This window comes from Onychostoma macrolepis, chromosome 04 (assembly GCF_012432095.1).
Source record: "Onychostoma macrolepis isolate SWU-2019 chromosome 04, ASM1243209v1, whole genome shotgun sequence".
In the NCBI taxonomy this organism is placed as follows: Eukaryota; Metazoa; Chordata; class Actinopteri; order Cypriniformes; family Cyprinidae; genus Onychostoma; species Onychostoma macrolepis.
Genome location: NC_081158.1, coordinates 7,480,246 through 7,622,071, shown reverse-complemented (window position 1 = coordinate 7,622,071; position 141,826 = coordinate 7,480,246). Strand labels below are relative to the sequence as shown.

Below are 141,826 nucleotides of genomic sequence, written 5' to 3'. Positions count from 1 at the left end.
GCTGGAACATATTCTGGATCATTATCTGATATGTCCTCTTCACTTGTTTCAGTTGCATTCTAATTCAAATTCAAAGATAACAAAACAAATAGTAAGGCATACATACCTCATACATAAAACATTACAATGACAATGACACCATATTGAAGCATTGCAATGTACAAAATTTCCTTTGTAAACTCTTGAATCAGCAATTTATCCCACTGATATTCTATAATGGCATGATAAACAAGCATTTTGGATAGGACTGGGCGATGTGTACCAAACTGGCATGGATGATGTCTACAGTGAAACATTGTGACGGATGATGATATTGGGTAGTGCGCGCTGTTACAAAGTCAGACGCGTCTCTTTTGTATATATGTGTGCTGCGCAAGATATTAAGTCACGCGCATCTTCACACACGAAGGCTGCACGGATATTAAGTCCAACACGTTTTCTCTATGCATTCGTGAGCTGTGCAGATATAAAGTCATGCACCTCTTATGTATACAGCACAAGCTGCACAGTTCAGTCAGACATTGGAATCAAGATGCCCACTCAAAATCGTGATGACTGTCAGCCATCGTCGATTGACGATGCCATCATCTATCAGCCCAGCCCTAATTCTGGATAAACATTTTCACAGGGTTTAAATGCTGAAGCTCCAAAAGGCATAAATATCCATTAAAATAAGACTAAGGCTTAATTTTGAAGAGAAATCTAGGGTAAAACAATACTTTTGGGAAAGAAAACAATATTTTGAGGTTATTTAAAGGTCATATATTGGGGCAGTACAAATAAATTAATGTTCACCTTTTATTTGTATTTAGCCTTCATACAAACAAGAAATGTGAAATCACTGTCAAATAAACATCTCAGATTCACCTTATTAATATCTTTAACTTCAAACTATAGGCTAACATACACCAACAGTCAAAAGTTTTTGAACAGTAAGATTTTAGTTTTTTAAAGAATTCTCTTCTGCTCACCAAACCTGCATTCATTTGATCCAAAATACAGCAAAAACAGTAACATTTTGAAATATTTAGTTATTCCTGTGATTTCAAAGCTGAATTTTTAGCATCATTACTCCAGTCACATGATCCTTCAGAAGTCATTCTAATATTGTGATTTGCTGCTCAAAAAACATTTATTATTACGTTGAAAACAGCGGAGTAGAATTAGTCTCGCATAGCCAGACCTTCAGACTGACGGCTGAAAGTCTGGAATGTGTGGTAGCTTTTATCGGCCAAGGCCCGCCCATGATGCCGTTTGACCGACATGTCAAACAACCAATCACAGTTTGTTTTATTTAGCGTCACGTTTCGGGGCTTCTATGCCGCGAACTTTAAATATTTCACATACTTTTGAAAATCCAGCGTTTATTTGATCCTGATAAGCGTATGTCGTCACAGTTGTAAGTATGACGGCCATGTTGGCAATGGCTAAAAACTCTCTAATATGATTCTCCAATGATCGTGGGCCTTGTTTAAGGACAAACAATATTCTAGTTGTGTCCATACCTGACAAATGTCCATTTGAAAAGCCGCTGGATCCTTGGGTGGCCGAGTATTCTGTAACGGGGGCAATGAGATGTGATGCATGCGGATCCAATTGCAAAGCTTTATTTCTGAACATAGACATGGTCATAACAGGCAGGGTCAAACAACGGCAAACAGTTATATAGAGGGCAAAGCGAGAGAAGTATCCTAAACAGGCATGTCAAATCGTGGGCTAACAATATCCAGAGGGCTAAGACAAAAGAGGTAATCAGTAAACAAAGCAATGGTCCGGGCTGGGGCAAACAGTATCCAAATGGCAGGGCAAGGGTTAATCCAGGGAACACGGGCTAGAATAAGAACATGTGAGGCGAGGAAAACTATCGAAGGCTCTGTAGAGTAGCTAAAGCTAGGGCAGCAATAGGTAGTGAGGGAGAGAAAGTCCATGGCTTAAGTAGAGTGTATGATTGGTGATCAGTGCCTTCAGCGGTGTATGTGTAATCAGCTGTGTAGGTGTCATCAGTGCAATGGATGATGGGAAATGGAGTCCAGTGTGATGGGTGCTGTGAGAGTCAATGTGGTGAGTGAACGGAAGTTCATAGGCCGGATTCGTGACAACTGGGCTGCATTTCCCATCATCCATTGCACTGACGACATACACAGCTGATTGCACTGATCACACGCTCACACCTGAGAACTATCACACAATCACACACTCTATATAAACCATGGACTAGACTTCCATCTAGTCCCCATTTCATGTTAGTCTTGTCTTCTCATTCATTCATTCATTCATTCTCGTGTTGCCTTGTTTTCCTGTTCCCCGACTCCTGCTTGTGTATATTGGATTACCCCTCTTGACTTAACCCTTTGGATATTGTTTGCCGATCTACGACCCACGCATGCCCTAGGATTACTCTGTGTCTTGCCCATGCCATACCTGTTTGCCATAGTTTGACCCTGCATACATCACTGTTTAATAAAAGCTTTGCACATGGATCCGCACGTCTCACGTCTCGATGGCTCCATTACAAAGATGTCTTCTGTGCTTTAAATTAAAATAATTCTTTACACTTTTGACTCATCCCTTTCCTTTATTTCTTAAAAATAGTGTAAAAGGCTAAAATATGAGGTTCTGTCTGCCACTAGGTGGCGCTTTTGGAACTGTATTGATACAGCGGTTTCCCCGGTAACGGCTGTACACAAAGCAGCGCTGTGCTCATAAATGATACTTTCAGACATTATACTGTATGTTGATGAAATTAAACGAAACGACTTTGAAATGTTTATTTTATTATTTCACTTTAATCGTGACAGTCTTAACACATTTAATTTAACTGAGCATGGGCTTTTTTGCTTACCTTTTACACGACTTGAAAGCACAGACTTTTAACCATAATTTGTATTTGTTTTCAAGCCAACGCTCACTGAAGCGGCAACCTCCCGCTGTGTTTTTATCTGCCCCTCGGTTCCATCAGAGGGCGCGCGTCAATAAAGATAGACAGATCACATTACAGCCACATGGACTTGAGTGGAGCTGTAGCTTATTTTATATTAAAAAAAATTATATGAAGTATTCCGTAAGGAAGTGTTTTTTTTATTTATTTTTTTATATGAAACCAATGCAACTGCATTTTCAAGCACTTTTAAGCACTTTATCCAAAATCCAAGCACTTTTCAAACCTTGAAAACACTTAAAATTCAAGCATTTTCAAGGATTTCAAGCACCCGTACGAACCCTGACTACATTTACTAAAGTAGTCAAACCTGTTCATTAGAAGGGGGTGACCCAATACTTTTGGCAATATAGTGTATGTAGTAACTTAAGTTCTTATTTCAGCTTTTGGTGAATCGTTTCTTAAAGATTCGATATTGATTTGATTAAATTGATCTTAATGTAGGATAAACCACCACAGAATCTGATGATCTGGACAGTAGCATGCAGTCATTAGATTGTCTACCTCAACTCCAACTTCCGAGGAAGACACAAAAGAGGGGATATGGAAGGAAAGTAAATGGATTGTCAATGAGTCCAGTCTGATCGGATTATTCAAGCGATATCAGGAATGTGGAGCTTTCATTACAGAAACAGAACAAATAACAAAAGGGAGCCTCATCCAGGGGCCTGTTTCAATAAGGAGGTTCAACCAACTCTGAGTTTAAACTTGAACTCTGAGTTTCCCATCTCACGGTAAGTCAACTCAGAGTTTTTGGTTTCAGAACGGCTGAATTGTGTTGGTTTATTCAACTCTGAGTAGGTTGAGTCTGAGTTTAGTGCATGCACCACAACTATGAAAAGTCACAATCATTGGAGCTCCGAAATTATGTTTCACCATGGCAACAGCTACCCAAAAAGTCAATGTCAATGCGTAACTTTGATTCTTAATAACTGTCGATAACTTTAACAACTGTTATAATATCAGAGGTGAAAACTGTAAATTATTGAACTAATATTCATTTTAACGGTATCCCATGGCCAAAAAAAAGGAAAAAGACAGAAAAAAGAAACAAGAACGTGGCAGCAGCTAAAAATGAAGTATAAAAACACAACTCAATCAAGGTAAACCTTTAAGCATGAAAGCTTCATGGGTGTGGGCTAAATGACTTTACAAACATTTGACATTGAATATCATTCAGTGTCTATTTCAATACACTGCAGCTTTTTCCACATAGTCTAAAACACTCTTTTCACATAATTAAATATTCTCTAATCCAACCTGTTACATTTCTTAATTAGAGTAATAAAATTAATACTGACTTGTCGACAGCAAGAAGGCAGATACTCCTAAAAAGGGAGGAGAACCTGCACCAGCACCACTGACAGATGAAGAGGAGATGGTCAAGTATTGGAAGAATTCTAAAATCCAAAATTAAAAAGAATAACTTTTGCTTTTGTATTTGTAGGATATAAAAATGACTGAAAAAATGGTGAATAATGTGTGTTGATTTAACAGCTGTGGTTACGGCATCTCGTAGCTACTACCCCTACATCTGGCATCCTTCCGTTTTTACTGCGTGATAAATAAGCAGCAGATATATATTCACTGTCGCCACATTATGACAATGAAGCTGCTCTTTACAGCTTCTCTTTATCAAGCAGCATGGGACTCTTAATTCATATTTTATTGATAAAGCTCTAACAATCAGGGTGCAACAATCAACTTTTATAAAGTTTGTTGGAAAATTATGTTGAACATTCAGATTTTTTGGTCAGCCACTATGTTTTATCTTATGACAATTTCTTCATATAGGCAATGAAGAGAGCAATGAGGAAATGGACAAGGACAATGTTGAACCACAGATAGAAAATGCACAAGTGAATGATGTTTTCACCAGGGAGAAAACCTTGTACCTAATACATTTAATGAGACAGCATCTTGAGTTAGATGAATGCGGACCTCCAGAAAACCTAGCTGAGCTGAATGCTAGAATTAAGAGAGACAGGGGATCAAAGAAGCAGAAATGGCTGGAAAGTTATCTAAACAGTTTGGACAGGTTTTTAATCCAGACCGAGTCTGCAGAAAGTGGAACACACTTGTATATGCATACAAAAAGATCCAAGACAAAAACCAGAGCACAGGAAGAGGTAGTATGTGCTTCAAATATCAAAATGAAATTGTTGTGCTTTTAGGTGCAAATAATTTACATTTATTCATTTGGAAGACACTTTTATCTAAAAGCGACTTACAATGTGATGTTTTATTAACAAGTTTCGGGAGGAGCACGCGCAGATAATTAACGCAGCCACTTCATCATCAGCAATCACACCATCTATCCAATCAGCTCAAGAGAGAACCCCTATAAATAACTAAACCAGTCTTACCTCCATCAGTTCTAGTCTTTCAGCATTCGGTTCGCTCCTTTGCCATTATATCACAGACCCAATTTTTTCCCATCCAAACGACGTGACCTTTTCGGATCCTCTGCAGCAAATCTGCCGGCCCCAGGATCACTCCTCCTCCGCCAGTCATCGCCGCCGAGCCCCAGGCTCCATCGCGGCCGCCGCTCTGCTCAACCAGCCACAAGAATCCCCCGACACCGAGGTTTAACCTCGCCTCCACTGCCTAACTTCCATCTTCCCCAGCATCCTCGTATCATTCGGCTGCGCCAATAAATTCCTCCGATCGGAAGTGGTGAGTATTTAATCCAGAGGCAAACGCTGATGAATTCCGACGCTCCGTTCTCGCAGAGAACAAACAAATGGGTTTGTACGATCTATTCGTCACCCCGCAAATCAGCCAACCTCACTCCTAAATCCACTCCAGCCGCCAAGGCGACCAATAGATTGAGCAAGCCCCGAACTCGTCTCGCTTGACACCTTCATTGTACCGCACAAAACCCGGCTTTCCGCGAGCGTCGGGTCGCAGAAACAGGCCTTCAACGAGCCTGGGCCGCACCCACTTCTTACCGCAGCAAAGCCTCACTCGCTTCCCGCTTTGGCTCAGCCTTCACCGCGGCTCTTCCGGCCGCAGCGCCGCATGCAGCTGGGCCCCTAACTTCTGTTTCTAGACGCAAGCGCGAGGCTGCCTCCGCTAGCGGCACAGGCCACCAGTCTTGCCAAACAATGTTCAAGGTAAAAATCGCTAAAGGATATGTCATTTGTTGTTTCGTTGTTAAATGACGTCGCGACATCATCGGATGTTAATGTCATTACGTAATCATGACGCAAGTGCTTAGAATACACACTGAATTTGCTCTTATTTTCACCAGCATTTTACCCGTACTTAATTCACTCATTCCATTTTGATAAATGGATAAGTCAGATAATCAACAGTGAAACCTCTCTTCCACTGTTGATCTTAACCAGAAAACAAAATTAATCTCAGTGGACCAACAGTAATGAACAATCATAAGTACAATGAAAAAATTAAGGCGTACCATAAATAAACAATCATTGAACAAGTGCAACCTGCAACTTAATTCATATGAAGTGCATATGCTAGGCACCTCCCTCAGTGTCTAACATTGAAACAGCTAACCAGCTAAGCGGCACATCAGCTGGTAATGTTTTCCTTTTGTGGGGTTAAGAGGAAAACGCATGCCTTTTACCATTTTTATCACTTTTAAGGGTTCCAAATAATTCTTAAAATGGCTACATTTGTTGCTAGTTGCTTTGAAAACAAGTTGCTAGGGCAGTCTGAGAAATTGTTAAATCCAGCAACACAATTGCTAAGTTGGCAATGCTGCAGACTACCCGGACATTTCAGCATGTCCGCCAAAGTTACAAACCACTCCCCCTTTTTCCATAGCTGACAGCTGCAGAAGCAAGCATGTGGCTGCCTTCGCTTGCAGACCCATCTCAAACATTCCTTCTACTTCCCCTAACCCTTTCCTTTTCAGCAGCCTCCTGTAGCAGGTACTAACGCGAGGCCGCCTCTGCTAGCAGTGCAGGCTGCACAGGCTTTACAGCTTTTCTCTCCGAATGCCACAAACCCCTGTGTCACGCAGCTACAGCAGCTGAAGCAAGCGCAAAGATGTCTCCGCTTGTAACACAGGCCCTCACATGTCTTTTGTCTCTTCCTCCTGTTAAGGGGCAGTCACACTGCTCTTTTCGCTCCATTGACTTCCATCCACACAAATGCGTCAGACCAGAACGCAAGCCTGTGCAAAAGTTTTCGCATTTCGCTGCGTTCCAAAGTTCAAGCTTGGCGCACTCTGCCCTGCGAATTCGCATCACGTGACACCGTGAGACGGCAGATTGATACATAACAGCATGATCTCCTTTTAATTCAGAAAGAACATGAATTTAAAACTGCAGCGCTGCAGGAAAGTGGAGTAGATTGCATGTTTTTACATTTTAGATGTATTACAATTCGTTACATGCTGAATTTAGGTTTTTAAAGAAAAGACGCTGCACAGCGTGACGTCATATCACGACCGTTGCAGCATGCGAAACAATTTCGCACGATCAAAGTCTAGTGTGACCGCGGCTTTACTCCTAACCCCTTTCCTTTTCAGTTGCCTCCAGCCCCTATAGCAGACGCAAGCGTGAGGCTGCCTCCGCTAGTGGTACAGACCACAGGCTCTTCAGGATGTAACAAACTCGCGACGTCCAGCACCCCACCAACATTAAGCTCTGCCGATTTTGGGGGGTATCAACACACCTCTTTGTCTGCTGTCCCGTGCTTATTGCATCTTTGGCGGGAACGCTCTGGGTCCGGGCTAAATGCAGAGCTCGGAGCCCTCTCCCTGGACAGCACGCCAAATACGCATAAACCTTTACTCAGTTTATTATATGTAAGTGTGAACTCGTGAAGTGATGTTTTATTAACAAGTTTCGGGAGGAGCATGCGCAGATAATTAACGCAGCCACTTCATCATCAGCAATCACACCATCTATCCAATCAGCTCAAGAGAGAACCCCTATAAATAACTAAACCAGTCTTACCTCCATCAGTTCTAGTCTTTCAGCATCCATCCACCACCCCGACTCCTCACCTTCAGCCTGTTCCTACCCCAGCATGGGGGGAACGCTCTGGGTCCGGGCTAAATGCAGAGCTCGGACCCCTCTCTCCATACAGGGGGAGTACCCTGGGCTCGGGGGTAAGTACCGAGCTCGGAGCCCTCTCCCTGGACAGCACGCCAAATACGCATAAACCTTTACTCAGTTTATTATATGTAAGTGTGAACTCGTGAATGAGGAATACAACAAGCAATTTACCTTAAGATGGCAATAAACACGAGAAGTGTTCGTTATACAAGGTTTCAGTCATCGTTCAAAATAGTAAAAGCTAGGACAAGTAGGGATAAGGATAATAAGAGAAGAGGAAAAAGTGAAGGCATAGATTTATTTTTATTTTTATTTTTTTAATGAGGCGGTTAGATGCTCTCGGAAAAAGATGAGTTTCCATGATGTAGGAACCTCAGAGGAGTTTACATTTGTAGGCTTAATGAACTCAATGGGCCCTATTTTAACAATCTAAGCTTAAACTAAGATCTAAAACTTTTGCTAGTTTAACGACAGAAGAAAACGGTCGCCATGACAGGCATATGGTCCAAAAGGGTTGTACCTATTCTCTTAAGGGGACCTATCATACACCTGGCACAATGCCAATGCATTCAGTCTGTGCGCCTTAAAATTCTGCTGTTTAAATCGCGAATCCGCCATGGCGTGAGCGCAACTCGCTCTTGAAGGGAATGGGAGATGAGACTCTGATTGGTTTATTGCATGTTACGCCCAAAAACACACCCATTACTTATTAAGAGAATAGGGACAACTCTTTTAGACCATGTGCTGGGAGTGCTGACCATTTTTCCTGTCGTTATACTAGCAAAAGTGGATTCGGACACGCCCTAAGTGCACCTGCGCCGTGCGCTTTAGACCATGCGCTAAGATCGTTAAAATAGGGCCCAAGGAGTCATGGGTGTGTTTTGGGCATAGCGTGCAATAAACCAATCAGCGTCCCACCTCCCATTCCTTTTAAAAGCCAGATGTGCTCGCACCATTGTGGAGCAAAGACTGAACGCGTCTCCAGAGGAGTTTGGCTTGCTGGTTGTTGATAGATGTGATATGGTGATTAAGTTCCCAAAGTTAATATAAAACTGGTTAATGTTATTTTTCTAATATTGTAAAATTGTGTTTATGAGAAGGAAAACGTATTTTGTGTATTTAGTAAATTAATTATTTCCATTCGGCATACTTGCATGACGTCATCGTACGCTGGGTCGGGGTGCGCGCCCGTGATGCGCTTCATTCTCAGTAAATGCAGACACGTGAAGCCATCACACCAGCATCCTTTCTTTAATTCTTTTACACTTCTTTCCAGGTAACTGCAAAGTAGAATGCACAAAATATACTGTCGATTTGAGTATAAACACTGTTTGAAATAATATAATATTATAAGCGAGTTGTATGTGTTGAAAACTGTTCTTTGATACTTTATTAAGAGCTGTCGTGAGTTCAGTGCAGTTGAGCACATGATTAGCATAGGTGCGCGAAAGCCCGCCATATGTAATGAATGGTTAAAGTAGTAGAAATATTATTTGAATCTATAAGAGATAATATTGTTTAGCGTTATGAATTATCTTCGTTGTTCTGCGGTGATGGCTGTTAACTGTGTGTTATGCGTTACATTTGAGTGAATGTATTTGAAGAGTGAATTTCATGTCTCGTCATTCAATGTAATACATCAGACGAGGAACTGAGCAGCATGTTCTCAACTGAGAATATGGAGTGTATTCTAAATACCCTTTTACAGTGTCAATTTATTAATAGATTATTTCGGTGTTTATCTGCATATCTTCGAATCTCTAATCTTCTGGTGAAATATATGAGATTGAGTGTCATTTTGGTAATTGTAAAAGATGAGTATGAAAAGTGTTTCAAGTTGTTCATGTTATAGCCAGTTATTACTGTGCAAAAGTCATACATGTGTTGACCATGTAGTGTACTGAGTTGTTGTAGTGTGCATATGCTCTCATTGATTCAAGATTCTCAGTAAATGCAGACACGTGAAGCCATCACACCAGCATCCTTTCTTTAATTCTTTTACACTTCTTTCCAGGAGTGCTACATAGACACCCTCAACCTGAGGAGTCAGTTTAAATGCATGCGTGTATTGCCCAAATTTATCAAATAAATAGCCATTTTCATTCATCATTACTGAAAATAGCTAATTCTGATACATGCAATGACAATTTATTATGATATGTAGACATTTTTATCTTCATGTACACGATAATATAAAATAGCAACGCACCAACAATGCGCCTGAACGCACCTTGTTTTCAAACCAGTACACTGTTGGGCAAACAGATGGGCCCAAGTGCATTTGATATTTAAACAGCGTTGCCCTGGATGTGAAAATGATAACTGTGTCAGGCTGAAACTAGCAAAAAACACTTGATAGGGCCTGATATGGACTGGAGACAATTCCCTGCACCTAGTCAGTCCAGGCAATCTCTGCAAGGTGGCACAAGTAGGCAAAGAGTGAGAAGAACAGATTATGCTGCTGTTTTAGAGTTCTTGTGTGAAAAGGACACAAAATCAATAACAAAAATATACGGGTCATTCTATAATTAAGGGTACATTTCAAGTCCATTGGTTGTATTTATCATTTTTACTGAATATTCACTTCAAGCAATGATCACTTTTATATTTGGGCACATTCCTCTTTATTTCATGCATAAAAGTCAACCAGTTCCAAAAGTTAATTAGGAGAAAATGCATATGCTGTACTGGAAATAACAGTTTTTGTGCTGTCCGATTTGCTAAAAGTCAAGTTTTGCCTTTCAAATTAACACTACAATACATGTTTTTGTATATTATTTTCATAATTATTTGTTAAAAATAATCATTAAAACAAGGCAAATGTATTTTAAAAACTAATTCACTTGTTTATATCTATTAAAATTATTAATTTTGTGTGTGTCCGATAAATCTTTGTCAACTGTGTTACCCATTGACAAAACCCCTATAAATCAGCAATGGTTTGTTCCAAAGTCACATGTCCAACATCATGTGATGTCACGACCTTCAGTGGCGGGAATATTAAATACAGTGTGGTAAGTTTCTACTCCTCCTCTTCAATTTTTAATCATTATTATTGTCTACACATAGAGTAGATGAATAGCTCATCAACTGTGTTATCAACATGGTCGTGTGTACTTACTTTAGATATTATATTTACAAAAATGTAGATAAAATGTATAAAAACACTAGTTGATCAAGGTAATGTGGGGACATGTTCAAGGTCTACAGTTAGCACAAGGCCCTAAAATGGAAGAAATGTCAACTGTGTTACTTGTCAACTGTGTTACCCATCAAGTGTAACACAGTTGACAGGGATTAACACGGTTGACAATGTTGGCTGGGTTTCTTGTCATAGTTTATGCCTATATTGAGTATTGTTGATAAAACATACATTAACTATTGTTATAACACAGGAATGACATGGTAAAATATGAACAAGTGTAATTACATAGTAATAGTTATTTTATAAAAACATGTGATTCACATTAAGGGATTAATTTAACTAATCTTAACACTATAATATTATCTATATATTGCACTGAATAAATCATTACACTCGATTAAAGGAGCATTCCATAGCTTTTCAGCAAAATCTATATTATCTCCAGAAATATACATATATCAACAAACAAGGATTTCATGAAGTATGGTTCATTTTTATATGATTTCATGGTTTGGAATGGTGGGTTTCTGCTGACATTTATTTAATGTGATCCCTATCAAGCAAGGTTGAAAAACTATAAAGTGCTCTTAATCTTGTTTTAGGGAAATTATGTTATCTGCTGCAGAGAAGCAGCGCCAGTACAGGGCTCGGCGTGATGCTGATCCTGAGAGAAGGGCTGCGTATTTACAAAAACATAGACTGTTTTGTGAATGAGACTAATGTAGTATTAACAGCATTTTTTAAAGTTTTTGTTTGTTTTCTCCATTGTTTCAAGAGAGTTAATAAATTACTTGTTGCTGACACTTGTCAAAATAAAAAGGTTTTATTTTAAAGAAAGGTTTCTCTTTTTCTCCTAATGCATCCTGTCAACCGTGTTACTTTATCTGTCAATTGTGTTACGTGTGATTTTTGTGTCATAAATCTTTAATTGTAGGCAAAATTTTTATAAAAATTATAAAAAGGACATCTCTAGAGTGAACAGTATTACATAAAGACGTTGAATAACTCTAGATTCAGTGTAATGGAGAATTATGTTGAAAAATATCCATCCTTGATGATAGTATACCAAAGAATATCCGTTATTCAGTTTAAAATTCATATTTTTTAAATCAGTTAGACATACAACCTCAAAACCCCTGGTGAATAGACTCAATAACTTTCAAACAAATGTTTTATCATATGTGTAGTACTTCATTTATTTCTTCTATGACACCACTTTTGTCTGTAACACAGTTGACAAAACAATGAATCAAATATTTATTTTCATTTAAATATTTAAAAAGTAATTTGAGCTTAAGCTTGGCAACTAATGAATTTAGAACAATATGGGGGTATATTATGGAAACAACTAGATTATTTTGCAGAAAAGCACACTGATTTCTTCACTTTTTTGTTGACCTGAAATGTACCCTTAATTATAGAATGACCCATACAATCACAGCAGGAAGGGGTAAAAATATTTTTGTCATTTTCAAAGTCAGTGAGCCTTAGCATTCTTAATGCTTTGTTGTACAAAGTGTGTGTATGTGTGTGTGTGTGTGCGCGTTTTTGTGAAAAGTCAGGACATAGATTTGTATAATGACAAAGGTATGATAGGTATTACAAGGTGAAGGTGACATCTCAGGACATTGACCCATGTCCCCACTTTTCAAAACGCTTATAAATCATACAGAGTGGAGTGTATTGAAAATCTGAAATAGCAGAGTTTCCTGTAAGGGGTAGGTTTAGGTGTAGGGTTGGTGTAGGACAATAGCACATACAGTAAGTACAGTATAAAAACCATTACGCCTATGGGATGTCCCCACTTTTCACAAAAACGAACGTGTGTGTGGGGGTGTGTTCTTTCAGTTTATGCCTTTATATTATATGCGTTCGTTATCCTCATGAGGACAGCCACCTTGGTGTTCTTCACATTTAGCTGTGGGTCCCGTGCATGTTATGAAGCATGCATGTAGCCTTTCTTAGCATGACTACCACATCCAGCCCAGAGTTCTGAAAATCTCTAAGCCACCTCTGTTTGCATTTTAACCTCCCAAAGGCCTGTTCTACCACCACACGCCCGCGACTCACTTGGTCTTGTATGGAGAGAGTACCATTGTCACGCTTTGGAGTAGTAATGAATGGGTAGGCACTCCAAATGTAGGCACTGTCCCCAAGAAGCAAAAACCTTCCCATTTTTTCCTCCCACTTCTCAAAGAAGCATGATTTTTTAGGATTCTAACATCATGTACAAAGATGTAAGGGAATCTCCCTCTTTCATCAACAATAGGCTGTAAGACCACTCAATAATAATTCTTCCTATTTAAGTAGTCACAACCTCTTATGTTTGGCCGCTGTATTTTGAAGTGGCGACCATCAATTGCACCAATAATGCCATCCATACCACACATCCATCCGAAGACAGTACTGGATGCTTCCTTTTCGGTGTAACATTGGTTACAAGTTACTTAGTCCAAAAATGCAGCTGCTAGAGTCCTTACCAGTTCAAGAAAATATGATCATATTACCCCAATTTTATATTCTCTACACTGGCTACCTATTAAGTACCATATAAGTTACAAAATATTACTACTTACTTTTAAGGCCTTAAGTGGTTTAGCTCTTGCGTACCGAAGTCTTTTATCACGCTACAATCCATCCCACTCCCCACGGTCCCAAAACTCTGGACTCTTGGTAGTTCCTAAGTCGGTAACACTTTAGAATAATGGTCCGTTGTAATACGTAGTACTACATTAACACTTAACTTAATACTATTAACTAATAGAGAAGCAAGATTAACTAAGCAATAAGTAGTAGCAATTATTACTACTTACTGCTTAGTTAATCTTGCTTCTCTATTAGCTAATATCACTAAGTTAAGTGTTAATGTAGTACTACCTATTACTTCCTGCATAGTTACTTGTTAACAACGGACCATTATTCTAAAGTGTTCCTGCAAAGTCCACTAAAGGAGGTAGAGCTTTGTTGTATTTGGCTCCCAAACTCTGCAATAGCCTTCCTGATAATGTTTGGGGTTCAGACACACACTATCTCTGTTTAAATCTAGATTAAAGACACATCTTTAGCCAAGCTAAAGCATTCACATAATGTATCTCATAACCTTGTACTGCAGTTATATCTGATCAAATGCACATTATTATTCTTTAGCTTTGGTTGAACACATCATTTTTTGCTTAGTTGGGACAGCAGCTACGCTAATTTCTCTCTATTGCCTTCTCTGTTTCTGCTCGGGATTAGCATCCCGTGGTAACTAGGAATTACACAAGGAAATAGTTTTCTGGAAAGCTGCTTTGCAACGATTTGCATCGTGAAAAGCGTCATACAAATAAACTTGAATTGAATTGATTAGAATGTGGTGAACCAGTTAATGAAGGATGGTACCATTGGTGCAAAAGGTTGTAAGCACTTCCACAACACACCTATGTGCTGCTGACTGAAAAATGTCAAACTTTTCTGATATTTCTCTGAAGCTATTTTGGTTGGCCAGATACCACAAAATAGGGCAAGTTTTAGCTTAACAGGTATTTGTGGTGGACCAGCAGTCTGTTGATCCACATTCAGACCCTGCCTCTTTAGCAAATCTTCAAGGTAATGGAATTGTGACCGGGTTACACGAAGATGTCGAAAAAAAAATTATTTCATCTCGAAGAGTGTTTCCTACCCAATACATGTTTTTGTCATACTTGGCACAATAACACGAAATGTTTAGAATTTGCCAGCTCTGGCTTCGTCGGGTGGCAATGGAACTTTGGTTCGGTTTGCGTGAATGTGAAAGCAACTGGGACTTGGGTGCGCACTCAGTCAGGAAGTAAAGTAACATGCGCATGCATTTCGGCCAATGATGATGTCATTAGTTCAACAAAATATACGCAAGAGATGACAATGGTTATTATTTACCTTGGATACAATCAAAGAGTGAGCATGCAGTGTAATCACATATAGTGAGTGCAATCAGAACGACAAATAAATGGCTCACAATCAGCTGTATCCTCAAAACAGAATCCCTTCCTTTATTAAACTCAAACACCCACAGGAGGGTGAACATGAAACTATCATGTTTTGTAAGTGAAAACATATTCTGAACATCACCCAATTTTAATTTGACTTATTTGTTAAAGATAATTTACAGTTCAGTGTGATGTTGAGGGGAAATCAGGAAACAGGAGACAGTACTGTCTGTAGATTCTGTTATCGTGTTTGTGTTCAAAAGATACAATTAATGAAAAACAAACAGTCATAACCACACCAGAGGCCTGTTGCACAAAAGTAGAATTAAGACATCCGGGATAAATGACTCAGCTGAGCTCAATGAAGCCAAAACATGTGCGTCCAGGCTTAATTGGTTGCACAAAGACCAAGCCAGGATGAGCAGACACGGATTCATTAAGCCAGGTGAAACCAATCCTGGATAGGTGCGCGCTCACGGCTCACTCAAATAGACCCCGCCACAGATCACAGATTAACTGATTTACCATGGCAACTAGAGCCGCGTACTTTTCCCCGTCGGAAGCACAAATCCTCATGGAGGCATACGAGGAGGTAAAAGATATAATTAAGAAGAAAGGCAACACCGCCACAGTGATAAAGCAAAGAGAAAAAGCGTGGCAAAGTATTGCAGACCGCCTGAATGCGTAAGTAGTGCACAATTACACACTCACCGCTCCGCTGAAACATCACAATTACAATTCAAATATTTAATTCACATCTCCAAAAACGCAGTTGTACTGTAATTATGAAACGGTTAAATTTTTAATTGAAATGCACTGCAGATATGAGTGAAATTGTGTAAAGTAACTCCATCACACTGTATAAAGCTATGATAAATTATTATTAAAGCCTTACATTATTATTTAACGTTACGCTCAGTACGGTTTAATCTTAGCCGTTGTACTCTGCTTCTTATGTTGTCCACCGTTTTTTTTTGTGTTTCTCCTGCTTTTATTAATGTAAAGCTGCTTTGACAGAATGAAACAATTGTGAAAAGTGCTATATAAATAAAATTTAATTGAATAAATAGATGAGCTATAATAATAATCACTTTAATTTATATAGCGCCTTTCAAAGGACCCAAGGTCGGTTGCTCACTGCACTGCAAAAATGTCTTTCTTACTTAGTATTTTTGTCTTGTTTTCAGTAAAAAAAATATATCTAAAAAAAATCTTAAATATTTTCTTGAGCAAAATTACCTAGGAAAATAAGCAAAAAAATCTGCCAGTGAAACAAGAGAACTTTTCTAAAATTAAGTGTTTATGGAAAAAGTAAACTTATTTCAAGAGAATTTTTCTTATTATATTGACAGATTTTTATTTTTTGCTTGTTTTTTTGTCTAAACTATACTTATTTTGCTAGGTCATTTAGCAAATCAAGAAAATACATCTTTATTTAAGTTTTTTTTTTTTTTTATATTTTTACTGAAAACAAGACAAAAATACCAAGTCATTTTTTGCAGTGTGACTCCATTAAATGTTCTTGTGATAAAGTGTGTGTGTGTGTGTGTGTGTGTGTGTGTGTGATGTAGATTAAACATGAACGGGCCAAAACGGACATGGCAGCAGGTCAAAATCAAATACAAGAACATTCTGCAGAATGGTATGGTCCCTGACTAATATTTAACAAAGCACAAGCATATATTGTACCCAGAAGGTGCCTGCTCACACATTGTCTGTACTGTTTTAGCAGTGAAAAAGAATACCCACAGACAAGGCACGGGTGGTGGGTCACCAAAGGCTGACCTTACCCCAGCAGAGGACATGGCCTTGGAGCTAAATAAAGGCAGGCCCGTCTTAGAGGGGATCCCTGGGGGGAAAGAGACGAGCATAGGTTCCTCCCAAGATGCCACCCGCTTCATTCAAGGTATGTCCTTCCATCTCTACATGGGATACAACCACATTCATATTGAATCAATTTGGACTGTCTGACTTTGGTTTACCTATTGCCTTGCAGTGTCTGGCAGCACTGTGTTCCTGTTAGAGCCACCAGCACAAGCACCAGACGATGCTGATCCAGTGAGTACTCCATCAAAGGCATACTGTAGGCCTGGCATGTCTTGTCTACTAGCTTCAATATGAATCCGATTAAATGTGATAGGGTGAAAGCCCCAGTGCAGCAGCAACAGCACATGATGGAGACGATGATGAGGAGGAGACCATCTCTCTGGATTCCAGAAGGCATGAGGTATCATGTTAAGACTGTGAAAGTACTATTTACTCTACAATGGTGAGGAGTCCTCATCAAAATCAAAAAATCTAATTTCTTTTACAGGACCCAGATGCTATACAGTGGGAAAACCAGCCTGGCAACATAGTGCGTATTAATAAAAGGACACCACATCCTGCCAAATTCCAGCTGCGCTAATTGTATTGTGTTCACAGAGCTCACAAGCTATCAGAAAGTTGTATGGCAACCACCTCCGGCGCCAAATAGAACTGGCAGACATAGACATTCAGTACAAGAAGAAAAAGATGGAAAATCTTGCACTGGAGTCCAAAATAAAAAAGAGGACAATTAGGAAACTGGACCTTGAAATAAAAAAACTTGAGAGGGAGGTGAGATATGCCTTCAATGTACACTGTATGCTAACTGTAACACAAATGTATTAATCATTATTTTTCTTTCCTCCCCCAGCTCCAAGAAGATGACACAGCTCAAAATAAAAATTAGGTATATTCTCGTAAAGTCAAGTGAGCCATGACATATGAGCTCTTATTGTGAGCACACAGGACGGTGGCATCTTTCTAAGGTTTTTTTTATTTTCCCAGCAATCAGTACAACCAAGTCATCGTTATAAGGCACCGGCCTCTTTTGCCCACCCCCCCAGCACCAGGTGTGGCCACTAGCCTATATGAAGGCCCAAAATTGTGTGTTCCTTTCTGCTCTGACAATGGCATGCCCATTCTTGCGAGATGTGGTGGATGAAGAAGCACTTGTGCTGAGGAGAGCCTTCAGGCGAGAAAGGGTCTTCAGGGACCGGTTGGACCCACTGGCCTTCCCTGATGACCATCTATATGAAAGATACAGGTTTTCTGCAGATGGCATCAGGTATCTATGCAGACTACTGGGTCCCAGGATTAAGCACCGCACTGCACGGAGCCATGCACTGAGTGTGGAGCAAATGGTTTGTGTGGCCTTGCGCTTTTTTGCTAGTGGAGCCTTCCTGTACTCAGTGGGGGATGCAGAACAGCTGAACAAGGCCACAATTTGCCGCACAATAAGGAGTGTGTGTCTGGCTATCAAAGCATTAGCAGATGTCTTCATCTCCTTCCCTGGCCACAGAAGACTCTGTGACATCAAAGAGGAGTTCTATAGGATTGCAGGTAAGAGGATCTACAAATTACAGGACAACTGTTAACACATAGTAGGATACTCATTACTTTGTGTGACAGGTTTCCCCAATGTCATTGGTGCAGTGGACTGCACACACATAAGGATAAAAGCCCCCTCAGGTGCCCATGAGGCCGATTTTGTGAATAGGAAATCCTTTCACAGCATTAATGTTCAGGTGAACATAACTTTTTGATATTGTCCATTGACGAACACTCTGCATTGCCAGTGATGTGCATTGATTGGTGTAATATTCCTCATCTTATGATTTCAGATGGTCTGCAATGCTGACTGTGTGATCAGCAATGTTGTGGCAAAATGGCCTGGCTCAGTCCATGACTCCAGAATCTTTCGGGCCTCTGAAATCTATCAGTGCCTATCACAAGGTAAGCCACACAACCCCTATTTATAACCATCATGGCTGTGTCAAGAATATCACTGTGTTTATGAGGTAGTAATGATGAGATTTTGTGTTGACAGGTGAATTCTCTGGTGTGTTGCTGGGAGACAGGGGGTATGGCTGCCAGCCTTTTCTCCTGACACCTTTCACAGACCCCCAGGAAGCACAGCAGGCCTACAACCATGCCCATGCCAGGACCAGGGCCAGAGTTGAAATGACCTTTGGCCTCCTGAAGGCACGCTTTCACTGCCTTCACAAATTAAGGGTCAGCCCTGTTAGGGCATGTGATATTACTGTGGCTTGTGCTGTCCTCCACAATGTGGCCTGCCTGAGGAAGGAGAGGGCCCCAGAGTGCCACCAGCCATGGACTGGGACAATCCGGCAATCTTCCTGATGACGACAGTGGTCGGCTGCTGAGGGACCAATATGTGTTGAATTATTTTAGTTAGTATGTGTGCTTTCAATTTTGGTTAAATATGTCCTGCGGTGGCAGAGGAATTTGGGTTTTTGGGTTCGTTTTTTTACGAATTTGGCCTCTTATGATGTTTGTGCGGTATACTGTGTGTAATACAAGGCTGCAGGGAGGCTACTGCATCCATTCATTTGTCTGTTCAGTTGATGTGTATGGATTTGTCCTGCATTTATTTTAGTGTGCAGACATGCAGGGTGTGTTATATACAGACCTTTGAATGTGTATGTATCATTTTGTATAATATGCTTTGATTCTGTGCTTTCCATCTTGTAGAGTCACTGTGACTTCAGTTTCGAAAGGAGCTGATGGTTTACCTGCTTTGTTTTGTCCTTATTCAATAAAGGAACATAATGTTACACATTGTGTTTTTATATTCATATGGAATGTGTATTTGTTTATATGACAGAGTACTAGGGCCACACTGAGGAAAAAGGATAAAGTCATAAATTTATGAGGCTGGTTCTTTCTGCAGAAAAGCTACATATTCTTTTTACAGTTTTGATACTTATGACAATGTGATACTTAATATTCTGGCACATCAGCATGTCTTTGTTTATGAAACCATACTGAAGTACAATTTAACGAAATGCCCCACATCTGTCATTTTAACAACTGTCCTCCTTTAAAACAACTGGTTACAATATTATGACTTGTCTTTTTTTCCTCTGTGGCCCTAATATTCTATCATTTTATATATAGCCTTATAGTCTATGGGAAACTGTAAATTATCTAATGATAGCAACATCATCTAAAAATCATTATTTATCCAAAATGATTGAAATTAATGATCACAAACGTTTAAATAATGACAGTGGGTCTAGTTATATGTGATAACAATGTATAGTGAGCAGTGAAATAACTATTGGTTTCCATTTGTGGTGACTGCTGACTGACATTAGGGATGAGATTAAATAGATCCTGGAATTTAGCCTGGTCTGGAGCAGGCTAGCTCCACAGAATAAATCTCCATGGTAATTTATACCATAACATATCCTCCTGCCCCCTATCCAGCTTTAGTGCAACCGGATTACGGATCAATTGAGCCAGGATCACCAAGATATCCTGACTTAATCCCTTATCCTAGTCCTCCTTGGCCCCAGATATACAAGGAGTTTCTTAAAAGACATATATCATAATACAGAAATAAAACAGTTCTGGCCACCCAATAATATAACCCAATAAGATTCACTCAGAACTTACTAAAGAACAAATCAAAGATAAAAGTAAATCAGAAAAACAATGAAGTAGCCTATGAAAACCATGAATGCAAGTAAACACATTAGCTCTTAATATCTGCTGCAGATGAAGTTGAGTTTGTGAGATTCAGGAAGGCTGATCCAGCGCTGATCTCCTCCAGACTGAACTGCTCCTTTTCTCTTCTCGAGTTTGCAGTTTTCTGGAGTCGTTCCGTTCCCTGGAGCCCAGTTCTGATAGCACACGATCTCTCCACTCAGCCAGATCCACATGTTCATGATGCAGTAGTTGTGTAAACCCAACCACACCGCCGCAGTAGACGCCCGTTTAACCACGTTCATCACACGACGCTGAATCTCTTCTGAATGAACCGAGACCAGATCCACATGATTCTGTCTGCAGTATCTCAGAGCTTCAGCCCACGTCAGATTCTCTCTGATCACAATCAGTTCATCTGGAAACCAAACAAACCACAAGCTGAAGCTAGAGAGAGACTGATCACAAACAACATGCAGAACAAACACTGGATGAATTTGTCATATCAGATTGTGTTTTGTGAGGATCTACTCACCTTCATGACACACAAAAGGATATTGGTTGGTGCAAGAGATGTCATTCCATTGTCCCACAGCATTCAATAGAATCATTGTACATCCTTCAACACCTCCATAATTATCAGGTTGACCAGACCTCCAGTATCTGAATGAGGAGTTACTCTGATCTGACCACTGCCATGAGTCTCTGAACAGACCGATCCAGACTTCTGATCCAGATAAATGATTATCACTAATGAACTGCTGAACCTGTTGACTCTCATTCTGGTTCCTCACACTGACCAGATCAGAGTGATTCTGTCTGCAGTAACTCTGAGCGTTTCTCCAATTTTTCATCTGATTGACAAAGACGAGTCCTGTGTTCGCTTTAAGAAAAACAAATGAGAAAAAGATTCATGAGTCATTTTGTTCATAATTTTGCTTTATGGTTGGATGTGAACAGAAGCAGCGGAAACATCAGAAACACGTCATTCATAAGGGCTGTTTACACCTGGTTACGTCATGCGTTTTGTCTGATCGGATAGCTATCAGATCATGAAAAGACCTGGGGCCTCATGTATAAATGTTTTCCAAGCACGTATCTGGATTTATAAAAAATAAACTTGGCGTAAATATGTGCGCACCGTACGGATGCTCTTGACTGTGCATATGCACTCTTTTTCGTGGAGTAATGAATTAAACAAGGATTTTAAACTGTTTTCATTTCGATATACACATTTATATTAAATATTACACTCTCATTAATGGAGATAAGTACTGAAATTGCATAAAGTCGTTACACAGAAGTTAAACCAAAATTATATTAATTTAGACATATTTGTAGTTGATGCGCTTAATCACTTTTCCTGTGGCATGCTATCTTTTAAATGACAGTGATGAGTGCTATAATAATTAATATTTAAACTAAACTGCAGATCTCATGTTATGAGAAATTTTTTAGCGAGAACAATGATCAATGATGCACACTTACTTCAATATCATGGTGGACACTGCTGGATTCGGTGGTCGAACGGTCTATTGTCCGGTTTAAATAGCTACTGTACAACCGCAGCAGCACAAAGGTGTTGATGTCGTATGAAGGCATCTCCACAACATTATGAAAAATACCACTGTAATAGAAGGATAAAAAACTTGGGGGGGCGTTAGATTTTCCTGTTTCCGTTTTAAAATACTTTGTCAGTGACTCGCGAGTCAGACAATTTTTTACACTGCAATAAATGGCTTATCCGTTTCCACTAAAAATAGCTAAAAGATGTTCACCTTTTCAGCAAAACTACATAAATTGTATTTGATTTGAGTTGTTTAAAACAATTGAAATACTATTTCAGTGTAAAGAATGAGGTCAAGTATATTCTAAAATAGGTTATTTATCTGAGAACTAAACAGTTTTGTTTTTATGGATATTTTGATATAATCTAAAACATTCTTGATGATTTTGGCAATAAAAATGAATGTGGCACAAATGGCATTTAGTCCGTATAATCATATTTCTATAACGTCTTGTACCTTTGATGGTGTTAAACATGATGTCACGTGGATGGGAATATGCATGTAAATGATATGCAGATGAGGTTATGCATCGTAAAACTAGGCATTGTAAGCTCCATATATGGTGATTTCGGGGAGGAGTCGGGGTGGAGACGTACGTACGCACAATCTTCCCCTGACTGGGATTTATAAGGGGATTTTTATGCAGGTTCTGCCGTACGCATGCTTTTATAAATCTGAAAACTTTTGTGCGTACGCAAAATCTAGCTTTTGTGCGTACGTACACTTTTAGGATGAAATCTACGGAGAGTTTTTTTATACATGAGGCCCCAGGTGTAAATGCCCTCCGAAATGCATTGGAGATGGATATAAATCCGATCGCTCAAACCACTTCAGGAGGTGGTCTGGGCCGCATTCCAGACGAAACTGGACAAGTGTAAATGCATCTGGTTGTTGAAACCACATATGCTAATTTTACTCCTCCCAAAATGTTAAAATAATAATCGTGTGAGATCGTGTTATAGGCTATATGGCATTATAGTCAGATATGACAGCGCTAATGCAACACGCATCGCCGCGGACGAGCAGCTGAGCATCTCTTCAGCAAGCCGACGCGCAAACTGCCGCGAATGAAGCTGAAAGTAAGACGCAGACGGTCAACACACAGTCATCTTCATTAAAAGTAATGAGACTAACTTATCTTTCCAGTGCTGATGCCGCACGCTCTCCTATTGCAATCTTTGTTCTTGAAAGGAGCTGATAAGTAATAAAATGCAGCGCTTATCTTTTGATTTCATTGACGTGAACTCCTTTCATTTTAAATATAGTGCGGGAATAGAAAATCGACACATTTATGTGGCCAAGTGTAAATGGAAACGTTTTAACAAATCAGAGAGATATCCGATTGGAGAAAATGCATGAAATGACCTGGTGTGAACAGGCCCAAAGACTACATTTGGTGATATATTGAATATTCACAGATATTTTAAATTATACCATGATCTGTCTAAAAACTTGATTCTGATTGGCTGGAACGTGTGCATTCAAACCATTAAATGAAACACACATACACGCACACACAGTCAGTCGCACACAGAGAAACATTTAGAAGCACAAACTTGATGCAACCCTGGGCTGTGTGTAGCTCCCTGGATGAAGTGCAAGAACAGCATTTTGCACAGATCCTACTGTTCTAATTTGATGTTCCCACACGCCACCAACATGACTTGCGTGAGGTGCATTCATGATGAACTAGCACTGTTCTTCCAACAGTTTTATTATAAAATAGCTTCACTATTGAGTCACTACATCACAGTTCTCTGCAACGAGGGTTTATGTTGTAATGGACTATTATTTCTATATGGTCTATCTATATGAAAAACAAAGCCCTTGTAGGTTTGTGTTGAGATACTGAAGGCTGAAAATATCAAGCTGAATCACGTTGTAACGGGGCTGACGAGATGTGAGACGTGCAGATCCATGTGCAAGCTTTTATTTAAAGGCATGGTCATAAATACAGGCAGGGTCGAGCAAATGGCAAACAGGTCTATCATAGGCAAGGCAAAGAGTAATCCAAAACGGGCCTGGGTCGGTCGACAGCGAACAGTATCCAAAGGGGCTTGACGAGAGAGGTTATCTGAAAACGAAGCAATAGTCCAGGCAGGGGAAAACAATCCAAAACAGGCAGGGCAAGACTAGGAAAACTATCAGGGGCTCTGTAGAGTAGCTACAGCTAGGGGAGTGGTAAACACATACAATACTCGGCAGCAAGGGAAAGAAAGTCCAGGGTTTAAATAGGGCATGTAATCAGTGTGTGCGTAGGATCAGGTGTGCGTGTGATTAGTGCAGTCAGCCGTGTGTGCAATCAGTGCAATGGATTATGGGAAATTGAGTCCAGTGTGATGTGTGCTGTGAGAGTCAATGTGGTGAGCGAGTGACCTCTGGTGGAGGGTGAATGGAAGTTCACAGCCCGGATTCGTGACACACGTCTAGTCACTGCTGTATGTTTATTATTAATAATATAAGATCGATTTAGATCTCTAAGATTTTTAGGCTCTTTAATAGCAAGTTTCCATTGTGACAAATTATCACATAGAGGGACAACAGAAGATCAAAGTGTGTTCAGTGAATGAAGTCTTTTCTTCTGGCAAATATTGTGTTGATACAGAAATTTTCTCAACACTGAAATTGTGCCAAATATCCACAGTCTATTAAAAATTCATGATCAAATTAAATAATCATACTATTTAGTGTTCCATTAAATTTTGGAATATGGTGCATCTAAAAATGAACTCACTGTTGTTGCAGATGAAATATCGGGCAGAATTACATGTCCAATCATGCCATTTTCCATTTAACATCACAGCACAATCATCTCTGCCATCTGGTTGTCCAGGTGCCCAGTTCAGATAGAGCACAGGTTCACCTGAAGACCAATGCCATTCATCACGACCCGTCTTCTGCAGCCCAATCCAGACATACTGAACACTTCTATCATTCACACTCTTGTTCAGCTCGTTCATGTTGTTCATGTTGTCAGCGGTGGCCAGATCTGTGTAATTCTCTCTGCAGTATCTCTGAGCTTCAGTCCAGGTCTTCCTCTCATTTATATAGTGATACTGACGCTGAACACATTCAGATACGGAGCAGAGAGCTGTGAAAGAGAGGGTTTGCTTAAATGCTTTTCATAACACACTGTAAAAATAATCCACTTTACAAAATGTTGGAAGGGGAAAAATATTTAAGTTGAACTAATTTTCTTGCTTGGGCTTAGTTGAGAAGATATTATATTAAGTCTACAAAAACATATTTTAAAAACAATAAATGAAGGGTTATTTAAAACAAACAAACAAAAAAATCCAGCCTATAATGAGAATTTCGCACGTGCGCCAGCTTGAGAGACTGCGGGTTTCACGAGACATGGAGACAGCAGCTGCCATATTGGCAGGTTCAGGTAAGTTGTACTAAATAAATGTTATTTTTAGACTACATTTATTTACAAAATCATACAACATAATTAGTGTTTTTGAGTGGATATTGTAAAAGATGACATTAAATGTGATTAACAACTAGCTGCAGCTATGATTAAATGGCGCTCTTTTCAAACGGTAAACGGCCAAATTCCAAACAGCGTTTCTGGTCTCGTAAATGGCTCTTTGGAAGGGGAGTTACAAAAATTAACAACTGAATCCTCTCACAAGGCTGTTATCAAAGTGTCTCAGTTCCATAGGTAGTGAATCAGTTGATCGTGCACAAGGGTTGCACTGGGAAAGACTATATTAAAATAATAAATACACTAACATGTGCTTTATTGTTCTCGGTTCAGGGAATATTAGTAAATGTTTAGAGAAGTGTCATGAAAATACAATACACTAGTGATCAAAACAGCTAAGTTACCAACAGTATTCAAAATACCTTATTTTATGTTCTGCAAAAGAAAGTAAGTCAGTCAGGTTTGAAACAACATGAAGGTGAGTAAATGATGACAGAATTTATTTATTTATTTTTGGTGAACTATCCCTTTAATGTTTGTTTTATTTTTTTATTTATTTTTTATATATAAATAAATGAAATGATACTCTAAAGAAGAAACTAAAACTACCAGCAGATTGCGGTAAATGTCTTTGAGTCGATTAGTTCAAACGGCTGATTCATTCAGGAATTAAGTATACGGCTCTCTTTGAATCATTGGTTCACGTTATTCGTTCAAAATGCGGATTCATTCAGAAACTAAACATCGCTGTGTTGCTCCGAGATGCACAACAGTTCTGTTGTGGCTTTATAGGTAATATTTTCATTGGCAAAATTGAACAAAATGCTGATATTGTGTTTAAATTTTGCACAATATTAACTTCTTATTTACTAAACTGTTGTATAAAATCACATTTGCACTTGTGTTCTTCGTGAAAAAAAACGTACTTGTGTGATATTGCTTATTATATGATATAAATATGAGACAAAAACTCATACAGGAGCTGCGTTTATGGAGATGTTGTCCTGCATCATATTTGTCAACAGTCAACTGTATGAAATGTATGATGACGTACAGGTCTGGGGGCGGGGCCAGTGTGTTAACTGCAGTAAAATATTTTAATTGCACTATTTTTTCATAACGAATTAACGCATTAAACTGACAGACCTAATATATATATATATATATATATATTAGTAACGAGGCAACTGAGAGAGACGTGCGGATCCAAATGCAAAACTTTATTCAAAGACATGGTCAAGACTGGCAGGGGTCGAACACCAGCAAACAGATATAGCATAGGCAAGACAAAGAGTAATCCAGAGACAGGCGTGGGTCAGTCGATGGCAAACGTAATCCAGAAGGTGAGGCAAACGGGAAATCCAACAGACAGGCTATAGTCCAGATGAGGCACAAATTGTATCCAAACAGGGAGCGACGACAGAGGTAATCCAGAACAAGCAAAATCCAGAGTAGGCAGGGAAACACAAAATCGAGATACACAGGCTAGGATCTATACACAGGAAATCAGGCAAAGAACAAGACTAGATACGACTGGGAACCCCAGGTGAAAAACAAGTGCACTTTCATAAAATGCTCTATTTTCGCGCACTAATTTTGTACTTAATATACAAAAAATGACCTTTTAATACTACTTAAGATAAACTTAAGATCATCTAAGTGTACTCAACTGTGCTATTTTGAGACACCATGAATATGAACTAAAATGCGCTTTTAGCATACTATCTTTGTTTTAAAAAAATGTATTTAGTTACCACTTGTACTACACTTGAACCCATCTTTCATTCACTAGTACACTCACAGTTGAGTACACTTAGATTATCTTAAGTTTATCTTAAGAAGCACTAAAGGATAATTTTTTTATATTAAGTACAAAATTAGTGCGCAAAAATAGAGCACTTTAAGTACATTATGGAAGTGTACTTGTTTTTCACCTGGGACGTAAGCCCTATTCGGACAGGATTAGTTTTACATGGAGAGGTGGGGTAAAGTAATTTTTACCAGAGCTTCTCATTGATTTTAGTCCCGTCTGAATGTGCCATCTCAGTAATCATTACAGACGATGTCGGTAAAGATTATGGTGACTTTTAGCTTCTGTAAAAAGGTCCGGAAGAATTATCTCATGTAATACTAATCCCGTGCAAATAGACCAGCTGTAAATATGTACGTAAATATTCCGTAACTTCCTATTTAAAAGTAGTTTTCTGCGTTTTTTCCTCGCTTGAAGAAACATTCAGTTGCGTTCTAGGCGGTGGGACAAGTCTGCGGCAAACCTCGAATGTTTTCTGCATATGACAATGCATACCATTCAGATCAAAAAGAAGGTCGAAAGCACTTGTTAGAGGCACGACACTTCTGTTAGCTTTAGGTAAGTGTCTATTGCAAACAGAATCCAATCATAATTTAATTAATAAATCGATGGATGTAGCACGTACATGACAACAGGGACGGCGGTGCGTAAATCGAGTTACTTCTCCCACTTCTGGTAGTTTTACTGAGATTTATTATCCTGTGCGAATTGGCCATTAATATTACAGACATCCTGTGGTAAATTAACATTACTCCATCTACCCTTGTAAAACTAATCCAGTCCGAATAGGGCTTAAGACTGGAGAAACTAGATTGGCTCCATAATGTAGCTATCACTAGGAGAGCGATAAACGCTAAACAATACTCGGCGTTGAATGGTTGTTTGAAACTGATTTTTATAGTGTGTGTAATTGGCTGCAGGTGTAAATGTAATCAGTGAAATGGAGCATGGGAAATGTAGTCTGTGGTGACGTGGAAGTCTGTGTAGTGTGAAAGTCAATATAATCAGAAGGCGACCTCTAGTGACGAGCAGACGGAAGACCACTGACCGGATTATATACTGAAACACCTGGTTCATTCATTTTTTCATTCATTTTTTCTTCTGACTTCTGCCTCATTTTAAAGATGTAATTGTGAACTATAGCAATATTTGTAAATGTTTGTTTGCAAATATTTTGTTTAACAAATGTAATGTTTGTATAGAATAAATGTTATATTACAAATAACTTTAAAGAGATAGTTCACGCAAAAAAGGAAAATTTGCTGTTAGTTTACCAGATATCGGTGACTTTTTTTCTTTTTCATCAGAATAGTAAAGAAGATTTTTATCTGAAACGGTGATACTTGGCGATTCAAATACTGCACATCTGTAGCTGTCGGTTTTTGAGTGTAAAAAAACAAAAAAACAAAACAAAACAACAACATAAAAACAAGATCAAATTAATACCACAGAGTGATTGTCTTTCTTCATAAGACCTCAGTGTGTCATCAGGAGCCACTAATTTGGTCTTGTCTGTATATGTTTTTTTGACACTCAAAAGCCACAGACGTGCAGTTTGTGAACTGCCAAAGACCTAAAAATACCTAAAAATCTTCTTTTCTGTTCCATTGAAGTCACCTGCATCTTGGACGGCCTGAGAGTGAGTCAGTTAACAGCAAATTTTCATTTTTGGGTTAACTATCCCTTTACGGCTGCATGTTTAATCTGTATGACAAATGTTATAAATGCAGATTGTTTTTAAATAAAGGCTATTATGTATTGTAATGTGTGTGTTTTTAGTGATTGATAGACATCAATTAATAATTTTCTTAAAGTCAGTATAAAATGTAATAACTAGTTCCACAGCAATTTTTTTTAATGAAAAAAAAATATATAAATCTTAGTTTAGGTAGCATATGAAACAGATGGAGTAAATGGTTAAATATTAATTGACATAATTTGCTGTAGTTTTCTAAATGTTAGATGCGACCAATTAAAACCAATTAAAACATTTTAGTTGAATGGACTACAAACCTAATTCATTAAAGGTTGAGCTAACTAAAAAAATAACAACTCGGGTAAGACTTTGAAGAGAGAAATTGTGTGAACATAAAAAATCTGTGGAACTAGCTTCTAAATCAGGGGTACCCGATAGGTCGATCGCGAAGGCAATGCTGGTAGATTGCGCTTTAGGTCAGTGGTTCTCTACCGGGGGGGCGCGAGATAATTGAAAACTGTAATATAATATTCACTAATGTTGTGGACTAATATGTTAAATAAAGTAAAAATATATAAATAAATAACACCACCTCTCTACGTATTCTGTGTTTCGGAGCAGCAAACCGTTTCTCATCGCGATTTGTGAAATACAGACTGAACGGCGGCTCAAAACCGCTGTATGAGCATATGATACGCAAACTACAGCTCTCGGCTGGATAAAAGAAGCCAGTGTCACACTAGTAGCCTAAAGTTTTCATGGATGACGATTGTAATCAAGTTAAAGATGATTACAGTGACATACAGGATCGTGCATTAGGCGCACGTTGTGTCCGTATGTTTGCAAAAAAGAACATGGAATGTTTAAATCTATCTTGAATTTGCTTTGTTTAAAAAAAAATATATATATACGTATATATGAAAATACAGGTTTTAGTGAATAGAAAAGTTTGGGCTTGCAATATTGATTTGGAGAGGAGGGGGTCTTGGTTGAGAACCACTGCTTTAGGTAAATGCAGGCACGGTTCTTTGGGGGTACTAAGAATTGAACATTATTTTTTATTTTTTTTTATTTTTTTAGGATTAAAAATTAAATGAGTAAATAGGCCTAAATAAAAAGGCTTGTTTGGATGTTTCTTTATATTGCATTAATATAAAGAAACATCCAAACAAGCTTTTTTTATTTAGGCCTATTTATTGTATATGCAGTTTATTATTTATTTATTTTTCACTTGGTAGATCTCGGTGAGTTTCTCATTTGAAAAGTAGATCCCCACACAAAAAAGTGTGGGTACCCCTGTTCTAAATAATAACTGGTTGAAACAGCTTGAAATATTTTACAGTGCAAGATCAAACCTACTGAAACTAGAAACCAGAAATAAAACCACAAACACACTCACCAATAAGAAGAATTAATTGAAATGTCTGCTCCATTTCTAAGGAAATATAGATAAACTCAGATTTTAAATATTCACAGATTCATTTTGATGTAAAACATGATTCGAGGGTAATTAAAAATTAATCTTAACAAGAACATAAATGCGCATACACAATGATTAGGGTCATTCTTCATTTGTGTTGGCAAGTGGTGTCCCTCTACTTTACAACAGTTGAAATAAACTTTAAATACCAATAAATCATAAAATGTTTGCATGTTTTTATTCTGTAGGGTAAACACAATTTATGCACTGTTAATACTGGTAGTTACATTTTTTATTTAAAATACATATTTAATTGAGTTTTAGAGATTGCATTTGTAACAAAATATGGATGTTCCCGCCACTCCTTAGAGAGATATCATGGAATGTAATTGCAACAATATAACATTCTTAACACAAATAAAGTGGTTATATTGTGAATATAGATTTTATTTAACATGTACAATTTTGAAAAAAAGTTGTATCTGTGGTGTTACAACAATGAATGTCACCCCTTTAAGAAAAGGGGGAATTCTATTTGGACTACTTCCTATGTGTAAAGGTCACTGCAGGTGCTGGTTGATCTGAGGGGTGCATTATTAATTTTCTTAAAGTTAGCTAAACTTCTGACAATTTCATGTGTTGCACTTTATTAGTGTCTGTGGTGTTATGTTGATAACTTGCAGATATGACACATTTTAATCAAAATTTTGATAAATACATACTTATTAATATTTCCAAAATGTCCCCTGATTTTGAAATCATCATGATGGCAGCCTCCATTTTAGAAAAATCAGGATTTAGGCTGATTTGTTTGTGGTGTTACTGTCATTTCTGAAAACACCACAGAGCCTGTATAGTAACTTGCAATATAAAGTCTGGTGTTATATTACGTCTGTGGTGTTACTTCAAAATGACATAGACATAAGTGGCTGTGTTACCACTGTTTGATCGAAATTATTTAAAAATCAAAATGTTCTTAAGCTTTCATTTTAATGGATATAGCATATTAAACAAATTTTAAATGCATAGCAATATATTTTATTAGAAAAAACAAACAAGTATTTTTCAAATTCTGCCTCACCCCAATTAAAGAATGACCCATTAATGTCAGCTGTCTAATTCTAGTTAAAGATTGAACATGTGAGTTGTTCTTACCTTAGAGGTCGTGTGTTTCTGTCCTGAGTCTGACCTTTCTGTTCTGCTTCAAACTGTGTGATTATTATATCTGCTCTCATCCCTCATTCAGCATCACATCATTTGTTTATTCCTCAAAATAAATGACCTTTTTTTTTCTGTGTTGCTGTAATTTTCTGGAAGGGTGTTAATTTGAATGTGTTAGTTTTTCTGTATGCACTGACACATGCAAATATAAGACAAAAGCAACAACACAAACTCTTTATTTATAGAAATCATAGATGTAGAGAATGTGTCTATGATTATTTTATTATATGTTGCTTCCTCTTCATATGATGTCAACTCACAGTCAACATTATAACAGTAAATTTAACTTACTGGTGTTACAGAACTGAATTGAATCTAATTGAACCTCTTTCTTTGGCTTTTTCGCCGATTAAATATTTAATAAAGTTTTTCACTATGTTTGGCTTACCAAAGTTCGTACAGATGGATCAAGGAACCAATTTTCTATCCAAATTGTGCTCAGAGGTTTTTAAGACACTAAACATTACACATCGTATATCTAGTGTTTATTATCCCGACAGCCAGGGAATGTTAGAAAGATTCCACCAGACATTAAAAACCGTGTTGCGGAAATATTGCATTGATACAGGAAACGAGTGTGATAAAGGAGTTCCACTGCTTTTAGTTTCAATTCGAGAAAAGGTGCAAAAATCGTTTTTTTGGACACTTGTATGGGAAAAACTCCTTTTTTCCTCTTCAACTGAAGCCTTTTCAATCACGCAGTGAAACTGCACGTCTACTGGTTCGTGCAGTGCTATAAAAGCGAACCAATGGCTCGGCGGCGGCGATGAGCGAACCTATGGCTATATGGTCTGGCTATATAAGCGGCCGCTTCGCCGCTGCATCTCAGATTTCTTCGAATGAAGCGACTGAGGAGTGCAGCTCATAGTACTCATTCCCATATCTCAGGGAACCGAGGTTACGAAAGTAACCGAGTACATTCCCTGTCGATATTTAACTCGTACTGCGTCGTAAGACGCTTGTATGGGAACCAGTACAATCACGCTGTGCTATGATGGGGAACGACTCACAACCAAGACTCCTATGGGAGTAAGACCCGGGGGAGTCAATAGAGTACACCAAGCACAGACTGAGCCCTCAGGGTCATCCGTGGCCTGGGTGTCGTCCCGTAAAGTTATTCTTGGTGTCCATATAATATGGACTGTCCAAGTGAAGGAGGGTCTTGAGCAATGTTGGTCAAGTGAACCCTAAAAACTGCTAAGCTAGGCGGCTAAGCAGAAAGGACTCTGGCCTGTAAGGCAGGGACATCCAGGTTGTAGAACCTTACAAATGTGGATGGCTAGGACCAGCTGGCCGCCTCACAAACCGGCTGCCTCCACCCCGCTGGACCAAGCCCAGGAAGAGGCAATGCCTCTGGTGGAATGGCTCTTACTGCAATGGGGCACTGCAAGCCCAAGGAGGAGTATGCTAGGGCGATAGCATCCACTAACCACCTGGAAATTCTTTGCTTCGTAACAGGGCGGCCTTTAGCGCGGTTACCGAAGCTAACAAAGAGCTGTTCTGATCTCCTGAATGAGGCAGAACGCTGACGGGGCAGAGCAGGTACAATTCCTGGTCATCCGTCGAAGGGGAAAGCGCAGAAAGCGCTATGACCTGGGCTCTGAACAGAGTGGAGAGCACCTTAGGTACATAACCCAGCCTTGGTTTCAGGACGACCTTGGAGTCGTTAGGGCCGAATTCCAGGCAAGCAGGGTTGATGGAAAGGGCCTGTAGGTCTCCTACTCGCTTAACCGATGCCAGTGCTAGCAGCAGGGCGGTTTTAAACGAGAGTGATCTGAGGCTCACAGATTACAGTGGTTCAAACGGGGGGCCTTTCAAGGCCCTTAGTACGGTTGGTAAGTCCCAAGGTGGAACTGTACGAGGACGCGGAGGGTTAAGTCTACAAGAAGGTCTCCCGCCAGCGTGCAGAGGCGCTTCGAGACGAGGCCACCCTGGTGATTTATGTAAGACACCACAGACCTGCTGTCTGAGCGTATTAGCACATGGTGTCCCCTTATGTCTGGCAGGAAGAAGTGACAGGCACGGCACACTGCTAGCATTTCCAGGCAGTTGATGTGCAGACCTGATTCCTCCTCGGACCAAAGGCCAAAGGCCGGTTTGCCCTCGCACAGAGCTCCCCAACCCATGTTGGAAGTGTCTGTCGTGATAACCTTCCTTCTGTGCGCCATGTCTAGGATCACACCTTGCTTCAACCAGAGGGGGTCTCTCCAACGGTTAAGGGCTGATACACAGGCCCGATTCACCGTTATTCGATGGCGACCGTGACGCCAAGCCACAGATGGAACCCTCTGCTTCAGCCAGAACTGGATGGGCCGCATGTAAAGCAGGCCCAATCGAAGCACTGGCAAAGCTGCTGCCATAAGCCCCAGCATTTTCTGGAAAGCCTTGAGCGGGTGGACGGTCCCTTCCTTGAAGGAGGCAGCACGGTGCTGAATCGTCATGGCTCATTCCGCTGAGACAGTTGCTGTCATCTGCACTGAGTCGATAACTGTCCCCAGGAACAACACTCGTTGGCTGGGTGACAGAACGCTCTTGGCAAGGTTGACCCTGAGCCCCAGACGATCTAGGTGGCTGAGGATGAGGGTCTTGTGCGATGTTGAAACTGCCTCTGACTGGGCCAGAATGAGCCAGTCGTCGAGGTAGTTGAGTATGCGGACAGACCAAACGGGAGGACCTTGTATTGATATGCCACCCCCTCGAATGCAAATCTCAAGAATCGTCTGTGATGGGGGGGCTACCTGGATGTGAAAGTACGCGTCTTTCAGATCCAGTGACATGAACCAGTCCCCTGGGTGTATTTGCGAGAGGATCTGTTTCAATGTGATCATCCTGAACGACCTTTTTATCAGGGTGCGATTCAGGAGTCTGAGATCTAGAATGGGTCATAGGCCACCGTCTCTTATTGGGATGAGGAAGTAGCGGCTGTAGATGCCTGACTCGCTCTGGGCTGGAGGAACAACCTCTATGGCTCCTTTTTCCAGCAAATTCATCACCTCTGCGTGCAGGACCTGAGCATTCTTGTTACGCACTGTGGTGGTGACCACCCCGCAGAAGCGTGGTGGCCTTCGAGTGAATTTGAGTGAATAACCTTGTTTTATTGTAGCCATTACCCACTCTGACACACCGGGGATGGCTTGCCAGGCCTCGGCCTGTGTGGTCAGAGGATGGATAGGCTCTGGAGACTGGCTGCATAAGGGCAGGACGCTTATGGTAGGCAGAAGAGGATATTTGCTCTTTTTTTGAAAATGTATGCGTTTTATTTTGTCCGCTATCACAGCGGTTGGACACCCGGGCACTAAAGAGGGCCCGTGGGGAACAGATAACACATTTTCCTCTGTACCCAGTACTAAGCGGGGCAACAAGAGGCACATCAGAGGCTGCTTGCGGGGTGGTCCGGTGGTAGCGAGACTCGGGGCCCCTCCTCTTTCTGCCTAGCTGTTCAGGAGGACTTCTGTGGTGCAGGATCCAGGGCTATTTTGGGCCGGGGTCCTTGGCGCTTCGGGAAGGGGTAACGTCTCACAGTGCAGGAACGTCCTCTATCCTGCCGATCCTTAGGGGTCGGGGTTCGGGAGTGGCTGACGTTGGCTTGGTGGGCTGCTGAGTGCTGGATGGTGAATAACACTAAATTCAGCATATTGTTTATTTATGTTGAAGAAAAGTTACATCGTTCATGATAGCATCCCACAGAACACCCATTATGAAGCCCCAAATTCATATTTTCAAATCAGATAGACAGATAACCTCAAAAACCCTGGTGAATAGACTCAAAAACCTTCAAACAAATGTGTTATCAAACGTGTGGCACTTCATTCATGTTTCATCTGACACAGCATTTGTCTGTAACACAGTTGACAAAATAATGAATCAAATGTTAATTTTCATAAACATATTTAAAAAGTCATTAGTGTTTAAGCTTGCCATATAATTAATTTAGCATGTTAAGAGGAATTATTATTCAAGCATCTAGTTTATTTATCAAAAAAGAATACAAATTTTCGGACTTTTTGGCTTTCATGAAATGTACCTCTAAATATAGCATGACTCCAATGCCAAAATTTGAATATTCAAAGTAGTCGCACTGTCAACGCGTTACTGTTTAACCCTCTGGGGTCTCGTATTTTCTTTATGACCACAAAGAACTAAAAAACATCCATCAGTTTTGATCGTACAGCTAAGCATAACCATAAGTTATCGTTTGAAACTGCAAAGGGTCTACTTTTATTTGTGTATAGTCATAATTACAACAAAACAACGTGCTTTTGTAAAATAAAGAAAATAAACAGGGTGTATTCTCTGCCGTCTCTGTCACCTCTCTTCACAGACAAGTAAATAAAACAACCTGAATCTGAGAAATATATGTATAGAAAGCTTGAAATGTCTACTTTTAAATGAATTCAATGTTTAACATCGTTAAATTTCTTTAAGGCAGTTACAGTGCACAATCATTCAGCAAATTTAAACACTGGAGTAAGAGCACCAAAGCTCACAAGCAATTACTCCTCTTACGAAAATTTAACCATGGTTTAAAAAAAAAATGAAACAAAAAAAAAAAGTAGCTAAACCATAGTAACCACGAATTAACCCGAATTTTGCTAAATTAACCTTAGTTTTGTTACGGAGCAAACGAGACGTGCGAATCCATTTGCAAGGCTTTTATTAGGGACGTGGTCACAAAACAAGCAAGGTTCATGAATTGGCAAACAGGTACAATATAGACAAGACAAAGAGTAATCCTAGGGCAAGCGTGGGTTTTCGATCAGGGAACAATATCCAACAGGGCAAGGCAGAGAGATAATCCAGGTACACAAGCAATAGTGAGGTGCAAACAGAGTCCGAACGGCAAGGCAAAGGATTAATCCTGGAAACACTGGCAGGAATCAAAACACGAGGAAAAAGTGGGCTCCGTAGAGTAGCTATCGCTAGGAGAGTGATATACGCTATACAATACTCGGCGATCTGACTGAGGAAGTCCATGGCTTAAGTAAACTGTGTGATCAGCGCAATCAGCTATGTAATCAGTGCAATCATCTGTGTGTGTGTGTGTGTGTGTGTGTCATCAATGCAATGGATGATGGGAATTGTAGTCCGGATTGACATGCAACAGTTAGTGCGGTGCAAGAGTCAATGTAGCCAACGAGTGACCTCTGGTGGTGAGTGAACGGAAGTGCATGGACAGTATTCATGACAAGTTTAACCATGGTATTTGTAATAAAATTGTGGTTATACAAATGGTAATCTGCAAAAAAAAAAAAAAAGGTTACTACACTTTTACCATGGTAAAACATGGGTTAATATCAGTCAAACTGTAAATTCAACAGGTATGAAGTATAATCAGTAAGAATACTGTTAATGACAAGGCAAGCACTGGACGATGGCAGGTTAGTGGGGAAATATATTTATTATTCAGAATGCACGTTTGGAAGGTAAATATATTTATAGGAACATTTCAGTGTAACGCCCTGAGAAAAACAGGGAGAAATAATCATGACTGATGCTGTGATGTTTCCTCAGTGAGAACATTTACTCGTATGAGAAAACTCTAGTGATCCCACCTGAGAAAGTGAGTCGAGACATACGCGGTCGATCCCAGACTAACAGATCAGGTCTCTTTTGTTGATCACCGCCTATTCGAACTTTCTTGTAATAAACACGACAAAATAAAACAATTAATTAATTGACTATTTCCCTATTCTATTTCCACCTCTTTCAAACACAATTAATGTTAAACCTATATTACTTTGTACATTAAACAAAATATTGAACAAATTGAAATATGGCTTTGTATATTGAACAGAATTATGACCGTATTAACTTTATCCAGCACACATTAACATTAAGACATTGTAATTAATATGGGCTCATCCCCAATCCAAAGCTGATGATGGCTTTACAGCAAAGCTATCAGCCAAGTGGAAAGGTCCAGCTAGGGTTAAGAAAAAATTAGGGCCTGGTTATGACAAAGTTTCTCCTGAAGGGGAGGGATATGTAACCGAACTGATTCTGTTACATTTATATATTATGTTCGGCCTCGCCATTAGGGGGCGCTAAGCTATTATTTAGACTATTTATTCAGGTAGATAGTATGAAGAAGTCAGCTTGTTTTTGGGAGAGAAAGCAATGGTTACCTCACACTCGCATTTCAGAAGCTGACGGTCCTAAGATTGAGGATTTGGTTCCCTTTGTCAATCTGTAAGTGTTTACTGTTCATTTTGTAATGTGTTTTGTTTGTTGGAGTGTAATTAGTTTGTAACTGTGTATATAGATTGTTTTGAGGTGCACACTAATAGTAGCACGGTATTTTCTTTTTTATTGATGGACCTTTTATGACTAATAGACTTTCATAGTTATGAAACGGAGACAGGTGGAGCTGTAACCAGTGCGGCCTATGCAGTTGTGAATGTTTGGCATGTTAAGCACATGCTCATACGCAGTGGACTCTCAAGTGTGCTTCAGGGAAGCTTTGTGGATATTACAGATTTGGATTATCATCGAATCACTTGTGCAACTTTGTCACATAACCAGACATTATCAGCGATCGTTATTATCTGCAGCTTCATCTACTGTCAGCTAAGTTTGTTCTGTTTACAAACGTATTTCATGTTGTTTTAACTCGGCAGGCCTGGCCTAACGACATAAAATCCTTAAGACTCATTTACATTCATTTTTGGGTGTTTTTTCTTTTTGCTTTGTTTATTTTCAAATTATTTTTTCTGTGTGAGGTAAACTGCATCCATATAAAGGATATTCATTCTTTCTGCATTTTTGTGCCTAAACTGTTTGTGATTTCACTAAAACTTTCTTCTACCAAAGTGTAAATCATATTAAGGAACTTTTTGGATCCCCCTTTTTAATATATAACTTTTAATGCCTAAATTGGGTAGTGATTATAAGGTCAACACAAGGCAAGGCAAGTTTATTTATATAGCACATTTCATACACAATGGTAATTCAAAGTTCTTTACATAAAAGGAAGTGAAATAGTCATTAAAAATAATAAGAAATTAAAAATAATAAAAATCACAACAATAAAAACAAAGTGATTTAAAAATTTATTTTAAAATAATTTAAAACATTTAAGAATAGAAAGTGATTATACATAGTGCAATCAGTTCGGACGTAGCACAGTGCTCATTCAACAAATGCACAGCTAAACAGATGAGTTTTGAGTCTGGATTTAAAAGTGGCTAATGTTTTAGCACATCTGATCTCTTCTGGAAGCTGGTTCCAACTGCGGGCGGCATAATAGCTAAAAGCGGACTCCCCTTGTTTTGTGTGAACCCTTGGTATTTCTAACTGACTCGATCCTAATGATCTGAGTGGTCTGTTAGGTTTATATTCAGTGAGCATATCTCCAATGTATTTAGGTCCTAGGCCATTTAGAGATTTATAAACGAGTAAAAGTACTTTAAAATCAATCCTAAATGTAACTGGAAGCCAGTGTAAGGACCTGAGGACTGGTGTAATATGCTCAAATTTTCTGGTTCTAGTCAGAATCCTGGCAGCAGCGTTCTGGATGAGCTGCAGCTGTCTAATGGTCTTCTTTGGAAGGCCGGTGAGGAGACCATTACAATAATCCACCCTGCTGGTGATAAAGGCATGAACCAGTTTCTCCAAGTCTTGACTGGAAACAAAACATCTAATTCTTGCAATGTTTTTGAGATGATAGTATGCTGATTTAGTTACTGCTTTGACATGACTACTAAAACTAAGGTCTGTCTCCAGAAACACCCCAAGATTTTTGACTTGGTTTTTAGTTGATTGACCCCTAGAGTCAAGGTATGCATTCACCTTGAGAACTTCATCTTTGTTTCCAAATGCAATGACTTCAGTTTTCTCCTTATTTAACTGAAGAAAGTTCTGGGACATCCAACAGTTTATTTCATCAATGCATTGGCAGAGGGAGTCAATGGGGCTGTAGTCATTTGGTGATAAGTCTAGGTAAATCTGGGTATCATCAGCATAGCTGTGATAGGCAATTTGGTTCTTTTTCATTATTTGACTTAGTGGGAGCATATACAGGCTAAACAAGAGCGGTGCAAGAATTGAGCCTTGTGGGACTCTGCATGTCATGGACGTCCACTTAGACTTATGCTCTCCTATACTCACATAATAACCTCTCCCTTCTAAATATGACCTGAACCATTTGAGTACCATCCCAGAAAGCCCGATCCAGTTTTCCAGTCTCTCTAGAAGTATGTTATGATCAACCGTATCAACAGCACTAAGATCTAGTAGTACCAGAACTGATATTTTGCCTGAATCAGAATTGAAGCAAATATCAGTTATTATCTTAATGAGTGCTGTCTCTGTAATAACACACACTGAGGTATAAAAATTCAACACCGATTTAAAAATAAATAAATAAATAAAAAAATACAAGAAAACTGCCCAGGTATCGGATCGATATCGGTCTCTGCAGATCCTCAGAATTTTTGGTATCTGATCGGTTCTGAAAAAGTCGTATCGAGCTACCCCTAGTTTATTATCACTATGTATGTATATAATTTGTAAATATTTTCTCTATGTTTTGAGGCTTTGGTTGTCACTATATTATAGGGGAAATTGAGTGTTTGTTTTGGTGGACAAATCTTTATTAAAAAAATTTCATGTTCCTGTTTGATTCATTACTCCACACAGCTCATCTCATTAGTAACAAGTGACTATACCAATTCTAACAACATCTTTAATTTTTTTTCTTTTTTTAATTTATTCTTTTTGTTGACTTCCTACATCCCTAGATGCTAATAATATCAAAATATGAAGTGATAACACTATGCAAATGGAAAAACAAAAGAATTTGTATTTCATGACGATGATAAAATTGTTGCTGCAAAACTGCGGCCAAATAAGGATAACAACAGACTCCGTCGGTTGGTAAAAAACAAAATGATCCTTCTGTGAAGACCTGGGTAACCCCCTGTGCATGTTGATGCAAAGTCTGGAAAGTGTTATGGCATTTCAGCAAGATTTGCAATTGAAATTGATGTTCTGGGCTTCTATTTCATTTAGGTTCCTTCAGCTACAAAGAGTATACTCTATATCTGTTACTGAATGTATCCAAATATCATAAAGCATAAAGTACTGTGAACATGTACTAAAGTTAATGCATGTATCACATTTAACGAATAAATAAACGATCAACAATAATAATAATAATTAATATTATACTTCCTTTCTAGTGTCAATCAGATTATTATAATAGGTTTAATGTTCAGGTAAATGAAACAATAACTCCACTAACGTAAAAGACAATTTAAAAAATATCAAATCTATGAGCCAATCAATAAATGGTGATATTAGTATTGGGGTATTCAAGTAGTTTTTATTATCACGTATGTTCATAGTTATGTTTCTTTTTTTATCTTTATATTCTATTTTGTACTTTATGGATTTACTAATTAGCTTAACTTAATTTGGCCTGACACAAGCCTTTTAGTCATTACTGTGTATGTCATATGAACTTTTATTGTAGTTCTTCACAAGTGTTGTTTTTTTTTGTCATGTTCATAGTAGTTACTAGTAGCTGACTAGTTTATTAACAGTGTTAATGTGTGTCCAGGACAAAAAGCTAATGAAAATTGGCAGGTAGAAAGAGAAATATCAAAAATAAATGTCATGTGCATAACTCTCTCACTTGATGTGGATCTGTGGATGTCTCTCTCTCTCTCTCTCTCTCTCTCACACACACACATTGGGTTTGCATGTTTTACGGGGACATTCCTTTTTTTTTTTTTATTCTGTCCCCAGATCCTAAACCTGCACCTCAAAGAAAACATTCTTCATTTTTACATTTAAAAAAATCATGTAATTGGGCCACCACCAGCCTGCATATTTGAAATCCCTGAATAACAACTCAGGGAAAACGAGAGGTGACATTTGTGTTTTCATCAAAGACTCTTGGTGTAGAAATTATACAGTAAAAGACACGGTATGTACTCCTGATCTTGAACCTATATGCTTAAGTCTAAGACCCTATCATTTGCCCAAAGACTATTATTAATCTGTGCTGTATACCACAGCCATATCACCCTGTAGCCCAAGACTGGTTGCCCACTGAAGCTAAGCAGGGTTGAGCCTGGTCAGTACCTGGATGGGAGACCTCCTGAGAAAACTAGGTTGTGAGGCCAGCAGAGGGTGCTCACCCTGTGGTCTGTGTGGGTCCTAACGCCCCAGTATAGTGACGGGGACACTATACTGTCAACAAGCACCATCCTTCGGATGAGACGTTCAGTCATTGTAAGATGGACTATGCTCTCCCAGGGTTTCAGCAGTATGTTTGTAATGGTACACGGAATAAAATATGACGGGAAGAAGTTGGGGTCAAACCTTATCAAACGATTAATTTTATATATATATATATATATATATATATATATATATATATATATAAATGAAACAAAAATAAATCTTTTATTTTTAATCTTTTAAAATTTGTTAATCAAACTATTAACAAATTTACGTGTTTATTGTAGCACTTCTGTCAGTGAACACGGCAACACGCAGCCTGCAAAACACTTGGCTTTCAAAGAAATAATACAGTTAAATAGGAAAGTAGCCTAAATAATAATAAAATAATTTGTAATAACTTTAATCACATGCTGGAAAATCTGCTTGGCCTGATAACAATTAGAATGTAATTACTAATTGCTTAAGCCTACCTTGGCTTTTATATAATGTTAGATTTAAAATTCTTTGACAGAAAAACAAACATGTTGATATTGTCCGGTTTAAGGGAGGACCTCATTGGTGTTACGATGTTTCCAGCCTGAACACACGTTCAGATGGTGTGCTTGTTGCACAAATGCATTTTAAGCAACCGTGGCCAGGTATCTTGCCTCATTATTCCACCACCAAGCAAGCGGGTCTTCGCTGGCCTCCTATCGCAAATAGTAACTGGAAACGGCTCTTGAGATATGAAGTGCTCGCCCATTTAACACACAACTCGCCGCACCGCAACAGCTAAAGTCTGTCTACACTGGACGCTACAAAGCGACCGTTAAAATCATTTGAACGTCATAAATAAAATGAGGCATCAGTTTACTGTCGACGATTTGTCGTGCCGCACCTCATCCAGTGTAGACAGTATCTCTGATTATAATGTATTGTGTTCTGTTGTATTTTGACGTGGGGAGGCGGGGTTTTCTTTCAGTTTATATCTTTATATTGTAAGCGTTCGTCAACCTCATGCTGTATTTTGAAGTGGCAATCATCAGTTGCACCAATAATGCCGTCCATACCACACATCCATCTGAAGGCAGTACTGGATGCTTCCTTTTCACATGTGGTAAACCAGTTTGAAGGATGGTTTGTTTGTTTATTTTCCTCTTAATGCCATTCCAGCATCTAAGGCTATATTCATGGTGAGAACCAGTTAATACATACACAAACTGTTATACACACAAGTTGGTGAAGGGATGATTTAGAAACTTCAATTGACCTAACCTGCATGTCTTTGGGCTGTGGGAGGAAACCAGGGTACCCGGCGTAAACCCACGCTGACGCAGGGAGAACAGTTTATTGAGTTGATTAAATAAATAAAAAAAATTAAATTATACAACAAAAAGTATTGGTGGTTACTTATAATACATCCAAAGTTTTTTCATTTCATGACAATTGTCAATTTATTTTTAATTCCATTCTAAAATGACAATCTCAACATCTCAGCTGTGCAGGTTTTTTAGACAGAAAAAAAGTCATATTATTACTAATGATCAGAAGTTCAGTATTTCAGTTTCATTGTTTCTTACTCCAGTGGGACCACAGACTCAGATAAATTTCACAAGGCACAGCAAATAACTCCAATCTTATCAATCAAAGACAGTGACTCGCCTGGTTTTGTTGCCATATGGTCAATGGTCATGGCCCTACTTTGCAGAATCTGATATTTCCTTCTTACTAATCCAATAACCCTTTCGACATGAATACACGCATTAGCTATTTCTCTAGTTTGTTCCACCTCGTCTGCGGACAACTGTCTTTTCCCCTTAGTGAATGCAGGTCACTGTAGTGAAGCACAGTACAATCCTACACTATCCCCAACATTAAACCCACGGTCTGCTAGAACAGTATCTCCAGGTAACAGGTTTTTTAGAAGGTCACTCTCTTCTGTAATTTGCTTATCACTAACTCTGCCTCCCCAAGCAGAAGATATGTAAGAAATGTACCCTTGTGGAGCAATACCGATAAGAAACTTAACAGTGTGGTGATGCTTATAGTTTGACCATGTTTGTGCTCTAGCAAGCAAATTAGAAGGTCTTTCAATAAATACTTCAAAACAGTCTATGATCACAGCAACTCTACATCCAAATGCTTGCCTGAATGCCATTGGTATTGTGGCTTGAAGTACATGTCGCTCTGGCCACTCAATTAAAAACTCCAACCTCTCATGAAGTAAGCAAATGCCAAATTCTGGAAACAGTGGAGTAAGAGACATTGAATCTGAAAGCCAATCTTTCAGAAGAAGTCTTAATCTCATCAAAACTAAAATTAACTGTTCAAATTTAGAAAGCACAGACAAGTGGCTAAAGGCTCACACAGCTGAAAAACCTGCATTAAAACTAAAAAGTTAGGGAGTCCAGTGTAAAACTTTGCCAAGTCTTCGTTCTTCTGAAAAGACTCTTGGCTGAACTGGGTGTCAAGTGCTTTATTTCTAAGATCACCCAGCTCTGCTGTGGTGTGCTTGAGAACATCTTCCATCCTCTCAATGTCATCCACGGTTAGGTCTGTCTGGCATTCTGCATCTGCATACAATACATGGCAGTAGGGAGAGGGATTAGTTATTCAAATTACTCTCCATGTCAATAATGACATGAATTGTTGTCTATTTCTATTACTCAGTAGTCAGCATTCTTACAAAGTTTCAAGTTATCTGTTCCAATTTATTTGCAGATGCACATTTTTACACACTACACATATTTTATACACCCAGGTGAGCCCACAGAGAATTAATTATCTATTGTGCAAGCCTAATTCAAAGTTTACATGCATTATTTGTTGTAAGAATATCGTCTGCCTTATACAAATACTGGCAACACTTATTAATACCATTGCTTTACCTTGTTGATCACGTAACATCTCTGTGTTCTCAGCTGACTCATGGAGATCCAGCAAGGCCTCGGCAGCTTCTGCGTGTCTATGTTGATCGTCTCTGGACTTCATCCTCTCCGTTCGTTTACGCGATGCTTCTGACATGGGCCTATATATCCGATAACCGAGGTTAACTTTAGGAGCCCAGTCTACAGACTCAATATCATTTAAAGCACTAGGGCAGCCTAAAGAGAACAACACAATAGCAATAAGTCTCCCCCCTGCAAAGACTTTGTAGTTAACTTTGTTAATGTTACATATTTTGGTTAAGTTACAAGAGTAAAAACTCAAATGAAAAAAACTATCACTTTAACTTAACTAAGTACGGAAAAGCAAAATTTATATAAACATAAATATTGCATATTTAAGTTATTATAACTTAAAATTTACCTTTGACAAAGTGGTCACTGCACACACGAGCATTAACTGACTCGGCTCCTCCCGACCGCAGACGCAGGTTTTCCATCAGTTTGACCGATTTGAGCATCCATAAACAGCGCAAAACATAGGCATTTTGACTTTTTCCTAGTGATTCCTATGGAGAAAATCACTTCCTGCCCTCCAGCTGCATTTCGTGCCACAGCAGTGACGTCATGTGCAAACAACCTATTGAACATATATCAGTGAGATAACAACTACCTTCAATGACCAAAACCATATTTCGGAAAATTGAAATGGAAGTGTCTTTTTTTTTTTTTTTTTTTGACTCAAGTCCCATTCGTTTACATGGAGAGGGCGGGGTTTATGACCTGTACTGCAGCCAGCCACCAGGGGGGCGATCAAAGAGCCCGCAGCTTCACTTTTCAGGACATGTGAGGCACACCGGGATGCGATGCATACGTGTAACCCAATTCACATGCATGAGAAATAATTCACGTGCACGAAAAAAAATATATTCACAAAAATATTCGGGGGTCCGAAAACCAGTATCTGGTATCAGTATCTGGTGTGACCACCATTTGACCAAATGAAGACACGGACTCGTGCTGTCGTCTCTGCGTCAGTCTGTATTAGCTGTGTGATGTCTTTATTTCATCAACAGATATTACTTGAATAACAGAACTGTGAATAAATGAATACATCAGTACATTAAATCACATCAATATGTGTCTGAAGCTAATAATACAAATACATCACTTCTATAACATTCATAACTTAACACCTTTCTGTCTGTCATCTTTCAACTGCAACATGAGTTCCCTTGTGATAACAATGCCGTTCTTGTGTTCAATATCAACTGATTCTTCAGTAACGATTCAGAATGAGAAAACGATTCAGTTCCCTCTCGATAAAACACTATTTCAACACTGAACTCATTATGAAATACACAAAAAACGAACTTCATTACGCATAACATTCACTTTCAATTAACATTGTACAAATAGACCCTTCTGTTCCACTTAAACCACTGTGAGATACGTCTCATTTAGTTTTCTCCACCCTGATGGTTAGCATGCTAAGCATGCCGATTAGCATAGGTAACGTTACAGTCTTTGTTTGCATCAAACACCATGCTTTTGCATATTCATGGAAATAACCAGTCTCATGACTACTATATCGCTTTAACTCATTATGAAAATACACCGTTATGTATTGCATACCTGATAAAGGGGGAAAATAGACATTAATAAATGAAGACACGGACTCGTGCTGTCGTCTCTGCGTCAGTCTGTATTAGCTGTGATGCACAGCACACGTCAGCCACAACCTGCAACCTTCGATCTCCCCTGGTGGACACTCAAAAAGTACACTTAAAATCATATTGATTTTAACTCGATTTTTTTTTTCTGTTACAATTGAATCACATTGATTCCATCATTTATATGATCATTTTGATCTTTTTAACCTCTATACGAGGAGGCCAAATACATGCATTGCTAGCTTGTAGTGTTTTGGAATCCTACAAAGAAAGCAATCAAGAACAACATTATTATCTTTGTACATTTATTCTCACATGGTATAGAGTAAATTACACTCCAAAACTTCCTTACTGTTTTTTGCATAGATCCTTGACATTCTTCATGATGTGACTTAAACATCTATGAAGAATGGCGAGGTCAAATGTATCTGCAGGATGTTGTCCTCCTGTGATCAGCAGGAAGTATTTCTGCAGTAAATCCTCCAGACCTGTTCTGCAGAATGTAATAGATATGGAGTGCATAAGCACAAGGGAGCCATCTCATATACTCATAACTGGCCTTTTGCTTGCCCCACTTCCATACATTCTGAGTAGGTCTGTTTGGAAAGACTGCAGAAAGTATGTGACAGATGCGGTTGTGTGGTCACATGTAACATAGCTTGCAACAGATAAAGGTGAAGCCCCCCTGGATGGATTTCTTACCACCAATTCATACACATAATATGGTGGATTTTGTGCACTTTTTTTGAATCACACTCCCTGTTACATCCAGATACACTATATCCTCCTTAGACCTCTTGTAAAATACAGACAGTGTCTTCCTCGACCACAGCATTATCAAAACCTTCTGTAGAACATCATTGTTCGTGCCAGGTTGCTCATCAATGATTTTCTTTAAACTGGTGAATTCATCAGAATGTGGTCGTTTTATTTTTCGTTCACTCCAATTGATGTTTTTTAGCACGTCTTTGGATGGCGCATTGTCCCTGCAACCAGAATCAATGACCATTTGAGGAAGTTTGTGCATAGAATCTAAGTATAAATTCCTTGGGAGTTTCGTTTGTAGGAGTTCTGCTGTGAACTGACGTGCATCTGCACACACTGGCCTTCTCTTGAGCTCATGTGTGTGTTATGACTCACATCACCTCCAGAGAAAACCACTGTTGCCTTTAGGGTGCACTCATCAGTGACTGCAACATGTGCTCTCACTGGACAATCTGTAAACCGGCAGTAGCCCACACATGTAAAAACTGGTCCTGGTTTCTGTGAGAGCAGGGTTTTGACACTGTGCCTACAGTATGGATACACTGACCTGATGCCCTTGGAAATTATGTTGGTCCATTGAAGACCCTGAAAAATTCGGCCTAACTGGTGTTTTCATAGTGCCTGCCATTCTTTTTGTTCTATAAAAAAGAAACAGGGCTGTGCTGGCAAAGCATGTGAAGTATTTTTCTTCCTCACTGCTGTGTGTTGAGGGGAGGGTACATTTTGAGGGAATTCCTTCTCCCAAGTCTGTAATAGAGGAAAAGAAGTTTACATACATTTCTGATATCTGTCTTTTTATTTTCTTTCACTTTCTATTTTCCTTTGTGTCCTTCTCCCATGTTCAATAGCTCACATTCCATACATTGTGTTCATATGACATTCAAACTACAACTTAAGTTTGTGTGTCAGGAAATAAAAGCCTTCACAACTGGCCATATGTTAAAGAGGTAAATTCCCCTGAGAACCCCAACACAGACCTAAATAAATTACAAAACCAAATAAGAATATTTTTTCTACAGTAGGGTACAACGGGGCAAAAGGCCCACCTTAATAAAAAATGTATAATTGCAGAAAAAATATATACGTTGTCTTGAACAATAATGGAGCAACAGATTTTGTGTGAAAATAAATCATTCAATTTGTGTATTTTGTTTCAAAATCTTATAAACGTATGAGGAGGCAAGAGGGGTAAAAGGCCCATGGTATTGATACAAATACTTCAGCTAAAATAATGATTTAATACTTGTTCAAAACAATCACTTGTGCAAAGTTTGTACTATTTTCTGCTTATTTTGAAAAATAAAATAATTAATTTTTGTTCAATAAATATACTGTCATTAAAATGTTTATATATTTAATATTTTAAAATACAGAAACAAAATCTTTTTAATAAGTAAAGATTCTGAATGTATTGAAGGAGATTCAATAATTTAATATATATTTACAATAGTAACAACAAATTATATATTATTATACGATATGATTAATATCATGTTTTTAAATATGATGGTTTCATTCTAAACATGGTGATTATCTCTAAGATGGACACCCAACATAATATATGATATTTACCATCTGACTCTAACCATGTCATGTAAACAGATGTAAAAGTCAGCCATCTATTAATTATCATGTTAATTACTGTGCGCCTTTAGCCCCAACAGCAGGGGTGCTTTTTACCCCAAATACCATACTTTTACATATTCTTGCGTTATTTAAAAACTGTTGCATCAATTATCGTAAACATAACCAAAAATCATAAAGAAGACCTTTGTGTCAAAATATATGCTGTAACTTTAGTGATTCTCATTTGCTTCTTAAATCTACAACATTTAAAAAAAAAGAAACATTAAATATTATATCAAGTAAGCACAGAATCAACTTTGCACTGCTGTGTGCGATCTCGTCAAAGATCAGACAAATATACATGTGCATCTTGAAAAGAAAATGTTTTTACGCCACGTTTTTGTGTCATCTAGTGATTTAGATCCTTTAGCCCCGTTGTACCCTACTATTTTTCTTTTACATGATTTTTATATTTTAGACATTTAATTTATCCAAATAACTTTATAGCATGGGACAGAAAGTTCTATTCCTCACACATTACAATTACTCTGCAAAGGATAACTCATTTAGATTTTATATTGACTTCATTACATGTCATTGTATTCGGATTTGAATACATTTTGTTACATTTAATAGAACAAGTGCAGTCAGCCTTTTCACTGGTGGAACCACAGTTTGATTCCAAGCCTGTTAAAGGACTACAGAAAATGTCACTGCCACAAGTCTCCCACACATCCTGACAAGAGAAAGAGAGTGGGGTCACTTCTAAAACAATGTTAAACAAAGTACACACAAAGATAAAAAGTCACCATTTTGACAGATGGACATTCAGCCTCTTTTTGGTATGGAGACAAGTCACTGTCTCCAGCATCTTGGTCATCCTAAGTATTTGAAAAATTTCCCAAAAAAAGGTATTAATTCTTAATTTCCAAACAATTGCAAAGAAGTGCACAGGCAATAGGCGACTATTAAGGTATACCAAAGTTAAACAATTCTTTGAAAACCAAAAGCCCTGAAAGGAGAAATAAAAATAATGGCATTTAAATCAACACCTATGACAGTGTCAGCTGATGAAAACGCAAATGTTCACTGTTTGATATGACGATTTCGTTAATACACTGTAAAAAAACTAAAAATTGAGCAAACTTAAAATTTTAAGGCAACCAGCTTCAGCAGATTTAATTTTGTGGGAGATTTTCAAATTTGTGTTGTATAAACTTAAAACGGCAAGTTGAGAAAACTCAAAAATCTGCTGAAGCTGGTTGCCTTAATTTTAAGTTGGCTCAACTTTTTTTTTTTTTTTTACAGTGTAACGTGTATAACTGCAACTACCTAATCTCAGGCGAAAGGCTTCAGCGCGCAAATGAAAAATGAAGATCTAGAATGTAGCCCTGATGTTCAGTTTCATTAATAAAGTCTGATTTATCGAAGCAGTTCGCTTTTGTGTCTTCTTTTCCCATGATGATTATGATGATGATGATAGTGACAGTGACATTACTAGCTCGTGTGAGTTGTTTAAAACCTCGCAGGCTGAAACATCAATCAAGGAAACGCCACCTAGGTCGCTGAATTCCACTGCGCCTTCAAAGCTCGTTTTTCATTTGCGCACTGAAGCCATTCACCTGAGATTAGGTAAGAGATAACGCAGTTAATTCATGATTATAGGCTTATTATGATTGTTAGTCGATTTTAATATTGTCGATTTAATATTGAAAGCTGAATGTGTATAATACAGGCAATAATATAGGTAACCATAATAAATAAATAAATAAATAAATAAACAAATAAATAAATGAAAAGGAGCAGGAAATCAGCCACAATAAGGTATAGTGGATACAACTATAAATTAAAGCTTAGTTAATTGTAAAAATATAGGTTGACGATAAAAGACACAGACAGACAGACACATACAAAAATAAAATAAGAGAAATAAGGCCCTGAGCCAATAGGTGTGCCAGTGGTTGGTAAACATGGTGTATGGGGCACATTTTAACATGAAACAAGACCATATATTTGTTCCAAGCATATACAAATGTGAAGAAAAATGATTCAAACCCTAGAACTCTTCCACAAACTAAGTGTTCTCATGTGAGATAATAGTGATGCTATGCTCTACCACTAATAGAGCATTGTTGACTCTTTCAAGTCAACCTAATAACAAATTACCTTCAAAAGTAGGGATGCCTGAAGAATTTCTTTGCGATTTGTAAGTGTATTTGGCACTTGCAAATCTTTGCGAACATTGTACCAAAAGCCAGCCACATTGTAAACACTGTAGACCTTTATATTGGTCCCTCGTACAGCAAATTTATTTATGCTTGTTATAATTTCTTCAAGATTTCTTCAAGTTCTCCGTGCCTTTGAAATTAAACACAAAAGCAAATACTACGGTAAATTGTGTTCCATCCGAAAAATAGATTTGATAAACAAAAGCAATGCAATGGTTTCATGAAACCATTGCATTGCTTTTGTTTAAGTAGGCTGTTGTGTGTTTATTGGAACACTTGCCTTTCCAAATGTGCTGAAAGTGCAGATTCTGGAATCAAAATACATAGGAAATTAAAGAAATTATAGACGCATGACAAGTGCATATGTCTCATATAGCTTAATACTGCAAATAACGTGCTTGGCCCATCAATTCAAAATGCAGTTAAATATATATTGGACATACTATTTCAGTGAACTAGAAATAAAAATAATTACATTTTTGGCGACCTAAATGAAGATCTACAAAACGGTACAATGTCAACAATTCATGTGCATGTTGCTTATCCGCAACATCCCAGGCTCCATTACAGTCATATATCTGCTCTGCATCTTTGCCGCCCTATTGCCTGTCACTGGCTAAAAGCAGAACCAGGTGGTGCAAAAGGACAGGTCAGCATTGCTGGAACTGAGATTTTTGCTTACAAATTAATATACAACTATGAAATATTCTTATTTTGTGCATGTGAATTTGTTTTTGTGGATATATATATATTTTTCGTGCACGAGAATTATTTCTCATGCATGTGAACTGGGTTACGCATGTGTGCATCGCATCTTTTGTGTGAAATATTAATGAGATCATTCTGCCTCCCTAGGTCCCCAGGAGCTGGCTTTCATACTCAGTCAAAAACAATGCTGTGTATTGTTTTTGTTGCAAACTCTTTTCTACAAAAGACTACAAAATAATAAAGGAAGGTGTGAATGACTGGTCAAATATCAACGTCATTCTGAGACATCATGAGGGTAGTCCTGAACACACAAACAATACGCTGAAGAGGAGAGAACTTGATCTGCGCCTAAGTCGGGGACAGACTCTTGACCAGATACAAATTAAAATTTTGGAGGCTGAAAGAAAGAGATGGCGGGATGTCCTTACACGTTTAATAAGCATCACCCAGTCTCTAGCATTCAGGGGTTCATCAGACGAACTGTTCCAACCAGACAACGGAAACTTGCTAAGAGAGGTTGAATTACTGGCAAAATTTCACCCTGTTATGGAAACTCATCTCAGCAAAATTAAAGATGGAGAGACACATGCTCATTACCTTGGGCAGCACACACAGAATGAGCTGATACAGATTATGAGTGAGAAGATTCTGGAAGCAATAGTGACTCAAGAGAATCAAAGTACTTTTCCATTATCTTGGACTGTACACCTGACGTTAGTCATCAGGAGCAAATGTCCATTATTCTGAGAAGCGTGGCTTTAAAGGGAAAGCCAGAAATCAAGGAGCATTTCCTTGGCTTTGTGAATGTTGAGGTTACAACAGGCTTGAATCTGTCCACAGTCATCTTAGATAAGCTGAACGATCTGAAGATTCCATTTGAAGATTCCAAGGAGTGCAAGCCAGACTGCTCAAAATAAATCCCAGAGCCATGTTCGTCCCATGTGGAGCACATACTCTAAACCTTGTCATTTCAGCAAAAGATGCAGTTGGGTTTTTTGGGCATATACAAAAGCTCTTCACCTTCTTTTCCACTGGCACACAAAGATGGAGTGTTTTAAAGAAAAACGTGAACATAACTGTGAAGTCATGGAGTGACACACGATGGGAGAGTAGGCTTCAAAGTGTTCATGCAATCAGGTAGCAGGCTTCTGAGGTTCGGCAAGCATTAGTGAAAGTCAGACAGACGATCAGTGTTACATTCCAGCTCCCAAAAGGGAGGGGAGCATGACAACCCACTGCTCGTGCTTGCCAATGCCAGCAAAGGAGGTACGGAGTCGTAGTACAAGAAAACGACACAAAAGGCCAAATACCGTAAAAACAAAGCTTTTATTTAGCCACGGTAATAGTATAAATAATAAACAATAATAAATTACTGGGAAAAGGGGAGGGCTGGACGGACCAAAGCAAAAAAAAATAAACAAGAAAAAAAAACCCACCCCTAACCTATAATAACCCCCAATAAAAATATAATAACCTCTATCTGGCACACGATCCAGGCGCCCTAACCAAACTTACAACTGGTGGTCCGCCCAGGTCTAGCTGGTGTTTCTAGACAGAGAAATATTCCTACGGGTGATGTATACCCCGGGGTAGCTCTTATCTACTCCCCAACTCCCTATAAACAACAGAGAGAAGAAAAATAATAGTTAACACAAATTATTAGGATCCATAAACAAACAAGTTCTCCGTCCTGCTGCTTCAAGTTCAAAAAAATAGAACACAAAACAGTTTAAACAGTTTAACAGGTTACTAACTCACAAAAACAGTTTAAACTATTAATCAAATGTTAATATCAAATATGTCAGAAGATTGTCTAAATGGCATAAAAATCCCCACACAGGGTACAAACCAAACCAACAGCAGGAACAGAGAGAGAGAACTGATCAAAAACTGGGCTTTTTAAAGAGCCCAGCCAGCTGCAGCCACTGACGAATGGGCGGAGTTCCAGGTCCCAATCAGCCGTTGAACCACCAATCAGCTGCCGGGACAGTCACAGAAGCCACATTGCCTGATAAAACAAACACAAACACACAACATAAACAATAACAAAACAAAATGTCTATAAAACGAACCCAGAACTCTGGGGACGTAACACGCCCCCCCAAAAAGTGTGCAAACCACCTTTTGCACACAATTATTCCTGGTAAACACGGGACAATACGTCTGCAACTACATTGGACGTTCCTTTTAGATGAGTGATACAAATATTGTATCCTTGTAGGATCAGAGCCCACCGCATAAGGCGGCGGTTCTGATTGTACATTCTTTTAAGGAACGTAAGAGGATTATGGTCTGTGAATACTCTTACAGGCACAACACTAGAACCGACGCATACCTCAAAAAACTGTAAAGCCAACAGTAAGGCAAGCGTTTCTTGTTCAATGGTAGAGTACCGTGACTGGCACGGATTGAACTTCCTGGAAAAAAAACTAATTGGCCGATCTACTCCTTCCTCATCTTCCTGTAAAAGGACCGCCCCAGCCCCTACCATACTGGCGTCTACCTCCAGCTTGAAAGGTTTGTCAAAGTTAGGAGCTGTTAACACAGGAGCGCTACAAAGCAGTGCTTTTGCTGAGTCAAAAGCAGAGCTGCACTCTGCGGACCACTTAAAAGGTATTTTAGGACTGAGCAAGGTAGTTAGGGGGGCTACTACCGTTGAAAAGTTTTTACAAAAAGTCCGGTAGTAACCCACCATTCCAAGGAATCGACGTAACTGATGGCGTGTTTTAGGGGCAGGATAACTAGCTATAGCCTCCACCTTGCTAGCAATGGGACGCACTTGCCCACGACCCACCTGTTTCCCCAGATATGTTACAGTAGCTTTACCGAATTCACATTTAGCCAAGTTGAGAGTTAACGAAGCGTTTTCCAAACGCTGGAACACCGACCTCAACGTGGAGAGGTGTTCAGCCCATGTAGGAGAGTATATTACTACATCATCAAGATAAGCTGTACAGTTGGGAACGTCATCAAACACAATGTTAACTAAACGCTGAAATGTAGCAGGTGCATTGCACATTCCAAATGGCATAACAGTATACTATACAAAATTATCAGGGGTCACAAAAGCCGAAATGTCAGAAGCCCGTGGTGTTAGGGGCACCTGCCAATAACCTTTAAGCAAATCAAGTTTACTTACAAAAACAGCCGAACCAATCCGGTCAATACAGTCTTCTATCCTTGGCAGCGGATAGGAATCTGGTATAGTTACTGCATTTACTCGACGGTAGTCCGTACATAAACGTGACGTGCCATCTGGCTTCGGAACCAAAATACACGGGGAACTCCAAGCACTGTGACTACGTTTTGCCATGTCATGTTTTAACAAGTAGTCAACCTCCCCTTTCATTAACTCACGTTTTTTTATGTTTACCCGATAGGGATGTTGGCGAATAGGAGATGTGCTGCCAACATCCACGTCATGCACCAAAACAGACGTGCTCTTAGGTACATCTTGGAACACAGTAAGAAAAGACTTGATTAAAGACACAAGATCATCTTTTTGACAGTCATCCAAATGTTCCATTAATGAAGATAAGTTTTGTAACATCTCTGAATTACTAAGACGTTTACACTGTTGGAATGAGTGACGCAATTCCAAACCATCATTATTGTTTTCCTCTAGGTCCACAGTAGGCTCAGACACCACTAACGCGATGCTGGATTCCTCAGACTGAACCGGAACACTAGAGGGGTTATCAGAAGAATTACGCACATGATAGGCTTTAAGCATATTAACATGACACAAACGAAAAGAGCGCCTGCGGTCTGGTGTTTTGATAATGTAATTTGTATCACTGACTTTGCGCTCCACAACATACGGTCCAGAAAAACTGGCAGACAGTGATGAACCTGGGATTGGTAACAAAACCAGTACTTGATCCCCTGGCAAAACGCACGATCTTTTGCTTGTTTATCATACTGTTTTTTTATACGTGACTGAGAGGAAGAGAGAGACTCCTGAGCTAGCATGCAGGCAGCATGCAGCCTCTCCCGCATCTGACTTATAAAGTATAACACATTCTTAGGGGTACTACTTGACACATCAAGTAGAATACGCTCCTTTAACACTTTTAACGGACCCCTAGGTGTGTGTCCAAACACGAGGTCAGCAGGGCTGAACCCCAATGACTCCTGCACTGTTTCCCTCACCGCAAACAAAACAAAGGGCACCCCTCATCCCAGTCAGCACCGGTTTCCATACAATATTTCCTCAGCATGGTTTTGAGGGTCTGGTGCCAGCGTTCAAGAGCCCCTTGACTCTCTGGATGGTAAGCACTGGAAACCTGGTGCGATATGGACAAGGTTTTCAATGCAGAAGAAAACAGTTTGGACATGAAATTAGTTCCTTGATCCGTCTGGACCACTCTAGGAAGACCAAAGGTGGAAAAGAACTTAATCAGACTCTTAATAATTGTCTTAGCTGTAATTGTCCGGAGAGGAATAGCCTCCGGATACCGAGTGGCGCTGCACATAATGGTAAGCAGAAACTGGTTACCTGTTCGAGTTTTTGGTAATGGACCCACACAGTCTATAATCACCCGCTCAAACGGTTCTCCAATCACGGGAATCGGGTGAAGTGGCACACGAGGAACAGGTTGATTCACTTTTCCTGCAAGTTGGCATACATGACAGGTTTTACAGTATTGCACAATGTCCGATTTTAATCCTGGCCAGAAGAAATGTCGGAGGACTCTGTTGTATGTTTTAGTTACCCCTAAATGTCCGGACCATGCAGGGTTATGAGCCAGTGACAATACTTGCTGTCGTAGTGGTAATGGAACAACTACCTGCCAAACTGTATCCCAGTCCTCACCTGTTTTATGCGCAGTCCATTTACGCATTAGAACACCAGCGTCCACAAGGTAAGCAGTCTCCTGTACTTTTGCCTTTTCAAGAGAGACCACAGAATCAAAGCATTTATTCAGGCTGACATCCTCTTTTTGCCACTCAATCAGCCTCTCTAAGGTGATGGATGACACCACATCACCTAACTCCGCATCCCCCTTTCTCAGACTGCACCGAAGGTGACCCCTCTGGTTTAAGCTCTACATCTACAGTTTCAACCTGCTCAAAAATAGTATCAGACAAATTAACTGTATCCCCCTGCATGCGAGCCTGTGCCCTCGTTAAAACACATGCAGGGAACACTTGAGGGTACTTCTGAACTAAGACAATGTCAGAAACATTAGATTGTGGTCTGTCTGTTACTTCTAATACTGGAGACACCTTGCCCCCAGCAATGTCGTTTCCTAGCAATAGTGCTACCCCTTCCACTGCTAGCGTAGGCAACACCCCAACACGGAACCGCCCTGAAACTAAATCAGAATGCAAGTGAACCCAGTGTAAAGGCACAGAAATTTGTTTGGCTTCAATACCACACAAAAGTATATGTGAACCACAGTATGTCTGTTCAGACCATGGCAACACATCTGTAAGAATAACTGACTGAGCTGCACCAGTGTCACGTAAGATTTTAATTTCCCTCTGGTCTTCAGTTTTCCCTGTGCATGAAACCCTCCCTACAGACACAAACGGTGCATACACCATGTCTGGTTTTCCTGTGAGTATCTCGCTAACACTTCTAGTGTCCTGATAAGAAACAGACTGAGTTAAACCAACACTCTTACGAGAAAATGGAGGTGACTTAGGCTTGTTCTTAAGTAAAAAACAATCTGAGATTAAATGGCCTTTCCGATGGCAATAAAAACATTCCCTCTCCTCTTTCCTAGATACAGTAGGAAGGTCTGAAAAGCGTGAGGCACCGGCCGCTGGTGAAGCGGATGTCCTGCTCTGACTGGATGCTGTAAACACCGTTTTATGCGTTAAAGCATATTCATCGGCTAGAACCGCTGCCTGACCCAATGTCGCCACCTTGTTTTCACTAAGATGCAACACGATTCTTTCAGGTAAGTTGTTCTTAAAATCCTCCAACAATATCTGATGTCTCAAAGCCTCATAAGTAGATGTTTTATTAGCTGCACACCAGCGATCAAACAAGGACTCTTTGTCCCTGGCAAACTCAACAAATGTTTTACTACCGCTTTTCTTATAATTTCTAAATCGTTGTCTATAAGCTTCTGGCACCAGCTCATAGGCACGCAGCACGGTAGCTTTAACAACATCATAATGTAAACTGTCCTCTATAGAGAGAGGCCACAACCTCCTGGGCCTTCCCAGTTAGCTTACATTGAAGGAGTAAAGGCCAGACGTCTTTTGGCCAATGTAAGGCAGCAGCAACCCGTTCAAAGGCAGAGAAGTATGAGTCTACCTCCGACTCACGAAATTTTTCTCATTTCTATCTCATACCTCCTTTTGTCTTCCTTATCTTTTTGGTCTGCTTCCAGACGAGCCGTTTTCAGCTTCAGCCGAGCGACCTCTACAGACTCAGTGGACACAGGGGACAACGGGTCATACCTCGGCAGAATTCGAGGCACCGGAGCTTCTTCACCTCCCACACCGCCCTTTGACCGTGCAGGCGATGGATTCTCTACGGCGCCCTCGTCCTCCGTTTCATCCTCTGTTTCCACATCCTCCACAGCCATAACTCCTTCCCTTGACAGACTCAACAAATGACTTTTGATCACACTTACTAAATTTGCTTTACGAGCCTGCCTTTCAACTTTAAGATTGTAATAGTCCGCCAGCGCTAACAAATCCACCTTAGACAGGCTACCCAATGAACCCAATAAAGGCTCTTCAATAAAGCCCGCCACTTCTGAAGTATTCGCCATACTCACACCTCAGCTAGTGCAATACTGAACTATTCAGTACACAACGAACACTACAAACTACAAATACCAACAAACTACAAAACAAAACAACAACTACTAGGTCTTACTCACCCCCAACACCATACCCCAATCACAGAGCACCGGGTGGTCCAAACAGCGGGGCGCCAAGATCCCGGACGAGCCCCCATTTGTTACATTCCAGCTCCCAAAAGGGAGGGGAGCATGACAACCCACTGCTCGTGCTTGCCAATGCCAGCAAAGGAGGTACGGAGTCGTAGTACAAGAAAATGACACAAAAGGCCAAATACCGTAAAAACAAAGCTTTTATTTAGCCACGGTAATAGTATAAATAATAAACAATAATAAATTACTGGGAAAAGGGGAGGGCTGGACGGACCAAAGCAAAAAAAAATAAACAAGAAAAAAAAAACCCACCCCTAACCTATAATAACCCCCAATAAAAATATAATAACCTCTATCTGGCACACGATCCAGGCGCCCTAACCAAACTTACAACTGGTGGTCCGCCCAGGTCTAGCTGGTGTTTCTAGACAGAGAAATATTCCTACGGGTGATGTATACCCCGGGGTAGCTCTTATCTACTCCCCAACTCCCTATAAACAACAGAGAGAAGAAAAATAATTATTAACACAAATTATTAGGATCCATAAACAAACAAGTTCTCCGTCCTGCTGCTTCAAGTTCAAAAAAATAGAACACACAAAACAGTTTAAACAGTTTAACAGGTTACTAACTCACAAAAACAGTTTAAACTATTAATCAAATGTTAATATCAAATATGTCAGAAGATTGTCTAAATGGCATAAAAATCCCCACACAGGGTACAAACCAAACCAACAGCAGGAACAGAGAGAGAGAACTGATCAAAAACTGGGCTTTTTAAAGAGCCCAGCCAGCTGCAGCCACTGACGAATGGGCGGAGTTCCAGGTCCCAATCAGCCGTTGAACCACCAATCAGCTGCCGGGACAGTCACAGAAGCCACATTGCCTGATAAAACAAACACAAACACACACCATAAACAATAACAAAACAAAATGTCTATAAAACGAACCCAGAACTCTGGGGACGTAACAATCAGTGATCCGGTGACCAAAGTGAAGGCACATGCACTTGCAGAGGAAGCTGGGTCCTACCGCTTCTTGATTTGCTGTGTTGTATGGTGTGAGATACTGACAATTACAAACAAGGTGAACAAGCTCCTCCAATCCTCCTCAATGCAGTTGGATATCGCAGTGAATTTATTTCGATGCCCAGAGAACAGTCAAAAGCATATGTGAAGAAATGAATGTAGAGGCTGTTCTAAAAGAGAAGAGACTGAGAAACGTCTCAAGAGACATGAATGTCTCAGTGACTGATGAACCAGTGACTACTGGAAGTCAACTTCTTTAACATTGTGGTTGACTCTGCCGTGACTTCCGTGGATGAGAAAACACTCAACCAGGTGAAAACCAAATACAAAGTGCTGCTGAACTTCAGCACTGACTCTCAGATGTCCAGTGAATCTTTAAAGGCTCAGTGCATGGAAGTTCAAAACGCTCTAACCTTCAGAGATGACTGTGACATCAGTGGAATGGATCTGGCACACGAGATTCAGAATTTACCTGATGTGCCATCAGATAAGATGACTGCCTTCGAGCTGCTGTCCTTTCTGTGAGAAAAACCTGGAGGAACTCTATCCTAACCTTTGGATAGCCCTGAGAACCAAAGTTAAAGGCCAAAACTCAGTGTTATATTTAATTATTTTCTGCTTATTTATGTGTAACCCTCCTACACAATTCCTCTTTTACTTTAAGGAGTTATCATGTGCATGGGAAATGAATTGGAGAGAGGTTACTAGAATTTAAAATCAGGATGTATTCACAGCAACTAAAACTTCGGGCATGCGACTCTGGCTAGAGTGTAGAGAGGCCTGGTTAACTTATATAGCTATACTGTGTTCGTTTGTTTTGTTTTTTTCACTGTGAGCATAAAACTCCGATGCACATAAACTTAGCCACTATAACCCTTATTTTCAGCCCCACACACTTAAATATCAGACCACAAAGGTTGAATGTGAACACAAAAATATATGTATATTTATTTCCAGAACCAGGTGAGTTAACCTTTTAAAATGTCCTCATGTTCCAAAGTAAATAACAATGAACAATACCCCGGGGTTTTTTTCTCTACGTTTATGTCTCAGTCTTGTAGTACCACAACGTTGGCGCGCTTGTTGGAGCTCAGTTGAAACCTTTCCAAATTATATTGTCTATACTCCCAATTCCTCGATAACAGAAAGATTATAGTGACCGTCTATCCAAACCGTTCCGTCCAATGGTGAGATACGCAATATGGAAACCCGTCCTGAAGCTCCGTCTGTCCATGTGCTAACGTGACGCCTCCGGCCTGCAGCACGAATCCTGAGCACATCTATTGCAGCAACATGGGTGGCAGCATCTGACGCACACTAGCCAAAAGTTCACAAAATCGAATGAGCTTAACTATATCTTGTCCAAAAATGTCAATTTCATTTTAGTTCACAATGTCCATACTCACTCAGAAACTCGTGGCAAAGTGGATTTCTGGCTATCTAGTAGCAGTTCGCACATGGCTATTTTCACTTCAGTAGAATCTCCGTGACCCATTTAACCAGCTCCAAAACAAAGCTCAATCTCCCGTTTTAACAGGGTTACACACTGACAAAAAAACCCAAGAAAACTTTGCTGACCAGTAATATATAAATCATACAGAACTTAGAACTAACTTTTGCTCGTAACTATCTCTCTGCTTCTTTTTCCTCGTCACTCTCGTTTTCAGTCTCGCTCTATTTTTTTAGTCCCGCCCCCTAAACAACCCGATAGATTGCCCAACTGCTCTCTAGATGGAACTGATTGGATAACAAACAAAACTGACACCCAGCCACCCAATACAAAATAAAATGACAAAGGGTTCAAAGGTTACTCACAACCGAGGATATTTCAACTCCTCCACTTTATAACTGCATTAACACGTATTAATACAAAAATGTATTACACACCAGGGACAATTAAACTGGCCCATATTTCAGGATATATTGTATTTCTGCTAAAAGAACACAAAATAATATATAAATTTAACAGGGTGCTACATATGTTAATGTTAATAATCCTTTAATAATATTGAGTTGTTATTTTAAGATTCTATAGAAAATATTCTGTTCAATAAATATTGTTTGTTTATACTGTATTGTTCTACTTATTCTTTGACTGACAGATGGAGAAAACTGTTTTTTTATAAAGAAGGGAGGATTGTAGTGAGAGCACTAGGTTGTCAGGTGTGGCAATGACAGATGGTTTACATGGTTTACGTGGATCACAGGTCAGCTAGGAGGGCGCCTTAGCATAATTTTGCTTAGGGCCCCAGGGAGGTCAGGATCGGCTCTGGTAAGTACAGGTCTCAAGTAAATGTACTTCGTTACTGCCCACCTCTGCCTCTAGAGGAGCTCATGGGGGGACTCCAGCTGGAGATCGTGACACAAAAGCAGGAGACAAAGTAATGATGATAAAAAAAGAGCAGAGCTTATTGAATAGTCTTAGTTGCATATGTTTCAATGCTCAGACTTCGTCTGACGAACACAAATCCAACAAGTGTTAGTGTCATAACAAACTGCTTCACAGCAACATCCCATAAACCTTGAATTACCATAAACATTCCCTCTGATGTCTTATTCATGAAGACAAATATCCCTTGAAACCACACAGTCATAAATCTTAACAACGATGGAAAGTAATGTACAAACAATTATATAAATGACTAATCCATACATGAATGAATGAAATTAATGGTTAAACTTATTATAAATGATTATATTATTAAATGGAATAATAAAACAATTAAATGATTATAAATGAATGAAAATGAAATGAACAACAAAAGAAAGTAAGTGCAACATAACACAAATGTATGGTTGCACTCTTGAAGCAAAACACACACAGTTTGCATCTGAGGATCCTTCATTATGCTAAGTGAACTTTAATGTATTTTATTAACATTTATTTCTGATAAGTTCGGCTTCTATTTCTTCCTGACCATTGTTGAATTGAAATATGGTAGGGAGGTGGGTGCCTTTTTGTTTCTTTGCACTTTAAAAGTGTCTGTTGTTGTAAAGCCTTGGGAGTGAGAGCAGGGACTCCAGAGATCTTTTAAAACGGATCCCAGTTACTTGTTACAAATATTTTCTTGGAGTATTATCTTATTCATACAGCATATATATATACAAATTGCCTGCACAAGTCATTTATTTTATGACTTGTGCAGCCAATTTGTCTAATTTATAGCAGAAAACAGTCCAAGAGCCACATTCAATAGGCAAAAAGCTCAGTGTGGGTGCTCCACCACACAAAAATATGAACCAAAAAATCAAAGTGGGCACACCATAGCTGCTGAAATAGAAAAATATTTATGTTCTCACCACAGGTGACGTTTCAAGCTTAGACGCTCTACATCAGACTGATGAAGCTCTTTTTTGGTTCTAATTTATAGTAGGAAATGAACTTAAAGGTGGATTTTTTGTTCTTCAGTTTATTTCATCAGAATATCAGTGATTAGAATCTATTGTATAATTCATGGGGTTATTATACAACAATTAATTAGATGTGCATTTCAGAATCCATTGGCTAACTGAGTGAAATCGTTTATTTTTAATTCATAGTCAGGGCTCGACATTAACGCTTGTCCGGGACAAGTGAATGTTTTGGACGGGCAAGTGAAAGAGAAATTTACTTGCCCAATCGGACAAGTAACTTGAAAAAGTCAATACCAAAAACAATAATAACTGCCTTTATTTGTGATATAGCCTTTGTTATAGGGGTGTGCGATTATATATCGTTTGCGATAATTTCGTAATTGTTGTTTTAACGAGTATATTGCAAGAATCAAACAAAGAGTGCACGCATAATTACGAAAAGTCGTCTAGGTTAGACTAGCTCACGTGCGTTCTTTCACTGCATGATTCAGTATTACAATTACAATGCATGAAGAATGATCAGAAAATTCAAGATATGGGGGAGGAAAATTTATGCATTTATATCATTTCATATAGTTAATATCACACGAAGATCGAACGCGTTTTTTTTTTTTTTTGCTTCAAAAATCATCATGATTACAAATGTGATAACCGTTCAATAAACAAGAAGTTAACATTAAGAGACTTACGTTTTAGACACCATATTGCCTGTTTTTGCTCTATTCACCAACAAAAATAACTCCAAACACAGCCACAGCGCTGTTTTGCGTCTCTGAGCAACATGACGGTGTTTTGTGCCTGAATGAATCAACCGTTTAAATGATTCGGTTCAGTGGCAATGATTCACTTATTAACAGTGACTTGATGCCACCTACTGGTGGTTTTAATTTCACATTTACAGTATTTAAAAAAAAAAAAAAATTAATTTCAAATATCAGTATTCAATGTTTTATGTATCAAAACATTATTTATTCATTTGTAACTGCAGGTTAAAGCATTCCATGTCCCTCAGAGCTGCATTAAACAGTGGGTAAATATATCCCACTTCAGATGCAGCTTCTGTTTCTTCTGCATTGCAAAGATGAATTTTGTTGATACTGATTTCATTTGTTTGGTAACAGCCCAAATGTCTTATTATACTAATTGACTGATTAAATTTAAGTTTGAAAATGATAAAAATATATATATATGTATATGTGTGTGTGTGTGTGTGTATGTAAATATTAGCATTTTATTTTTAAGTTTACTATAAAATAATTGTATTTGTATTTAATTCTAACTTTTTATTTTAAAATATAATAGTAGTATCACACTTTATTATTTTGTTCATTATTTCATTTAAAAAGATAAATCTAAATAAACTAAATGTGTTTTGTATAACTACAATAAATAATTATATTTATAACTCAATTTAGCTTAATTTTTTCTCTCCGGGCAAGTAACTTTTATACTCGGACAAGTAAATAACAAATTTACTTGTCCGAAGGACAACCACATGAGAATGCTTAATGTCAAGCCCTGCATAGTGTTGCTCTGGAATATCTTCAATGAAAAGTACAGGCATTTAAATAAGTATATATTGCAATATACATATGCCTGTATACAATTTGTCAAACTGACCTATATTATACTCTCGTAGACATCAGAATATTCTCCCAACAGAATCCTTCCTCTTGATAACCCATAAACACCCACAGGAGGCGCTAAAATAAAAACATGAAACTATCATGTTCTGTAAGCAAAAACATATCCTTAATATAAACGTAATAAATCAACAATCAAATTTAAATTTTACATATTTGTTACATTCGTAAATATTTCAATCAATTTTCAAGTTTTTAAAATTGTGATTCACCAAAATGCATAGTTACAAGCTTTTTACAATACTTTGGTATGTCCATTATAATGAATAAAAATAATTTTAGCATTTTTATATTTTTTAGCATAAAATAATATCTCTCTTAAACCAAGCATTTTGTCATGTCCCTGATGCACTTCACTGAGTTTGTACTAAATTATTAACATAGGCAGGATGTATCCTTTGCAGTTTTATGAGATGCCTTCGTGCAAAAACGCTTCCTGCAAAGTCATTGCCTCATAAGACAGCAAGTCAGCTGCCTAAGTTTTCGGATGCAGCCAATATATGTGTTAATCTTTGCCCAGCACTAAAAAAAATAACACAATCCCATCACAAATATACACTGAACAAAATTATAAATGCAACACTTTTGTTTTTGCCCCCATTTTTCATGAGCTGAACTCAAAGACTATGTACACAAAAGGCCTATTTCTCTCAAATATTGTTCACAAATCTGTCTAAATCTGTGTTAGTGAGCACTTCTCCTTTGCCGAGATACTCCATCCACCTCACAGGTGTGGCATATCAAGATGCTGATTAGACAGCATGATTATTGCACAGGTGTGCCTTAGGCTGGCCACAATAAAAGGCCACTCTAAAATGTGCAGTTTTATCACACAACACAATGCCACAGATGTCGCAAGTTTTGAGGGAGCGTGCAGTTGGCAAGCTTACTGCAGGAATGTCCACCAGAGCTGTTGCCCGTGAAATTGAATGTTCATTTCTCTACCATAAGCCATCTCCAAAGGCGTTTCAGAGAATTTGGCAGTACATCAAACCGGCCTCACAACCGCAGACCACGTGTAACCACACCAGCCCAGGACCTCCACATTCAGCATCTTCACCTCCAAGATCGTCTGAGACCAGCCACCTGGACAACTGCTGCAACAATCGGTTTGCATAACCAAAGAATTTCTGCACAAACTGTCAGAAACCGTCTCAGGGAAGCTCATCTGCATGCTCGTCGTCCTCATCGGGGTCTCGACCTGACTACAGTTCGTCATCATAAACGACTTGAGTGGGCAAATGCTCACATTTGATGGCGTCTGGCACTTTGGAGAGGTGTTCTCTTCATGGATGAATCCTGGTTTTCACTGTAAAGGGCAGATGGCAGACAGTGTGTATGGCGTCGCGTGGGTGAGAGGTTTGCTGATGTCAGCGTTGTGGATCGAGTGGCCCATGGTGGCGGTGGGGTTATGGTATAGGCAGGCATATGTTATGGACAACGAACACAGGTGCATTTTATTAATGGCTTTTTGAATGCACAGAGATACCGTGACGAGATCCTGAGGCCCATTGTTGTGCCATTCATCCACGACCATCACCTCATGTTGCAGCATGATAATGCACGGCCCCCTGTTGCAAGGATCTGTACACAATTCCTGGAAGCTGAAAACATCCCAGTTCTTGCATGGCCAGCATACTCACCGGACATGTCACCCATTGAGCATGATTGGATGCTCTGGATCAGCGTATATGACAGCGTGTTCCAGTTCCTGCCAATATCCAGCATATCCAACAATCAACAACCTGATCAACTCTATGTGAAGGAGATGTGTCGCACTGCGTGAGGCAAATGGTGGTCACACCAGATACTGACTGGTTTTCGGACCCCCCCCCAATACAGTAAAACTGCACATTTTAGAGTGGCCTTTTATTGTGGCCAGCCTAAGGCACACCTGTGCAATAATCATGCTGTCTAATCAGCATCTTGATATGCCACACCTGTGAGGTGGATGGAGTATCTCGGCAAAGGAGAAGTGCTCACTAACACAGATTTAGACAGATTTGTGAACAATATTTGGCCTTTTGTGTACATAGAAAAAGTCTTAGATCTTTGAGTTCAGCTCATGAAAAATGGGGGCAAAAACAAAAGTGTTGCATTTATAATTTTGTTCAGTGTGTATAATTATATATATATCATTGTTATGGGGTGGTACACTTGTGACAGGATTGTGTTATTTACTAAATTTATAACTAAATTTAATTTAAAAAATACAAAATAGTCATGGTTTGAGTAAATATATATTTACCATGACAACTCATATTTTTGATGTAAATAGAATTTGTTCATGTAATATGTCCACTTAAACTTTGACAAACATCAGAAATCAGAAATTGTACCCACATCTATGCAGATATTTTGATCCAGAAAGAAGAGGACGATATGAGAGAGAAACAAAACCACAAATTAAAATGGAAGGCAATGTATCTATTTAAATGTGTTGGGTTATTCAACCCCATCACATTAATATATTTGGAAAAAAACTAAGAAAGACAATTAAGAATGAAAGCATTTCTTGCTGATTACCATCTGACATGTTAAGGACTAAAACTGAAGCTGAAAATACACAAATTGTGTCTATGGTCTCTTAATTTTTGTAAATGTATTTAATTTAGAAGTTTAACTAAAACAACAAATCTAAAGAACAATTCAAACATAAAAGTAAATCAGAAAAATAATGAAGCAGCCTATGAAAAGCGTGAATGTAAGTAAACACATTAGCTCTTAATTTCTGCTGCAGATGAAGTTGAGTTTGTGAGATTCAGGAAGGCTGATCCAGCGCTGATCTCCTCCAGACTGAACTGCTCCTTTTCTCTTCTCGAGGCTGCAGTTTTCCGGAGTCGTTCCGTTCCCTGGAGCCCAGTTCTGATAGCACACGATCTCTCCACTCAGCCAGATCCACATGTTCATGATGCAGTAGTTGTGTAAACCCAACCACACCGCCGCAGTAGACGCCCGTTTAACCACGTTCATCACACGACGCTGAATCTCTTCTGAATGAACCGAGACCAGATCCACATGATTCTGTCTGCAGTATCTCAGAGCTTCAGCCCACGTCAGATTCTCTCTGATCACAATCAGTTCATCTGGAAACCAAACAAACCACAAGCTGAAGCTAGAGAGAGACTGATCAAAACAACATGCAGAACAAATGCTGTGCATGGATCTGTCATGTCAGACATGAACTTTAGGAGATCTGTAGGTGATGGATGGATTGTGTGTGTTTTGTGAGGATCTTCTCACCTTCATGACACACAAAAGGATATTGGTCGGTGCAAGAGATATCATTCCATTGTCCCTGAGTGTTCGGTATTAACACTGCACAGTTTTCATGACCTCCATAATTATCAGGTTGACCAGACATCCAGTATCTGAACGAGGAGTCACTCTGATCTGACCACTGCCATGAGTCTCTGAATCTGAACAGGCCGATCCAGACTTCTGATCCAGATAACTGTCTATCACTAATGAACTGCTGAACCTGTTGATTCTCATTCTGGTTCCTCACACTGACCAGATCAGAGTGATTCTGTCTGCAGTAACTCTGAGCGTCTCTCCAATTCATCATCTGATTGACAAAGACGAGTCCTGTGTTCTCTTTAAGAAAAACAAATGAGAAAAAGATTCATAAATCCGTTTATCATTATTCTTACAATTCTTTATGGTTTGGATGTGAACAGGAGCAGCAGTGGAAAAATCAAAAACACATCATTGAAAGACTTGAGCTGCTTCCACAGCGGGTAATATATTGAATATTCACAATGTTGAAGATATTTTAAAGTATACCATGATCTGTTTAAAAACTCAATTCTGATTGGCTGGAATGTGTGCATTCAAACCATTAAAGGGATCCCTGGGTATTAAGACTTGTATGGCTTAATATAACGTAAATTATGTCTCTTACTGAAATATGTAGTAAAAAACCCATTAATCTTTTTATACATATTTTGAACTATGGGGGCCGCCATTTTTCTGATGATGTAAAATGGTTGCACTCCGTGAGCTACTAGCGCTATCTGTTGCTATTTTTACCACAACACAACTCGGAATAGACAACTCGGAAAATAAAATACTGATATGATGACCACAGCTACTGAAAGAGCTCACAGGTGGCGATGGATATAAGTATAGGTTTAAACCAAATGCTGTACCATCAATTTTTCCCCACAAGGAGTGTAAACACCCCGGATCTAAAGGGGAAGTCCGCGCTGAGAAACTCCTCCAGCAGCTGCGTGTCGGCATGTGTAAATCCTAACAGATGGCATCTAGCGTTTCTGGTCTCAGCCGTTTGTAAGCTCTTTCAGTAGCTGTGGTCTACTAAAAGACTCAAAGGCATCAGGGCTAAAGTGGAGATAAAAAAGAAGCGGGTCTTTAGGAAGTTTTATTCGTCCACAGGCATCTTCCCTTTCTTTTCTCTTCTTCTTATCGCTAGAAAAGCAAAGTCTTACATTATATCGCTTCTTTTGTTGCCCTTCGACTGAAAATTACAACCAAAAGCCTCACAATGTGGTATCGTATCAGTATTTTATTTTCTGAGTTGTGTATTCCGAGTTGTGATCCCTTTAAATGAAAGACACACATACCGTTAGTCAGTCGCACACAGAGAAACATTTAGAAGCACCGAAAGTTGATGTCAACCCCCTGCTGGAAAAACCAGCATAGACCAGCATATGTTGTGTTTTGGTGCTGGTATGCTGGTGACCAGCATGGGATACTGGTGGTATCCCAGGTAGCCAAAATGATCTGGCCCGATAACGGCCCAAATCCGGATGCGGCTGCCGGACTCTTGTGAATTATGGGAGTGAATGACGTGCCAGAATCGGCCCGAGTACGCTGGTCCGAGTCCAGTTGCTGAAACTGAGCCGACACTGAAGGCATCGGGCCACAATCACGCCAGCATAGATTATACAATTAGTCGGTACTGGCCCGAGTCTGGATACCAAATGGAAATGTATATGAAATACAAACCAATATTAAATTAATTAATTTAATTAATAACAACAACAAAATTTACCAAAACAATATTATATATATATATATATATATATATATATATATATATAGCCTACATGGATAAGAACTGTTCATGTAATTAATTGGTTCTCTAAAAACTACAAAAATGTATTATTAAAGCCAGGATTTTTTTAACAATTTTGTTTCCACAAATATCACACACACACACACACACACACACACACACGCAGTTCCCCCTTCAATACCCCCCAGTAGGAATGACACCATATAAATGTAAAAAGTATGAGAATTTATTTGAATTTATTATTGAAAATTTGACATCAACAAATGCATAAAAAACACTTTAGAACCTCTAAGAACTCCCAGGACCTCAAGTTTATCCTAAAAGAGGACAGAAAAAAGGAAAGAGAGATAAAGAGGGGACACATAGTTAGTCAGATCTCAGTGAACTCAATGGTAAATGGTTAATTTGGAGCATACCTTAAGAAGAATTTCTTTGTTGTAGGACCTGCTCTCTTCTTCCATGCCTTGTTTATAAACTTCTCAGTTTCTCCATCAAAAAAATAAATAAATATATATTTATAAAAAATATATATCAGAATCAGAAAGAGCTTTTATTGCCAAGTATGCTTGCACATACAAGGAATTTATTTTAGTGTCAAAAGCTTCCAGTTCACAGAGACAACAACGACACACAGACAATAAAAATAAGATGAGAATAAAAAAGCATTTAACTGTTCTGTAGATTGCCTGGGGGAAGAAACGATTCTTGTGCCTGGCTGTCCTGGTATATATATATATGTGTGTGTGTGTGTGTGTCAGTCTGGTATATGTGGTACAAGTTTGCCTATTTAAACATGAAGCTGGTTTTCCTAACTTAGCATAAAGACCAGTTAGGAAGAAAAAGTAATCACAAAAATATTAGAAGAAATGTAGCAGAAACATTATTACACTATTCACATAATATGTTGTGCAATTAAATAATTAAAATTAACTAACAAACTACAAAATACATAACTTTTAAAACAGATCAGATAATGCTAGACTGTTAAATAAATAAATAAATAACTGCTGCATGACATATATTTAATGAACCTAAATAAATTTTTTTTGAAAATGTTTGACAGTCAGCTTAAAATATATATACTTACAAAGCCAAAGACTGTGCTGTGCTGTGGCTGTGGTGTGCTGTGCTGTGGTGTGCTGTGCTGTGGTGTGGTGTGGTGTGCTGTGGCGTGGTGTGGTGTAGTGTGCTGTGCTGTGCTGTGCTGTGCTGTGCTGTGGTGTGGTGTGCTGAGCTGTGGTGTGCTGTGCTGTGGTGTGGTGTAGTGTGCTGTGCTGTGGTGTGCTGTGCTGTGCTGTGGTGTGCTGTGCTGAGCTGTGGTGTGCTGTGCTGAGCTGTGGTGTGGTGTGGTGTGCTGAGCTGAGCTGTGGTGTGGTGTGGTGTGGTGTGGTGTGCTGAGCTGTGGTGTGGTGTGGTGTGGTGTGCTGAGCTGAGCTGAGCTGTGGTGTGCTGAGCTGTGGTGTGGTGTGGTGTGCTGAGCTGTGGTGTGGTGTGCTGAGCTGTGTGGTGTGCTGAGCTGTGCTGTGCTGCGCTGTGCTGAGCTGTGCTGTGCTGTGCTGTGCTGTGGTGTGCTGCGCTGTGCTGTGGTGTGCTGCGCTGTGCTGTGGTGTGCTGAGCTGTGCTGTGGTGTGCTGAGCTGTGGTGTGGTGTGCTGTGCTGTGCTGTGGTGTAGTGTGCTGTGGTGTGCTGTGCTGTGCTGTGGTGTGGTGTGGTGTGCTGAGCTGTGGTGTGGTGTGGTGTGGTGTGCTGAGCTGTGGTGTGGTGTGCTGCGCTGAGCTGTGGTGTGCTGTGCTGTGCTGTGGTGTGCTGAGCTGAGCTGTGGTGTGCTGTGGTGTGCTGAGCTGAGCTGTGGTGTGCTGTGGTGTGCTGTGGTGTGCTGAGCTGTGGTGTGCTGTGCTGTGCTGTGCTGTGGTGTGCTGAGCTGAGCTGTGGTGTGCTGTGGTGTGCTGTGCTGCTGTGCTGTGGTGTGCTGAGCTGAGCTGTGGTGTGGAGGCTTTGGGGTGCAGCAGCTACTGACACACAAACAAAGGGGAGAAAAAGAAAAAGCCTCACTCAATATCAGATAATGTTTGTACAAACTGAACATGGCAAATCCAAGATGCAGGATGACTGCTTGACTGATGACTTACAACAATCGAATGACAATCTGAAAAAAGAAAGAAAAAAATAAATATTTTCATTATTGAAAATAATTATAATTTTACTTGAACATCACTTTTATTGCTTCCCTGGTGTATACACATGCATACATGTTTTACTTTTATTGTAATTATTTGTTATTAAAAAGCAGAAATATTATTTTTACTATTGTTATCTCATAAGGATAGGCTACATTGGCTTGTGTGAGTCTTCTGTCTCTCGCTCGCTCGATCACACACGATGAGAGAGAGAGAGTGGCACACAGAACGGCATTAACGGTAATTAACGGAGCTGAAGAGCGGGCCGTAGAAAATAAAGACGGAATGGCTCGTTTGAACAGTGAACAGTAGGCATATGGTACATTTAAATGACAGGCCGTCGATTTTATACTTATGTACACAAACAATACTTTACCTCGTGAAAGCTCTCCCGTCAGGTGATGTCCACTCAGAGTCCGGCTGTGCGCGTGATGTGACAACCGCAGCTTATATAACCTCTGCTTCTTTCGCGGGCTTTGCACGTGAGGTGTAAAATAGTTAAAGTTACATTTATATTGATTTATTTTATTTTTTTTTTTTTATAATCTGAGATGTAGGCTACATTTAATTCATCATGTTATATTTTCCCTGGCAAAAAAAAAATTAATTAATTAAATAAATTACACTCACTCGCATGTTTGTTTTTGTGAAAAGTGGGGACATCCCATAGGCGTAATGGTTTTTATACTGTACAAACTGTATGTGCTATTGCCCTACACCTAACCCTACCCCTTACAGGAAACTTTGTGCTATTTCAGATTTTCAATACACTCCATTCTGTGATTTATAAGCGTTTTGAAAAGTGAGGACATGGTCAGGTAATGTCCTGAAAAGTCACCTTCACCTTGTAATACCTGTCATACCCTTGTCATTATACAAATCTATGTCCTGATTTGTCACAAAAACGCAGTAGCCCCTCACTGCAGAACAAAGATCCAGGGGGTGGGGTTGGATCCACATCTAGGGGTGGAGATTGGTAGGTTTAGGGTGGGGATGGGTGGGTTTATGGATCAGGAGGTCGAGACAGGTAGGTTTAGGTAAATGTTAGGTGGGAGGAGTTGGATCTAGATCCAACCACACCCTCTGGATCTTGTGTTCTGCATTGAGGACCATCTCCATACACGCATGCGCACACACACACACACACACACACACATATATACATATATATATATATATATATATATATATATATATATATATATATATAGTTACAGTTATTAATAATAAAGTTTCACTCACTGATTTCAGAAGATGGCAGCAGAGAATCTTATTGGCTCATTCTACCCACTAGCCCAAGTTTTGCTGTGGTACTTTTATTTGGACATAATAAAATCACTATTATAACATCTGAAATCATATTTTGTAAAAGTTTAACACTGCTTACTGAGGTATCACTTTTTGCAATCACACACAATCAGAAAGTGTCAATTTAGAGGAAGGGAACATTTTTAAATTATAAGCAAAGTCCATTTGAGGTCAGCCTAAAAATTAATAGAAATATTAATTAAAATAATAATACAATTGAATAAATAACTTTGACAGGCAAAAGGTTTGACAACTCTAAAGCGTTTTGTTTAAAAATATATATTTTTGTAATTTTATAATTCAGCCTAATTGATTGATTGTGTGTGTGTACAGGTTTAATTTCCATTGTGGGGACCAAATATTCAGATGAGGAGCAAATAAGGAGTAAAAGGTGAATTTTTGACATTTTAGGACTGAGACTTCTGGCCCACAGTCAGGCTGAATGTGGCTAAATGTGTCAACCAGAATCGGGCCAGATCCACAGATCCAAAACCTAGCCAAATCTAGCAACCATTACTGGGCCGGACCTGGTCAGTGAGCCGACATTCAGCCGCATTTGGCCCGATTCTGCTGGCTACCTGGGATACTCGTGACCAGCATCACCAGCAAGACCATGCTAGTTGACCAGCATCACCAGCAAGACCATGCTGGTAGACCAGCATCACCAGCAAGACCATGCTGGTAGACCAGCATTGTCTTGCAGGTCCAGCAGGTCCACCAGCACCAAACCAGCATAAACCAGCATGGGAATTATGCTGGTCTATGCTGGTTTTTCCAGCAGGCCTGCGCCATGAGTTTAATTGTAAATTAGCTCCACTATTGAATCACTACATTACATTTCTCTGCAGCGAGGGTTTTGCTGGACATAGTAGTCGGTGGAGCGGCAGCGCTGATTAAACGCAGGACGCGCAGACGGGGGAAGAGAGCTGGCGCGCTCGTAAAGCTCAGACAGCGCAGATTTCGAATGCCGTTGCCTAGCATCCATCTGGCGAATCTCTGCTCTCTACCCAACAAAACAGACAAACTCCTTCTGCTCTCTCGGATAAATAAGGATTTTTCAAATTCTGCTGCTCTGAGTTTCACGGAAACCTGGCTGAATGACGCCATTCCAGACAGCGTGCTTCATCTGCCGAGCTTTCAGCTGTTTAGAGCAGACCGCGACACAGAATCAACGGGGAAATCGTGCCATGGCAGGACATGCTTTAACACAGTTACATCTGTTTACCACCTCTCATTGATGTAAAAGAAGATGTGCTGTTCAGATCTAGAAGCGCTCTTCATTAACTGCAAGCCTTTCTACTCGCCGCGGGAGTTTTGCTCGTTCATTCTCATGAGTGTTTACATTCCTCCGCAAGCACACGTGAGAAAACTCGCTGATCAGATCACATAGACAGAATAACAACACCCAGACTCTGTTTTAATCATTCTTGAGGACTTTAATCAAGCAAATCTCTCCCGTGAACTGCCAAAATACAGACAACATGTTACATGCCCCACCAGAGAAAGTAATATACTGGACCATTGTTACACCACAATAAAGAATGCATACCACTCTCTGATCACTGCCTGGTTCATCTTATACCAACCTACAGGCAAAAACATGTAGTGTGTTAGACTCACGTCAACTAAGACGTTGTGATTTTGGGTCACACGTCACTCGAGGTGCGGTTATGAGTATATCAGATGACCAATTCCCACCTCACTTAGTTTAGTGCACCAGTCAAAGACTGGTAGTTTAGCAATGTGGGCGTGTTTCCCACAAGCTGTTCAATAATTTGAATCGCACACATTGGAGGGAGCTGGTCAACTGATTTATCTGAAAGATTGGTGATTTAGCTAGCTAGTAGAGCCTTGGATCATCAACACAAAGAAGACACAATTGTAATAGGATAAATGAAATGTATTAACAATAGATATGCAAGAGTAAATACAACAACTAGTGATGATACCAATAAGTGACTATGCACTGCTAATAGAGAATAATAGACAACTAAATATGAAGGAAGGTACTAAATATGAATCGCAGAAACAAATAAATGGAATGAACACAGAATGGTTGAATGCAATGCTGTTGAGCTGAATGAAGCAATGGAATAGATTTCTATGGAAATGTTGCTTATGGGAACCACTTAATGGCTCTGGTGGAATTAATGATAAATAACTGCTTATTTATCTCTGAACAAATAATATAGCTATTATTCGTAATGCTGACCCCAAGTAAATGTTATCTAAACAGGTCAGAGAAACATAGGCTGCAGGTATAAACTAAGCCAAGGTCTTTAGGAAAGAGGTTTGGTAAGTTTATAATTACGTTCCACAGGCGAGTGATCAGTCCGGCGGTAGAGACGTCTTCCACTGGTGATGCAGACTGCGTGCAGTGGGGAGGGCACAGAGTTACGTTCCGGTAGCCGTTAATGCTGACCTGGAGGATGCTGAACTTCTGTTGTGCCACAAAGCGTCCTTAGAGCATGGACCGGGCAGCTGGGTCAGATGGGTCTTCACGGGGTCCTTTGCAGCCTGGCTGCGTCGTTGGGGAGCCGTGGGTTTCAGGCAGTGTCTGCCACTGCGGAGGTCCTTTGCGGACTGGGTTGTGCTGCTTTCGGAGCGGCAAGAGTCAGACGGGGTCCGTCACTGCTGGGTCCTTTGCAACTGAAGGGTAGCCAAATCCGATAAGGAAGTGTAGCTAGGTTTAATAATGAGAAACCCTATTTAGCTGTCTAACCCAGTCACGAAAGGGTTAACTTTAATTTTGTATCTTTGATGGACTTGTAAGTGAGCCAATGGGTGAATTCTATGAGGCACTGAGCTGACCAATCAGCTGCCAGCTAGGCTCCGTTACAGTTGCGCGTCACTGCCTGTTCTTTTGGCGCTTGCACTTGAGCATAGGAGGCTGCGTTATCTGCTTGGTAAGATGGACAAAACAATATGAAGTGAATTAAACAAGTTCTGTAATCATTATGGATTATACTGACTATAACTTATTGTAATATAGAGTGTAAACGAAAGCTGTGCCTGAATCCACTGTTGCCACGGAGCTAAAGGCAGTGAATTCCGTTAAAATGGTGAGTTGTTTATCTAGGCATCTGAGTTCGCTAATATTCATGCTAACAGGCCAGGCTTTTGCTGCCCATTTTTGTATTTAACCTAGTCTGCTGAGTTTAGGAGTTCGCTAGCATCTATGTTAATCTGTGTTAATAGGTGAATCAATGCAAAGGTGCTCATTGTGTAAAGCCTGCTGTGTGCATATGTTAATAAGGTAAGTAGCCACAATGGGCTAGTGAAATACTGGTTAATGTCTTTGAAACCATCAAGTTATTTCGTTTGTGGGTTATAAAAAGAAATGTTAACTTTTCATACTGTTGCTAAATAGTTAGTTTGTTAAATAATGATGTTAAAAATTGTGGATTTAATTGTGGTCACTGAAGTTTAAAGAGGTAATATTTTTAGTGCATTCTTTCCACTGTTACCAGTGCAGAGGGGGATAAATAAGCACCTTAATGCCTCTAATTTAAAGTGATACAATTTGATTAATGTTTACATGCAATTTATGCAGTTTTATACTTCATACTGTTAATGTTACTACCGTAAGGTTTCATAAAACCTGAATTTGAAATGTGTCTTTATGAAGGATGCAATTTATGTAAATGTACTTTTGATACTAGAGAGAAATTCATATAATTTTGATACCTGAGAAGAAACATAAGAGCTGTTGTACAACGAGAGAAAGATTTTTATATTGCATTATAGGTGTACTGAAATATTATCTAATTTTATTTTGTAGAAGCCTGTAGCAGTCCATTTATTCACTGAATGGTAATTGAAAGAAATTATTTGGCCTTATTTATAGGTCAGGTTTTGGTAAAGAGTTGGAAACATCGTGCAGAGATCCTTTCCACGGAGTGATACAGATCCACACGTTCCAGACGTTCTCCCAGAGATTCATAGATTCCCAGTCCGGGTGGCTGGGTGGCGAGCCAACCGTGTTTGTGACTCTGACTTTAGGTGGATTGCCAGGATCATCTTCTTCATCTTCATGGTGGTAGGACAAACACTATCACAAGTTAAAAAAAAAAAAAGGGCCCCAACGGTGAAACTGAACTCTTGTCGACCAAGGCAAGTTGATCCGAGGACGAACTGAGCTCAAAGATACTGAAAAGAGAGGGTTTTTGTTTTGTTTACGTGCGCACTTTATTATTTTAGTTTGTTATTTTTTTCATAAATGTGTTTTTTTCTTGTATGTATGTTCCACCCTGTGAATTTAATACAGGTTGTCTAAACTGTCATTCAGGTGTGGTTTTTTTTTTTTTATTGATATTCAATTCTCAGGCTCTTAACAATTTAGAGTCTTCTGATTCTGGTCCAAATCATATTTATGATAACCTCTACGACTACTTTAGACTATTAAACCTATGTACATTATTACTACCTCGTAATAAGGGTTACAGAAGGTTTGCTCAGGGGCTGAGTTAAACCTTAGCTGTCTTGAAATCTCTTTCCTCGTCAGGCCAGAGACTCAGAACCTTGGTGTTTCTGTTAGTGGCTCTCTAGATCAGGGGTCTGCAACCTTCAACGCCAAAAGAGCCATTTTGGCCCTTTTCCTACCGAATAAAATTCATGTGGAGCCACAAAATATTTCATGTCCAAATAAAGATAACACGCCATATAGCTAAAGTTTTATATTCCGTTATGTTACAGGGCAGGAGAGTAGCAATCATTTCAGAAGGGAGGGGGACAGAAGTGTCAAATAAATATTATAATTATTATTATTATTATTATTACTACTACATTTATGTATGTATGAAAATTATTATCTCTTACTTTCAATTGGCTAAGAAATAAAATACACTGCTGGACAATAACCAATAATTTGTCTTCTATAATATTTTTGATAACTATTTTACTAATGACAATTTTATGGTTATGATTGTACAATCAGTACAATACTACAAATACTTTTTAGATTTTTATCACAGAATAAGGCAGAACATATATTTTATAGCTTCTGTACTGTAATTAATGCTGTCAATTACCACTGTATAATTCATATTTATTACCTGGAGAAGACATGAAAAACACACATCGTCTTCACGTTGTTATTCAGCTTAGCTACAGCGATAGGGGGATGCCTGTCAAAAGTTATTACTACTTCTCATATGAGTACGTTTTGGACTATCTGCGCAACAGCGCCCTCCAGCTTTGAGTATGAATGAAACATACAGCGCATGAGAGCGTTCAGCGCTCCTTGTTCACATCGTTTTGGATACAAATAAAACGTATCCAAAACGACGTGACTATCTTTTCTCTTTTCATTTAAATGATGTTTTATTCACATTGGCCCTTGAAAACCGCTACTTTAACACACTGGACCAAGAAAAAAGTGCAGGGGAAGAGTTTAGGTTGTATTAAAAGTCGGGGGGACACCTCCCCCTGCGTATTGTACACCACGCTACAGGGAGCCACCGCAGAGAGATGAAAGAGCCGCATGCGGCTCGGGAGCCGCGGGTTGCCGACCCCTGCTCTAGATGAAAGACTCCGAAACGGAGGGATTTGAATTCTAAAAACATACAATATAAACAAAACGAAATACAAAAAACATTTAAAAAATACTACAAATTACTATATACACAACCACCCCTAGAAGATGAGCAACAGATTGGACAATTCCTTGACTCTTTCAATTTACCAGTTACAACAGAGGAACAAAATCAAATATTATCAGCAGAAATAACTGAGACAGAACTAAATAACGCCATCTCCAGGCTCAAGACGAATAAGTCTCCTGGTCCTGACGGCTTTTCGGCAGAGTGGTATAAGACTTTTTTATCTGAATTAATACCGAGTCTTCTTCGGGCTTGCAATACATTGTTAATGGAGGCCAAAATGCCTCCATCATGGAGTGAGGCGGTGATCTCAGTTATCCCAAAAGATGGAAAAGATAAATTAGAATGTGGTTCATACAGACCAATTTCGATCTTGAATGTTGATTACAAATTATATACTAGCATCCTTGCCAAAAGACTGGAAAAGATTCTCCCCCAACTAATACATAACGATCAAACTGGGTTTATTTCTCAAAGACAAACACATGATAATATTAAACGATCTCTACATATATTAAACCGAATTCAGCAAAACAAACTTGAGGCTCTTTTAATTAGTTTAGATGCGGAAAAGGCTTTTGATTCCGTAAGCTGGCCCTTTTTATATAAAGTCCTTGAAAGATTTGGCATGCACGAAATTTTTGTTAGGGGCATCCGTACACTATACAATAAACCATCTGCCCGGATAAAAATAAATGGGTACCTCTCAGATACCATTATATTAGAACGTGGATCAAGACAAGGGTGTCCAATTTCACCACTGCTTTTTGCACTCTATATAGAACCTCTCGCACAGTGGATAAGGCAGACTGAAAACATCAAAGGCATCTGTATAAATGGAGAAGATCACAAATTGGCATTATATGCGGACGATATCTTGATTTATTTAAGTAATCCCACTAATAAATTTTTTGAATTAATGAATCTTCTAGAAAAATTTGATAGGTATGCAGGATACAAATTAAACATACAAAAAAACGCAAATTTTGACTTTTAATTATATACCACCAAAATATATTAAAGATAAATTTGACCTTAATTGGAATCAGGATTCGCTGAAATATTTAGGAATATACTTAACGAAAGAAACTTCGACACTAGCAGAGGCAAATTTTAACCCACTTTTAATAAAAATTAAAGATGACATACATAGGTGGAATACCGTCTCTTTCCTTGGCCTTAGTCATAGAGATATCGTGGAAGAATGTTCATCTTTATTGAGTCAATTCTATCTATTTCAAGCACTACCGGTAGAAATTCCCCTAAAAAACTGGTCTGAATTAAATAAGATCATTTCCAGATTTATTTGGCAAGGGAAAAAACCCAGGATCAAATTCAAAACATTACAGCTTCCAATGGAGGAAGGAGGTATGGCATTACCCAACCTTAGGGATTATTTCTATGCAACCCAGACTAAATCTTTAATTAACATATGTAACCCAACATACCAAGCTAGGTGGAAAGATATCGAACTCTCCATAATGAATGACCCCCCAATTCAAGCATTATTGGTACATAAGAGTTTAGGAAAATTTATGGAAAAAGTCCAAAACCCATGGATTAAAGCCCAACTAAAAATCTGGAATACAATAAAGGAAGAATATAAATTAGATCGTAAATTACAAATAATTCAATGGTGTGCCTATGACCCTGAATTTAAGCCAAATAGAATGGATTATAGATTCAAAGGAATAACAACATTCTATTCTCTTACGGAAAAGGGAGAGTTGAAAGACTTTGAAAGTTTGAAGAAAGAATACTGCCTTGAGAAATCTGATTTTTATAGATATCTCCAGCTTCGTAATCATTTTGAAAACAACATCAAAAATAAAACAGACTTTGATGACCCAATATTGAAGATATTTACAGGTGCTTACCAAGGTGATTTAAATAAGGGTGTCATCTCTAAATTCTATAAAGGTCTTAGGATAAAAAAAACTCACACCACAGAATATATTGAAGAAAAATGGGAAAAAGAAGGTAATTTTTTAATATCAAGTGAAGAATGGCTTGATATATGTAAATTTCCGTGGAAATATACTAATTCTCACATATGGCGGAAATTTGGGTGGAAATGTCTTATCAGATTTTTTATTACACCAAAACAGAAAGCACATATTGAAGGAGGGGACACCAAATGTTGGAGTCAGTGTGGGTTTCGGGAAGCCAATCACTGGCATATATTCTGGGAATGCCCAGTGATAAAACCCTTTAAGGTGGAGCTTCACAAAGCAGTGGAAGGCATTTTTAACACTACACTGCCTTTGCACTTTTCCACATTATATTTAGGAAATACGAATCTCCAGACAAGATGGCCTGAAAGATACCTATTTGGCATTTTAACAATTGCTGGTAAAAAAGCACTTACAAGGCGCTGGTTGCTTCCTGAACCCCCCACAATACAAGAATAAAACATTTAACATTATTTAATATGGAATTTGATTATTACATACAGGTGCTGGTCATATAATTAGAATATCATCAAAAAGTTGATTTATTTCACTAATTCCATTCAAAAAGTGAAACTTGTATATTATATTCATTCATTACACACAGACTGATATATTTCAAATGTTTATTTCTTTTAATTTTGATGATTAGAGCTTACAGCTCATGAAAGTCAAAAATCAGTATCTCAAAATATTAGAATATTACTTAAGACCAATACAAAGAAAGGATTTTTAGAAATCTTGGCCAACTGAAAAGTATGAAAATGAAAAGTATGAGCATGTACAGCACTCAATACTTAGTTGGGGCTCCTTTTGCCTGAATTACTGCAGCAATGCGGCGTGGCATGGAGTCGATCAGTCTGTGGCACTGCTCAGGTGTTATGAGAGCCCAGGTTGCTCTGATAGTGGCCTTCGGCTCTTCTGCATTGTTGGGTCTGGTGTCTCTCATCTTCCTCTTGACAATACCCCATAGATTCTCTATGGGGTTCAGGTCAGGCGAGTTTGCTGGCCAATCAAGCACAGTAACACTATGGTCATTGAACCAGGTTTTGGTACTTTTGGCAGTGTGGGCAGGTGCCAAGTCCTGCTGGAAAATGAAATCAGCATCTCCATAAAGCTTGTCAACAGAAGGAAGCATGAAGTGCTCTAAAATTTCCTGGTAGATGGCTGCGTTGACTGTGGACATCAGAAAACACAGTGGACCAACACCGGCAGATGACATGGCAGCCCAAATCATCACTGACTGTGGAAACTTCACACTGGACTTCAAGCAACATGGATTCTGTGCCTCTCCACTCTTCCTTCAGATTCTGGGACCTTGATTTCCAAATGAAATTTATTTACAATTTATTTTCATCTGAAAAGAGGACTTTCGACCACTGAGCAACAGTCCAGTTCTTTTTCTCCACAGCCCAGTTAAGATGCTTCTGACGTTATCTCTGGTTCAGAAGTGGCTTGGTAGCCCTTTTCCTGAAGACGTCTGAGCGCGGTGACTCTTGATGCACTGACTCCAGCTTCAGTCCACTCCTTGTGAAGCTCTCACAAGTGTTTGAATCGGATTTGCTTGACTGTATTCTCAAGCTTGCAGTCATCCCTGTTGCTTGTGCACCTTTTCCTACCCAAATTCTTCCTTCCAGTCAACTTTGCATTTAATATGCTTTGATACAGCACTCTGTAAACAGCCACACCTTTCAGTAATGACCTTCTGTGACTTACCCTCTTTGTGGAGGGTGTCAGTGTTCGTCTTCTGGATCATTGCCAAGTCAGCAGTCTTCCCCATTATTGTGGTTTCAAAGAACAAGTGATACCCGGAATTTATACTGTAGGGATGGTCATTTATTCAAACTCAAATGTAAATATTCTAATATTTTGAGATACTGATTTTTGACTTTTATGAGCTGTAAGCTCTAATCATCAAAATTAAAAGAAATAAACATTTGAAATATATCAGTCTGTGTGTAATGAATGAATATAATATACAAGTTTCACTTTTTGAATGGAATTGGTGAAGTAAATTAACTTTTTGATGATATTCTAATTATATGACCAGCACCTGTATATATTTGACCTCCCCCGAACCATTAAAATAATTACTTTAATAATATTATTTTATTTTATTTTGTTTGTTAATTTGTTTATATTATGTTAAAAAAAGAAACTGAATGGCAGAGAAAATTGTAACTATATTTGTTTGAAATAATGTACTGTTCTTTATGCTGCTATTTCAAAATAAAAAATTTAAAAAATAAATAAATAAATTTATAATAATTTGGATAAAATACACATTTTAGTCGTGTCCCCTAGTTTTCACTCAGTCCTGTTACCCTAACACATTCCCCCTCTAAAAAACTGGGAAAATTCCACAAGACACATTTTCAACATATTGCAACATCTGGATCTTCTGAAGGCAATGAAATGACCGAAAGCATGTGGTCTTATTTTCTTTTCTGTATATTTGATGATATTGTAACGGTGGATGGGAGCGTCATTGTAAATATATTGTCCTGTTACCTAAAATATTTCTTAGATGTTACTTGTTTATTTTAAAAATACAAATCTTTGTGAATCACTATAATTTGCTGAGTATTCTCATAATTTAATCATGTACTCCATGTGGCTAGATTTTTATGTATTTGCTAATTTTATCCTAAAATCTCAATCCTGTTACTTTCAGTCCTGTTACTCATATACTCATATATCCTATACTTATATATAGTAACTGAGTAAAAGTAACAGAGTGAGTAGTGTCATCAGATTTATTAATGTAAATATTAGGCTACATTCATATTGATCTAGATAAATTTGAAAATGTGTCTTTTTCTCAACGTTTTGGCCTTCTATTCAAACTGAGACAATGCTTTTGCCCAGAGAAAACCTATGGTTGTTCCTGCATTGTTGTTTTATATTACATTCCTGCAAGTATGACAGAAAATGTATGATTTCTGTCCTGTGACAAGTATGTATTAGACTCATATTTAGAATGGTGTTTAAGTGTGAGCTGCGCTATAAGAAAACAATATCCACAGAAAAACTGAAAAGATATTAATTTTATTATTTTTAATATTAATTTTAATGTAATATTTATTATCTTTTAGTTATTTATATCTTATCTTATAACCTGTCCTCTACCCCTAAACATAACCCTAACAAAAACCTCTGCAGACCAATAGATTTAAATAGAAACATGATTTTGCCTTTTTTTAGCAGTGAGGTCAGCTCACTAGTTGATGTTCAACACTCTTCACTCTATCGGTGCAGGCATTAATACCTCACATGTGTAGTCAAACCTGTATACTAATATAATGGGGATATTCCTTCCTGTTACCAGTTTCATTCCTATTACTAAATAGTTTTTTCTTTAAAAAATTAAGTTAAACCACTATTTTTTAAATTAAGTTTGGTCCATAATTTATCCTACTGTTTAATAAATTGCATCCTAGAAAATTGATAAGATTGAGGTTTGAATCGCCTTTTAAAATGAAAAATTTGGTTTGTGTAGTTTAGAAAAATACACCTTGTGTAGATAAATAGTGACTTTTTATGATAAAAAATAATGTTTTTTGACCATGAAACCAACAATTTCTTTAAAATAAACACCTGCCTGAGGGGGAAATGAAGGGATTTGTTGACATATTTTTAAAACATGCTTTTTAAAAGACATTAGAGTTTTGGTAACAGGACTGAGAAAAATGCATCCATCTTCCATTTAATAATTGTGTAAAAAATTTAATAAAGTTACCTGAGATGGACCGATACAGATTTTGAATAGTTAAATATATGTATTACTAGATTCAGTCTTTAAAAAAAGATAGTAAATTACTTTTTTTTTTTTTGAAGAGATTGGGAAGCAAATGGCACCCATTCGGTGGAATGACCCAAGCCATGGTTTACAGCAAAACTCAAGATACCTTCGTCAGGCCAAAGAGGACGCCTACAGAAATGGGGACAGAATCTTGTACAGTCAGGCCAGGAACACTCTGAATAAAGAGATTAGAGTGGCTAAAAGGACCTACGCTAAAAAGCTGGAAGACCAGTTCACCGACAATGACTCCGCTTCAGTGTGGAAAGGCCTGAAAGTCATCACCAAGTACAGGACACCATCCCCCAGCACTGAGGTGAATCAACAACATGCTGAAGACCTGAATGAGTTTTATTGTAGATTTGAACCCCCCCACATCCGTCCTGACAGGTCAATCTACACAACTGTTAACACCTCCAGCAACCGCCCTCTCCTCCACTCCTGTACTTCAGATCAGTGAAGAAGGTGTGCGCCAGGTCTTCAGGAAGAACAAGAGAAGGAAGGCACCAGGCCCAGATGGTGTGACGCCAGCCTGTCTGAAAACCTGTACTGACTAGCTGGTCCCCATCTTCACACAGATGTTCAACAGATCTCTGGAGTTGTGTGAAGTCCCTTCCTGCTTCAAACGCTCCACCATCATCCCTGTTCCAAAGAAACCCAAGATAACAGGACTTAACGACTACAGACCTGTGACTCTAACCTCTGTCGTCATGAAGTCATTTGAAAAACTAGTTCTGGCTTATCTGAAGGACATCACTGGACCCTTACTGGACCCCCTGCATTTTGCTTACCGAGCAAACAGGTCCATGTATGATGCAGTCAACATGGCACTGCATTACATCCTGCAACACCTGGACAAATCAGGGACTTATGTGAGGATCCTGTTTGTGGACTTTAGTTCGGCCTATCACTATCACTATAACCGAATGTGAATATGTAGATGTCTTCAGGCCAGGACTGTAATCAAACATGTGAAGTTGGAGGCAGATTGGACATTGTATGCCTGAGTTACAACAACTTCCTGTTTGATGGAGTTAGTAGCATGCTTTAGCACTTAGCTAAGTGTTGCTAACATGTTTATCACACAATGGCATGTTTTACTGTGTTGCAAATAGTGCATCACAGTGTAAAACATGTCACTTCCTGTTGCCAGCAGGTGGCGCTATGACTATAACTAAATACGGAAATGTATATGTGTTCAGTACAAAAAGCGCCACCTGCTGGCAACAGGAAGTGACATGTTTAACACTGTAATGGACTCCTAGGTGCATATTAAAAAGTGTCAACAAGTGATAAATATGCTGGCAGCATGCTACAAGCATACTAAAACATGCTAGCAACACTTAGCTAAGTGCAAAAGCATGCTAGTAATGCAGTGAAACGGGAAGTTGCTGTAACTCAGGCATGCAGTGTCCAATCTGCCCCAAATTTTACAAGTTTGATAAGAGGCCTGTCCTGAACACACATACATTCCCGTATTTGGTTATAGTCCTAGCGCCACCTGCTGGCAACAGGAAGTGACATGTTTTAGACTGTGATGCACTATTAGCAACACAGTAAAATATGCCATTGTGTGCTAAACATGTTATCAACATGCTCAAACATGTTAGCAACACTTAGCTAAAGTATGCTACTAACTCCATCAAACAGGAAGTTGTTGTAACTCAGGCATACAATGTCCAATCTGCCTTTAACTTCACATGTTTGATTACAGTCCTGGCCTGAAGACATCTACATATTCACATTCGGTTATAGTGATAGCGCCACCTACTGACAACAGGAAGTGACATGTTTTACACAGTGATGCACTTTTAGAAACACTGTAAATTATGCCATTGTGTGCTAAACATGCTAAAATAATGGTCAAACATGCTAGTAACACTTACTAAGTACTAAAGCATGTTATTAATACCATGACACAGGAAGTTGTTGTAACTCATGCATACAATGTCTTATCTGCCCCAAACTTCACACCTTTTATAATAGTCCTGGCCTAAACACATCAAAAGGCCAATATTCAGTTAAAATTATAACGCCACCTGCTGGTGACAGGAAATGACTTGTTTCACACTAACTTAAACACGCAATGTCTGATCTGCCCCAAACTTGACATATTTGATAAGAGTCCTGGCCTTAAAACATCTGAAGGCCAATATTCAGTTATAATCATACTGCCACCTTCTGGCAACAGGAAATGACTTGTTTTACACTAACTTAAACATGCAATGTTCAATCTGCATCAAACTTCATATGTTTGATAAATGTGCTGGCCTGAAGATATCTACATGCCAATTTCCAGTTATAGACATAGCGCCACCAGCTGGCAGCATGAATCTACTTGTTTCACACTAACTTAAACATGCAATGTCCGATCTGTCCCAAACTTCACACATTTTATAAGAGTCCTGGCCTGAACACATCTTAAGGCTAATATTCATTTATAGTGATAGTGCCACCTGTTGGCAACAGGAAATGACTTGTTTTACACTAACTTAAACATGCAATGTCCAAGCTGCACAAAACTTCGTATGTTTGGTAAGAGTCCTGGTCTGAAGACATCAAAAGGCCAATATTCAGTTATAATTATAGTGCCACCTGTTGGCAACAGGATACGTCATGCTTTGCACTAACTCAAACATACCATGTTCAATCTGCACCAAACTTCATATATTTGATAAAAGTACTGGTCTGAAGACATCTACAGGCCAATGTTAAGTTATAGACATAGCGCCACCAGCAGGTTTGGCACATACAAATGACTTTAACATTTTCCTCTATATTTGGCTTTTTAAATGCATATTGCTCACCGTTCCCTGTCTTTCTGAAGTCACCGTTGGCAGTGAGCCCGGGTGCGAGGGCCCGTTTATCGCTGCTTGCAGCTTTAATTTCAAATTATTTTTCTTTTTCATTTTTTTATTTATGTTTACATACTGTATGTGTATTTTTTTATTCTCATCTTATTTTTATTGTCTGTGTCGTTGTCTCTGTGAACTGGAAGCTTATGACACTAAAACAAATTCCTTGTATGCGCAAGCATACTTGCCAATAAAAGCTCTTTCTGATTCTCATTCTGAAAGTGTGACAAATATCCACAGTCTCTTCTAACTTTGATCAATTTAAACAGTCATACTGTTTAGTATTCCAATAAAATGTAGTATATGGTGCATCTATAAATGAACTCACTGTTGTTGCAGATGAAATGCCGGTTGTCACTACATGGCAAATGATGCCATTTTCCATTTAACCTCACAGCACACTCATCTCCGCCATCTGGTTGTCCAGGTTCCCAGTTCAGATAGAGAGCAGGTTCACCTGAAGACCACTGCCATTCATCACGACCCGTCTTCTGCAGCCCAATCCAGACATACTGAACACTTCTATCATTCACACTCTTCTTCAGCTCGTTCATGTCGTTCATGTCGTCAGCGGTGGCCAGATCTGTGTATTTCTCTCTGCAGTATCTCTGAGCTTCAGTCCAGGTCTTCATCTCGTTTATGAAGTGATACTGATGCTGAACACATTCAGATACGGAGCAGACAGCTGTGAAAGAGAGGGTTTGATTTAATGATTTTCATAACAGGATCAAACCTAATGAAACTAGAAACCAGAAATTAAACCACAAACACACTCACCAATGAGAAGAATGGAATATAGAGTTTGGTCCATTTCTGAGGAAGGAAAAACAGAGATAAACTCAGATTTCAAATATTCACAGATTAATTTTGGTGTAAAACATAATTTCAGTGATAATTAAAATCCATCTTTAAAAATCTAAACAGGATTAAAATCAAACAGGAACATAAATGCACTGCACACAATGAATAAGACAATATTAAAAAGTAAATGTCTATTTCTAGTTAAAGATTGAACACGAGTTGTTCTTACTTCAGAGATCGTGTGTTTCTGTCCTGAGTCTGATGTTTCTGTCTGCAGCTTCAAACTGTGTGATTATTATATCTGCTCTCATCCCTCATCCAGCATGACATAATTTATTACTCTAAGCAAATCCCTTTTCATATTTCTTCCTCATTCTTTTTTTTAATGATATTTTTCTCTGTGTTGGTCTTTGTTGTTGTAATTCTCTGGAAGTGCGTTAATTTGAATGTGGTAGAGATTGGAGGGTCTGTATGTTTCTGTATGCACACAATTTAATGACACGTGCAAATAAAAGACAACAACACATTCAATTCTTTATTTATGGAAATCATAAGCACAGAGAACATCTGCATTATTTCACAATGTACATATTCAAATGAAAACACACACACATACAGTCAGTCGCACACAGAGAAACATTTAAAAGCACAGAAACATCATGTCAACCTGTGCCTGACTTTTATTTTAAAATAGCTTCACTATTGAATCGCTACATTACATTTCTCTGCAACTAGAATTTATGTTGTAATGGACTATCATTCATACATGGAAGCAGGTGACGTTGCTTCCTCTTCATATGATGTCAACTCACAGTCAACATTATAACAGTAAATTTCATTTACTGGTGTTACAAAACATGCTTGCTACTTCAACCTCTGTCTTTTTTTTCTGATTAACATGCATGCATAAATATCTCCAATGACTATTGGACCATTTTTATACTGCAACAGCAGCACAAAAGCAACATAAGAGCACAAAAGGTGCATAAATGCATTTACACATGAGTTACAAGAGCAGGAAATTAATTTAAATATAGAAACATTAAATGAGTGAAAATGTGAATTCATAAATAATGAAATATATGCTCTGTCACTTTAAGAGTTGAGTTAAAATAATGGTTTTAATTATTAGTGTCTTTGTGCTCTCAGTAAGGAGGATAATTCACATATAAAGTTACATATAGCTTAAACTAAAGTGTTAATTGATACGTTAATTAACAAACATGTACTAACATGTAATTAAGATGCCAATCCAGACTAACTGAACACTTCTATCATTCACACTCTTGTTCAGCTCGTTCATGTTGTTCATGTCGTCAGCGGTGGCCAGATCTGTGTATTTCTCTCTGCAGTATCTCTGAGCTTCAGTCCAGGTCTTCAACTCATTTATAAAGTGATACTGACGCTGAACACATTCAGATACGGAGCAGACAGCTGTGAAAGAGAGGGTCTGATTTAATGATTTTCATAACAGGAACCTAATGAAACTAGAAACCAGGGGCCTCGTTTATAAAGCGTGTGTACGCTCAGATTTGATCTTAGAGTGTGTGTACGCTTAAATCCAGCGCTCATATTTATAAAGACGGTCTTTGACGTGGAAAAGTGCTTAGCGTCACGTCAGGGTCTGAGAAGACGTACGCACTTTTTATTGTCGGAGTATTGCAGGTTTTTTAAAATGTAAGCTGTTCTTGCAGCTCGCTGTTCTAAATTATGATGATTGGTAATATTTATGGTAATGATATTAGTTAGGAGTCATTTACAAGACAGAGAGCTGAAACCTATGGAATGATTTTCCGGACTATTATGAGTAAAGATTATGAATTGGCAGCATATGAAGAGGAAGCATCGTCACCTGTGTGCATAGTGAAATTATGTGGACGTTCTCTGTGCTTATGATTTCCATAAATAAAGAGTTGAGCGTGTTGCTGTTGTTTATTTGCATGTGTTATTACATTGTGTACATACAGAAACATAAAGACCCTCCAATCTCTACAAAATTCAAATTAACACACGTCCAGAGAATTACAACAACAAGAAACACAGAGAAAAATATCAGAAAAACACATGAATAAGAAAGAAAAATGAAAATGGCTTTTGTTGCGAGTAATAAACAAATGATATGCTGAAAAAGGGATGAGAGCAGATATAATAATATATAATATGTGATATAATAATCACATTAACGCTACAGACATAAACATCAGACTCAGGACAGAAACACACAACCTCTTAAGTACAACTCACATTTTTATTCTTTAACTAGAATTAAACTTCTGACATGTTAATATTGTATTAATCATTGTGTATGTGCATTTATGTTCCTGTTAAGATGGATTTTAATTATCACTGAAATATTGTTATACACCAAAAATGAATCTTTAAATATTTTTCTTCTCCAGAAATGGACCAAACTCTATATTTCATTCTTCTTCTAATTGGTGAGTGTGTTTGGGGTTTTATTTTGGGGCCTCATTTATAAAATGTTGCGCAGAAACCATCCTAAATTTAATCTTATGATCATTTCTCAAATATGCGTACGTTTGATTCATAGAATGAACGTACGAACAGAAAACGCACATACGCGTCTCTTTCAGATGTGAAATCTATGAATCGGGATTATACTAGGGGGCGTGTTTGTATTGGGAGGAACAGACAACCTTCTTGGCACAATACATAATTCTGTCTTTTTTACCCCAAATGCAGCGATTATACCCTGCTAACAGCGGGAGCAACAACGGTACGCACAATAGGTCAATATTCACTATTAACGAAACGCTTTTCACCTGTCTCAACCAAAAGACAGAATTATGTATTGTGCCAAGAAGGTTGTCTGTTCCTCCCAATACAAACACGCCCCCTAGTATAATCCCGATTCATAGATTTCACATCTGAAAGAGACGCGTATGTGCGTTTTCTGTTCGTACGTTCATTCTATGAATCAAACTTACGCATATTTGAGAAATGATCATAAGATTAAATTTAGGATGGTTTCTGCGCAACATTTTATAAATGAGGCCCCAAAAATAAAACCCCATACACACTCACCAATTAGAAGAAGAATGAAATATAGAGTTTGGTCCATTTCTGGAGAAGAAAAATATTTAAAGATTCATTTTTGGTGTATAACTGTCACAGGTGTGTGTACGGTGCACACAAAGTACGAGCGAAGACGAAGGTTTAAAGGGAATAAGGTATTTAATATAACTTCAGATTGAGGAGGTTCACACACACAGGGTAACATAAGCAATAACCGACAAACTAGAACTCAAAAGGACAGCAACTAATATAGTGGAGATAACGAGTGGCAGACAGGTGAACACAATGAAGGTGATTAACTGATAATTAGACAACGGCAGAAACTAGGTCACACATGGGGAATGAAAACACAAACAAAAGTCTATAACTGTGACAATAACAATATTTCAGTGATAATTAAAATCTATCTTAACAGGAACATAAATGCACATACACAATGATTAATACAATATTAACATGTCAGAAGTTTAATTCTAGTTAAAGAATAAAAATGTGAGTTGTACTTAAGAGGTTGTGTTTCTGTCCTGAGTCTGATGTTTCTATCTGCAGCTTTAATGTGATTATTATATCACATATTATATATTATTATATCTGCTCTCATCCCTCATTCAGCATCACATCATTTGTTTATTACTCTGAACAAAAGGCCTTTTCATTTTTCTTTCTCATTCATGTGTTTTTCTGATATTTTTCTCTGTTGCTTGTTGTTGCTGTAATTCTCTGGACGTGTGTTAATTTGAATGTGGTAGAGATTGGAAGGTCTTTATGTTTCTGTATGTACACAATGTAATAACACATGCAAATAAACAACAACAACACGCTCAACTCTTTATTTATGGAAATCGTAAGCACAGAGAACGTCCACATAATTTCACTATGTACATAGGCGACGATGCTTCCTCTTCATATGCTGCCAATTCATAATCTTTACTGGTGTAACATAACATGCTTGAACCTCTATCTGTCATTTTTCACTGATTTACATGCATATGAAAATCTCCACTGACTGTACATGACTCGTTCACATTCACTTATGCCATTTTTAAACTGCAACAGCAGCACAAAAGCAACATAAGAGAGCACAAAAGGTGCACAAATGCATTTACTGTCACGGGTTGCTGGAGCACGAACTCAAATGAGCACGATGGAGGCAATATTACAAAGAATAGAGTCTTTTAATAAACCACAGGGAAAATAAACAACCACTTAAAATAACGTAGACCAGACACCAAATGAACGTAGGAGACAGGCTTATGAAGGAGAACAATTAACACGACTAAATACACACAGCTGAAGACAGATCAACATAATCAGGACAGGAACAGGAAAACGACCAAATAAGGGCAAACCAGGAACACAACCGGAATACACATGTGACATTTACACACGAGTTACAAGAGCAGGAAATTAATTTAAATATAGAAACATTAAATTTAAAAAATGAAAAATGTCAATTCATAAATAAGGAAATATACACTCTACAGTCACATCAACAGTTGAGTTAAAATAATGGTTTTAATTATTAGTGTGTTCCATGAGGAGGATAATTTAGCACCTCCAGTGGGGTTTGTAATGTAGCTGTAGGTGGTCAATTTTATAATTTTTTTTTAAATTGTGCACTTTTACTTGGCTGCACTGAGTACAGGGCAGACACAACAACAACATTAGCGAGGCAGCGCTGTGAAATGTAACAAAAGCACATATACAAATGCACATAAGTCTGCACAGTGTCAACAGCTAACACGCTAACAAACTGGGCCACAGTTTATAGACTACACCAAGCATGGGGTAGAGACACAATTTTCAACCAATAGCTATGCCTCTAGAGAAGCCTGTAGCTGTAGGTGGGGCTAGACCAATGAGCATCTTACAGATATGACCATTAAGAATGCATGTTTTTTCCCAAGGCATGCCTCAGTTCGTCCCGTGGAATGCAGCTGAATCCCGTTAGCACTTTGTTAAGAAATTATTTCGTTAGTTAATATAATATGTTATCAGGGAATTAATATATTATGACACATTTAAGTAATAACAATGTATTGATTACTTAATCTATGATTCATATAGAATGTTCATTAGTTGCTGATGCAGTAATCATTAATAAATGGCTTAGTTCTTATACATTAACTCATGATTATCTTATCATTAGTTAAGCATTATTTAATGCATATTTGTGCACCTGTATTGTAAAGTGTTACCCAGGAATGTCTGAAGAACAAGTAATGTTGAAACCTCTATCAAATATATATATCAGTGCAGCTCCATGTCCAGATTGTTGAGTCCTACCTATTTTCAGTGGTCCAAAACCAAATGTAAATTGTGTTTATCTAGTCATCACCACTGATACTGCAAATATGCAAATACTCAGGGTTTAGGAATGTACAGTGTGACATGTCAGATTATGAATAACAGAACAGAGTGAAATTAAGTAAATTAATTATCCAGGATCCTGTTTACAACTCAACAATTTACACTTGGAGCCATATTTAAATTCCAATAGCTCAGTAAATGAACCAAACAGACCCTTAAAAATATATCAAAGAAAAGTTTGCTAAGCACCAAAATCTAAAAGGACATTAAGATATCTTTAATATTTCTTGAGTTACAGGCAAAGCGTTGCATGTGTTTTCTTAAGTTGCAGCTAGGGCTGGGTATTGTTCAAAAATGTTCAATATCGATACCGATACCTTGACTTTGATACTGGTTCCTGAATGATACTTTTTTCTATACCAATTTTATGAAATCAATATTAACAAGATTACAATATCTAAAAAAACCTTTGGTTTTATTTTTCAGCTTGTTGATGTTTATACAGACTCATCTCCTGAGCCACTGCACAAAGGAACAAAATGTAACCAACAATAAATCGGTGCAAATAGTTTTAATAAAGCTCAAATAGTCTTCAGTTTACACACAGGCTACATTTACACTAGTGCGTGTTCGTTTTAAAACACATAGCTCAGACAGAATCATCATTTCTATTCATTTTTCCACTGATTTACTGATGAGTATTAGTAGCTTCCAGCGCTGTCTGTCTGTGTTCTCTCTTCCATGATCGCTGTTCTGACTCAGAGGTAATAACATATTTAATTTCAGCAACATTACATGACCGAAACACACATTAGACGGCAATCAGAAGTTATTACAAACACTTGATGGTGGTTTAAAGTGAGTTTTGAGTAAAAGCGGAATATAAATTTATATTTATTGTCTTATGTAGCATGATGCTACAGTGTGCATGAATGGTCACGTCACACGTGCTTTCGGTCGTGTTGCATGAACGGACATCTGCATATGATCAGAACTCCACGCAGCTCGCGCACTACTCTCCATTGGAAATGAATGCCCCTTATTGTTCGTCGGAGATAATGGAAAGGTGGTTTAAGGGGGCTGGGACGCATTCACACTACAGCCTCACGCGTGAGCCACATCTCTGAGTGTAAACTGGTGACGCGGACCGACTGTTCAGACTGATCAGTGTATTACAGTACCACGAGAGCTATAGAGAGCAGACTGCTCTGTACGTGTTCGAATCGCTCTTGCAGATGTCAAACACTGATCGATCTGCGCCACGCCACTTCTAGCTTATGCAGGCTTATGGCTCACCGAATTGATTAGATTTACCCCTTAGGTATCAAAATTTGGTACCGAGCGACGAGACATTTTTTGATGCTCGATGGTATCGAGGCAATTCGGTCGGTGCCTAAAAAGTATCGAACTCAATACCCAGCCGTAGTTGTAGCGCTCTCTTGGCCACGTCTGAATATGGCTTTTGTCCATCCATCATGAAGCAAATTAGCTCGAAAGGGGAATATTTATAATTAATAATAGCTGGTTATAATTAATTATGAATATTTAGATCAGATCTTAGAATTCACTGTAGCAGAATCAATATTACAATGATTTAATCTGTTTGTCCACCAACAGTATAATCATTTATCAATTCAAGAAAATATTATTTTCCTGGCCAAGAAAGAATAACTTTCCTACTTCATACAGTACTAGCATTAACTTGGCATGTAGCAAGATCAACAATCAATGACTCCGAATCATGAGCAGAACACAGAGGCAATCAATTGTGAATATAGTGAATTTAATAAATGAAATTACAGATAACATACAACTAGACTAAGCACAACACATATATACAGAATAAAGGAAAGTAAGGAAAGAGAGAGAGAGAAGAACAAAGAATGGCAGTATTTAACATCAATTAACCACAACCTAGTGAGAAACATCAGAGAATCAAGAATCACCTTAACAAAGGGGCCCAAACTTAGACACGCACCTAAATAGTTGGAAACGGTTACTTGCTTTGACTTTGCTGCTGAACAAGAGTCTGGATGCGGTAGACAACAGAGGTTCTTGGTGAGTTCAGTAGGAGTGAGCTGGAGGCTTTCGTCGGGTTCTTCTGAAGATTGGGGAGTCCACAGTGAATCGACAAAGTTACTTGATGATAAAAACTGCCAGAAGGTCCGACTCAAGGGTGATGAGTCTTGGAGAGTGTGTCTCAAAGGGATTGAGCAATGATGGGTTTGGGTCCGTGGTCACACCCATCTTTGGCAGATTGACCAATGTAGAGGTGTGAATTCTGAGCGGGAGAGGTTCCTTTGTCTCACGCGACACCTTATTTGCATGGTTTATTGTGGTCTGGGGGATTTGTCCAATATTAAGTCAGAGTATGGTAAAAAGAGTATGGTGCAAGTTATGGTGACATAATATACACCATCAATCCGGGAATAAAAAGACAGTCATTTTGATACCTAACATGCAAGGGTTTGGAAAACATTAAGGCAATGATACATTAATATGTCTAGATCCAAGTAATTGGAGCTTCACATTAGGATGGGACTGAGAAGCTCTCGTAGTAATTAACTTACCCCACCTCTCCATGAAAAAAAACACTAATCCCACACGAATAGGGCTTTAGAAGAGAGTAAAATTATGGAATCCCAAGTTTCTAGAAAAATATGCAATTCCTTAGATCTGAACAAAACATCAATCCTTTAATTTAACCCTTGAATTGACTTTTCAATGAGGTTATGGAACTTAATATTAATTGCACCAGTTCAACTAAAGTTTGGAGGTATTACTTGTCTGGGATTCTCCTCAGAGGCATGTCCAAGATACTTCAAGACACGTACCTGCAAAGCTACAGTACTGTTAAAAGTTTCAGGCACTTATGTGAAAATGCTGTAAAATGAGGATGCTCTTGAAAAAAATGTCATGAATAGATTTTCTTTATCAATTAACTTCTTTTAACTAAATTAAATCAACATTTGGTGTGACCATCTTTTGCGTTTAAAGCCGCTTTTGCCCTAGGTGCACTTGTGCATAGTTTTTTTCAGGTAGCTTTGCACCTTGGTCTCTTGAGGTACCTACCTCTCCACAGTTCTTCTGGATTTTGTCTGTCTCAGTTTGTTCTGTTTCTTCATGTCATTCCAGACAGACTAGATGATGATCAGATCAGATCTCTGTGTGGAGCACTGGCTGTTGTGCAAACAAAAATCTCACTGGATTATTACAATTAATGGCAAAATGTTTGAAAATGTAAACTGATGTTTCCTACTGACTCACTACAGCAAAAGATAGAAATAACTGACTTAAAATCATTTTTTAACTGGTGAAAATACTAGTGTTCTAATAATTTTGGCCACAACTATGAAGCCTGTGAAGCTGCCTGCCCAGCATTAACTTGGCTGGTGTTTTGCCAGTGGTCTCCTGGTAAGGTAGGCAGTGTTGATGAAAAAACTAAAATTTAAATAACCACTGGTCCCACATTTGATGGTGTTGTCCCACATATGATGCAATCATTGTTTTTAATGTTCTGTATAGTCTTTATGTCAGGTTTGTTTTTGGGTGATGACTGGTAGTGAGTTTTTGCATACTTCCCCAGGTCTTGCACAGCTCAGCCAGAACACTGGAGGTCAATTGTGCTCCCCTGATATGATATACTTTGGTACCCCCCAAACAGGTAAAGATCTCATCCAGTTTTCTGTATCTTACTGTCTCTAAAAAACATACCCAATATCATTGCTTCCTTAGACTTTCAAGGTTCTGAAAAGTGTAGACATCCATCTTGTTTTCATCATACTAAAAGCCCTTTCGATTATGCTGTGCCCCCTTGAGTAGTAGTAATTGAACTGCCTCTGGACTTTGTAGGGTGTGATCAAGCAGACTGTGGTGTCTAAACAGGGATAGCCCCCATCACCCATAATAATGTACTCTGTAGGGGGATACCATTGTGCCCTATAAAAGAAACTGTTTTTTGATATTTGTGTCATGTACTGTCTCTGGATAGCTAAAAAAATATGTCTAGGAATCTTCCACTGGAATCAGATATTGCTTGCATGTTGATGGTGCGTGTAGTTTAAATAGTCTGTTGGTGCTGCCATTGGGGATTTGATCCTGATGTGGGTTCCATCTATTGCACCAACAACTTTGTTAAATGCAGGGGCTCTAGATAGTTGGACAAATCCTTATCTGCCTGCAGCTCCTGTTCTTTCTTCAGGTTTACCCATATGTTTTGTGTCAGTCTGTGGATTATGCGGTGGACTGTTGCTTTCAGCACATTGAAAACACTGGACACGACCCGATATGATAGTCCAATAGCCAGCTAGTAAACGTAGATAAGAGCTTCCAGCTGATGACTCCAGCCATGGTCATGTTCTCTTTCCAAGAGCCTCTGCAAAGCATTCATTGCTCTTCTGCTCAGTCAGAAATCCTGCTTCAGCTGCCACGCCAAGCCACAACTGCAAAGATGGGAATGTTATGGTTTAACCTGCAGTATGTTCCTGGATGATCATTATTCTGCATTAGAAAGACTTCTCTCCTCTCCCCCAAACAAAGCACACAAGCTATAGCCCTATTCGGACGGGACTAGTTTTACAGGGGGTCGTTAGAGAAATTTGTGTTTCACAGACATACTTGGTGATTTTAATCCCGTCCGAATCAGCCACGTCTGTGTTTTTCTCACACAACCTCTGTAATAATTCCAGAGCAAATTACCTACTGTTTTTCAGCAAACTCAGTGATCCTCTGAGAAAACGAATCCCGTCCGAATGCGATGTCTGTGATTGCCAGTGATTTTTTTATTTTTTATCAAATAAAAAATAATTTCCTTGTGTGGAAAATCACGGATCCACCCACAACTTCTTCCACACCAACCACCTGCACCCGCTCACAATCACCAGAATACTAATTACCACCTGTCATCACTTACCAGCCACTATATCAGTCACTCACCACATTCCCTCGTTGGCTGGTCTCGAGGTCGCAAGCTACTTACCTTCTACTCACCTCATGGTATTCCAGGACCTCCTGTGCCGTACGCCTTCATGACCGACCTGTCTCTAGGAAGAGGAAAAGCCTGGGTGTTGGACTCACAGTCTATGTTTACCGATCTCTTAGATCGTCGTTTATGTTTTGTTTGAAATCCTTTGAGTTTGAGTTAAGTTTGTGGAAAGGAAATAAATTAAGAAAAGTACTTCCACTAACCTTGTGTCTGCCTCTCCGTCCACACCTGACAGTTTTGGCCAACGTGAATTACCATAGACGCTCTTACCTCACGCACATTTGGTATATTTGCCTCCCTGCAAAGAAATAATAATAATAAAAAAAATAAAAATATAAAATAAAATCAAGAGCCAGATCACGTTCAGATCACTGTTAAGACTGGCTATTGTAATATCAGCGTCAGGTAAAATTATTCACGTTAATTTCTGCACTCACTTAGGCTACATAATGTTTTAATTACATATGAAAATTAAACACGGGCTTACTACAAATAAATAACTAAAGTAAAAGTAAAGTAACCACACACTACCATGGTTTTGCTATACTTGCCATTTAGCTTCACCATGGTTTTTGTGTGATTATGGTGATTAATCCGAATGACTGTACACAATGCACGCATACAGACCGCGTGATCTCTGAAACGCCCAGATGTCCAAAACAGACCCTCCCACCTCTGTAATAAACACGGAGATGTTAGTCCCGTCCAAATTGGTACATGAAAATCGCAGACGTCAGGTGATAAAAATCAAAACTCAAAAGTAGTTTAGAAAACTAGTCCCGTCCGAATAGGGCTTATGGTGCAAAAAATAGGCCAACATATACAATCAAGTAATTTCAAAAGGATATTCAGTCGTATAAATCCTGGGTAACACTTTATTTTAATGGTCCCTTTTGAACTTTCTGTTGACACTAAGTAATGTTGCAATTACATGTCAACAAACTCTCATAAGAGTATTAGTAGACTGTGTGCTTCATATCTACTAACTCCTTATTGTGATGGTCTCCCAACAGATATTCTACTGACTATAAGTAACTTTGCAAGAACGTGTCAACGTTAATCTAACCCTAACCCTACCAGTCAACTAATACACTACTAACACTCTAATGAGAGTTAGTAGAAATGTAGGTGCAACATTACTTATAGTCAATAGAATGTGTTAAAGGGACCATCAAAATAAAGTGAAACCAAATCCTGTAAACATTTCACACAGTAAACACATAAATGGATACAAACATAGGTCAGTAACTCCAACGGATTCATACAACACCACAGTATAGGAGTCTATGGAAGTTCTACATGTCCAGCTTCTAACATTACTGAGTTGTGTAGTTAGCTTTGTTAACATTAAATACAACAAAATACCATTTAACTGTTCATAAGGTAGATTGTCTGGGGGAAGAAACTGTTCGTGTACCTGGCTTTCCTAGTAATTGGGGCTCTGTAGCGCCGGCCAGTTAGCAAAAGTTAAAAAAGGGGATGACTTGGATGTGAGGGAACCAGAGTGAATTTCTGAGCCCTTTTTCTCACTCCGGATGTATACAGTTCTTGAAGGGTGGGCAGGGGGGCACCAATAATCCTTTCAGCAGTCCAAACCGTTCTCTGTAGTCTTCTGATGTCTGATTTTGTAGCTGAGCCAAACCAGACAGTTATTGAAGTGCACAGGACAGACTCAATGACGGCTGAGTAGAACTGTTTCTACTGAGCAGCTCCTGTGACAGGTTAAACTTCCTCAGCTGGCGAAGGAAGTACAACCTTTGTTGGGCTTTTTTTTTTACAATGGAGTTGATGTGAGTGACCCCATGGGCGTCGCTAGGCCATTTTTAGGGGGGCTTTAGCACCCCTAAATTTCTGCTCAGCCCCCCTAAAAATCTTGCGATTCTTTCCCTTTAAATTTCAAATGAAAACGGCGGCAGACTTCGGCTCCTCCCCATTTTTCTGCGCGTTCTTCAATCCACAGACTGCGGTGGCGCAGAGGAGAGGATAAGGTGTGTTTATCGATAGATTGTTATAATATCTACATCTATGCAGTTCTTTGTCATAAATACAGTTTACAAAAAGTAATGGGAGAGCAATCTTTTTCCAATCTACTGTAAAGTTTTCGCTGCATTCACCACTCATCACACCACAGCTGTTTCCTTCAGCGAAAGCCCTTAACACATATGAACGCATACTTTATAAACCGATCACGTTATTGCTATTTTCATTTGAAAATTTAGCTTTCAATATAGAACATAATATTACAGTGCATGTGTCATTAACTACCATACAATTATGCATAGAAATGATTAAAGACAGTGACCGGCAGCACTCAGTCAGTGCACTCATTTTAATTGCATATCAGAGTGATTGTCAGATATTGAAACGTGTGTGTGTGTGTTTTGTATTAATTTAAAAAATATATTTTTTATTGTTTGAATTGAATTCATGTAGAACGGTTCTACAATTTTTTTGTACAAATTTTCAATCTTTTTTTTGTAAATATTTATTTTTTATTATTATACCCTCATTGGGGGCTGAGCCCCCCTAAAATGAAAATCCTAGAATCGTCCCTGAGTGACCCACTTCAGGTCCTGAGAGATGATGGATCCCAGGAACTTGAATGTCTCCACTGCAGTCACAGTGCTGTCTATGATGGTGAGGATGGTGAGTGGGGGGAGAGCAGGGGGTTTCTCCTGAAGTCCACGATTATCTTCACTGTTTTGAGCATGTTGAGCTCCAGGTTGTTTAGACTGCACCAAGACAGCCAGCTCTTTAACCTCCTGTCTGTAGGCAGACTCGTCACCGTCATGGATGAGGCCGATGAGTGTGGTGTCGTCCGCAAACTTCAGGAGCTTGACAGAGGTGTCTCTAGAGGTGCAGTCGTTGGTGTACAGGGAGAAGAGCAGTGGGGAGAGAACACATCCCTGAGGGGCACCAGTGTTGGTGGAGTGGTTGTTTGACATGAATTTCCCCAGTTTCACTAGCTGCTGCCTATCTGTCAGAAAGCTGGTGATCCACTGACAGACAGAGCTAGGGACAGAGAGCTGGGTTAGTTTGGTCTGCAGAAGTGTAGGGATGATGGTGTTGAAGGCCGAACTAAAGTCCACAAGCAGGATCCTCACATAAGTCCCTGATTTGTCCAGGTGTTGCAGGACTGCATCATCCATGGACCTGTTTGCTCGGTAAGCAAACTGCAGGGGGTCCAGTAAGGGTCCATTGATGTCCTTCAGATAAGCCAGAACAAGTTTTTTCTAATTACTTCATGACGACAGACGTTAGAGCCACAGGTCTGTAGTCATTAAGTCCTGTTATCTTGGGTTTCTTTGGAACAGGGATGATGGTGGAGCGTTTGAAGCAGGAAGGGACTTCACACAACTCCAGAGATCTATTGAAGATCTGTGTAGGAGGAATGTAAATACTCATGAGAATGAACGAGCAAAACTCCCGCGGCGAGTAGAAAGGCTTGCAGTTAATGAAAAGTGCTTCTAGATCTAAACAGCACATCTTCTTTTACACAGTTACATCTGTTCACCACCTCTCATTGATGTAAAAGCATGTCCTGCTGCTGCACGATTTCTCCGTTGATTCTGCGTCGCGGTCCGTTCTAAACAGCTGAAAGCTCGGCAGATGAAGCGTGCTGTCCATAATGGCGTCGTTCAGCCAAGTTTCCATGAAACACAGAGCAGCAGAGTTTGAAAAATCCTTATTTGTCCGGGAGAGCAGAAGGAGTTCGTCCGTTTTGTTGGGTAGAGTGTAATATTTATCTCTTCATTTAAGCTTTTATTTTGAATTTTAGCTTTAGTAAATCAAATCATAGAGATACGCTATTGATCTGATTAATTTATATTAATCAAAACGTATAATTTATACTTCCTTAACGACTCGTCCAGCGAGCATTAAACCAGTATATCTTAGCAATTCTGTTTATTTCGTGGCCACGATAATACAGAATTCATTGGGTAATTTTTGAGCAACAAGTAACACGATCTTTGGCAAATAGTTTCAAACTTGAAAAACACAGAACCAGCCCACTCTTTATAAATGAAACGAGAGTTTATTTGCTATTCTGATACAATAGTAACAAAACACATATATACACGTTCTGGTCAGAGGATTGCAATTTGAAAAAAATTCTTAGACCTGAGAAGGTTCTAAGACCTGAGAAGTCACAAACAGAGGACTTTACTATCTTTTCTTAAAGATGAATTCAACCAGTTTCCAGCATAATTATGGAGAGAGTGTTTGTTACTTGCTCTAAGTTGAGTTGAGAGGTATTCTCCGGTTCCCTTTCCTTCCTGGTTGGGAAATCCCGGGGCTGTTGATTGGCTGCTGGTGCGGTCCTTGCGTGGCATCACTGGGGAACCCCTTCGGTGGTTTCTTTGTGACGTTGAAAGTGACGCGCTCACTAGAAGTTCTGCTCAGAGTTCATTTGCGTAGCTTCAGGTTCTAACAGTTTCTTCAGTGAGAAGCTGACAAAGTGTTTTAGTTCTTTTAGATGATCAGCTTGATGTTAAGTCTGCGAATGCTTCGCAGCGTGATCAGGGGAAGCAAAGACCAAGTTTTCAAGCAGCAAGCCAAAGTTTTCCCAGCACTATGCAAAACTGGGTGTCTGTTTGATGCAATCACATTGTCTCTGTAGGGCGGAGCCCTGCCCCGCACGGCTTCTTTCCTTGCATATATTATCTTAATGCTTCATCCATCATGTGAGGAATGTTTCTAATAAATTCTTATAAAAGTATTCATCATTCAAACGAGACTGAAAATCGACATATAATTCATTTCAACTTCCTGCATTTGAAATAAGCTTTAACCCGATACTACACACGGCTATCTATTCAAAAGACAGTTATAAGGCAAAGATCACACTAAAACACACCACGCATAACGTAAAACACCAAGCATATATATATACTGTAAGACATCAAACATGTTATTTGTTGATACACTTGCTCTAATAGCAATGGAAGTGAATGATTGTCTTTAGAGATCCTCTATGTAAGTTTCTTTTGTTGTAAGAGAAAAGAGGTGCGCATTCTCTTGGAATGCAGTGAAGAAAAGGGAGTTGTCCTGAGGTCATGGGAATGTCCGTGCTGTAGGTTTGTTGAGCGTCTGGTCAACGTATATCTGTCTTTTCTTGTTGATACCATCATTGAATTATGGTCAAAAGCAGTCAGGGGATTCAGGGAGGGTCTGTGCTGGAGCATTTGCAGATCCAATGTGCTTTGTACTGTCTGTCTATTTGACTTTATTTGTGGTAAACCGGTCAGGACCAACGTTGAAGGTTCTGTCCTTCAAAGGTAGCCAGATGTTCTTCTCAAAGTTTTATGGGTCTCATGAGAGGATAAGGAGAACAGGCAGAAAGCTAGTCAGATACTTGGGCGTTGTGTTGGTCATTTGTAAATTTTACGACTCGGCGATGGAGGGTAAACTCCCTGGAATGTGCTGAGTTGAGATTATATGTGTGTGTCCTTTCGACCAGGTCCTACAATGGACTAAGGAAAAAGGAATAGTTCACTCAAAATTCATCATTACTGTATGTAGTTGTCTCTTCCCGTAGTCTGTGGGCCAGTATTGATTGCAAAATCTACACGTCTTCTGTGGCTAATATTCATTTCATAATGATCCTCATTCTGTGAAGTCAGGCAGCAGAATTTAAGTGACAATGTGGAAATACTACTCATTTTGGGGTTAACTAAATATGCAAGATTAGTCTTACATGTCACTGTTAGCGTTCATCCTTTGCCGGACCGCTTTAAAAAAAATTGGGGGTATAAATTAAGATTATACCCACTTCTCCAAGGACCACTACACCACTGCTTTCCACCAAATGCTTGAGGTAATGAAAAATAAGAAGCTAACTATGAAAGGTAGCTCAGTTTTTTTTTTATGTTGACAATACAGTCAAATGTGGGAGAAAATAGAACAAGGGAGCAACACCTTAAAATATAGATGACAATCACATTTTTTTGTGGTCCTTTAAGACAGACAATGTCATATCATTTTTACTTACATTTTAATCTGTGTAACTTCATAAAATTACGGTTGAACCCCTGATGTCACATGCACTTCAGTTTTACTGATGTCTTTACTGTGTTTCTGGGCCTGGGAACATTTCAGTCGCATTACTGTCTATGGAGGGTCAGAAAGCTCTTGGATTTCATCAAAAAATATCTTAATTTGTGGTCCGAAGGTCTTGGAACAGGTTTGGAGCGACGAGTTTGACAGAATTTCCATTTTTGGGTGACTCTTTCTTTTAGACGACGAAGACGCAGAAATGAGAGATCTCGGTAACACTTTATTTTGATGGTCCCCCTATAGATAGTCTATTGACTATTAGTTACTTCTCAAGTGAATATCTACTTAGTCTCATCAGAGTAGAATCTGTAGATTGTCTATTAAACGTTTTGTAGCAATCAATACAATGTCTATAACATGTAAACAGCTATTAAAAATTTGGCCAGGAAAGTGTTATCAGCATGTTATTAATTTAAGTTGTAGATGTTCAACAGCATATTAGTAGACAAGCAACAAATCCTCAGTAAGTTCTCCGTACTTTTATACAGCAAAGTAAGAGCATTTTAGTAGTCAGCATGTAGCTGTTAACCAGTGTATCAACAGACTTTCAGAACGCATTCAGTTGTCTTTAAGTAGCAACACAAAATCATTTTAAATGAACTCTAAACATATATAAGGTGACTTACTCCTGATCTTTTGCTTTCGAAAGTATTTTTAAGAGTGCTCTACTAACTGTTTGTTGCATATAAATTACCTTTCAGTAGACAGTCATTTTACTTTGAGGTACATTCATCTATTCATCTGTTGTCACATTAGGCCCATCAAAATGAAGTGAAAATCTAAGAAACGCTGTTGAATGGCTCTTACGGCCAACATCACGGCTACTAGTCAGTTGATGTTCAGCAGACAGTCAACAGACAGTTAGTACCGACACTGGCAAGTATCTGATTTAAGATTAAGAAAACAATAACACCACAGTACAAGTACATATCTGCCAAATGGGAAATAAATAACAGAATCATCAGTTTGTCCAACCAACTGCTTTTAATGAACTGCTGTCAAGAAAAAAATAATAGACCACAGAGAGAATCAAACATGAAAAAAAAAAAAAACATTACAGTTTCAGAAAACTAAAAATGTTTTTGTAACAAAATCTTCACTTTAGTTCAAACACTGTTGCAAATAACTGTTAACAAAGAAATAAAAACACATGCAAACATGCTCTTAGCGAATAGTGAACATATATATAAATATGACTTATTTAAACAGAAAGGCAAAAGTGATCCTTTCTTTTTCATCAACAGCACTTTTTTGTATACATCCCCTACTATGTGTTCTCTGCACTTTTGAGCAAACTCAGCTAACTTCCCTGGTGTGAAGCTGATGCTGTTAAACTGCTCCCTGTCTGCAAAGTACAGCTCTGCGATTGGAGCGAGCTGGGCCACTGCATTCCGTGAGACACCTTCTCTTTGGAAGGCTTTGGTCATGGTTGCTCCACGTCTTGTCAGCTTCAGCAGCCTTTTATAGCGATGTATGACATCACGAACATTGTTAGCTGAAAAACAATCAAACTAAAGTGAATACCTCAATGACAAAGATATCCCCCAACCAATTTACTGAAATAATACAGGGCCATATGTTCCTTTGTTTTTTATAAAATGTTTTCAAGCCAAATTAATTTTAACAGTCAAGAACATTTAGCCCGCCTTCAAATAATTTATTGACAAGGATATTTTTCTTAATTTTGTGTGGTTTATTTTTCCAGACTAGTTAAAAAGTGGGGTACTAAGAGAAGAAAAAAAGTATGCTGCTCTTGATATGAGACCATCTGCTTAACCAAACTCTTCCTTGTACAGAAAGATTTCTGACTTTTGTTCTGACAGGAAACCTGTCAGTACTTGTCAGTGTACAAATGCATAACCTGAGTTCAATCACTTGGAACATATGAATTACCATAAATTGATGGGTTACTTAATGACATAAATTACTTTCTTTTCATGCACAAATATATCTTGACTAATGCAAATGACTTCCGTCCTGGAATGTATTATCATTTCATTTTCGGTTGTCTGGAACAATATAGAAGAATAGTATCTGCATTGCAAAAAATAAAATAAAATAATAAATAATAATAATATATATATATATATATATATATACACACATACATACATACACACACTATATTGCCAAAAGTATTGGGTCACCCCCTTCTAATGAACAGGTTTGACTACTTTAGTAATTTCCATGAGTACAAATCTTAATGTTTAAGGCAAGGCAAGTTTATTTATATAGCACATTTCATACACAGTGGTAATTCAAAGTGCTTTACATAAAAGGAAGTGAAATAGTCATTAAAAATAATAATAATCACAACAATAAAAACAGTGATTTTTTATAGAATTTTGTTTTTGTGACTGTATGTATTGATGCTGGTAAGCACTTTGGTCAATGGCAGTTGTTTTAAATGTGCTATAAAAATAAAATTTGTATTGTATTGTATTGTATTTAAAAATTATTTAAAACATTTAAGAATAGAAAGTGATTATACACAGTGAAGTCAGTTCGGACGTAGCACAGTGCTCATTCAACAAATGCACAGCTAAACAGATGAGTTTTGAGTCTGGATTTAAAAGTGGCTAATGTTTTAGCACATCTGATCTCTTCTGGAAGCTGGTTCCAACTGCGGGCGGCATAATAGCTGAAAGCAGACTCCCCTTGTTTTGTGTGAACCCTTGGTATTTCTAACTGACTCGATCCTAATGATCTGAGTGGTCTGTTAGGTTTATATTCAGTGTATTTAGGTCCTAGGTCATTGAGAGATTTATAAACGAGTAAAGTATAGAAGCATATATTTAAGCATATAATGATATTCTTGGGAATTGTGTGCTTCTAACTTTAAAGCAACAGTTTGGACAGGACCCTTTTCTATTCTAACATGTCAGTGTCTCTGTGTACAAGACAAGGTTCAAAAAGAGATGATTGATTGAGTCAGTGTGGAAGAACTTGACTGGTCTGCAGAAAGCCAAGTCCTGATCCAAGCTGAACACCTCTGGTGTGACTTTAAATGCAGATCTTGAGCCAAAAACGTCTTTAGAACAGAAAAAGGCACTTCCAAAACTGTGGCAACAAAGATGGAAACATAATTCATCTCTTTTGCAAAAGTTTTGGAAGTTTCAAGTGAGAGCAAGGTTACATTGTGTTACCATCGTTACAGTTTTCATGTGTCAAACACAGCATTTTTTTTTACATTTATTTTTGGCCATATGACAGAGATCTGATATTCTATTTTACATATTTCTGTTTTGCATAAAACTGAAAAATATTCAGTATATCCTATACTGTATTCTAAAATGATCTGATATTAACTTTTGCATGGCTTTTACTGAAAAGAACTTAGGATCCTGTAACCAGAAGTTTTAATATATACGAACATGCTTTTAAGTTTTAAGTTTACATTATCTTAACAAGCAAAGCAATTCAACATTACATAAAATAAAATGTTTGGGCAACAGGTTATCACAACTGTTTTATGTTTATTTATGTTTATTGAACATGGTGTGTCTGTGAAACGTTGAGGTACCATCATAGTAGTTTTGTGTGTGTGTGTGTGTGTGTGTGTGTGTGCGAACGTCATGGCAACGTACAACACAAAGTACCTCACGCGAGAAACACTTAACGTAACGCGTAAATGTGCATAACGTAAATCAAGCAAGCTAGTATGCACAGGCCACTAAGTGTTGGTGAAATAACACATTAGCCGGGCCGGAATAATATGGATTTTTTTCCAGAAAACTTCTTGCACAAAATAAATTCAAGCACTTTCAAGGACCTGTATCTATGTACGTTTATTGTAAAAAACTTTCCAGGACTTTGACATTTTTTTTCAGATTCACAAACTTTCAAGCATTTCAAGGACCCGTGGGAACCCTGTTTGAACCTCGTCTTAAACACAGAGGCATTGTCATGTTAGAATAGAAAAGGGTTCTGTCCAAACTACTGCTATAAAATTAGAAGCACACAATTCCCTAGAATATCATTATATGCTTAAACATTAAGATTTGTACTCATGGAAATTACTGAAGTAGACAAACCTGTTCATTAGAATACCTTTGGCAATATAGTGTGTGTGTGTGTGTGTGTGTATATATATGTAAAATAACTTATAATTCACTATGATGTAAACAGAAAAACAACCACAAAAAGACAACTGTGTGTACCTCATTTTTTATCTTGTCATATTCATTCTTCTTGTCCTTCTTCTTGCTCTTCTTATGTTTCTTGCTTTTGTTTTTCTTGGTTTTGCTTTTCTTTGTTTTTCTTCTTTGAGTCTCTTCTGAACTTGAACTTGAAGAGGAGTCATCACATGATTCTTCTGTGACTGATGACTCTAAATCAGTTGATGTGTTCCCATCACTAGAAAGGTCAACAGCACCAGATTCTTCACGTGCCCCTGATGTACTAGGAATCAGGTCATCTGAATGAAGAAATATAACAAATATTGCATCAAAATCATTACAAATGCAATATATAATTTTGATTTCCTTTTACTGTAATTGCATGATACATAAAATAAAATTATTTCATAAAAAGGTGAACTATCCAAAACAGTGCTCAACGTATGCTTTAAGAATACAAATATGAAAACTACTAACATCTATATATGATCTAATATTTACATTTACAAATGAGGACAATAGAAGCAATCAAATCCAACAAAAGATATATTAATAAATTATATAATATATAACATGTACAGTGGAAGTCAAAAGTTTACATACACCTTGCAAAATCTGCAAAATATTATTTTACCAAAATAAGAGGGATCATACAAAATGCATGTTATTTGTTATTTAGTACTGACCTGAATAAGATATTTAACATAAAATACATTTATGTATAGTCCACAAGAAAAAACAATAGTTAAATTCATAAAAAATACCCCGTTCAAAAGTTTACACCCCCTTGATTCTTAATACTGTGTTGTTCCCTGAATGATCCACAGCTGTGTTTGTTTGTTTAGTGATAGTTGCTCATGAGTCCCTTTTTTGTCATGAACAGTTAAACTGCCTGCTGTTCTTGAAGAAAAATCCTTCAGATCCCACAAATTCATTTTTGTACTTTCCAGCAGTGACTGTATGATTTTGAGATGCATCTTTTCACAATGAGGACAACTGAGGGACTCATATCCAACTATTACAGAAGGTTCAAACGCTCACTGATGCTCCAGAAGGAGAAACCATGCTTTAAGAGCCTTGAACAGAATGAAGATGTGCCTGATTTTGCCTAAATATCTTTTTTCTTTTTCTTTTTTCATTTAGTACTGCCCTTCAGAAGCTACAGCAGATATTTACATGTTTCCCAGAAGTCAAAATAAGTAAATGTAAAATTTACCCTGATCTTCAAATTCAAATCACTAAATAACAACAACAACAAAAAACCCACTGTGGATCAGCCAGCTGTGGATCATTCAGGTAACAACACAGTATTAAGATGGATGTAAACTTTTGAACGGGGTCATTCATTCATTGAACTATTATTTTCTCTTATGGACTATGTAAATATATTTTATGTGAAATATATCATTCAGGTCAGTACAAAATAAAAAATAACACGCATTTATATTATTTGTATTATTTTGGTCAAATAATTAACATTTTGCAGATTCTGCTAAGTGTATGTAAACTTTTGACTTCAACTGTATATAACATAATATATAAAATATATGTATAAATATAAACATTATACAACAAATATGTTGAGTTGTTACTTTGCTGCGCTGAAAGCTCCACTACTTGCTGCCGAAGCTCGCTGTTCAAGGCTTCCAACTCATTCACTTTATTTTGTAATACTTCTGCCTTGTTTTGCCACATCAGTATTTCTTGCTTTATTGGCTTCATTGTATTAACTGGAGCTAAAACAACAACAAAAACACAGTGACAGTTATATTTCACCGTTGCATGCAGTGTTAACACATTTATATGGTGTTATATACAGAGTTAGCTCTATTATATACAGAGGTAACAGATTACACACACACACGTATGTGTGTGTGTGTGTATATATATATACTAGTGTGTAGTAAGTGTAAGAAAACTGCTATTTGCTAAATGATTACTATTTGGCATGTTATATATATATATATATATATATATATGTGTGTGTATGTGTGTGGATATTAGTACATACAAATTGAGAGACATCATTACAGAATGTTTAATAAGATGGCAATTTCAGAAGATGCAAAATAATGCTTCTGGTTCATTAAATACAGAATTCACTTTCTCTTTAATCTTATTGTTGTTGTTTTTGTTAAATTGTTGTGTCCATGTGCAATAAATCCATAACAGTGTAACCAGTTTACTAACAAATGAGTCCTCTGAGCTTTTTTTTTTTTTTTTTTAAACAATCATACATGACAAGGTATATTGACTTACTTGCCACCCACTTAAAGTACTAAGACAGTCTAGGTAGATTTTTTGTTTGTTTGTTTTTTAAGATATGTCAGCAGGAATGTACTTTACATGATGAATGCTATACTCATTTGCAGGCAGTGCAAGAAGTCATGTGGACGAAAGAGGAAAAGCATAAGGACCAAGTCCATTTTTTCCCATTCCCACGCAAGCCTTTTTAGTTGGATGAAGTATATTCACAGGTAAGTTTATATTGTTTGTGATCTCTAGTACCATTTCCTCCATAACTATCTGTACATTAAATTTTTAGTTCTGTCCTTTTACTGCAATATTGCATTGCATTGTGTTTAGATTTTCACAGGGTCTCCATATGCGACAGGTGGATATGATGCTAGATGACATCTCAAATAGCAGTGCAACGCTGTCCAAGATGTCCATGAAATTGCGAAGTGTGTGTGTGAGAAGTATGCGGAGGCTCAGGGAAAAAAGAGGACAAAAAGTTGGTGGGCTCAACATACGTGTACACATTGACGAAAGCAAGTTTCGCCACAGACGAAAAGTAAGCTATGATCTCTGAAAACGTATCTATTCTCTTCAAATATGAATGTGTACACTATAAAATAATCACAACTTTCCGAAAGATAACTGTGATTTTTTTCAGTTAGTTTTCTTTTCTTTTTATTGTAGTCAAAACTCTGTAAAAGTGCTGTATTTTTATACTGTACTTTTTCAGTTTTCTTAAATTACATACAAATGTATGTAAAAATAATCTGTAATTAATACAATAAAAAAATGTTAGATGATAAAACGGTCAATTAATGTAAAATATCCTTATTTAACTAAGCTGAAAACACCTTCACTGTAAAAGAAATTAAAAATAAATAAACACAAAAACATCACATGAATGGCAGCAACAGCACATTAAACCCTAACAGATCTCTCTAGATCTCAGCATCTTCACTCATAACAATCCAGTCTGACTTTATTTCTTTCATACTAAACTTCGTATTAAGAATTAACAGAGGTTCCGTTTACTGGTTTAGTTTGACTCTTGCCCCTTGACTTTTTAACATCGGTTTTTCTCTGGCTGCTGTATCTGTTTCTAAAACACATGTTATAACAAAAATTGAGAGAGAAAATCTCAGATGAAGTTGGTTATTTATTGATGATGATTCAATCATCATATAGTGGCCTGATTCACTGATCTCATCCAGAGTCATGCATTATTTACAGTAGTCTTGTGATGTTATGACAGTCATAAATTCAGATTTTTTTTTCATTCATTGTATATAAATTGATTTGAGCTGTCATTTTGATGGTCACAAACATCAAGAATCAGGGCATGAATCTCAACAATTGGTGACATTCAACAAAAAGCTTTTTTGTGACTTTAGCTTTTTTTGATGTTCAGAGTTGATCTGTTTAATTGAATATTTTGTTGACTGTCACCATTGTTGAGGTTTATATGCAGATTCTTGATGTCTGTAACGGCGCCAACGAGACGTGAGACGTGCAGGTCCATTTGCAGGCTTTTATTAGAGACGTGGTCATAACACAGGCAGGGTCAAACAACAGCAACCAGGTATGGCATGGGCAAGACACAGAGTAATCCTAGGACAAGCGTGGGTCGACGATCGGCGAACATTATCCAACAGGGTAAGACAGAGAGATAATCCAGGTACAAGAGCAATAGTCCAGGCGAGGCATAAACAGAGTCTGAACGGTGAGACGGGTAAATACAGGGAACACAGACTAGAAAACAAGAAACAGTGATAAACGCAGGTCAACACTGGGACTGAACAAGAAACACGGAATGGCACGGTAAGGCAGCTAACGCTTGAAGAGAGCTATACGCAGATCAATACTCAGCAAACTGAGTCAAACTGTGAAGGGAAGTCCATGGTTTATGTAGGGTGTATGATTGTGTGATAGTTCTCAGGTGTGAGCGTCTGATCAGTGCAATCAGCTGTGTGTGTCGTCAGTGCAATGGATGATGGGAATTGTAGTCTGGTGAAGTGCAACGGTAGTGTAGTGCAAGAGTCCATGTGGTGAGCGAGTGACCTCTGGTGGTGAGTGAACGGAAGTTCATAGACTGGATTCATGACAATGTCTGTGTGAGTCTACATGATCATGTCCAAATAACTTATGCACTTAAAAGCTTTCAAAATCATCAGTAAATAATCAACTTCCCCTAATCAGATTTTTTCTCTCAATTTCTGTTATAACAAATGTGTTGTAGAAACACAGTTACATCAGTCAGAGAAGATCTAGTATTAAAAAGCAAAGAGTCAGGAGCCCAACTAAAGCAAATGCTTTTCTCCACAACGGTGACTTCAAACTTTATTATATTCAATAAACATCAACATCTAAACCTCAGTTAATTCTCAATAAGAAGTTTTGTATGAAAGCAGTAAAGTCAGACTGGTTTGTAGTAAGTGAAGAGGCTGAGATCTAGAGAGATCTGTTAGTGTTTAATGTTCTTTTGGGATTTAAAGGGTTTTGTTGTCTGTGTTTTGAGGGTTACCATTGTGCTGAAGAGTAGAGTCCGTGCTTCAGTCCAGGAGAAGACAGTAATGGTGTAGTTGTTGATGCAGTGATTAGTTTACTGACATTAGTTCACACATGTGTGCTGTTACTAGCTAATGCTAACTGCAAAAGATTTACAATTTACAGAGAATGTTTCACAATAATAATCCAAGAAATATCTGTGAAGTAACAATGTTTTTGTAAAACATATATAAAAAAATGAGGATATTTAATTTAATTTTATAGTTTATGTTGGGCAGCGACTTCTACCAGTCATTGACCGTGTTATTATTTTTTATTTTTTTATATATACAATCTTTAACCATTATTTCCATTAATCGCAGATGTTTGACACCCTTTTTAAAGGTTTTTTATTTTATTTTTTTTTTTTACAGTGTAGACACAATATTGTTACATAGTTCTAATAAATGAAATTGAGATTTCTTTAAATCCTTTTTGGATTTAAAGAAATACTGTAAATCCTTTTTGTAAGACTAATAACATTTGGATTATTAGTAGGCCTGTCAGTTGACTTTAAAATTGTTATTTTGAGGCTGGTGCTTTTGACTTTTAGAATATATGAATGTGTGAAATAAATTTCATTTATTCTTTTTTCAGTATGCCAGAGGGCGTTTTGGAGGTGCATGGAGAAGGAAAAGCTGGGTATTTGGCATGGTTGAGATTTTGCCCTCCCGGAAACCAGTATTGCGGTTGGTGGACAAAAGGGACAAGACAACTCTTTTACCAATCATTGAAAAACATGTAAAAAGAGGCAGCATCATTCATAGTGATGAGTGGCGTGCATACTCAGCTCTTTCAGAGAGAGGATACCAACACCACACAGTGAACCACAGCATTAATTTTGTTAATCCATCGACAGGGGTACATACACAAAACATTGAAAGGGCATGGGCAAACTTCAAAAGGGAAGTGTGGAGGTTGTGTGCAAACCGGTCAGAGAAGGCTCTCAAAAACCATCTAATATATATAGAATGGACTTACTGGTTAGGCAGGAGACACAGACGGGGGATTCTCGAAAGGCTTTTGCATGACATCAGTCAGTTCTATAACTGACTCTTTTTATTTTTATTTTTTAAGTTCATGTTTCTAACCTTGTTGTGTTAACTTGTCCATACAAAATTCCCATGTGTTTTCATATATATATATATAATTTTTTTTTTTTACTTTTAGATTCACAAATATCTTGCAATGTAAAAAAGGAGGCTTTTTCATTTCATGTTGTCCATAGTAGTGTTTATTGAATGCTGTCCATTAAAAGCAGTTGGTTGGACAAACTGATGATTCTGTTATTTATTTCCCATTTGGCAGATATGTACTTGTACTGTGGTGTTATTGTTTTCTTAATCTTAAATCAGATACTTGCCAGCACAGGAAATGTTCATGCATAAGGAAAATCAGCAAACAAGCATAAATATCATAATAGCATTAAACTAGAAATTAATTGTGCTTGCGATGTAAAAACTGACACTGACTTCAATTAAATATAGCACAGTGTTTTTCAGCTCTATATTTAGCAGCAGGTTAAACTGAGCTGCAGGTGTTCAGTGCATGAGATGCAGGCTTTTGAGCTGAAATACAGCACACTACAGTACAGCAGCTGTTCTGTGGATTCACTACAGCGCGTTCGTCCTGGTTGTGATTCGAACTCTGATGTCTACGACAGCAGCAAACAGACTTCATCATATTACGAACATCAGACCTTATGAACATGTACAGAAAACAGTCAGCAAGTGGATTCACATACATGGGCAATCGTGTATAGCGGTGAGGTTTTATACCAACATATGGCATAAATACCATAATCACATAAGGCAGAATGAGAAATGTGTAAGTCAACAGCACCAGGAACAAACTGCCCAAAATTAATTTGCGCTGAAGAGCAGTCAGTGATATTGAGCGAGAAAGACCTCGACAAGTGCCAGCAAAACAGAGAATGATTATGGGGTAAGGAATTAAACATGCTATACACATGGATAGATGATTAAAATTAAAACAATGGGGGCATATTATTGCAAAGATCAGAAGCACAAACCAGACGATCACAGAAATAAAACAGGAGAGTTTGAGTGACTGGTGAGATCTGTACCAGATAGGATGAGAAACCAGAAGATATCGTTCAAAAGCCACACATGCCATAAAATACAGACCCACCATCAAAGAATAGTAATATTCAACAGTCAGATAAAGTGTCGAAGAGGTAGTTGATGCTGCTATTAACAAACAAATGACCTGTATGAGATCTGAAAGTATCAAATTACTAACAAAAACTGAAGCAGCATGCTGGGATTTGATGATGAAACACAAGCCAATCAGAGTCAAGATCATGACTGGAATCTCAACGACTGAAAGGACACGGATAAACACAAGTTCTGCGTAATCGTTTTCCCATGTTCCATGTTGAGGTAAACCATGATCTGATGCAGTTGAGTCATTGATGCTGACGTTATGTTGTGCCATTGTTTCACAAATTCCTGAGGAAGCACTAAATAACAAACCAGTCATTAGTTTCAATATGTAAGAAATGCTTCAATTTTTCATTGTAAAACTGTATTATTTGTAAAATCAGATGGCCTGACATGTTTCTTCTGTCTAAATGTTGCTATTCAAATGAGGCATGTGTGATGTTACAGAGATAGTTGACCCAAAAATGAGCATTGTGTCATCATTACTCACCTCATGTTGTTTTAATCCTGAAAAATTGTTCATCTTTTGAACACAGATGAAGATATTTTAATGAATTCTGAGAGATTTCCGTCCCTTCAAAAACTTATTCAACATAAACTAATTCATCTGAATGGAGAGGTTTAGTCCAAATTTTCTTAAGAGATTTAATTTAGGCTTTTATTCACATATTTACACTGATCAGCGAACATAAACAGAAGCTCATTGGTTCTCATTGGATCTCAAACGTGCTGCGAAACACAAGAATGATCCTCATTGATTCTGAGACAAGCAAGCGAGCTTGAGCTTCTGTTTGCCATCACTGCTGTGTGCGCTGATTCATAAAAGCCTTAATTAAATCTGTTCAGCATTTGAAGCGATTGAGTCTCTTCAGAAGATGCAGACTAAACCGCTCAATTCATCTGGGTTTCTTCATGAACTCTGCGTTGACTGTCAGTGGAGGGACAGAAATCTCTCAGATTTCATTAAATATATCTTCAGCTGTGATCTGAATATGAAGGAAAGTCTTGCAGGTTTGGAGCGACATGAGGGTTAACGAATGATGACAGAATCAGCATTTTTAGTTGAACTATCCCTGTAAACTGCTTAAAATACATTATTCATTAAAAACCACATATATTAAAGAACTTTTAAAAAAATAAACACTGAAATTCCTCTGCACACAAAATCTTTTATTTAAACAATATCATAAGTATGTTGTTCTGAATATTCAGTATCACAGCACAACTGCTGGTGTGACATTGCTTTAATAAAGTAGTTCAATAAACAAGCGATAAATACTGAACTTACATTTATGACAGAACTTGTCCAGTTGCTTTGTGTTTCTTTTTCCACAGAGAAGTCAAAGGAGAACTTTCACAGCGTCACAATTTCCACCTTCTTCCATCAACATAAAAACACTCTCCGAACGCTGTTGATCTGATGGAGAACAGTTGAGATATAATCAAAAGTGAGTGAACTTTTAGTTTAACTGTAACATTTCTAATTGAAATAGTGCGTACATGATGTGTGAGGGTCTAACTCAGACTAGACAAGAGTTCAGCTCCAACACTAATTAAACACTTTAAAGGTTCACTCAAATAAAATAATTTATATCATGTAGGCTATGAAAATTATTATATTCAGTGGCTTCTCCTATATTCTTAGTGATATTTAGTTCCACAGTTTACCAGGAAGTGACGATTCTGTTCTCTTTGATTTGTTGGATGGAAACGGTGCTTTAAACGCATACGTTTTATGCGATATTCCAGTTTTGCGTTAAATTAGAATTTTTGGATGGAAACATAGCTAATGACATAAAAATTATTTGTAATGACTGTTAAACTGTAATTAAGGCTGAAAAAGGGTAGTTGTAAGTGGAAAACACTACATTAAAAAAATTTTCTGGCACAACTACCCGAGTACACTAAAAATGCTTTCTAGTTGTTACTCGGTGTGTCCTTTTATCTTACACTTTTAACCCTATGATTATTCAGGTAGGGTAAAGATAGTCGAATCTAGCTTAATTCCATAAAGCACTCACCCGGCCGCAGGTTGAAGTCCTTCAGTCCTTCAGGTTCAGTCCTGTCTGTGTCTCGCACTCTTCCGTTTCTTCATGGCTTTCGTCTGCTTCACCACCTGTTGAAACATGCTCTCTTCATGGTTGTGGTCATCCTTTGTGGTTGATTTCGTAGCATTAGCTCATAAGCCTGTCTTTCACAACTGTTGCTTAATCTAACAAAGCAAGTTTTGAAACTGCAAGCATCTTTATCTCAAAGCATATATGGCATTAACTTAAAACAAGCAGAAAACATAACTTTGAAACAGGTACATAGCAATATCATTTTTCATATCCAAAACATAGTTTACATTCCACAGTGTGGAAATTACTTCCTCGGTCAAATAAGAAACCTGCAAACACTAAGAGAAAGCACAAATCCATTGTCTTTCCTGATTCTCTTGCTGCTTTGTGAACTCAGCTGTTTTCTTTAGGAAACAGAAATCTGTGTCTTTATTCCACTCAGTGCTGATAATAACCCCTAAAATGAGAAGTGGCTCAGACAGGGACCTGAAAGAAAACCCCCAAAGCTACATTAGACAATATAAACATGATCTTACCTGAATCAGACTGTGGCTTGAAGATGTTCATCAGTAGATGATGGTGTCTGTGAGCTGATGGTCGTTCTTTTATAGTCTGAATTCACTCCGGAAACAGTGGAGAATGGAGAGTGATTCTGTCAGATAATGAGCAAAGATGCATTAACAGAATAAATGCTTAATGAATGCATAATGCACATGCAAACACAACTTTAAAACGTAAAACCATTACATTTGTGATGTAAAACCATTACATGACATTATAAATAAACCAATGGCGTTTCATTGCAGACAGTGATATCTGTGAAGCACCGCATCAGTCCTTGAATCCGCTTCAGCTCCAGCTTTGGTTTAGTCAGACTCTGATTAATCATACAGTCCTGCTCTTCAGTGATGTTCTGATAAACTGCACCTCATTCACACTACTGGCTCTTGAAGTAGTGATAAATGTGAAGAGATGTACTGGATAAAGCGCTATATAAATAAATAAAGGTGACTTGACTTACTGTGAACTTATAAAGAGATACCAAAATATTCCCTTGTGTCAAACTTTAGCTCATATGACACACAAACCTGACAAATACTCAAACTACAAAAACCTGAATCAGGAATCATTTTACACGTCAATATCTTTTAGAGTATTTCTATTATGTGCATTTCAGCATGTCAATTACAGTATACAACATAAATATACAGGTGTAGATACATTAAAATACAACGAGAAAAACGTTTTCTTTCATTGCACTACTGCAAAAAGATCTTCAGTAGATGAAAAGCACTAGAAGAGAAAAGTGTAAAATGCCAAAGATTTAAATATGATCTCAAAATACAGAATATTTGCAGTAAAAATCAATCAATCAATAGGCTAAATAAATTCAGCACCCTCAGCCACATTGCATGACAGCATTGAAAATGACTATAGCAGTTTCTAAAAGACTTCCTCCCCTCGACAGTCATCTCTCAGATCTGCACAAATACAGTACTTGTGTGTTTCCCTTTAAGGAATTTAACTTTCAAATATTTGCTTTAAATATTTTTAATACATATTCTCAAGTGAAAATGTGAAGTTCATAATTACTTTTCTTTTATCTTCCTCGTCTGTAAAAATGATATTGTTTGTTTCATATGATGACATCATTTCCTGTTTAGTCACTTCCTGTTAGTGCTCCCAGTGTGGTGACAAATCGAGTCCCCCCTCGAAATCGGGTCCGCTTAGGACTCCGAGTGATCCCACTGGCTCAACAAACTTTTAATGGGTATTATTTTTAGCACCTGATTAAAATTCCTGCAAGATCGCGTTTTGATTTATGTCGTTCGAACTTAGTTATAATGACCATTTATATATTACATGTTTCATGCGCTAGTATATAACCGAAGCAAAACATTTCTCTTCTTTGTTAGGTCGAGGAGTGTTCAGCTGTCGCCACTTTCAAAAGGGAGATTTTCTCATCGAACTAAACAAGAATATGAAAGAAGGCACAGAGTATACCACGCTGCACTTGAAGTTTTTTTATTTGAATTTCGTTGTAATGGAAAACAGTTTTGGTATGTATATTGCTGTACTTAATTTACAATGTCTTTCAAATGTACAAAGTTGTAGGTCACTCAGAGATACAAACTTTGCATTCTCTGGAGTGGTTAACTAGGATGAGCCCATCCAGGAACATTTTTTTTTTTAATATTCTGTGAAACTTTCCTATTGTATGATTCAGTCAATATTACACCTTGGAGTTAGCACTGTGTTCTTGCTGTTTCAGGGTTGATGCTGCCAGAGATGACGGCTCTTTAGGGAGACTCGTCAATGATGATCATGTGAACCCCAACAGCAAAATGAAAACAATCAGAGTGGACGGAAAGCCCCATCTGTGCTTATTTGCAGTAAAGGACATAAGTCCTGGGCAAGAGATCATGTATAACTATGATTCTGACCGGCCATGGAAAAGCAAGGTATTTACAGATGGAAATAATCCTTTTTATACTAATTTAAACACACAGTTTACTGTTAAAACGGTTTTTCAACCATGCGGAGAAGTGTTAGTACTTGATTTTGAATCTGCACAGGTGTGCTCTGAGACAGAACAACAGGTGAATGCTTTGGTCAGCTGTGCTGCAGGAGATGGATCAGAGAAGGTCTGTGAAGTTTGTGTTTGTAATGCTCAACAGGTAGTACATTAACTTGTAAGATAATGCAGAATCATTACCTGAACATTACACACACAATGAGGACTGTGTGCTGCAATGAATTCTCACATGCCCTGATTGTTTATCTATGAATTCACTTGTATTATCTGTCATTTTCGCATTAGTTGTTTTGGATACTCAAAGCATGTACTGCCGTGGTGTCCAAAATTAATGTTCAGTAACCTTTTCAGATCTCAGCAACGTCTGATCCTCAGCTGACATGTCATGACAACGCTCAACAGGTAATGTACTTTCCATTGAAAACTTAGCATTTAATAAGCATTTATTTCCTGTATGTTCTTTAATTGGCAAAGACGTATTGATTTTTAATTACAATCAGACCTATAGAATTGAAGGATAGTGATCGGAATTGTTTTACTTACAATGGCATGGATGATGGTTAATTCTGAGCTAGCATGTGTATCATATGTCCCCGTACTTACGGCTGGTGTCATGTTGTGTATTGTGGGGGATGTGCAGAAGTTCACTGGACCATGGTTTATGTGTTTTATGTCCTCATACTCACTGCTGGTGTCCCTTATTCCGCTTTTAAGTGGGTTGGTGTGATGTAAGGGTAAGTATTTTGTTCTGAAAATTAAAAGATTTTTGTTTAAATATTTTACCACTGAAACCCTAAAACTGTATCATTAAATTGGCTTAATAAAAGCTGACATACATTTCTTTCTTTCTTATTTCTTTCTCCGTGTATCTGCCTGAGTAATTGTATCTATTCGTATTTCTCAGTCTCTCCCTGAAATTCTGTTGGATGCTTTCCTACTTAATCCTAATTCATTATTTGTTTTCTCCTTTTTCTTATTGTTTTTCTCTATTCTCTTCCATCTTATAGCCACACTTTCAAACACACTGATTATCTATCACTCTGTTACCTATCATTTTTTAAAAGCATCTTTTCTTGAATCACATTTTAATGAAATGAAACCAACCTTTTCTATTATATGCTCAATCTAGTTTGTTCCCGCTTCTGGCATAAAACTTGCTACGAGAAAAATGTGAAGCCCAAACCTGACCCCTCAACATCTGTAAGTGTGATTTATTAGATATGTTTTATTTTTGAGTATTTACAAATATATGTACAAAAAATATGTTTGTTATTTCAGGATTCCGAAGAAGAATTTTCCAGTGAGAACATGTCGGATCAGGACAATGTACCGAATTCTGTCTCGGAAGGTTCAGAAGTGAGCATAGTGTCTCCAGAAAATGAATTTCCTGAACAACTCTCAAACATACAAACTACTAAAGTGTCCTGCTTCGAATCTACTGCAGAAATTCAAAATGACCGTGCCAAGAAAGCGTCATAGGTAAAGATTCACTCCCAAAAGTTCTTTGGCAACAATGTGTAATACAGTTCTCATTCAACAAATATCACAGGGTGTTTGGAAGCTGATAACTGTGATGAAAGATGATGACATCTCTGCTGCTGTGCGGAGTGACTTCTGCATTCTTCAGCTGGCCCAGTCATTTTACAATAAACATGGGCAAGATGCCACCAAATATGACTATATTCGACAGAAGCTCCGGGAAGTTGGAAGACTTCTGCTGATTCTGAGAAAGGAATTTTCAGTACAGACTCTTGAAGGTGCTGTAAGACCTGCAAATTTTAATGTGGTTATCCAGGCTGTCAAGAGGGTATCTGGGTTTGATGATGGAAAACACTCATACCAGACTCCAAGCCTTGTCCTTAAGTTGGGCCACTCACTGAATAAGATATGTGACATTGTACATTGCAGAGCTCTAATGGCAGAAGATGGTGAGGGGATAAAGTCAACCCAGGCATTCAAAAAGCTGTATGATGCAAAGTGGTCAGAACTTGTTTCTCACACAGCTTTGACCACCTTGAATGAGGGGCGCTTTAACAAACCATCCACCCTCCCCTTAACAGAGAGGATGTACAACGTCTTCACCAGCATCTTGAAAAGGTTGTTGATTTAGCCTCTGAGAACTTGAAACGGATGCCATCAGCACAAGTCTATAGGGACCTTTGCAAAGCAACTCTAGCAAATAATACTGTTTAACCAACGACGTGGAGGAGAGGTTGCAAAGATGCAACTAAAAGGTTTTCTAGAGAGGGACACAGCTGCCCTACATAAAGATGTTGCTGTTGGCTAACAAAGTTTGAACAAAAACTTTGTGCACATTTCAGTCGGGTGGAAATTAGGGGTAAAAGGGGGCGAAAAGTGGCAGTTTTGCTATCGCCAGACATGGTTGATGCCTTAACACACCTCATAAGCAGAAGAACAGAGTGTGGAGTCCCAGAAGAAAACACATTCCTGTTTGCAAGACCCAACTGTTTGAGTCCATATCGAGGACAAGACTGTCTGAGAATTTATGCAAATGCATGTGGCACGCAAAACCCTGAACTCCTCCGGTCGACACAGTTACGCAAACATGTTGCAACTTTGTCACAGGTCCTTAACCTCAAAAACCATGAGTTGGACCAAGTTGCTGACTTTTTAGGCCACGATATCCGTGTCCACAGACAGTATTACAACCCAGCTGGCCAAAATATCTAAACTACTTCTTGGTATGGAGAAAGGTTCACTTACAAATCTGGTTTCACTTTATTTTGATGGTCCCTTTAACACATTCTGTTGACTATAAGTAACATTGCACCTACATTTCTACTAACTCTCATTAGAGTGTTAGTAGTGTATTAGTAGACTGGTAGGGTTAGGGTTAGTATAAGTTGACATGTACTTGGCAAAGTTACTTACAGTCAGTAGAGTGTCTGTTGGGAGACTATCACAATAAAGTGTTAGCAGGTATGAAGCAGACAGTCTACTAACATTTAGTTGCAACATTACTTAGTATCAACAGAATGTTCAAAAGGGACCAGCAAAATAAAGTGTTATCACAAATCTTCTAGAAGAGATTGAAATTGAAGGTAATGCTACTAAAGTTGTTACAAATGACATTTTCAAGTTTACTGTAAAGGTTTAAGTATTCATATCCTAAAGATAATTCCTAACAAACAAAAGATAATTCCCAACATACACACCTTAGATCTTTGACAATGTAATGTTCATCAAATTTTCTTTTTTTACACTTAACGTTTGCAATGTTAAGCTTACTTGATACTCAAAATGTTTTTCTTTTTTTTTTTTAGATAAGTTAGACTTTTCTGATTCTGAGCAAAGTGAAGACACTGATGCTGAGGAGATACATCCACAGACACAAACACAAACAGGTTTTATTTTTCTATTCACAGATATTGACCCTGCATTAGGAGGCCCATCTCAAGGTTTGACAAGAATAAAACGTTTTTAATTATATATACTAACAAATTTTAAAACCAAAATGAGTGGCATAAATATTTAAAATGCAGATTGCTTTTGCTTTTGATTGCTTAAATTCCCAGGTGAAAAACAAGTACACTTCCATAATGTACTTAAAGTGCTCTATTTTCGCACACAAATTTTGGACTTAATATACTAAAAATGATCCTTTAGTACTTCTTAAGATAAACTTAAGATCATCTAAGTGTACTCAACTGTGCTATTTTGAGACACCATGAATATGAACTAAAATGCATTTTTAACATACTATCTTTGTATTTAAAAATATATTTAGCTATCACTTGTAGTACACTTGAGTGTACTAGTGAATGAAAGATGGGTTCAAGTGTACTTGTGAGTGTGTGTGTGTGTGTGTGTGTGTGTGTGTGTGTGTGAGTGAGAGAGAGGGGGTGTGTGTGTGTTTGTGTGTGTGCACGTTTTTGTGACAAATGAGAACATAAATTTGTATAATGACAGGTATGACAGGTATTACAAGGAAAAGGTGACTTAATTTCTCATTTTAATTTGGATTTTGGATTTTTTAGCAAGGCAAGTTTATGTATATAGCACATTTCATACACAGTGGTAATTTAAAGTGCTTTACATAAAAGGAAGTGAAATAGTCATTAAAAATAATAATCACAGCAATAAAAACAATGAATTAATAATAATAATAATAATAATAATAATCCCAACAGTAAAAACAAGGAATTTACAACAAACATTAAAACTCTTCCGCACTAAGTGAAAAAACCTTCCAAAACACCTAACTATTCTTCACCTACTTCACCCCCTACTTACTTTGACCATCATAAACCAAACAAATAGAACTCAGAGTTCCTACTTTCAATTGATTAACCAACACACTTGTCTTTCTTTGCCCACATTTTCTTTACCACTCAGTGTAAGGACCTGAGGACTGGTGTGATATGCTCAGATTTTCTGGTTCTAGTCAGAATCCTGGCAGCAGTGTTCTGGATGAGCTGCAGCTGTATAATGGTCTTCTTCAGAATCACCCCCAGATTTTTGACTTGATTTTTAGTTCTTTGACCCCTAGAGTCAAGGTATGCATTCACCTTGAGAACTTCATCTTTGTTTCCAAATACAATGACTTCAGTTTTCTCCTTATTTAACTGAAGAAATTTCTTATTTAACTAAGGTCTAGTAGTACCCAGCACTGATATTTTGCCAGAATCAGAATTAAAGCGAATATCATTTATTATCTTAATGAGCGCTGTCTCTGTGCTGTGATGCGCTCGGAAACCAGACTGAAAATTGTCCAGATATCCATTTGAGTTTAAGTAGTTGTTCTTTTAAGTAGTTGTGCTTTTTCAGAAGGGGCTTAGCAACTGCAGTTTTCAGGGAGTTTGGAAAAGTCCCAGAAAGAAGTGAGGTGTTCTTCACTTCTAAAAGACCAGCTTCTGAACAGTTAAGCACACTTTTGAAAAAAGATGTGGGAAGTGTGTCAAGATAGCAGGTTGACGATTTAAGGTGCTGTACTATTTCTTCCAAAATGTTGCTATCGATTGCTTCAAAAACAGACTTTTTGAAATTGCAGTCGAATCTGTGTGACCTCTGCATAACTGGAAGATGTACCAATCACCTTTCTGATATTATTGATCTTCACAGAAAAGAAGGAAGCAAACTCATTGTATTTGCTGTCGGAAAGCATTTCACTGAGAATCTGACTTGGGGGGTTTGTTAACAGTAGCAAAAAGAGTGCGAGTGTTGTTTAAGTTACTGTTTATAAGGTTTGAGAAGAAGGTCTGTCTAGCTGTGGCTAGTTCCACATTGAAAGCATGAAGGCTGTTTTTATAGATCCTATAGTAAAAACACATCCGCTCAGCTTTTCTGCATTGTCTTTTCATACTCTGAACTGCTATTGATTTTCTCCATGGTGATTTTTGTCTGCCATTCTTCTTGCAGACTTTCACAGGAGCAATATCATCAATAACATTTTTAACTTATGAGTTAAAGGAATCCAGGAGAAGATCAACAGTCTGCAGAAATGCTTGGTGTTAAAGACATAGCCTTCATAAATAGCGCACTAGTGTTCTCGTTAATGCATCTCTTTCTGACAGAGACAGATCTAGATTCAGTGGTAACAGAGATCAATATATCAAAGAAAATACAGAAGTGATCAGATAGTGCTACATCCTTAATAATAATGGATGAAATGTTTAGACCTCTACTGATGAGTAAATCTAGAGTGTGTCCACGATTGTGTGTGGGTCCATGCACATGCTGAATCAGGTCAAAAGTGTTTAAAGCAGTTATAATTTCTTTAATAGTTTTGATTTCTGCATTATCTATGTGAATATTAAAATCCCCTGCAATAGTAAATCAGTCAAACTCTGAGGAAATCATTGATAACAGTTCTGTGAACTCTTCAATAAAGGCTGGAGAGTATTTTGGAGGCCTGTAAATAATGATAAACAGAATATTTCACCTAGATATTCAAAAGACAAGTACTGACCAAATGACACTTGTTTGCATTGATAGACATCATTTAAATAGAGCAGCTACACCTCCACCTCTCCTAACAGTCCTGCAGACACTTGTAAAATTAAAGTCAGGAGGGGCTGTTTCTTTGAGGACAAGTAGGACGTCTTCAGTAGAGTCAATGGTGTTCTTTCTGACTTTCAGTACTGTTCTACTGACTCCCCTCAAGGCTGTTGTCTTTCATCTCTCTTGTTTATTATGTATACAAATAATTGCCGGAGCATGTATGAGAATAGCTATATCATAAAATACGCCGATGGTTCAGTGATTGTGAGTCTTCTCCATGAACAGGATTTGGGGCATGGTCCTGTCGTGGAGGACTTCATTTTGTGGTGTGACCGATTCTCTCTTCAGTTGAATGTTAATAAAACAAAGGATATGGTGATTGACTACAGGAGGTTCTCTCCTAGCCCCTGGATGACAACAATTAAAGGTTTGGACATTGAAATTGTTGATACACATAAATATTTGGGGGTAGTTATAGATAATAAGTTGACTTTCTTACTCAACTCCTTGGCTGTCTGTAAAAAGGTTCAACAAAGATTGTTTTTTTTTGAGGAAATTAAAATCTTTTAGTGTTTGCTCTTCTATGATGTCAATGTGTGACGCGTGTCCCGAGGCCTCATCAGCGTTGCCCTGGAAACGGAGGAGAAACACCTGCACCTCATCACAACGGGCTGGCCGGCCACACCTGACGGCAATCACCAACCACATACATAAGCAGCCAACACGCACAGACTGGTGAGAGACAACTCGGCTAGATGACCCCGCTAACCTTCCTCTATTCTGCCCACAGACAGCAGCGTATAACCAGCCAGCCCCAAGGCACTAACGCCACACCGGAACCCCACGCTCACTCACGGGAGAGGAAGAGAACACGCGGATCCTGGAGCACGAGGACACCACACCGACGCACTTTGGCACGACTCTCACTCTCAATAAAGGTACCCTTCGGGGCACTCATTGATTCACTGTCGTGTGATTCTTCCTCCCGCCACAAATGTTTTACAAACAATTTATTGAATCTGTCCTTTCCTTTTGCATTGTAGCATGGTATGGTAACTTGAGTCTGTCAAATGAGAATAGGTTGGATAGCCTTGTGAAGGTGACAGGCAAGATTATTGGTGTTAATCAAACTGTGCCTACTGAAATTTACCAAAACTCTGTTAATATAATAACGGGAAATTATAATAATGAAATGAACCAAGGCTATTTTTATGCATATAACCTAGTTTAACAGTTTGCAATTTATCTAAACACAAACACAAAAGTAGGCCTATATGATTTTTAAAGTTCATGTGATCATAGCCTATATATTGTGCACTTGGATTGAAATATACACTATATACAGGTGCTGGTCATATAATTAGAATATCATCAAAAAGTTGATTTATTTCACTAATTCCATTCAAAAAGTGAAACTTGTATATTATATTCATTCATTACACACAGACTGATATATTTGAAATGTTTATTTCTTTTAATTTTGATGATTATAACTGACAACTAAGGAAAATCCCAAATTCAGTATCTCAGAAAATTAGAATATTGTGAAAAGGTTCAATATTGAATACACCTGGTGCCACACTCTAATCAGCAAATTAACTCAAAACACCTGCAATGGCCTTTAAATGGTCTCTCAGTCTAGTTCTGTAGGCTACACAATCATGGGGAAGACTGCTGACTTGACAGTTGTCCAAAAGACGACCATTGACACGTTGCACAGGGAGGGCAAGACACAAAAGGTCATTGCAAAAGAGGCTGGCTGTTCACAGAGCTCTGTGTCCAAGCACATTAATAGAGAGGCGAAGGGAAGGAAAAGATGTGGGAGAAAAAAAGTGTACAAGCAATAGGGATAACTGCACCCTGGAGAGGATTGTGAAACAAAACCCATTCAAAAATGTGGGGGAGATTCACAAAGAGTGGACTGCAGCTGGAGTCAGTGCTTCAAGAACCACTACGCACAGACGTATGCATGACATGGGTTTCAGCTGTCGCATTCTTTGTGTCAAGCCACTCTTGAACAACAGACAGCGTCAGAAGCGTCTCGCCTGGGCTAAAGACAAAAAGGACTGGACTGCTGCTGAGTGGTCCAAAGTTATGTTCTCTGATGAAAGTAAATTTTGCATTTCCTTTGGAAATCAGGGTCCCAGAGTCTGGAGGAAGAGAGAAGAGGCACACAATCCATGTTGCTTGAAGTCCAGTGTAAAGTTTCCACAGTCAGTGATGGTTTGGGGTGCCATGTCATCTGCTGGTATTGGTCCACTGTGTTTTCTGAGGTCCAAGGTCAACGCAGCCGTATACCAGGAAGTTTTAGAGCACTTCATGCTTCCTGCTGCTGACCAACTTTATGGAGATGCAGATTTCATTTTCCAACAGGACTTGGCACCTGCACACAGTGCCAAAGCAACCAGTATCTGATTTAAGGACCATGGTATCCCTGTTCTTAATTGGCCAGCAAACTCGCCTGACCTTAACCCCATAGAAAATCTATGGGGTATTGTGAAGAGGAAGATGCGATATGCCAGACCCAACAATGCAGAAGAGCTGAAGGCCACTATCAGAGCAACCTGGGCTCTCATAACACCTGAGCAGTGCCACAGACTGATCGACTCCATGCCATGCCACGCCACATTGCTGCAGTAATTCAGGCAAAAGGAGCCCCAACTAAGTATTGAGTGCTGTACATGCTCAGTTTTCATGTTCATACTTTTCAGTTGGCCAAGATTTCTAAAAATCCTTTCTTTGTATTGGTCTTAAGTAATATTCTAATTTTCTGAGATACTAAATTGGGGATTTTCCTTAGCTGTCAGTTATAATCATCAAAATTAAAATAAATAAATATTTGAAATATATCAGTCTGTGTGTAATGAATGAATATAATATACAAGTTTCACTTTTTGAATGGAATTAGTGAAATAAATCAACTTCTGATGATATTCTAATTATATGACCAGCACCTGTATACACACACAGTATATACTGTATGCATACACACACACATATACATATATATATATATATATATATATATATATATATTCTGATTTAAGACAAAACTATTTAGATAAGGGTCAGATTAGGGGCACTATTCCCTATACCTAAGATGTGGAGACCAAATATAACGCTATAACGAATTTCCCATATTTGTCATAACATTACTACACTATGGATGTAATGCATTTAATATAATTGTATATTCACTGTTTTAGAGGAGAGTGCCATTGAATGTGTAGCTAATGGCGCTTTTCCACTGCGTGGTACGACTCGGCTCGGCACGGTTCAGAACGGCACGGCACGGCTCAGTTCAGCTCGGTTTGCGTTTCCACTGCAGTTTAGTACCGCTTTAGAGTGGGCGGGATTATTCACGTGTCGTTATAGTCGCGCCGCCTCTACTGCCGCGACTCCTGAAAAACTTTTTAATTCCGCGTCGCTCCATCACGCTCTCGCTGGAGCCGCTCCTCGGCTATCAATGAGAGGACAGTCTGTACTTCCTCGACTGACAACGAAACAGACGTTTTTTGGTTGTTAAAAGAAAGGTGCGCTCATTCAAAACAGTCGCATTCGATCCTTCGCTGGCTGCTGGTTTAAATCTAGCGGGTCTGTTGTGTCTCGTGCCGCAAGTTCAATGACGCAGGCAGTGACGATTTTCTCCGGCCAATCAGTGATCAGCAGAGTTTACACGTCACGTTTTGGTAACGGTACGGTTCGCTTGGAACCTTGGCCGAGGTGGTACTAAAAAAAGTACCCGGTACCAGGTACTGTTCCCAGTGGAAAACCCCCAAAAGCGAGCCGTACTGAACCGTACCGTGCCGTACCATGCAGTGGAAAAGCGCCATAATATGAAGTGGGTTTTCATGAAATTTATTTGACTAAAATCAGAACTAAAAACAAACACTGGATTGAAAAAAAAAAAAAAACTCACAATAAATGTCCAAACATTCAGTTGAGGTATCTGACATATTATGACATAACATTGATCTTTTATATGAAGTCTTTAGAGCCATAGGCTAATATGTTGTTTTTAGATCAATTGCTCAGAGACCAACCAGTTGGACAGAGATTAATTATATGTACAAATCATCCAAGCACCCAATTCCTAGCCATTTGTAATATAGGCCACATTTCATTAACATTGGTAAATATTATTAAACTACAAAGAAATTAAAGATCCATCTTTGATTGTCAAAAGAATTCAAAGTTCAGTTCCCTCTCAGGCAATTAGATTTCACATAGTATTTTCATCGGTCAGTTGTGGAGGTTAAAGGTTAAAGCTTTATTTATATAGCGTCTTTTAAAAGTGTTTACAGAGTATTTTACAGAGATATGCATATGTGCATTCACAGAAAAGAAAATACAAATACAAACATAAGAGATAAAGTAGTAAAACAAAGTGCAATAACCAGTTTATGTTAAAACTAGTGCTGGGCATAGATTAATCTAGATTAATCTCATCCAAAATAAAAGTTTTTGTGTATATAATATATGTGTGTGTATTGTGTATATTTATTATGTATATATGAATACACACCCATGTATGTATATATTTAAGAAAAATGTGTTATGTTTATATATTAAATATATTTATATATCATATAAATTATATTAATATAAATATATACATGTAAATACATGTAAATATTTTCAAAATATATACTGTATGAGTGTGTCTTTATATACACATAATAAATATTCACAGTACACACCGATATATTATATAAACTAAAACTTTTATTTTGGATGAGATTAATCTAGATTAATCTATGCCCAGCACTAGTTAAAACAAACATACAACAATAAAAAAAATCAAAGAAAGGCCTTTAGTGAACAAATCTGTTTTGAGATACTTTTTAAAACTGCATAATGATAACATTTGACAACACTTAATTCAGGTGCGGAAATAATTATTAGCTAGCACATGAGCACAGAGAGATTTGCGAGAGCACAGGACAGTTTGAGTGAGAGGAGAGACATGTTTTAAGTGTGTGCACTCTCACTGGGCAAGAGCAGCGTGTATCTCCATCAGTTTGTCAACATCTGAACAGCTGATCATAGCAGAACCAGAGGTGCAGCGAGGGGAGATTGTAACATTCCCTTTAGGAAAAGTGTATTTGACCAAACCAATTTTTCTGTTCGAGCTGCTACTGAGTAGAACCTCACCCCCATAAACATCAGAAATCTAAACACATATAGTACATTTAAGATCCAGTTAAAGAAATGGCTTGTTGATAATCAGAGCTGTCAACATTAGCTTACTACTAGACCTGCTCTCGCTGCCCCCTGCTGGCTTCTTGCTTTGTGTGTATGTGTTCATGTATTTGTCTGATTGTCGGTCTGTTGTGTTTCTCAACTCAACTTTATTTATATAGCACCAATAAAAACAACGATAGTTGACCAAGGTGCTGTACAATCAATAAAAAAAAAAAATCAACAACATTAATACTCAGAACCACATAGATTACAGCACAGAACAGAGCTGACACCGCACATTTAACTACAATTAAAGGCCAACGAGAACGAGATGGTTTTGAGTTTGGCTGTAAACTCATTCAATGTAGAGGCAGTACTAATAAAAACTGGTAAGCTGTTCCAGAGTTTCGGGGCAGCAACAGCAACAGCAAAGGCTCGGTTACCCCTTGATTTCAATTTAGCCCTAGGAACGTTTAAAAGTCTCTGGATGGAAGACCTGAGAGACCTTCCAGGATAGTGAGCAGATAATAAGTCAGACAGATAAAGTGGGGCAAAAAAGTATTTAGTCAGCCACCAATTGTGCAAGTTCTCCCACTTAAAAAGATGAGAGAGGCCTGTAATTTTCATCATAGGTATACCTCAATTATGAAGGACAAAATGAGAAAAAAACAGAAAATCACATTGTAGGATTTTTAAAGAATTAATTGGTAAATTCCTTGGTAAAATAAGTATTTGGTCACCTACAAACAAGCAAGATTTCTGGCTCTCACAGACCTGTAACTTATTCTTTAAGAGGCTCCTCTGACCTCCACTCGTTACCTGTATTAATGGCATCTGTTTGAACTCGTTATCAGTATAAAAGACACCTGTCCACAACCTCAAACAGTCCAACTCCAAACTCCACCATGGCCAAGACCAAAGAGCTGTCAAAGGACACCAGAAACAAAATTGTAGACCTGCACCAGGCTGGGAAGACTCAAATCCTGCGCCGCCAGGGACTCAAATCCTGCAGTGCCAGACGTGTCCCCTGCTTAAGCCAGTACATGTCCAGGCCCATCTGAAGTTTGCTAGAGAGCATTTGGATGATCCAGAAGAGGATTGGGAGAATGTCATATGGTCAGATGAAACCAAAATAGAACTTTTTGGTAAAAACTCAACTTGTCGTGTTTGGAGGAGAAAGAATGCTGAGTTGCATTCAAAGAACACCATACCTACTGTGAAGCATGGGGGTGGAAACATCATGCTTTGGGGCTGTTTTTCTGCAAAGGGACCAGGACGACTGATCCGTGTAAACGAAAGAATGAATGGGGCCATGTATCGTGAGATTTTGAGTGAAAACCTCCTTCCATCAGCAAGGGCATTGAAGATGAAACGTGGCTGGGTCTTTCAGCATGACAATGATCCCAAACACACCGCCTGGCAACGAAGGAGTGGCTTCGTAAGAAGCATTTCAAGGTCCTGGAGTGGCCTAGCCAGTCTCCAGATCTCAACCCCATCGAAAATCTTTGGAGGAGTTGAAAGTCCGTGTTGCCCAGTGACAGCCCCAAAACATTACTGCTCTGGAGGAGATCTGCATGGAGGAATGGGCCAAAATACCAGCAACAGTGTGTGAAAACCTTGTGAAGACTTACAGAAAACATTTGACCTCTGTCATTGCCAACAAAGGGTATATAACAAAGTATTGAGATTAAATTTTGTTATTGACCAAATACTTATTTTCCACCATAATTTGCAAATAAATTCTTTAAAAATCCTACAATGGAGTCCTACAACGGTGCTTCCTTCCCGGCAGAGGACCAGACAGCCGGCGCAGATAGTCAGGTATAGTTGCCAGAGGAGAAACAAACTGCACACCACACTTAGCGTCACGGAGTAACTCTTCAGTGATGCCTTTAATGCCAAGCAGTGTTTGATGATCGTAGGTTAAATGTGACGAAACATTTTGTACAATAGCTAACATAAAACACATTAAAACAAACAAACGTATAAGCACAACAGGCGGCGGAAGGCAGGCCATACACACTGGTGCCATCTTGCCAGCCAACCTGCTGATCTATTGTACATCTTAGCTTAATAGTACTTTTTACTAAATGTATTGTAATTGTTTTATTGTTATGTGAATATGTAATTTTACTCTCTTTTAGGGTGACTTTTACCATCTGTCTAGGGACTGCATGTGAAAAATAGCCTTCTGGCTAACTCTGGCATATTGACAGAAATGTTTATTAATACGCATTGTCCCTGTAATAAATAAATAAATCTGAGCACATGCATGTCCGGGATTGTGCGAGAGCAAAGGAAATCCGCGTGCGAGCAGAGAGATTTGCGCTCGCACATTATATTAATGTGCTTTCACACTACAATAATGCGCTCTCGACATTTGTCATTAAAATAATGCCATAACAGTGGAGACAGGTGTCGGATTGTTTCAAAGCCTACACTGTAAAAAAATGTTCCGTAGAATTTACAGGATGTTACTGGCAAAAAATTTGCCAATAAAATCTTGTAAAAATGATGTTAATTGAGGTAAACTGGATTACAGTATAATACTGCAATTTGCAGTTAATTGCTGTATGTGAAATAGTAACATTGAATTAAACTTGTAGTTTATTTTACAGCAATATTTTGTAATCTCACTAAAGTACAGTATTTACCTAGCAACAAAAGTTGCCAATAAAGTCCTGTAAATACCCCTAAATCCAAGATGATGTTGTAATAATTTAACAATGAAAATGCTGCAAAGAATAATTTTAACAGTAAACTGTAAACTACTGATTTAAATGCATTATCATGAGCCAAAGCCAACAGTATCGTGAAGGACTCCACACACCCCTCCCACAGTCTCTTCCAGCTCCTACCATCTGGAAGACGGTACCGGAGCATCAGAGCCCGCTCTGTTAGACTGCTCAACAGCTTTTTCCCCCAGGCTGTGAGAGCCCTGAACTCAAATCACCCGCCCCTCTCTGAACCCCCATACAAACCCCCTACCTCCTGAAACATGGACCAGCTGAAACTTATGGAACTTTTTTTTGTGCAATCGAAGTGTGCTACACACAGGTGAGTGGGCCTGTACAAACCACCTGTAGTAGCACACTCTCCTCCTCTATGCGCACTAGTCACTTTTCACACACACTGCTGTGTGTAAACAAATCCCACAAAAAGACTCAGTAATATATGTATGTTTACATGCTCATGAACTAAAAATCATCCTGCACTGTTCCCCAGCCAGCTGCTTGAACCCAATGTTTCTCCTTGCACATGTACAGTATTTATCTGAAGCATTAGTATAGTTTGTATAGGTACTTTTTATATATAGTATATTTATAGTCAAAATCTATCAGTAGGATAGTTGTGTATAGGTTTATATTGTTTTACTTCATTGTTGTATGCTTGTATTTATGTAGCACCGTGGTCCTGTGAGGCACAACATTTCGTTCCACTGTATGCCCCTGCATGTAGCGGAATGACAATAAAGCTCAAAACAAAAACAAAACAAACAAAATTCTTTTTTTTTTAGCTTGTTATATTAAATTTAGAATATTCCTGCAAAAGACAATTTAATGAATACATACTGAAAGTCCATCAACTTTCTTTAGAATAAAGAGCAGTATTGAATGAAACAATACTAGCTCAATAAAATAAATGTAAAAATGCCACTTATACAATACAATCAGCATTTACCAGTACTTAAACTAAATAAGTAACCTTTTTCACAAATGAAATTACTCAAGTAAAACATGTTACCTTTGAAATAATTCAAGTGTGCAAAAGATGCCTGCTCCCAGACTGGACGCCAGACTGAAATCTTGTAATAAGACAGCAAATCCAGCCACAAAGTTGCGGTATGAATTCACAACCACTGGGTGCACCTGAAATGAATAAATATAAGGAATAATGTAACCTACAATACAGTATTTCAATCTAAAATGTAATCTAAAATACAAGTTTATCAAATGATTTACAACAGAATTAATAAGAATTAATACATTACCTAACATAATCAGCTTCAGAGAGTCTTGAAGCATCAAACATTTCTCCACATCAGCTGCTATTCTTTGCAGCAACAAGAAATACTGAAAATTATCTTGTGATTTAAAAAAAAAAATGCATTTACACAAATGAGACCAAAATGAACACCCAAAAAGGCATATATTGTAAAATAAACAAACTCTCACATTTGATTAATAAATTCAATTATAATAATACATTGTAGAACTGTACCACCAATCAAATTAAATAATTTATAATGCAAAATTACAACTGTGTTATGACATTAATGTTTTACATTAATTTTTGAAATTACAAATAAGAAATGTAAAAATGCAATGATACTTTTTAAACGTGAAACTGAACCGCCATTAGGTGGCAGCAAATAACTTAATGAGTGAGTCAATTGAGTCATTCATTGAACCGATTCGTTCAGAATGCTGAATAATTCAGTAAAAACACAGCTGAGTTTTGCTTTGATCTTTGTTTGGAACGATTGTCGTTGGTGAAATAAAACAACAGTCAATATTGCGTCTAAAAAGTAAGTAACTTAATGTTAACTAATTGTTTATTGAACTATGTAACATTTGCAATTGTGATAATCAGCAACAGATCACTTGTTATGCTACTTAACAATATCATATGTTATAAATAAACTCAACAGTTTGAACATTTACCTCATGTTTCTTCCGTGAGTTTATGTGTGCCATTAAGGTCATTTGTTTTGATGTTGAATGTAATAAAATCTGAATCAGGCTAACTTGTCCAATTGGGCATGTAAAAATGTATTTCACAAAAAAAATTGTCCCGGACAAGCTTTAATGTAGAGTACACCCTACAGTGGCAATAGACACAATTTCTCATGTACATGTAGTTTCTAATTATAGTAAGATGTCACGTCAGTATGGGACAGTTGAAAACATATAAACAAATGAAATTTCACATATTTTGCTGTTCGTCAGTTATTTCGACAGATAGAAGTTAACGTTACTATGACAATCGTTCACACTGGGCATTACGTTAAAAGTTGGGTAAACACTACTTTAAATGCTCTCAATAAGAAAATTAAACTGCCAAAATGAGAAAAATGCAGCATTTAGCCTAACTATGCTATGATAGCACTTTCCATCTTACTGGACATACCAAGGCTGCTTGTCTAAATGTGTGGTAGCAGGCTATTGTGACATGATATCACTTATACATTAACTTAAATAAATAGAAAAGGATATATTTCTTAAGTAAAATTAAGTGAACTTACCAGGAATTATGAATAAAGCCTCTAATCTTCAATCGTTCTGGCACTGCTCCAGTCGCTGGATTTCAGATTTGAATGATGCGCGTGCAATCCCATAATGCTACACTACAGTAAAGTAGTGTAAAAAGCAGAAGCTACAGTGACAACACCTGCTTCTTGTAAATTAATTACAGTTGACATGGAAATATACTGTTAACAACTGTAAAACCTCATTTGACCCATAATGCATTGCGAATTACAGCTACATCTTGTAAAATGTTTAAACAGTAAAATTCTGTAAAATTTTGCTGTAGGAACTACAGAATTTTTTTACAGTGTAGACACAATTCGGCACATTTGCTTCAACTGTTTCAGTGATTCATGAAGCCTCGCTCTGCCCATAACTTCCATAAACGAGGTCTGTGAAACCAGACCATCACATCGCTATTATTTATTACACCTATTAGGCTTTGTACTTAACTTGTATGACAACTTGTATTGACTGATGATGAATTGGCTGGGATGTCAAGTTAGCAATGCAAAGTGAATGTCTTTGTGTGTGCTTTGAGCATGTTTTGCTTGCATGAAGTTAACTGCATTATCACAGCACATTTCAGAAAATTTGCAACTTGGATTACGGAAAACACAGTAGATCGAACCCTATCATCTGCTGTTAAATTGCTTTTTTTCCCCCTGTATTCGCTATCTTTCAGCTTCAGGCACAAATCATCCAGTTCTTGAGTACTCTGGCAAGGATTCACCAGAAAATCACTAGAAGTTTCAATTTATTGGACAACACTTCTTAACTCTTTGGGGTTGACGGTATCGCCGGCGATACCAGCTTGGTTTTTTAAGATCAGTGCAAAAGACACTAGAAATACTCTGTTGATTTTGGTCACACAAATAAGCGTTATACATCAATCGAAACTGTTAAGTGTCTACTTTTATTTGTGTACACTCACAATAAAACGCTCAGAAATGTCCACTTACAGCTAAACAAGACTTTGCAGTGAATGTGTTTGTGTGCAGCTTAAATAGTCCTCCTGACTGGAAACAGGTGACGGTAATCAGTTCCTAGGCAGGGGAGTCATGTGAAATGGGCCGTTTATCAAACGGAAGGCTGCATCCTCCGGAAGTCGCATTTGTAGGCTGCATACGTCATCAAGCCTGGTTTATTTCAGTTAACAAAGCGTTACATTCGCGAGTCAAAAGCATATTACAACAATTTACACTTAACTAAGGATAATGGTCAAATTTATAACTGTTAATATTCAAAAATAAGATCCTCTTTATGACGTATGCAGCCTACAAATGTGACCAGGTCTACGATAGAGTGCCCTCTAGAGGAGCTCATGAGCACTCCAGCTGGAGATCATGACACAAAAGCAGGAGACAAAGTAATGATGATAAAAAGGAGCAGAGTTTATTGAATAATCTTCGTTACATATGTTTCAATGCTCAGACTTCGTCTAACAAACACAAATCCAACAAGTAGTGTTATACCAAACTGCTTCACAACAACATCCCATAAACCTTGAATTTCCATAAACATTCCCTCTGATCTCTTATTCATGAAGACAAATATCCCTTGAAACCACACAGTCATAAATCTTAACAACTATGGAAAATAATGTACAATTATATAAATGACTTATCAATACGTGATTCAATTAAATGACTGTATAAATGGTTAAAATTATTATAAATGATTATATGATTAAATGGAATAATACAACGATTAAATGATAAATGATTATAAATTAATGAAAATGAAATGAAGAAAAAAATTGTATGGTTGCACTCTTGAAGCAAAACACACACAGTTTGCATCTGAGGATCCTTCATTATGCTAAGTGAACTTTAATTTATTTTATTAACATTTATTTCTGATAAGTTTGGCTTCTATTTCTTCCTGACCATTGTTGAATTGAAATATGGTAGGGAGGTGGGTGCCTTTTTGTTTCTTTGCACTTTAAAAGTGTCTGTTGTTGTAAAGTCTTGGGAGTGAGAGCAGGGACTCCAGAGATCTTTTAAAACGGGATCCCAGTTACTTATTACAGATATTTTCTTGGAGTATTATCTTATTCATATATATACAAATTGGCTGCACAAGTCATTAATTATATATTATATTAAATGACGTTTCGAGCTTAGACGCTCTTCATCGAGCTTAGATGTCTGATGAAGAGCGTCTAAGCTCGAAACATCACCTGTGGTGAGAACATAAATAACTATTTTTCTACTTCTGGAGCTATGGTGTGCCCACTTTGATTTTTTTGGTTCATATTTATAGCAGGAAATGAAATTAAAGGTGGATTTTTTGTTTCTTCAGTTTATTTCATCAGAATATCAGTGATTAGAATCCATTTTTTAATTCATGGGGTTGTTATACAACAATTAATTAGATTAATTAATTAGAATCCATTTGCTAATTGAGTGAAATCATTTATTTTTATCTCCAACACTGGAATATCTTCAATGAAAAGTACAGGCATTTAAATAAGTATATACTGCAATATACATACAGTATCTCACAGAAGCGAGTACACCCCTCACATTTTTGTAAATGTTTTATTATACCTTTTCATGTGACAACACTGAAGAAATGACACTTTGCTACAATGTAAAGTAGTGAGTGTACAGCTTGTATAACAGCGTAAATTTGCTGTCCCCTCAAAATAACTCAACACACAGTCATTAATGTCTAAACCGCTGGCCACAAAAGTGAGTACACCCCTAACTATATATGGTTAAAATATATGGTTTGCGTGTTTTTCAAGTTATCTCCAGGTAATAAATAAATAAACTATATGAAAAATGCAGTACTGATTGGCATATCATTTAGTATAGAAACTATAAAATATATATCCTGAATTATTCTGTGATAAAAATGGGAAAAAGGTGTTCGTAGTAGCCTTTATAAGCCAATCATAAAATTGTCATTAGGAAAACATTGAACAAAAATATTGTAGCCCCTTGCTGCAGCTAACCTTGCTTCCACAGGCTACACACAGCAATATAAACAACAGCTGTGCATGATCTCTTCACGCCGTTCTCGTAAAATAATCATAATTCAATAATATAAATTTACAAGCACACCGCTCCGCTGAGAACTCCACTTACGTCAGCCGCGGACGTTATTGAAGGCATCCTGGTGTGGTGCCCTAAATTACTAAAGGTGTCTGAGGAGATCGTCAGGTGAAAGGTCATCATGTGGATAATCTTATTTATGACTAAATTATTATTAATTAATTTTACTAATAGATGGGCAGGCCTTCACAAAAGGGTGTTTAATTACAAAAAAATAAAAAATAAATTGCCTTGACAAAAGGGCACTTTGAGAATCAAGGGGAAAAGGGGCAGGTGCTCAAGCACCCCCTGCACCCCCCTCTGCACATGTCTGGAGTTTAAGCTGGTGCAGGTCCTCCTTCATTTCATTAACCAGCTGAACACTACAGAGTGTTCGTCCTGGTTGTGATTCAAACTCTGATGTCTATAATGGCAGCGAACAGACTTCAGCATTTTACGAACATCAGGCCTTATGAACATGTACAGAAAACAGTCAGCAAGTGGATTCAGATACATGGGCAATCGTGTATAGCGGTAAGGTTCCATATCAACATATGCTATAAATGACGTAATCACATAAGGGAGAATGAGAAATGTGTAAGTCAACAGCACCAGGAACAAACTGCCCAAAATTAATTTGCGCTGAAGAGCAGTCAGTGATATTGAGCGAGAAAGACCTCGACAAGTGCCAGCAAAACAGAGAATGATTATGGGGTAGGGAATTAAACACGCTATACACCAGGGTAGAGTACTAAAATGAAAACAATCGCGGCATATTATTGCAAAGATCAGAAGCACAGACCAGACGATCACAGAAATAAAACAGGAGAGTTTGAGTGACTGGTGAGATCTGTACCAGATAGGATGAGAAACCAGAAGATATCGTTCAAAAGCCACACATGCCATAAAATACAGACCCACCATCAAAGAATAGTAATATTCAACAGTCAGATAAAGTGTCGAAGATTTAGATGCTGCTGCTATTAACAAACAAATGACCTGTATGAGATCTGAAAGTATCAAATTACTAATAAAAACTGAAGCAGCAGGCCGAGATTTGATGATGAAACACAAGCCAATCAGAGTCAAGATCATGACTGGAATCTCAACGACTGAAAGGACACGGATAAACACAAGTTCTGCATAATCACTTTTCCATGTTATTTCTGTCAACTCCCTAAATGGAAGTAAACCATGATCTGATGCAGTTGAGTCACTGATGCTGATGTTATGTTGTGCCATTGTTTCACAAATTCCTGAGAGGAAGCAGTAAATAACAAACCAGAAATTAGTTTCAATATGTAAGAAATGCTTCAATTACTCATTGTAAAATTGTATTACCGTATTGATCCGAATATAAGACAATTTTTTTTTTCTTGGAAATACATCTGAAAAATCTGTCATCTTATATTCAGGGTCTAGACTTTGACATGTCAATAATACACACACAACAATAGGTGGTGCCAAAAATGCATAAAACGAGTGTGCCATGAAATACTTAATGTAATGTGTGCTGTAAAGATCGCGAGTGAAAACAAAAGAAAAAGAAAAGCTTACAGCGGCACGAGTCGTGACTGTCATGTTAGCCTGATCTGATGGGACCAAACTTCCTCTGTAAGTGATTTTAAAACGTAAAACAGTACCCAGATTTGGCTACTATGAGATGGATAGCCTAAATATTATATCATTCAGATGGGCTATCTGTTATTTTTATGGTATATCAAAAAGTGTATATTTTTAAATATCATTGTTGGTAATGGTACATTTTACCAGTATTTTCCATACTTTCAAAACAAAAATGGCAAAAATATGAAAAATATGCAATAAGAAAATAATTTAAGAAAAGAGAGGAGGGGGGAGGGGACAAGATTTGGTTTTCAAAAAGCCTTTTTCCATAAAGTACATCGTCTTATATTCGGGTCAATACGGTATTTGTAAAATCAGATGGCCTGACATGTTTCTTCTGTCTAAATGTTGCTATTCAAATGGGGCATGTGTGATGTTACAGGGATAGTTCTAGGGCTGCAACGATCAGTCGACATTATCGACAACGTCGACAATAAAAAATTGTCGACAAATATTTTTGTTGTCGAGTAATCGTTTGATCTCATATGACCTAATGTAAGAGCCTGCAATACTGCGGTCTGACCAGTGTGGCGCTGTATATATTGCGCGCTTTCCTCTCAGTAACGAAATAAAGACAACAAAAACTGGCAGCAGTATGAAAGCAGCAGTTAAAAA

General features: G+C 38.2%; 7 protein-coding genes and 1 long non-coding RNA gene across 12 annotated transcripts; 4 read left to right on the top strand and 4 right to left on the bottom strand.

Annotated features, from left to right (window-relative positions):
- The first annotated feature begins 15,380 nt into the window (after positions 1 to 15,380).
- LOC131538805 (uncharacterized) lies at positions 15,381 to 18,010 on the top strand. Of its 2 annotated transcripts, XM_058772941.1 has the most exons (9): positions 15,381 to 15,747; positions 16,635 to 16,705; positions 16,793 to 16,969; positions 17,060 to 17,121; positions 17,204 to 17,290; positions 17,378 to 17,419; positions 17,488 to 17,661; positions 17,741 to 17,776; positions 17,875 to 18,010. In XM_058772941.1, the coding sequence occupies exons 1-8, from the start codon at positions 15,590 to 15,592 to the stop codon at positions 17,774 to 17,776; spliced, it is 807 nt and encodes a 268-aa protein (XP_058628924.1). In that variant the 5' UTR covers positions 15,381 to 15,589; the 3' UTR covers positions 17,875 to 18,010. The 2 variants fall into 2 exon arrangements, 1 of the variants encoding a protein (XP_058628924.1); XR_009270675.1 differs by having other exon boundaries at positions 17,488 to 17,776; positions 17,875 to 17,986.
- Positions 17,958 to 19,230, top strand: LOC131538464 (putative nuclease HARBI1). The gene is made up of 4 exons (XM_058772339.1): positions 17,958 to 18,429; positions 18,499 to 18,614; positions 18,711 to 18,822; positions 18,917 to 19,230. The coding sequence occupies exons 1-4, from the start codon at positions 17,958 to 17,960 to the stop codon at positions 19,228 to 19,230; spliced, it is 1,014 nt and encodes a 337-aa protein (XP_058628322.1).
- Positions 19,231 to 20,142: 912 nt separating this feature from the next.
- Positions 20,143 to 30,475, bottom strand: LOC131538775 (C-type mannose receptor 2-like). 2 transcript variants are annotated; one of them, XM_058772887.1, is made up of 4 exons: positions 30,442 to 30,475; positions 24,841 to 25,197; positions 21,074 to 21,421; positions 20,143 to 20,956 (listed from the first exon to the last, which is right to left on the bottom strand). In XM_058772887.1, the coding sequence occupies exons 1-4, from the start codon at positions 30,473 to 30,475 to the stop codon at positions 20,595 to 20,597; spliced, it is 1,101 nt and encodes a 366-aa protein (XP_058628870.1). In that variant the 3' UTR covers positions 20,143 to 20,594. The 2 variants fall into 2 exon arrangements, with proteins under 2 accessions (XP_058628870.1, XP_058628871.1); XM_058772888.1 differs by lacking the exon at positions 21,074 to 21,421.
- A 36,785-nt stretch (positions 30,476 to 67,260) lies between these two features.
- LOC131538774 (C-type mannose receptor 2-like) lies at positions 67,261 to 91,166 on the bottom strand. 2 transcript variants are annotated; one of them, XM_058772886.1, is made up of 5 exons: positions 91,130 to 91,166; positions 89,367 to 89,518; positions 87,612 to 87,822; positions 67,801 to 68,154; positions 67,261 to 67,643 (listed from the first exon to the last, which is right to left on the bottom strand). In XM_058772886.1, exons 1-5 carry the CDS (start codon positions 91,164 to 91,166, stop codon positions 67,282 to 67,284), a joined length of 1,116 nt encoding a protein of 371 aa, XP_058628869.1. In that variant the 3' UTR covers positions 67,261 to 67,281. The 2 variants fall into 2 exon arrangements, with proteins under 2 accessions (XP_058628869.1, XP_058628867.1); XM_058772884.1 differs by lacking the exon at positions 89,367 to 89,518 and having other exon boundaries at positions 87,612 to 87,968.
- A 13,699-nt stretch (positions 91,167 to 104,865) lies between these two features.
- Positions 104,866 to 110,436, bottom strand: LOC131538837 (osteocalcin 2-like). The gene is made up of 3 exons (XM_058772988.1): positions 110,182 to 110,436; positions 108,632 to 108,888; positions 104,866 to 105,966 (listed from the first exon to the last, which is right to left on the bottom strand). Exons 1-3 carry the CDS (start codon positions 110,309 to 110,311, stop codon positions 105,922 to 105,924), a joined length of 432 nt encoding a protein of 143 aa, XP_058628971.1. The 5' UTR covers positions 110,312 to 110,436; the 3' UTR covers positions 104,866 to 105,921.
- A 152-nt stretch (positions 110,437 to 110,588) lies between these two features.
- On the top strand, positions 110,589 to 114,473 carry LOC131538808 (uncharacterized). The gene is made up of 3 exons (XM_058772943.1): positions 110,589 to 111,066; positions 111,176 to 111,383; positions 113,969 to 114,473. The coding sequence occupies exons 1-3, from the start codon at positions 110,936 to 110,938 to the stop codon at positions 114,422 to 114,424; spliced, it is 795 nt and encodes a 264-aa protein (XP_058628926.1). The 5' UTR covers positions 110,589 to 110,935; the 3' UTR covers positions 114,425 to 114,473.
- A 124-nt stretch (positions 114,474 to 114,597) lies between these two features.
- LOC131538790 (ovarian cancer G-protein coupled receptor 1-like) lies at positions 114,598 to 135,379 on the bottom strand. Of its 2 annotated transcripts, XM_058772912.1 has the most exons (6): positions 135,287 to 135,379; positions 135,040 to 135,164; positions 118,151 to 118,266; positions 117,576 to 117,670; positions 116,843 to 116,971; positions 114,598 to 115,853 (listed from the first exon to the last, which is right to left on the bottom strand). In XM_058772912.1, exon 6 carries the CDS (start codon positions 115,826 to 115,828, stop codon positions 114,893 to 114,895), a length of 936 nt encoding a protein of 311 aa, XP_058628895.1. In that variant the 5' UTR covers positions 115,829 to 115,853; positions 116,843 to 116,971; positions 117,576 to 117,670; positions 118,151 to 118,266; positions 135,040 to 135,164; positions 135,287 to 135,379; the 3' UTR covers positions 114,598 to 114,892. The 2 variants fall into 2 exon arrangements, with proteins under 2 accessions (XP_058628895.1, XP_058628896.1); XM_058772913.1 differs by lacking the exons at positions 118,151 to 118,266; positions 135,040 to 135,164; positions 135,287 to 135,379 and having other exon boundaries at positions 117,576 to 117,743.
- On the top strand, positions 115,897 to 120,245 carry LOC131538859 (uncharacterized). Its single transcript, XR_009270720.1, has 4 exons — positions 115,897 to 117,002; positions 119,531 to 119,674; positions 119,887 to 120,076; positions 120,191 to 120,245. It is a non-coding gene; the product is annotated as an uncharacterized LOC131538859 (long non-coding RNA).
- Positions 135,380 to 141,826: the final 6,447 nt, after the last annotated feature.

Coding starts and splice junctions, on each gene's coding strand:
- LOC131538805 (XM_058772941.1), top strand. CDS start 15,590: ATGGCAACTAGAGCCGCGTACTTTTCCCCGTCGGAAGCACAAATCCTC. Junction 15,748..16,634: donor ATTGCAGACCGCCTGAATGC/GTAAGTAGTGCA, acceptor TGTGTGATGTAG/ATTAAACATGAACGGGCCAA. Junction 17,291..17,377: donor TGGATTCCAGAAGGCATGAG/GTATCATGTTAA, acceptor TTTCTTTTACAG/GACCCAGATGCTATACAGTG.
- LOC131538464 (XM_058772339.1), top strand. CDS start 17,958: ATGAAGGCCCAAAATTGTGTGTTCCTTTCTGCTCTGACAATGGCATGC. Junction 18,430..18,498: donor GGAGTTCTATAGGATTGCAG/GTAAGAGGATCT, acceptor TTTGTGTGACAG/GTTTCCCCAATGTCATTGGT. Junction 18,823..18,916: donor CTATCAGTGCCTATCACAAG/GTAAGCCACACA, acceptor TTGTGTTGACAG/GTGAATTCTCTGGTGTGTTG.
- LOC131538775 (XM_058772887.1), bottom strand. CDS start 30,475: ATGGAGCAGACATTTCAATTAATTCTTCTTATTG. Junction 25,198..30,441: donor TCAATTAATTCTTCTTATTG/GTGAGTGTGTTT, acceptor TCTCTTTCACAG/CTCTCTGCTCCGTATCTGAA. Junction 21,422..24,840: donor ATATTTCATCTGCAACAACA/GTGAGTTCATTT, acceptor TTTTTCTTAAAG/CGAACACAGGACTCGTCTTT.
- LOC131538774 (XM_058772886.1), bottom strand. CDS start 91,166: ATGGACCAAACTCTATATTTCATTCTTCTTCTAATTG. Junction 89,519..91,129: donor TTTCATTCTTCTTCTAATTG/GTGAGTGTGTAT, acceptor TCTCTTTCACAG/CTGTCTGCTCCGTATCTGAA. Junction 68,155..87,611: donor GCATTTCATCTGCAACAACA/GTGAGTTCATTT, acceptor TTTTTCTTAAAG/AGAACACAGGACTCGTCTTT.
- LOC131538837 (XM_058772988.1), bottom strand. CDS start 110,311: ATGAAGCCAATAAAGCAAGAAATACTGATGTGGCAAAACAAGGCAGAA. Junction 108,889..110,181: donor GGAGCTTTCAGCGCAGCAAA/GTAACAACTCAA, acceptor TTCTTCATTCAG/ATGACCTGATTCCTAGTACA. Junction 105,967..108,631: donor ATGACAAGATAAAAAATGAG/GTACACACAGTT, acceptor ATTGTTTTTCAG/CTAACAATGTTCGTGATGTC.
- LOC131538808 (XM_058772943.1), top strand. CDS start 110,936: ATGATGAATGCTATACTCATTTGCAGGCAGTGCAAGAAGTCATGTGGA. Junction 111,067..111,175: donor TGGATGAAGTATATTCACAG/GTAAGTTTATAT, acceptor CATTGTGTTTAG/ATTTTCACAGGGTCTCCATA. Junction 111,384..113,968: donor AGTTTCGCCACAGACGAAAA/GTAAGCTATGAT, acceptor TTCTTTTTTCAG/TATGCCAGAGGGCGTTTTGG.
- LOC131538790 (XM_058772912.1), bottom strand. CDS start 115,828: ATGGCACAACATAACGTCAGCATCAATGACTCAACTGCATCAGATCAT.